The following is a 140921-nucleotide window of genomic DNA, read 5'->3' as shown; positions in this document are numbered from 1 at the left end:
TTTAAATTTATAGATGTCCTTTTACATATTAAGGATTATGGGAAAGGTTGATTTGTCTTATTTCGTTCTACAGCAGATTAAGTAATATCACCTCCTAGGCTCACTTTGGAAGGAGTACAAATACAAATACAAATATGTAGAGTGTAAAACCTTGTATTTTATATTATTTTATATGTATTTGCGTTGTACATATTTGTATTTATACTCCTTCTAAATTGAGCATAACTCTCTTACATTACCTTTATTTGCTCAATTAATGTAGAACTACATAATCCAAAATTCATTTCAGACTATCAAACATTTCATTTTACTTAACAACTCAATAGATGAAAATGTAAAAATTTAATAATTAACTTCAACCGAATTCACACTATGTAACTACAATGTACAAAACAAATAAACAACCCTGTGCTTAACATGGGTTACTCCATTAGTATTCTATTAAACCATTCCTTTGGTCAGGATCATCATGAGCATTAAAGCCAAAGAAATCGAGGGATCTAATGGTCTTGGGGATGGCAGAGTCTTCTAGCAACGAGAGAAGTTATTCAAAAAGGAGCTTGTTGGGCAATAAGTTCGGGAACAAAAGTCAAGATATGGGATGATCCGTGGTTGCAAAAGATTGAATCTTTTAAGATCACAGATCCTAGACCAAACAATCCTGGACTAATTTGGGTTAAAGATATCATGATTGAAAATGAAAGGAGATGGAATGAGAGGCTAATTAAGGACAATTTTGGGGACCCAATAGTTATAAACATTCTTAGTATAAATTTATCTGTGGGTCTTTGGGAGGATAAGCTTAGCTGGATGCTTCACCCAAGTGGGCAGTACATTGTAAAATTTGGCTACTTTTCATTAAAAACCATGAGAAGTGGGAACAACATAAACAAGGGAATGGATGTAAATAATGAAGACTTAAAGAAGAATAAGCGGTCATAGATCTGGAAAGCAAAAACAAATCCAAAAATTAGAAATTTCATCTGGAAATGTTGTGTAAATGCTATTGCAGTTAAGGAAAATCTAGTTAAAAGGAAGTTGGCCTCAAATGATATTTGCCCAGTATGCTCTCTCAAACCAGAATCAATATTGCATTGCTTAGTAGAATGTGCTCATGCTCAAGCAGTGTGGTTTGGCAGCCATCTAGGGTTAAAAATCATGGGTGGGGGAGGTGTAAGCTCTTTTAAACAATGGATTTACAACTGGCTAGCTAGGTGCATGATTGATAAAAATTCCAAAAATGAATTGATTGCTTTTTCTTTTCTGACCCACACCCGAGATCTACTCTTACTGTGATTTACAGGATGTGGAAAGGGAGGCTGAAGACTTCCCCAGTAGAATTGCAAGGTTCTTCTCATCAACAACGAGACCTTAAATCAGGGAAGAGCTCTTTTTGGAAAGCACCAAGGCCAGGACATCTGAAGTTAAATATTGATGGCAGTTTTTTGTCCCTAGGTTGCTTAGGATTTGGAGTTGTTTTGAGGGATTCTTCTAGGTCTATTCTAGTAGCTGCTTTTGGAAAATCTACAGCTGCTTCCCCAATCCAAGCAAAAGCAATGGCTATGGCAAGGAGCTTGGATTTGCTAAACAGGTTCAAGGAAAGAACTATTATCATGGAATCAAACAATTTGACTCTAGTCCAAGCTTTGAATTCAAAGAATTTCGACCTGGCCTCAGATGCAAGCTTTTTGCGTATGGATAGTTATGTGTATAGCAGGATTTTCTACACACTTTGTTCATGTTAATATATTGGGAAACTTTGTAGCTCATAAGTTGGCAAAACGAGGTCTAAAAGAGTCTGGTTTGTTTCTAGAGCGACCACCAGAGTGGATCCAAAACAAGGCCAACCAAGACTCAGATAGACCTTAATTTCTTGTAATCCTTCCAGGTTATTTATTTTTATTGTTATTATTGCTACTTAATAAAAAAAATGGGTTCCATCTAATTGAGTTTATAAATAAAAACTTTATTGCAATGGGGCAAATTGTATGTTAGCTCATGGATTCTAACAACCCACCTGCATTAGTAACACCAATGGGGGTTTTCACCACTAGACATCTTTCATCTCTCTCTTTGAGTCTTTGTTACTCTGAAATTCTTGAGATCACCCTATACACAATTCAAGATAAACAAAAAAGAACTCGAGGAAGATCTCAAGAACAAGTGCTTCACTAAAGAGAGAAAGAAGAATATAGTTCTAGTATTTCAAGTGGTTTTCGGTTTTCTGAGTCATTAGTCACATGTGATGTCACATACAAATAGATTTTGATGCATTTAGTAGAAATATGATGAATTAAAAAATATAAAAGAAAAGTAATTTCTTGAAGAGAGAAGGGAGAGAGAAGGAGAAGAAGAGAAGAAGAGAAGTTGGAAAGAAAGGAGAGCAATAATCTGGTCGTCCCCTTCACTTATTATTTATACTAAAATAATAGAACAGTACAAAGACAACTATGCCCTTATAGGGCGGCAAAACATAAATAGCATATATAACACTCAAAAACATAATAGAATTAAGACTCACATAACTACTATGGTCCCCACCTCCTATCTAACAACTAACATAAAAATCTACTCAGAAAGCATCATAAAACTAATTAATCTTCAACACTCCCCCTCAAATTGGGAGTAAATGTCATACATTTCCAACTTGCGTACATCATGCTCAAGCTTGTTCTTTGCCACCCCTTTATTGAGAACATCAACCAGCTGCAACTCTGAAGAGACATAAGGCAAACGAACTTTTTCGGTTGTTACCCTTTCTCTTATAAAGTGTCTATCAACTTCAATGCGTTTTGTCCTATCTTGCGGAATTGGATTGCAGACAATATTGATTGCAGCCTGATTGTCACAGTATAACATCATAGGTTCCTCTACTTTCACCGCAATCTCACTCAAAAGATATCTAACCCAAAGAAGTTCTGAGACACCATGAGCCATGTGTCTATACTCAGCCTCTGCACTTGACCTTGCCACAACCGCTTGCTTCATACTCTTCCAGGAGATCAAGTTTCCACCTACAAAGGTACACACTCCTGATGTAGACCTCCTGTCATCTAAGCATCATGCCCAGTCTGCATCTGTATAGGATTCTAGCTTCAGATTCTCAAAATTTAAGAAAAGAATGCCTCTGCCAGGGTGCTTTTTCATATATGCAATTATTCTCTCAATAGCTTCCCAATGCTAAACCCGATGTGCATGCATGTACTGACTCACAACACTGACAACATAAGAAATATCTGATCATGTCATACACAAATACAACAGTCGGCCCACCATTCTTTGATATCTCCCCACATCCTTTACCAACTCACCATCCACACCATTAATTCTGTGATTTGGATCAATAGGAGAGTCTGTTGGTTTGGTCCCCAACATCCCAGTCTCCCGTAGTAGGTCAAGTACATACTTTCTCTGTGAAATGAAGATCCCATGCTTGGACCTTGCAACTTCAACCCCTAAGAAGTATTTGAGCTCACCAAGATCTTTCATTTCAAATTCTTGTTGCAATGATTTTTTAAGATCATCAATCTCCTCCAGATAATTTTCTGTCACCACTATATCATCCACATACACAATCAGAATTGACACCAGAGCATCTCTCCTCTTCACAAAGAGGTGTGATCAGACTGTGTCTGTGTGTATCCAAAACGGATGAGTGCCCCTCTGAACCTGTCAAACCAAGCCCTAGGTGACTGTTTCAGTCAATACAGAGACTTTCTTAGTCTGCACACATTTCCTTTACCAACATTTTCATAAAAGCCTGTTGGAATGTCCATATATACCTCCTCCTGTAAATCACCATTGAATAAAGCATTTTTTACATCAATCTGGAACAAGGGCCATGAATAGGTGGTTGCTAGAAACTCTGTCTCAATAGAGCACAACTAATAGGAACTAAAAATGGTAGGGGCATTAATCATATGCTTCTGAGTCTATAATCCAAGGAGGTCCCTCCTTACCTGAAGTGGATGCAAGATTTGCAGTTGCATATGAACTACCTGTATGTGCAAAGGAAGTGACTCTTTCATTTTGCTGTCCATTTGGATGGCTAGAGCTAGGTGAATCTTTTTTACTCATAAGCTATCCAAACCTCTCCAATTCTATTCTCACTACTGCTACTGCAATGGATTCCCAATCAATTTGGGAGAAAGGGGCTAAATAGTCTTCTGTAGTGGCTACATTTGCATTTCCCTTCTTGTTTCTTATCCGAGAAGGCATAAGATTTGGATGAAGCTTCCTCCAACAAGTGTCCCTGGTATGCTTAGGCTTCTTGCAATAATCACACACCAAGTCCTTCTTATCTTCCCTTCTAGTCTCACTACTCCCCCTATCTCCATTCGGATTAGGTTTTGTTGTACCAACCATAGCCGACTGGTCAATCTCAGGCTGTCTCAGCATTACATTCCTCCTACTCTCCTCTCCAGAGACAAAGGCATAGGCCTGAGAGAGTGTCACACCCTCTCTAGAAAGAATATGCTGCCTAGCAATGTCAAATTCAGGGTTCAACCCTGCCAAGAACTCAAAAACCCTATTCTCTACCAGTTTGTGATAAATTGCTGCATCATTTATACTTTCTCATACCACAGTTTCTAAGTGATCTATTTCTTGCCATAGAGTTTTCAGCATGGAGAAATACACAACAAGAGTTTTTTCTCCCTGTTTCATACTTATAACCTGATTTCTTAACTGATAGGCTCTGGCTTCATTTTGCTTCTGAGAGTAGTTTCAGTCACTCCATCCCAAATTTTTTTGCAATATGTGGTAGCATAGAATTACACAACCAGGACATTACCATGTAATTCTCTTGCACCCATCGGGAAGAGTTTGTATCAGATTTCTTCTCCTCCCCATTGGGATACCCTAATTTTCAACGGGCACCAATAGCCATCTTAGCTGATTATGCCCACTCCAAATAATTTGTACCATCAAGTTTTACTGTAGTAATGATCACAAACCCAAAAGTATCACTACTACCTCCAACACCCAGTCCCATAGTACCAGTAGATTTCATCTCGGTATTCCAACTCTCCATTTTATTTCAAACAGTTCAACAGTAAGAAAAAAATAAATATAAATTGGAGACCTTCAAAAAATAATTTAATATCACACACATAGAAACCAACCCTTCCGAAAGAAGAAAACCCTAGCTAGAGGGAAATCTCTCTCTTCCCCATGCCTCCCAATAGAGAGAAAAGTGAATCGATCACTCCGGGAGGCCTAGAAAATTCCAGAAACCAAACCACCCTCTTCAGAAAATCAAAAGAAAACTAACAATACCTAGGCGCCCAAGATCAGATAAAAAACAAAGAGTTCAACTTTTCTAGGACTCTTCCCCATACTCCAGTTCTTCATAATTTTGATATCGAACAGTAGATCACCTTCTTGATGACAAGATCGCACCAAAAACTCCAAGAACTAAGCAGTCTATAGCAGATCGATCAGCCCTTTACTACTTCATGCAGTCAGCTGATATAGGGCTACATGAGAATGATTCAAGAAACCCTAGTCGATGCTCTGATACCAAGTAGAAATCTGCTGAATTAAAAAATAAAAAAAAAGTAGTTTCTTGAAGAGAGAAGGAAGAGAGAAGACGAAGAAGAAAAGAAGAAAAGTTGGAAAGAAAAGAGAGAAATAATCTGACTATCCCCTTCACTTATTATTTATACTAAAATAATAGAACAATACGAAGACAACTATACCCTTATAGGGTGGCAAAATATAAAACAACATATATAACACTCAAAAACATAATAGAATTTGGACTCACATAACTACTGTGGTCCCCACCTCCTATCTAACAACTAACATAAAACATCTACTCAGAAAAACATCATAAAACTAATTAATCTTCAACACATTTCTAACAAAGGTTTTGTCTGATGACATCACCTAACAACAACATGGATGGTCTTAGTATTTAGCATAAATGTGAGGGGAAGTTTAAGTCTTTTACCCATTTTTATTTCATGATTAGCTACTTAAATTACCACCATTCCTTAGAAATGCAACTTGGGTGAGATTGGCCCAACTCACAAATGTACATTGATTGGGTTTGGATTTTCAATCCTCAATCTAGGTTTAGGCCCTAAATATTAGTTTTTTTCAGGCCAGGCATGTGCCTAGCCTTAGGCAACCTAAATTTGACTCAACCTTATCCTAACTTAAGCCCAAGCTGATTGTATGCATGCATATATGCATACATAGACACTTATTTGTATGCATACAATTCTTTTTTGACAAACCATGCATATATGCATACATATGCACATACATAGTATATCCAATTTTCACTGTTCATTTTTCAGATTCTGGAGAGGTGAGGGGGATTCGGTCCCATTGACCGCTTTTCCCTTGTTTATTTTTCACGTTTGTGTAGGATAATATCACTTATTCAAGTAAATGATACCCATCTCCTAGGTGGGTAAGTAACTTTCCCACATGGGGAAATGTGACAAAATGTATTGGGATAATTTTGTCCATTCTAACAATGACTTCTATGAATAAAAGAGTCATTGTTAAGAGCTCTATAGGCTGATCGACCAACCCTAAATCCCTAATTTGACCTAGGTTTGAACCCAACCTGAATGTAGCAAATTTTAGTGTGATTGGACAAGAATTGGATAATTCAAACTTGATGGGCTTGGGACTTGGGTCCAATTCTTAGGGTTGGACCTGGGTTGAGCTAAAACCCAGCCCAACCCGCCACCCCTACCATTCATATTAGGGCTGCAAGTCAGGACGGGTTAGGTCGGGTTGAGGCCAACCCTAGCCCAACCCTATGTTCTAAACCCCCAACCCTAACCCTAATCCAACTCGACCTACCCAACCCTAACCTTAACCCTAACCCTAACTAATTCCTTCAACCCTAACCCAACCCAATGTCATCTTTGGGTTGGGTTGGGCTTGGGTTGGGCCCAACCCAACCTTCCCATCCCTTAAAATCTAGTAGAAAAATAAGTATTTATTTATCATGAGTTATGACTTATGATAGAATTTTTCTCAAAAATATAAATTCATGAAATCAGCAATAATGAAACATAAAATTATGAAAATAAAGTCACTAATAACAACTCATAGGATTAAGCAAATAATTTGAATCTATTTGATAGGTCACACATAAAAATTACAAGACAAAAGGAAAAGAGAAGTAGTCAAGTACCTGTGAATAATGAAACAAATGAACACCTCACCTATAACCCCAATAGCAATATAAGCATATACCTAATTACCTATAAAACAAAGAGAAACAACAATGACAAAATTAGTGAAAACACTCCTGAATAATAAAATAAATTATATAATTTAATACATGCAAATAAGTGGAATAGAAATCAACTTAACTTTTAGTTCAATTAGAAATGAATTCTTCATCTACAACTTATCCTTTGGCTGAATTTACAATTAGTTCTCATAGACAACATCACAACAAGAGTAAGAAATTACAATAATCACACTAGAATCAACTTCTCATGCAAAAAAAGAAAAAGAAAACAAACAAAGAAAAACACAACCATATCAATTTTAAAGAAACTATTTAAGCGCCACAATTATAAAATTGTTCCGAAGCTCCATATTCCATAACATGCTATTTCTAATTGTCCAAATATATAATAGATGGTTCTAAAATGTTTCATCCAATCATAAAAATAAACTCAAAAATCATAAATTCATATAGTCTTGGCTCTTAAGTCCCTGATATGATGAAAACTACTATTCCCTAGTCCTCGTGTCCTCCTACTCCATCATTCACTCTTGCGACCTAAAAAATAAATAATAATATGTTAACATTATTATAAAATATATTAAATAATAACATTAGATTATGCTTATTTAATAATCTTACCTTGAAAGAGACACATTACATGTTAGGAAAAAAGTGGAGTGTAGTATTACCCTCATCAACTAAAATGTCTGAAAAATAGAAAATATAGTCATTAGAGTTTCACATTAAAGTACTTCAATATTATCATAATTCATTAACATAAATAGATAAAACAATTCACCTTTTTCTACATCCTCAATTTCTTCTAATTTTCCTTCAGGCTCTAGTGTTGGGAACGCTGATCGTAACCAATTTTGTGCACACACTAAAGCTTGAACAACTTTAGGTGTTAGAGAACTGCAAAATCTGTTAAGCACTCGACCACTAGTGCTAAAGGCTGATTCTAAAGGAACTATGGACACTGGAATTGTAAAAATGTCTCGTGCCATAAAAAAAAGGGTGCGAAATTTAGCAACACTTGAACTCCACCATTTCAAAATATCAAAATGTTGTGTGTCATTTTTGATACTTTCTTCCAAATATCTATCCAATTCTGACCTTGATTGATTGATTTCTTCTTCCTTCAAAAAGCTCTAATATTCATCTTAAGTATTTATATTTTCATCATCCATAGCAAGCTCAACAGAAGGTCCAACCTCAGTAGTTGATGTTTGGGGGCCTGAATAAGTAATTTGATAGTATTTGAAGAGACAACTCAAGCCATCCATAACCTTTTCAATCATTTCATGAACCTTTTCAGCTTCATAAATCTTTTAATAGCAAAATTTCACATACTTTAATTTATACCTTGGGTTTAGAATCACATCAAATACCAACAATAGGTTAACCTTGTCAACATTTCCCCAATATTTGTCAAACTTTTCGGTTTTTGGGTAATTCAATTTTTAACAATTTTAGTTTTCATATTTAAAATTTTGGTTAATTGAAAAAACCGAATTAGCTAAAATTAATTATATAATATATAATATATAATGTGCTATATATTTATATATTAATATATTATATATAATGTATTATAATGAAATTAAATTTCATAATATATATTATAATAATATATACTATAGGTTATAATATATAATATTATATATATAATAACTAAATTCAGTTTTTAACCGAAATAACCAAAAACATAACTAAAAATTTTGGTTCGGTTATTTTAGTTTTATTGTAAATCGATTTCAATTTCGGTTTTAAAAATTTCGGTTTATTCAATTCGGTTTTTAACTGAATAAACCGAATGCTCACCCCTATATGTCCACATGTGTGTAGTGAGGCAAATGCATTGATCCATTGTTGAAATCATGTCTTTCAATTCTTTTTTTCATCCTTGTACAACTCTAAACAATCCTTTGTCACAGTTGTAAGGGACATGATATTAAATCTAGGCTGTAAAGCCCTCACAAAATCTTGGAAACCTTCATGTTCCACAAAATTGGAAGGCAATTCATCAAGAATTATCATCAGGGCAAGTTGTTTCTGACAATGCTCTTGTTCAAATTTCCAATTAACTATGACATATTTTCCTTGTTCATTTGATGTAGTTGGTTGAAATGACAAAACTTGTTGATTTTTGTCCTTTGCACTAAAAGGACATTTACTGCATTTGGATAAATGCCTAGAAAGTGTGCTAGTTCCTTGAGAACTTGCACACCTGAATTCTTGATTGCAGTAATTACAATTTGCCCAAGTTGGTTTTTAATCATCTGCATTTTTCTTTTTAATAAAATGTTTCCAAACAGAAGATGCATTTTTGCTTGGTTGCTTGAGTGTTACCTCTGAAGTTGCTTTCTTTGTATTCACATCATTATGAGGTCCAAACCCATTTTTGTTTTCCATTTCAATGTCATTGTCTCCCATAGTTGATATCTACAAAAAAGATAAACATATTATAACAAATTAGTATAATAAATAAACTTACATTTATATGGATGGTGATGAATTAACATATTACATATACAAGACTAAAAAACTCACATAAAAAAAGAGTCAAACACTAAGAAGAACAAACAATCGTGGAGCCAGGAGCCCACCCATTCACCTACATACCAAAGTATAGGCTATTGGGCTATATTGTTTTGCTAAAGGACCTAACCATATGACGTGGGCTTTCCATGAAACAACTCCAAAATTGTTCCAAAATTGGCCTTGCTGAATCCTGTGAAAACTGGTCCACCCATAAATGCAACTAGGCAAAAATTGGCCCAAAATTGTCTTGGCTCATGATAGGCTGGGTTCAACTAACTTGGAGGGTAGCCTCTTTAATCCATGGGCTTGAACTTGGAGAGTAGTTTGGTGGAGCCCAAATGTAGGTCATTCACAGGCAAAGGCAAATGTGCACCTTCAACCCATTGACATTTAAAATCTAATGAATAATTGGATACACATGTGACCTGTCGTTTACTCCAATGGAAAGAACCTGTTTTAAGTTTTTAATGTGGCAAATGGTTGATATCATTTGAATATTTTTTTTTTTGTTTTTTAAAAAATATTTTGTTGGTCTACCGAAAAGAAAGAATACTTAAATAGTTTTTTTTGAAAGAGAATACTTTAATAGTTTTACTCCTATTATGATTTTTGAGTTAATTATAGAGAAAAATAAAGGATAGAATAATTACACCAATTCTAAAATAATACAACCTTGATTTAGAATAAAAACAAAGATGAAGTCAGACTTTTGTTTACTTTTTTGATAAAATAATATCTTTCCTCTTTTAAACAAATATTTGTTTTAGATTTTAAAATAAAAGAAAGTTAAAGATTTGGCAAACCCAATGAACAATTAAACAATTAAATAGTACAACAACTAGAAAGTAAAAACTTAAATCACTAATAGAGTAACAGTTACATAAATAGTAAAATGACAGGCCCTATAGCCCTATTCTAATCATCCTAGGACAAGAAACCTAATCCAAAAGTCTGAAATAGTGTGTGTAGTAAAAAACTTAAAAACACCATTTGAGACAAAAAAATATTTAATGTGTGCCATCAGCCATGAGTTGTGAGTGACGAACAGGTGAACGGCTTATTCATATCTTTCCATATTAGTAAAAAACTAAAAACACCATTTGATGATTTAATCTCACGTGAAAGGAAAGGAAGAAATCAAAAAAATATTAAGATTTAACACTTACTAGTTATGCGGCAGCAAGCCATCAGGCAGCTATGGGTGATGGGTGTCTGGGCGGCAAACAGGAGAGAGTATAACACTTTAGTCTTTAGATGGGCGGCAAAGAGGAGAGGAGAAGAATAAAATTTTCAAAAAAGACAAGGTTATTAGGGTTTTAGTTTTGTTGATTACTTGATTAGGATGTGATTAACTTAAAGAAAGGCATGATAGTATATAGGGGGCTATTCAACTATCATACATTTAAACAAATCATTGTTTATATATATAGTAGACTAGTAGTCTAGTACTATAGGGGTCAGGTTCAGGTTCAAGAATTTCACCTCTAACCTTAACCTGATCATCAATCCGACCCAACAAACCCAACCTTTTCGGGTTTGGTTCAGTCCAACCCGACCCAAGTTGCAGTCCTAATTCATATATATATATATATTGGTAAAACACTCCTACCATTCATATATCCCATTTTGCCCATTTTTATAGATCCCATTCAACATCACTGAAAGAAGTATTTTTTAGCCATGATTATCTAACTAAAGATTTGGACAATTTTGTCCATGCCTTAATATATAGTTAACTAATCTTGAAAACCGTAGTGATGTCAATGGACTCCGAAACTTGAAATCCGATCCGACATGCAATCCGATTAAGACCCGAGGCCCAGACTAACGGGGTTGGATTTGGGCCGTTCGGCTTAGGAGTTATCTCCAACTTTCAGTATGGGTGCCGCCTGTCCGGTCGGGTAGCCGAAGAATATACACTGTATCGGGTATGGTCTTTCGGGCCGAGCCTTTTGACAATTTCCCAACCCGAGCCCACCCAAGTTCCCCGAGGCCCAGGACGAAGATCAAGCCCAAGTCAGCCCATTATTTAGCCTGATAAAACAAATGCAATGAAGAAAAGAGGTGAAGAAGATCCGCCGCTGTGTTCCCGCTACTTCTGTAGCCTCTACACTCTACCCTCTAGCGACATTGCAGAGAATACATGACAAGGTGGCAATTCAGTGAGCATTTCCTGAGGCTTGGTGGTAGAGGTTAGTCGACGTCGCCAATGGCGTTCAGGTTAGCTCATCGCCATTTTTCTCTGGTGTCCTATTCCTTTTTTAAAATACGCTTCTTATCCTACGCATCCGATTTTAACGAGCCCCTCCAAAACGAAGAGACGGAACTAAGGTTTTCAGAAACCCTAAAGCCCGCGCTTCCTTCTCTCCAGATATCCAAAGACGTAGACATGGTTTCCAGAATCTTAATCGAACAGCATAATCCTTTTCATACCATGGAATCCTCTCTACAACTTAATGGCATTAGAGTTTGTACTCATCTGGTTCACCAAACTCTAATTCGACTAAGAAATGTCTCAAAGATCGCATTAGGATTCTTCATTTGGGCAAAAGATCAGGCGAATTACCGGCATGATGCCGTCGCCTATGATCTGATGATTGATATATTAGGAAAAGTACGCCAATTCGATGTCGCTTGGCAATTAATCATTGAAATGGATCAGCTGAATCTGAGACCCACTTCAAAAACTTTTGGCATCTTGATTCGTAGATTAATAGCTGCAGGTCTTACTCGTCAAGCAATTCGTGCCTTTGATGACATGGAAAATTTCATAGAGAGAGAAGCGGATGGAGAAGATTTCCGCTACCTTCTTGATACGCTTTGTAAATACGGATATGTGAAGGTTGCTACGGAGATCTTTAATAAAAGGAAATTTAAATTTGAACCCGATGCTAAAACTTATACAGTTCTGATTTACGGTTGGTGTAAGCTGAACAAACTCCAAATGGCCGAAAAATTCTTTAGGGAAATGGCGGATCGTGGATTCGAGCCAAACATCGTTACTTATAATGTTCTCTTAGATGGAATCTGTCGGAGATCAAGTTTGCATCCTGAAGCCCGATTTGAGAGAACCATTCGAGCAGCAGAGAACTTGCTTGATGAAATGCATAGGAAAGGAATAGAACCTGATGTCACAAGCTATTCTATTGTTCTCCATGTTTATAGTCGGGCCCATAAACCAGACTTGTCTCTTGATAAGATAAATTTGATGAAAGACAAAGGAATTTGTCCTACAATAGCAACGTATACATCCGTCATTAAATGCCTTTGCTCCTGTGGTAGACTACAAGATGCAGAAGAACTGCTTAAGGAAATGGTGGCTAATGGAGTAAGCCCATCTGCTGCCACTTATAACTGTTTCTTTAAGGAATACAGAGGGAGGAAGGATGCGGATAGTGCTTTGAAACTTTATAGGAAGATGAAGGATGGATCTTCTTGCATGCCTAGCATGCACACATATAACATCTTAGTGGGAATGTTTTCAAAACTAGATCAGATGGACATTGTACGAGAGATATGGGATGACATGAAAGAGAATGGAGTTGGGCCAGATTTGGATTCCTATACATTATTGATTCATGGGTTGTGTGACAAGAAGAAGTGGAGAGATGCTTGCCATTTCTTCGTGGAAATGATAGAAAAGGGTTTTCTTCCACAGAAGATTACATTTGAGACTCTCTACCGAGGTCTCATACAGTCTGATATGTTGAGAACTTGGAGAAGATTGAAGAAGAAGCTTGAGGAAGAGTCTGTAACATTTGGTTCTGAATTTCAGCGTTATCATTTCAAACCTTATAGGAGGTGATATGCCAATTGCCAAGGGTATTGACTATTGAGTTAAGAAAAACTTCTGAGTTATAAGGTATTAACATTTCATTTTCCCACAGTTATGTTCCATGATTGATTCTTTTACATTATGGTTGATCTTTGAAAATCAGCCTGGACTATTAATCCTAGACTCCTAGAATAAAATTAATTTCTAACATTTTAGTACTTGTTTTGTTAGTCCTATCTGTTTCTACATTTAATTTTCCATGGTATATTTTTCCAAATCAAATTGAGTTATCAGTACTGTCTTTGTACTGCTTTAAACATGCAGGGCATAAACTTCTGTAAAACAAAGAGATTATTCTGGTTGAATTTTATTTATATTTTTCATTTTTCATCTTAGTGTGCTTTGTTTTTTACCACAATTTCACATAATGCATTTTTTGCATGTAATCCCCATGTCTTGATATGCTTCCCTTCTAACCCTTGCACAACTTGAATCTTTCTGCTATTGTTGTAATTAGTTATATCCATCAAAAATATATTCTGTTTTTTCATATTATAGTTGTTTGCATTTAATCATTCTTGTGAATGTATTTAAGCTAGTCTTAAATATGATCTGTTTTTTCACAACTTAAATTTATTCTAGGTATGTTAAGCTAGCCTTACATTCTCATTTCATTTCTTTTAAATTATTTCCTTTTTTAAATTCATTTTCATGGTAAGTAGTCTAGTCTAGGTGATATGGTCATTACAAGAACAAAAAGAAAAATCAAACCTGATGTTTTATGGATTTTTGTATAATTTTTTTACAGTAGGGGTATTTTGGTCATTTTTAGGTTGTTTGTGGGGTTTATTCTATTAGCTTGGTTCATCTAATCATAATTTAGTTGTGCATAAAAAAATGGTCATTGGTTAAGTAGCTTAGAAGGTTTTTTTTTTTTTTTTGAGTTGGAGTGTGAGTGATAGAATCAGGATTCAGAAGTCTGACTTTCCTTTATTTAGGAAAGAGTCAGGTTGACCTCATCAGTCTATACATGTGTGTATTATTGCAAAAATGTGGTGGATGATTTTGGAATGACATTTGAATGATTTTTCCTGTATACAATGCTTATGGTTTGTGATTCCGATAGACTGATTCTAGGCTTTCTCTTTGTACTTCTCTTTAATTGCAAGCAGCCATTACAGCTATGAAACCTTCAAATTATTTGTCAAAGGAGTTCATTCAACATCCCTTAACATGTTAGGCTACCTTGATATTTCTAATTTGTCTTGGTAAGATGGTGGAGGTGGACCATGTGACCACACATAACACATTAGGCTAAATTTGCAGTTCTTGATTGTCATAGTAAGGTAGTAAGTCTTGGAGGCACCCTCTATTTTTCCACATGTTAGTGGATTGTTTTTATGTTATTTGGGATCGGAAAAAAGGCAATCACACACTGGGTAATTTGGTTTTACATTTGATTGTTAGCATTTCTGTGTTTTGTTATAGGGTTGCAAGAAAGTGTTGTCACTTGTCACTATGTTAACTCATGGAAATCAAATCACCAAGGCATGCATTCATTGGGCGACTTGATTTTTTTACTTTAACCCGCTTAACATGTTAGGCTACCTTGACATTTCTAACTTCTCTTGGTAAGATAGTAGACCATGTGAACACACACAACATATTACCTTTGCAGTTCTTGATTGTCATAGTTAGGTAGTAGACCTTAGAGGTAGCCTCTATTTTTCCATATGTTAGTGGGCTGTTTTTATGTCCTTTGGGGTAGGAAAAAAGGGCGATCACTCTGTTGAGATTGCTTAGACAGGGGTATTTTTGAAACTTTTTCTCTTCCTTGTACTATTTTTGTAGTTGGCCCCCCAAGTAAGGGCTTCCTTGTAATTATTATTTTCAAAGTATAAAGTTTTTTTGAGGATGTGAACAATAACTAGAACACACCTCTCGACACATCTTCTTCTTCTTCTTCTTCTTCTTCTTCTCTCCTCTTGCTTTCTCTCTTCTCTAAACCCTAGTTTCATCTTTTGTTTGTCAACTTGGTATCAGAGCGGGTAAGGGAACTTGGAATACCTCTCCTGCTGATCCTCTCTCATGAGGTGAACTGCTGACGTCAAAGACCGCCGTCGGATGACGTCAGCAGTTTGTACAGGTGTCGGCGGCAGCCAATGAAACTTACATGGTTTGATTTGCCCTGATTTTAGAGGAATTTTGGTATGACTCTTGCCCTCATTCAAAGCTTCTATGATTTTTAGTGATTTTTTCAAGGGGAAAATCGCAGAAATTTCAGATCTAATGTCGGGCCTTGTACATCATATTTAATGGCTTCTTCTGCTGTAAAATCTAGACCATTCAAGTCGTTTTACTCTTGGGGAATGATAGAAAGTTGTCCTGTAATTTTCTAAGCCCTGTATAATTTTTGGGTGTTTTTTTTTTCTCCCTTTATTTTGCCGCCAACTTGGTTTTTTGGCCTCCTTTTGCATCTTAACCGTGTGGTGACCTTGGTTCTTGGGTTTGTGGCTTTGGTTAAGTATTGGGGGTCTTTTTTTGGTTGGCGAGAAAGTGTCTTGATAGAATATGGAATCATCTAAGGATGTTCAGATGGTTTCCAGTGTATTCCCGGGAAGTGCAGATATTACTAGTGGGATGATAACTACAGTTAAACTTGATGGAACCAATTTTTTAAAGTGGTCTCAATTTGCTAAACTTACTATTACTGGGAGAGGTAAACTAGGATTCATCACAGGAAATAAGGTGAAGCCAAATCTTGAAGACCTGAAATTTGCAAAGTGGGAACAGGATAACTCCCTTGTGATGTCATGGCTGATTTGCTCAATGCAACTTTATATTGCCCAAAAGTACATGTTTCTTCCAACAACCAAGGATATTTGGGATAGAGTTGTTGCCACTTATTCCCAAGTTAATAATACAGCTAGAGTGTACCAGCTTCGGAGGGAAGCTTGTAGTATGTGTCAAGGGGAGAGATCTGTGGCTATGTATTTCTCTTTTCTACAATCTATTCGGGAAGAAATGAATCACTTGAAAGCACTCGTATGGAAGGACCCTGAAGATGGTGAGCAATATCAGAAGTACATAGAAGAGAATAGAGTGTTTGATTTCTTGGCTGGCTTAAATTCAGAATTTGATTTTACCAGGCAACACATTCTTAGTACTGGCATTGTCTCTCTTGCTTCCGCTTACTCCCTTGTACAAGGGGAAGAAAGTCGAAAGACCGCCATTATGCAACCTCCTATGATTGATCACTTTGCTTTTATGTCATTTCGACCTAAGCAAAATACTAGCAAGCACCCTATTACTGAGAAGGCTAAGGATGTTATTTGTGATTATTGCAAGAAGCCAAGACACACTAAGGAAAGGTGTTGAAAGCTCAATCCTCATTTAAAGTCGAAAAAGTACAAAACCGGGAAGAAGGGCAACCTCACTTGTCTACAGTTGGTAATGGTGCTCAACCTTCTGATGTGCTTGATTCCTCTGACGTAATGGACAAACTTATGGATATATTGTTGCAGCTGGAAAAGAGTGGTACATCCTCCTCATTTGGTTCTAGGCCTAGTAATCCATCTAGTTCATATGCCAAAACAAGTACTGCACTTTCTTGTTCCACATCTTTTAACCCATGGATTGTAGACTCTGGGGCCAGTGCCCATATGACTGGTATACCCTCACATTTTACCTCATATAAGTTAACCCCAGGGAAGGGCAAGATTACTGTTGTTGATGGATCTCAGACCCCTATTTCGGGTCAGGGTGAACTCAAACTCACTCATAACCTTTCTCTTGGATTTGTTCTTCATATGCCCCAGCTATATAAAAATTTGTTGTTTGTTAGTTCTCTCACGAAATCCCATAATTGCTCAGTGACTTTTTTCCTATCCATTGTGTTTTTCAGGACCTAAGCACAGGGAAGATGATTGGAAGTGGGCATGAAGTTGATGGAGTCTACCTCTTTGATGGACCTTCAGAGCATGGACTGTCAAGCCAGATTGAGTTTTGTTCAAATGAAAAAATGAGTCTTTTGAAATTATGGCATTGTCGTCTTGGTCATATGTCTTTCAATTTTATAAAACTTTTGTTTTCAAACTTGTTTGACTTTGTGCCAAAGTTGAATTTTGAATGTGAAGTTTGTCATTTGTCCAAACAATGTAGAACCACATATTTTGCAAGCTATACAAGAAGTAATGTTGCTTTCCATTTGATCCATACTGATGTTTGGGGCCCATATGCTATCCCTTGCATGGGTGGGTATAAATATTTCATCCTCTTCATTGATGACTACAGTCGGTATACATGGCTCTACTTGATGAAAAGTCGGGATGAAGTTCCTATGATTGTTCAAAACTTCATGAATATGATAGAGACACAATTTGATAAAAGAGTGAAAATAATAAGATCTGACAATGCCAAAGAATACTTTGAACATCAGTTGCATAGATTTCTTGAAGATCGGGGTATTATTCACCAAAGTTCATGCAGTCATACTCCACAACAAAATGGGGTGGTTGAAAGGAAGAACGGGCATGTTGTTGAAGTTGCTCGTGGTTTACTGTTTCAAACTCATGTTCCCATTCGTTTTTGGGGTGATGCTGTTGAGACAACTGTATATCTTATTAACAGACTCCCGTCAAGGGTCCTAAACCTTCATTCTCCTCATCAATTTCTCTTCCCCGATGAACCTCCTTTTAATCTACCCCTCAAGATCTTTGGTTGTGTTTGTTTTGTTCATGACATGAGTCCTTCCCGACGTAAGTTTGATCCTAAATCAGTTAAATCTGTATTTTTTGGTTACTCTCCAGTCTAGAAAGGCTATAGATGCTTTGATGCTTTATCTAGAAAGAGATATGTCTCTAAAGATGTTACCTTTTTGGAGTCCTCTTCCTTTTTTCAGTCATTCCATCATTCTCTTCAGGGGGAGAATGCGAGTGAAGATTGGACTCCCTTCTGTCTTCTTGTTCCTCCCTTTCTTCCCTCCTCCTCCGGTGTATCGACCTCGGTCCTGGCAACAGTTTTTCATCAGGCACAATAAGAGGGTGGCTCCTGAAGCTGAATGCTCATCACAATCTGATTCCCCAGACTCATGTAATCTTGAAGCTCTTGATAATCCTATTATTGATTCTGACCTTAATCTTCCTATTGCCATTTGAAAAGGGAAGAGGACATGTAACAAGTATCCTATTACTAATTATGTGTCTTATGATGCTCTCTCACCTTCCTATTGTGCCTATATTTCTGTCATCTCTTCCGTTTCCATCCCTCGTAATTTTATAGAGGCAATGCAATCCCCACATTGGAAGAAAGCTATGAATCAAGAAATGTAGGCCCTAATAAAGAACCAAACTTGGGAGGTTGTTCCTTGCCCAAAAGATAAGATTCATGTTAGGTGTAAGTGGGTTTATATTGTTAAGCACAAGGTAGATGGCTCAATTGAGAGGTACGAAGCTCGATTTGTAGCCAAAGGATACACTCAAATTTATGGCATTGATTATCTAGAAACCTTTACTCTAATTGCTAAAATGAACTCTATTCGTGTGGTCTTGTCTCTTGCTGCCCATTACTCTTGGCCTTTATATCAAATGGATGTAAAGAATGCCTTCCTTAATGGGGACTTACAAGAGGAAGTGTATATGGACTTACCACCTGGTGTAAGCTTTCCTAATAGTGATGGAAAAGTCTGTCGCCTGAAGAAGTCGTTATATGGTCTCAAATAGCCCCCAAAAGCCTGGTTTGACAAGTTCAAAAATGCTATCTTAAAGATTGGGTTTGCTCAGTCTCAGGCTGACCACACCTTATTCATTAGAAGAGTTGATAGTAGAGTAACAATGTTGATAGTATATGTTGATGACATTGTTGTGACAGGTGATGATATCACAGGTATCTCACAATTAAAGTCCTTCATCGCTTCTAAATTTGAGATTAAGGACCTTGGTGATCTCCGATATTTTCTTGGCATTGAAGTTGCGAGACTCAAGAAGGGAATTTTTCTGTCACAAAGGAAGTATGTACTTGATTTGCTTTATGAAGTTGGGAAATTTGGTTGTAAGCCTGCAGAAACTCCAATTGATCTTAACCACAAGTTGAGTTCTACTAAAGGAGAAGTTCTTCCAGACAGGGGGATATATCAAAGATTGGTAGGTCGTCTTCTGTATCTCTGCTTGACTAGACTTGACATATCCTATGCTGTTGGAGTGGTTAGCCAATATATACATGAACCCAGGACATCTCATATGCAGGCAGTTAACAAAATTTTAGCCTACCTGAAAGGATGCCCTGGTAAAGGGATGCTGTATTCCAACCACGGCCATCTAAAGATTGAGGCTTACACAGATGTTGATTGGGCAGGGTCAATTGATGATAAAAGATCTACATCTGGTTATTATGCCTTAGTGGGAGGCAATTTGATTTCGTGGAAAAGTAAAAAACAATCTGTGGTTGTTCGTTCTAGTGCTGAGGCAAAGTATAGGGCAATGTCTCATGAAGTGTCTGAACTACTCTGGTCGAAAACCTTATTGACTGAGATGGGCATCCAAGCAGATATCCCATGAGACTATATTGTGACAATCAACCAGCCATAAATATTGCCCACAATCCTGTCCAACGTGATCATACAAAGCATATTGAGGTGGATAGGCACTTCATTAGAGAAAAGGTTGCTAGCGGAGAGATTTGCCTTCCTTTTGTAAGGTTGGAAGACCAACTAGTTTATTGCCTTACTAAAGGTGTCCACCATCCAAAGTTTGCTAAGAACCTTGACAAGTTGAGCATGATTAACATATATGCTCAGCTTGAGGGGGAGTGTTGAGATTGCTTAGATAGGGGTATTTTTGAAACTTTTTCTCTTCCTTGTACTATTTTTGTAGTTGGCCCCCCAAGTAAAGGCTTCCTTGTAATTATTATTTTCAAAGTATAAAGTTTTTTTTGAGGGTGTGAATAGTAATTAGAACACACCTCTTGACACATCTCCTCCTCTTCTTCTTCTTCTTCTCTCCTCTTGCTTTCTCTCTTCTCTAAACCCTAGTTTCATCTTTTGTTTGTCAGCTCACTCATTGGGTAATTTGGTTTTACACTTTTTTGTTAGCATTTCTCTGTATTGTAGAGTTGCAAGAAATGTTGTCACCATTGAAACTCATCAAAACTAAATCAACTAGGCATGCACTGATTGGGTGATTTGATTTTTCACTTGAAACAATCACTTGACATGTTAGGCTACCTTGATGTTTCTAACTTAGCTTGGTAAGATAGTAAACCATGTGACCACACACAACACATATTAGGCTAACTTTATAGTTCTTGGTTGTCATAGTAAGGTAGTAGACCTTGGAGGTAGCCTCTATTTTTCCATATGTTAGTGGGCTGGTTTTATGCCCTTTGGGGTAGGAAAAAAAGTTAACCAGTCACTGGGTAATTTGGTATTGTTAGCATTTCTCTATTTTATTGTAGGTTTGCAAAAGAAAATGTTGTTACCATGTTAACTCATTGAAACAAAATCAATCAGGCATGCACTGAATGGGTAATTTGATTTTTCACTTGAGCCGATCACTTAACATATTAGGCTACCTTGACATTTCTAATTTGTCTTGGCAAGATAGTAGGCCATGTGACCACACACAACACATATTAGGCTACCTTTGCAGTTCTTGATTGTCATAGTAAGGTAGTAGACCTTGGAGGTAGCCTCTATTTTTCCATATGTTAGTGGGTTGTTTTTATGTCATTTAGGATTGGAAAAAAAGAAATCACTCACTGGGTAATTTGGTTTTATATGTGATTGTTAGGTTTCTGTGTTTTATTGCAGGGTTGCAAGAAAGTGTTGTCACCATGTTAACTTATTGAAACCAAATCATCCAGGCATGCACTCATTGGGTGATTTGATTTTTCACTTATACCAATTGCTTAACATATTAGGCTCCCTTGATATTTTTAATTTGTGTTGGTAAGGTAGTCGATCATACGACTACACACATCACATATTAGGCTACCTTAGCAGTTTGATTGTCATAATAAGATAGTAGACCTTGGATGTAGCCTCTATTTTTTAATATGTTAGTGGGTTGTTTTTATGCCATTTGGGGTAGGAAAAAAGGCAACCACTCATTGGGTAATTTGGTTGTATGCTTGATTCTTTGCATTTCTGTGTTTTATTGTCGGGTTGCAAGAAAGTGCTGTCACCATGTTAACTTTTTTTATCAGCTTTGCCACCATGTTAACTCATTGAAACCAATATGCCAAAATCCCTAGGACTGATGGAACATGGCAAGTTAACCCCTTAAGACTATCACGTTTGACATACCATCTTACTCCACAACTCCCCAGCCAACATCTCAGTGGATCAGGTAGCTTTCACTTTTGCAGCACTAGCTCTCTCACCAGCAGCTCTCACTCTAGCAGTAGATATCTCTTTCCATGATGGCTCTCACTTTGTTTCAGGTAGGTGTTTCCATTGGTGGCTTTCACTCTGCTGCATATCATGGTGCTGAAGTAGCAGTAATGGTAGTGCATGTAGAGGAGTGATTTTTTATTGTATTTTTTGCCATTTATTAGTGCCCATGTATGTGAGGAAATAAAAGGAAAGCAGATACAATATATAAAATAGAATATGTTTGATTCAGGATTTAGTAATTTGAGTCTATATAATAATAAAATAGAATATGTTTGATTCAGGATTTGCATATCTAATAGAAGGCTTAAGATGGAACAATAATTTATTGGATGGAGAACCATTTTTTTTAAATTAATCCTTTTTCCCATTCTGTTTTATTTACTGATAGTCAGATCTTTGTTATGGTTCTGCTATTTATCTCCTAGCTAAACTTTATTCCATTGTGCTTTATGCCCTGTTTTACCCATGACATGAATTTACACTAAAAATATTCAATGATGAAAAAAGAATCTACACTAAAATATAAAGTGTTTGACACATACAATGTTTATTTAGTGGTATGTATGCATTGCAGTTTTTGCCCCATGGGCCATGTTATCACTCCAAATTCAACTCTGATGCCAATGGTGGATATGATGAAGGTATAATTTTGTTTTGTTCCAAATCATTCTTTAATTATCTTTCTAGTTTGGTTCTGAACCATCACTTCTAACTCATGCCTGATGAAGGATTCAGTCAATTTTTAAGTTGCACTCAGATCCTGCGACGTGGATGACATATGATGTCTAAATCCACTCAAGGTGGAGATGGTGCTGGTGCTGTACAGTTAAGAAATGCAATAACGCAAAGGTAGCCAATTTCTTTTTCTTCATCATCATCTAACCCTTGTCCCAACTATAATGGGTTACATGAATTTGTTTCATCATTCTGTTCTGTGAAGTGCCTTATCCAACTAAAAACATTTCTTTTATTTTTCTTCATGGTGTGAAGAAGAAAAGATGGAAAAAGGTTGAATGAAACTCCAAGTATCCCACCGTAGATTGGGTCCTAACTGGTATCAAGCTTGAGAATGATTTGATTATTCTGATTTGTGATATGATGAAAGTTATAACTGGGACCAGTCTAGTGGTAAGTCGTGATTCTTGAAACATCAGTAGATTGCAAGTTAGTTACTAGGGTCTTATATCCATCTAAGGTCTTGCATACCCAGACCCAAGATATTTCCCTTGACCTTTTGTTTCTTTTTGGTGCTGGTGGGTGGGGGGGGGTCTCCCTTGAGAAGATACACTAGATAGAAGGGCTACCTAGTACCTACTAGTCTAGATTTTTTTTTTTGTAGTATTATTGTTCTTCTTTTTCCTACTGTAGTATTCTATTTTTCTGGAAGGGAGTGTGTTGGTTCTGGGAAAGCAAGCAGGACCCTTGAACTGTCCAATAAGTGAAAATATTTCCTGTTGTAAAGAGGAAATGGAATCAATTGATTTCTTAAAGATCTAGGGGCACCTTGTTTAAATTGTTTCTTGGCAATCGTAAATTATTGAAATGCCAAGATTGGATTCAATTCATTACCTACTCAAGGGGCTGGCATGTGGTAGATGTGAAACACACCGGAGTATCTATGTATAATATTAATGAATTTGTTTTGGGCTTTTGGAAAATATGGAGCTATAGTCTTTCTATATCAAACCAGAAAATTAAAAAATAATTGATCATTAAGGGAGTGTTCGTCAATGTATAAACAAAAAAGAACTGTCACATCAGCAAAAATGTATATTTTTTTGCTGACATAGCATTTATTTTTGCTAAAAAACCATTCAAATTGGCCAATACCCCCTAACTCAAGTATTTTTCAAGTATTAATGAGATTTCCATTGGTTTCATAAGTGAATTGATATATATCATTATATCTTAATTCTTCCAACATTTTTCCAAATGTACCCCTATGGTTCATATTTTGCAATTTGCATAAATTTTTAAAATATGTTTCTTAAGCATTTATACCTTATGTGAAGTCATCTGGGCCTTGGATTTAGTGTTGTTGATGCATTTGTGAGATTTATGGGTTTTTCTAATATATTTACACATATCGTTATTGTTCGACTGTATCCAAGTATTTGCCAAATGTATCCTGATACAACTTAAAATCAAAGTTCAAAGTATCAGCATGCTCAATTGAGTATAGAGCATGTATGATACTCTTTTTTTGTACTTTTTTTGGTCTTACAGACCTGTACTTTATTGCCATCGCTTTTATTTAAACTTGTGCATTTTAACCAGTTCAAAGTATTTAATGTATGGATTACCCTAAAAACCAAACCAATACGTATCATATGATGCATGTCAATATGTTGCAATACTTTCAACCTTTCTTAAAAATTACCTTTCCAACTTTATTTGTAATACCAATACTTTTAACTTTGATTTGAAGTCCAATTAAACTAGCACAAATAGAGTTATTAATTAGAGTATGAGTATGAAGGGTATATTTATCAGGATGAAAGTTTTACAATGTTAAAATAGAAAAAGAAACACTTGTGTGGCTTTGGGGAAAGATGGTGTAACGGGATCTCTAGATGTCTCACTTCGGCTCATTATTCTGTGCTAGTCAATGGAGTAGTAAGAGACTTCTTTCTAGCCTATAGGGGTTTAAGACAAGGTGATCCACTATCTCCTTTCCTTTTTACTTTGGTGGTAGATGTGCTTAATAGATAGATTTCCAAAGCAGATAGGGAGGAGGTAATAAGTGGCTGGAAGATTGATAGAAATAGTGTTTCAGTGACCCACCTTCAATTTGCAAACAATATTATCATATTTTGTGAGGGAAGTGATTTGAGGTTAGTGAGCAACCTTAAGGTTCTAATAACCAGTGAGAGTGTCTCCAACCTTAAAGTCAACTTTGAAAAGAGTTGTGTGGGTAGGTATTCATTTGGAGGATAGTGAGGTTGAGTCCATTTCTGCATACTTGGGATGCTCTGTTGCCTCCTGGCCCTTGACTTATTTGGGTTTACCTTTGGGTGAGAATCCTAAGGAAAGTAGCTTCTAGAATCCAATTGTGGAGAAATTTGAAAAACGATTATTGGTAACATGGAAAAAGAATCGCATCTCCTTGGGGGGAAAGATAATTTGATCAGGGTCTCACTTACCAATCTCCTGGTGTACTTCCTTTCTATTTTCAAGATCCCCTCTAGGGAGGCTAGAAATTTTGAAAAGTCGATGAGGGATTTTCTGTGGGAATCATGGGTGAAAAAATGGATCATTTAAATAGTTGGGAGATAGTTAGTCATAGTAAAGAGTGAGGGGGCTACGTTTAGGGAATTTGGTTCTTAAAAAGGAAGCCTTGTTGGGAAAGTGGTTCTGGAGATGGTCAATGAAGAGAGAGAGAGAGAGAGAGAGAGAGAGAGTTTGTAGCTTAGTGTGGTGGGTAGCATTCATGGCTGTTCTAATTCAGGCTAAGGTGCCAGAGTATCTCGTTGGGCTACCCTATCAACACCTTGGAAGGCAATACATGGCATTCTTCTCAAATTTCTCCAATGTGTAAAGTATGATGTTTGTGCGGGCAATCTTGTTCTTTTTTGGGAAGATACTTGGGTGGGTAACTTGCCTCTCAAAGACCTTTTCCCCTCTCTTTACTCTCTTTCCCTTTATAAAAAAGAACCTATTTCCTCGTTCCTCTCCCCTCCAGTCCTCCCTCTTGCTTTGAACTAGGAATCTGGGACTTCAGTTTTCGTAGAGGTTTGTAGGTGGCTGAACTTCCTCGTGTCACTAAGTTGCTTTCTTCTCTTGACAATGTTTGTTTGGGCCCTTCTTCTAATAAGAGAGTAGAAACTGCAGAACTCCAAACTGATCTGAAACCTGTGATAGAAAAGTAATAAGAAAAAAAATTCTACAAAGAAGAGAAGAAGAGATAAATAGAAAAGAATGGGAAAAGGACAAAATCAGATCTGGCCGCCTTAGCCAACTTACCAGTTTATTATCTTTGTCTTTAGAATCCCTACTGGGGAAGCTATGAGATTAGAGAGGTTGATGAGGAATTTTCTTTGGGAACCCAAGGAGGAGAAAAGGGATCACTTAGTAAGATGGGATTTGGTCTGTAGGAACAAAGAGTAGGGTGGTTTGGTTCTAGGGGAAATATAGTGTGAAATAATGTGGCTTCATTTGGTAAATGGTTATGGCGGTGGCCCCAAGAGAGTGGCTCTTTGTGGCATGAGATGATCAGTGGTACACATGGACGTGAGTGGAGAATAGTTGGGATGTTGGCTCATCTCATTGGGCTACATTGGCTTCACCATGCAAAGCAATTTCAAGGATCCTCCCCCAATTCCTTCGTTATATCAGGTACGATGTTTGCTCTAGGAATCTAGTAAGGTTTTGGGAAGACATTTGGGTGGGTAATTCAGCCCAAGGATTTGTTTTCTTCTCTCTATTCAGTTTCCCTGTGAAAAAATGAGCTTGTTGCCAAGTGTCTTTCTTATCCTATCACCCCTGATTTTGTGTTGGGATTTTGGGTTTAGAAGGGGTTGAGTAAGAATTGGCTTGTGTTACAGATCTTCTACTTCTCTTGGGTAATGTTTGTTTGATGAAAGGATTTGGTTCCCTTTGCCTAAAGCTTCCTTTTTAGTTGCTTCTTTTTTCAAAATCGCTTGTCCTCTATCTTTTTACCTGTTGTGAGGATTATTTAATTGTTAGTTTATAGTTGCTGTTAGTGGGTTGTCAGCTTAAGATGCTGTCAGTTAGTTATTTTCTTTCTTTCTTATTAGTTTGTTTCTAGGGAGTGCCGCCAGGGGCATACTTGTAATCTCCATTCTTTTTATATTAAGTTAATATAAATAATGAACTGGCGGCAGCCAGAGGTAGTTTTCTTTTTCTCTCAATCATATCTTCCTCTTCTTCTCTTTCTCTCGTCTCTCTCTCTCCATGAATGATTACATGGTATCAGAGCAAGGTTCTGGGCTATAAAAGAATTTCGGTCTCTTCTCCTATTTGAACCTGCTTCATCCTCTTTTCCTTCTTTGATTTCTTGGATGTGGAAGACAGAGAAACCCTAATAGACTACTTGTGGCTCTTCCTTTGGGTTCTTCCTTGGTCGTAATATCAAGGAAACCCTAGTCGAAGAAGAGCGATGCAGAAAGAGACTCCCTTTCTTCTTTGTTCGATGCTATGAAGTCAGTTTCTGGTTGGCACCTTCGTACAGGTGCTAGACAGGGTATGTGTTCTTGTTTTTTTGTTTTTAGCCAATGGTGTGAAGGCCTTATTCCTTGGTTCTATACATTCGTTTGGATGCTGGATTGTTAGACTGTATGGGATGTAGTCGGACTGATAGTATACTATTTCTAACGTCTGCCTTGGCCGGTGTTGGACCGATTACTGGGCTGTTATAATGACTGAACCATCACTGAGTTGATTTCAGCAGTTTTTTGTTTTCTTTTCCACATCTCAGAAGTAAATTTCTTGAGGGTTGGTATTCTGTTTGTGGCTGTTGTGTAGTTGTGTGGGATTTGGTTTGAGTTCAGTAGTACTCTATGGAAAACTATGGTTCAACTTCATCGGGGGTTACACCGACCCGCAGCACAGCTGGTATGGGAGATGAAAACATGATGTTTCCCATGCCCATTACCCCTTTAAATGGTCTAAACTACCTGGAGTGGGCTAAAAGTGTAAAACTTTATGTAACGGCAAGGGGAAAAGCTGGTTACATAAATGGAAGGGTGAAAGAACCCAAGAGTGAGACAACTGAACATGATAGGTGGGACCAAGAAAACAGTATGGTGATGTCTTGGCTCCTTGCAGCCATGGAACCTGATGTGAAGAACTTTATGTGGGCAGACACTGCTAGTGAGATCTGGGAACAGGCCAAAACTACCTATTCTGAGCAAAGGCATTATGCCAAGGTTTACCAGTTGCAAGCTGAATCCTCAACCTATAAACAGGGTAATCGTAGTTTGTCTTCCTATTATTCAGCCCTTACTTTCATATGGAAAGAATTGGATCATTATCCAACTATAGAGTGGAAACATGATGACGATGCTAAGGCCTATAGGAAGCTAGTTTCTCAGCAACGTGTGTTTGCCTTCTTGCTGGGACTGAACCCTGCCTATGAACCCTTGAGAGTTCAGATCTAAGGAAGCAAAGAGTTGTCGTCGGTTCACGGGGTATACTCCCTTGTTCAATCGGAAGAAAGTAGACGGAGTGTGATGGTTACAACCGAGGGGGAGCAACTAGTTGCTTTGGCTGCAATGAGTAATAACAACATGGGGAAGAAAAGTGACACCAAGAAGGCTGATGATAAAGACAAGTTGTTTTGTACCCACTGTCGGCGCTCACGGCATACACGTGACACATGTTGGGACATTCACGGGAAACCCAAGTGGGCAATGAAGAGCCAAGAACAGGGTAAAGGGCAAGGTCAGAAGAAGATGAACACAACACATAATGCAACACATGTGGCAACCCAAGATACTCAGGTTGCCGGTACCACCCGAGACCACCTTAATAATTCTGACCCCAAGGAAGATATAATGAATTCCTTCAGAGACCACTTGGAGTCATATGGTAGGGCTTTGCGACAGATGGATAGCTCAATCACTGGTACTCCTACTTCATTTGCATCTACATCAGGTAATACGGCTTCTGCATTCCATGTCACTCCCACCGGTTCCCCTTGGATCATTGACTCAGGGGCCTCTAACCACATGACTGATAAGCCGAACTTGTTTCAGACTTATAGCCTTTTGTCAGGAAGGGATAAAGTGAGGCTTACAGATGGCTCATTCTCCTCCATTGCAGGCCAAGGATCAATATCTCTTCCCCATGGCCTTAACCTGAATTGTGTATTGCATGTCCCTCAACTTCCTATAAATTTGCTTTCAATTAGTAGTATCACAAGCTCTTTAAACTGTAGTGTAACCTTTTTTCCTGGTTCATGTGTTTTTTAGGACCTAACTTCTAGAAGGACGATTGGTAGAGGGAGCCTAGTGGATGGTCTCAGAGTCACATAGTCACTCAAATAAGAGTCAATTTTTTTTGTGGCATAGTCGATTAGGTCATGTTTCTTATGAAATAGTAAAGTTTTTGTTTCCGGTTTTATTTAAGTCATGTTCAGTATCAGAGTTCCAGTGTCAAACATGTCAGTTGAGCAAACAATGTAGAACAACTTTTCACTCAAATAATAAAAGATCAAGTGTTCCTTTTCATGTTGTGTATTTTGATGTATGGGGGCCTACTACTGTAATCTCTGAGGGCGGATATAAGTACTTTCACATTGATCGATGACTACTCTCGCTATACATGGGTATTCCCTATGCGTAGTAGAGACGAAGTTCCAAAGATTGTGAAAGACTTCCAGAGGATGGTATTTACGCAGTTCCATGTTGAAATACAGATCTTCCAATCCGACAATGCAAAAGAATACTTCCATGGTGAGCTCAATGAGTTCTTTGCCTCCCACGGATCTATTCATAGGAGCTCATGCGCCAGAACACCACAACAAAATGGTGTTGCAGAAAGAAAAAACAGACACCGCCTTGAGGTACCTTGCGGGATGATGTTACACATGAATGTTCCAAAAAGGTTTTGGATGGATGCTATACTTGTAGCTACCTATGTCATCAGTCGCATGCCCTCCAAAGTTCTGAACTACATGACCCCTCATCAGTTGTTGTTCCCTCAGTCCCCTTTTATTTTCCATTCCCATGAGAGTTTTTGGTTGTCGTGCCTTTGTCCATGTTTTGTCTCCGTCTTGAGGTAATTTAGACCCCCGGTCCATTCCTTGTATCTTTCTGGGGTATCCCTCCTCTCAAAAAGGGTATTGGTGCTTTGATCCCGTTAGTCATAAGTTTTTTGTGTCTATGGATGTGTCCTTCTTTGAGTCTGAGTCATTCTTCCCTGCTTCTCCTCAGGGGGAGAGTAGTAGTGTGGAAGAGGAGAAGCAGGTTTAGGTCCACCAAGTCACTCTTCCTTCTATACCGGACCTTGCTCCCTTTCGTGTCTTCCAACGTACACGTCGTAGAGATCAGCAATGTGATAGAGATGTGGAGCAGCGAAATATTGAGCAACTGACACCGTTAGACTCTCAGGAGGTAAGTCCAATCCCTGTTGCATCTACTGATACCCCTACTCCTACTATGGATGACCTTGACATTCCTATTGCTCAAAGAAAGGGAGTCAGGTCATGCACTACCAAACACCCCATTACCCAGTTTGTCTCCTATGATCACATTTCCCCCTCATACCGAGCCTTTCTATCCGTAGTTGATTGCATCTCTGTTCCCAGAAATGTTTCAGAAGCCTTAAAATGCCCCGAATGGACAGATGCCATGAAGGAGGAGATTAATGCTCTTCATAAAAATCAAACTTGGGAATTGGTGGATCTTCCAAAGGGGAAAGACCCCGTGGGGTGTAAGTGGGTGTTTACAGTTAAACACAAGGCAGCCATAAACATCGCCAGCAACCTTGTCCTACATGAGAGGACCAAGCACATTGAGGTGGACAAACACTTCATAAGGGAAAAATTGGAAAAAAGGGAAATTTGCATCCCTTATGTCAACTCCAAGGAACAACTCGCTGATGTCCTCACAAAAGGGCTTCCATACTCGCGGCACAATGAGTTATGTGACAAGCTGGGCATGATAGATATATTCAGCCCAACTTGAGGGGGAGTGTTGTGAGGATTATTTAATTGTTAGTTTATAGTTGTTGTTAGTGGGTTGTCAGCTTAAGATGTTGTCAGTTAGTTATTTTCTTTCTTTCTTATTAGTTTGTTTCTAGGGAGTGCCGCCAGGGGCATACTTGTAATCTCTATTCTTTTTATATTAAGTTAATATAAAAAATGAACTGGCGGCAACCAGAAGTAGTTTTCTTTTTCTCTCAATCATATCTTCCTCTTCTTCTCTTTCTCTCTCTCGCCTCTCTCTCTCCATGAATGATTACATTACCCTTCCTTGTAAAGAAGTTTGAACTAAGTCCATTCCCCTAAAGGTCTTTGTGTTTTGTTGGGAATCATTTCATTGGAAGATAAATACTTTGGACAAAGTGCAGAAGAGTATGCCTTACTTACGCTTATCCCCAAACTGGTGTTCTCTCTACAGATCTAATGGTGAGGATTGTTACCGCTTGCCTTTATCTTGCTCCATTGCTACAGCTCTCTGGTTTTGGATTTTTGCCCTCTTTGGTTGCAGGTGGTTGATGCCGACAAAAGTTTCTCAGTTGTTTGAAGCCTTAGGCCTTGGTTGGCAATCAAAAAGAGGAACGTTGATGTGGAGGTGTATTAAGGCAGCTTCCTTATGGACTATTTGGGAGGAAAGGAACACTAGAATTTTCCACAATAAGGAGATAAGCCTTTCAAAGATCAAGGACTGCATTTTGATAAGGGCAAAATACCAGTGATTTGAAAGGCACACCTAGGCACACAGGCAAGGCATATTTTAGGGTAGGCGCCTCGTCTAGGTCCTAGGTGCAGCACTTTCAAAAGGCACACGCCCGATGCGCCTTGTACCTTAGCCTAGGTGTGTGCCTTTTGAAAAATTTACGCTTTTTTGCTTTTTTTGAACCTAGCTACTAGGTCGGGGCTTTACCAAGTCCATGTTAGGGTCCTAAATTCTTAATTTTCACACAAAAAATAATGATTTTATAATTTTAATTGCCTTTTAAGAAGATATTTTATTAAGATGAATGAATGAACAACATTAGCAAATAGAGGGTTGATAGGAAGAACAACATTAGCAAATAGAGGGTTAATTGCCTTAAAGACTTATTCTAGAAAGAAGAAGGCCTTATAACAGGTCTTCATATGGCATAGTGATGGTAATTGGGATTTGGACTGAATTGAACACCAAGGGTATTTTTGTCATTTTATAATTTTCTGTAAGGTCCAATAATAGGGTTTGATTATCTAGTTATAGTTTGTTTATGTTTAAAATTTCAGAGTTACCAAGTCTTCTTTGAATTGAAATAGGATATGACAGCTTAGTTTGAGTCCTACTAGGATTATCAAGTCTAACAGTTTGACTCCTAAGACTATTATGAGTCTAACAGTTTGACTCCTAGGGTTATTATGAGTTTAGCTATAAATATGTATGGATGTTTTACACAAAGGCAATGAAATATATTGAGTTTTCTTCAGCTTATGCTAGCTATGGTGAGTGATTCTCATGCCCTAGAGTGATTCTAGGCACCCTATGAGTGACTCCAGGTATTTTTTCACTTCTTTCTCTCCCTATTTTCTCTCTTATTCCTTCAAGAAGCCATTACAACCATTGACAGCCATAAAACTCTGATCAAGAAGACCATTCAACATTCTCTAAGGACTAGAACTGAGCTGGTCCTACATTAGTTGGTATCAGAGCCAAGGTTATAGGCTGTTATCATCATGGCTACTTGTAGTGGCAAGCAGTACAGGGGTCGGCTGACTAATATGCAAAGAGATTCATTGATTTCTACCCTTTGCAAGAGAATTGAAACCCTTGAAGCACAAGTAAAAGAACTTCAAGAAGATAAAGAAGAAGAAATCCAACAAGAAGCACCTCTAATCATTGAAAGGGATGGAGGATGAAACAACGGAGCTGTCCATGAAGATAATAATGGTGAAGATGAATGATCTATTAATCTTAGAGGACGACAAAGAGCTGCAAACTGCACAAGGGTACCACCTGCACAAGTTAATCGAACCCAAAATACCCATCAAGGGATTGATTAAGAAGCATCACTCACAAATCTATTTGATGAGATGATGGAACAAGCTGAACATGGTGGTTATGCCAGATGATATAACCAAGAAGGTAAAGGTGGATGTTTCTGATTTCAATGGAGATTTAGTCCCTCAATCTTTTTCAGATTGGCTGGCTGCACTAGAGGAATATTTTAACTGATGACTAATGATCGGAGGATCAAATTTGCATGTATGAAGCTTGGTGGTCATGCTAAAGTATGGTGGAGAAGCATGGAGCGGTGATTGGAGAATAGAGGTGATGGTCCTATTTCTACATGGCCAGAAATGAAGAAACATTTGAGAGACAAGTACCTCCCAACGGACTTCCAAGATGAGTTATATGAGGAATTGACTAACCTCAAGCAAAGTACACTATCTGTAGTTGAATACATGCATAAATTTGATGAAATATCTATTAGATGTGATACTACTGAAGGTGAGAGACAAAAGTTGGCTCGATTCAAGAATGTACTACGGGCTGAAATCAAGAAAGAGATGGTAACTGCTCGAGTCTTTGACTTAGAGGATGCCTACCAAGTTGCTATCAAAATTGAGAAGAGTTTAAAGCAAACAAATACAAGGCAATTTGTATCACAAGCCGGGGAGTATGCAGCTCGTAAGCAAGCTGATGGGGGAAAGACTTCTAGGCCAGCATATTCTAATGCCAGCTCTAATAAGGCTAGTGGGTCCAGACCTTATCAAAGGGCTGGCTATAAGAGTAAATCAGTTGCTAGTGGTGTTACTCAAAAAAAAAAAAAAAAAAAAAAACAGCCTGATACTAGTTGTTTTAGATGTGGAGGAAAGGGCCATATGTCTTACCAATGTCCTACCAAAAGCCTTAATATCATTTATGAAGATGGCATTGAAGCGGTAGGTGACCCAAGTGATGACTTGGCTGAAGAAGAGGATTATTCCATCACTGATGATGATGCTTTCGATGAAGACAGCAACTATGTTGGTATAGTTTGGCGTATTCTTACATCCCAAAGGAAGAATCAAGGAAGATTGGCTTTGTACAACAATATTTCAAACTATAGTAAAGAGTGGAGACAAGTATTGTAAGCTCATCATAGATGGTGGCAGTAGTATGAATGTGATTTCTGAAGTCACTGTGGATCGGCTAAAGTTGACACCACAACCATACAAGATTGCTTGGGTTGATAAGACAACAAATCCGGTAACTAAACGAGCCCTTGTGACTATTTCTTATGGTAGTTATTCTAATTCTATGTGGTGTTGGTTGTATAATAGGGATATCTACCATTGTGGAAGGGAGAACACCTATCACTTCCTATTTAATGAGAAGCGAGTTATCATGAAGCCAATGTCACCAGAAGTTATTAAAAGGCATGCCAGACCACCTCAAAAGGAGACTATAGCCCAAGGGCCCGTTGCTGAATCTAAGAAAAAACCATTACATTTTTCTCTCCAAAAAAGAGTTTGAAGTAGAAAGCAAGGAGACAGGAGTTGTGTATGTTGTAATATCCAAGGAGGTAAAGCAACCAAATGTTGTTCCACCTACTGAAATGCCTAAAGAAGTGCGTTAGATGAGTTTTCAGATTTGGCACCAGAAGAGCTACCTAATGAGTTACCACCCAAGAGAGACATTCAACATGCTATTGACTTGCAGCCAAGGTCACAATTGCCCAACTTACCGGCTTATCTTATAAATCCTATAGAGCAAGAACTTAAACAATGAGTTGATGACCTCCTAAAGAATGATTTTATTAGACAAAGCTTTAGTCCATGTGCTGTTCCAACTCTTCTCACTCCCAAATAACAAAGTCCCGTAAAGAGGTATTTGGTAGACATAGGCGGGTATCATAAAACAGATAACCATTATGCAGTGAAAACAAAGGATACTCATCTTGCTTCACAGCTTGTAAGTCAGTATAGATGATGCTGAAATCCTTACAACTAGTATAGTCTTGCTTTAATAAAGCAATGTAGGACATGCCAACTTGCCAAAGGACTAAAGCAGAACCCTGGGCTATATACACCCCTATCTATTCCTCATGAACCATGGCAAGATCTATCCATGGATTTTGTCCTTGGATTGCCCAAGACTGCTAGGGGTCACAATACAATCTATGTTGTGGTGGGTCGTTTCTCCAAGATGGCTCATTTCTTACCTTGCAACAAAACACATGATGCTTCACATATTGCTACTATTTTTTCAAAGAAGCGGTTCGACTTCATGGAGTACCTTCTACTATTGTATCAGATTGGAACACTAAGTTTATGAGTTATTTTTGGAAGACGCTTTGGAAATTACATAATACTCAGCTGAAATTCTCTGGATCATTTCACCCCAAACAGATGATCAGACTGAGGTAGTAAATAGAAGCTTGGGAGATCTTTTACGGTGTCTAGTTGGTGATAATACTTCTAGATGGGATCTAGTGCTTTCAAGTTCCAATAGCTGAGTTTGCTTATAACAACTCAGTAAATAGATCCACAGGAAGAAGTCCATTTGAAGTGGTGACTGGTATTCAGCCTAAGAGGCCAATTGACTTAGTTACCTTACCACCAGATACACGTACTATATGAAAGGTACCATGCTTTTAACTCGCCGGGGTCGAGTTCTTTCAAGCCAAGGAGAGATGATAGGAATCGATCAGCACCCTTGAAGACTTATTCTAGAAAGAAGAAATCCTTACAACAGGTCTTGATATGGCATAGTGATGGTACTTGGGATTTGGACTGAATTGAACACCGAGGGTATTTTTGCCATTTTATAATTTTTCTGTAGGGTCCAATAATAGGGCTTGATTGTCTAGTTATAGTTTGTTTATGTTTAAAATTTCTAAGTCATTGCATAAAGTAGAAATCTGCTGAATTAAAAAAAAAAATGAAAGAAAGTAGTTTCTTGAAGAGAGAAGGAGAAGAAGAGAAGAAGAGAAGTTGAAAGAAAAGAGAGCAATAATCTGGCCGCCCCCTTCACTTATTATTTATACAAAAATAATAGAACAATACAAAGACAACTATGCCCTTATAGGGTGGCAAAACATAAAACAGCATATAAAACACTCAAAAAACATAATAAAATTTGGACTCACATAACTACTGTGGTCCCCACCTCCTATCTAACAACTAACATAAAACATCTACTCAAAAAAACATCATAAAACTAATTAATCTTCAACACTCCCCCTTAAGTTGGGAGTAAATGTCACACATTCCCAACTCGCGTAGATCATGTTCAAGCTTGTTCCTTGCCACCCCTTTAGTGAGAACATCAGTCAGCTGCAACTCTGAAGAGACATAAGGTAAACAAACTTCTCTGGTTGTTACCCTTTCTCTTATAAAGTGTCTATCAACTTCAATTGTTTTGTCTTATCATGCTGAATTGGATTGTGGGCAATATTGATTGCAGCCTGATTGTCACAGTATAACATCATAGGTTCTTCTGCTTTCACCCCAATCTCACTCAAAAGAGATCTAACCCAAAGAAGTTCTAAGACACCATGAGCCATGGATCTATACTTAGCCTCTGCACTTGACCTTGCCACAATCGCTTGCTTCTTACTCTTCCAGGAGATCAAGTTTCCACCTACAAAGGTACACACTCCTGATGTAGACCTCCTGTCATCTAAGCATCCTGCCCAGTCTGCATCTGTATAGGATTCTAGCTTCAGATTCTCATGATTCGAGAAAAGAATGCCTCTGTCAGGGTGTTTTATATGCAAGTATTCTCTCAATAGCTTCCCAGTGCTGAACCCGAGGTGCATGCATGTACTGACTCACAATACTGACAGCATAAGAAATATCTGGTCGTGTCATACACAGATACAACAATCGGCCCACCATTCTTTGATATCTCCCCACATCCTTTACCAATTCACCATCCACACCATTAATTCTGTGATTTGGATCAATAGGAGTGTCTGATGGTCTGGTCCCCAGCTTCCCAGTCTCTCGCATTAGGTCAAGTACATACTTTCTCTGTGAAATGAAGATCCCATGCTTGGATCTTGCAACTTCAATCCCTAAGAAGTATTTGATCTCACCAAGATCTTTGATCTCAAATTCTTGCTGCAATGATTTTTTGAGATCATCAATCTCCTCCAGATCATTTCTTGTCACCACATACACAATCAGAATTGACACCAAAGCATCTCTCCTCTTCACAAAGAGGGTGTGATCAGACAGTGTCTGTGTGTATCCAAAACGGATGAGTGTCCCTTTGAACCTGTCAAACCAAGCCCTAGGTGACTGTTTTAGTCCATACAGAGATTTTCTGAGTCTGCACACCTTTCCTTTACCAACATTTTCATAAAAGCCTGCTGGAATGTCCATATATACCTCCTCTTGTAAGTCACCACTGAGGAAAGCATTTTTTACATCAAGCTGGAAGAAAGGCCATGAATAGGTGGCTGCTAGAGATAAAAGAATACGAACTGAACTCATCTTAGCTACTGGTGCAAAGGTTTCCAGATAATCAACACCATAGGTTTGAGTATACCCTTTTGCTACCAACCTTGCCTTGTACCTCTCTATCTTGCCATCGGCCTTATACTTCACTGTGAATACCTATTGACATCCAACTATCTCCTTGTTTGGGGGAAGATCAACTATTTCCCAAGTTTGGTTTTTGACCAAAGCATCCAGCTCATCTTGCATGGTTGTTTTCCACTCAGGTTTGGAGAGAGCCTCAGTAACATTCCTGGGTATAGCCACAGAATCCAGGGAAGAAAGAAAAGCACAGTAGGACGGTGATAAGGCACTGTAGGAAAGATGGTGTGAAATGCAGTGGGATGTACACTTTCTCTTCCCCTTACGAAGTGCAATGGGAAGATCAAGGTCAATGGGATCAGCTGCAACAATGGTGTTAGGGACAGGAACATTATCATCAGAAAACATAACAGGCTCAAGAGGAACAAATGGAATTGTATCTGTCGAATCTGGAGTTTCAGAAGGACTAACAGAGAGTGGTGTGGGTCAAGGATGTGTGGAGTCAACCATCATTTGCCGGCACTGGTATTGTTGTGAGGCTGCCCGTAGTGGCTCAGGTAATGAAACTAGAGGTGCAGGTGCTGGCTGAATTGATGCTGGCTGAACTGATGGTGCAGGTGGTGGCTGAACTGATGGAGGCACCACAGAAACAGGAAGAGGAACAGATTGTGAGTTCTCCCCAAAACTCCCCCCTTGAGGAGAACCACTCGAGAAGAAGAATGTGGATTCAAAAAAGGTAACAGCCATAGTGACAAATCTGCTCCTCGACACTGGGTCATAACAGCAATACCCCTTTTGGTTCTGAGCATACCCAAGAAAAACACATTTCTTGGCCTTAGGATCAAATTTCTTGTGATGAGGGCCAAGAATGTGAACAAAAGAAACACAGCCAAAAACCCTCAGAGGTATATGAAATATCTCTCCATCTGGAAAAAGGAGGCTAAATGGCACCTTAAACCCCAAAGTCCGTGAAGGAACACGATTAATCACATGTACGGTTGTAAGAACTGCATCTCCCCAAGACTACACGGGGACTGAAACACACACCATACTCCTTGCCACCTCCACAATGTGTCTGTTTTTCCTCTCAGCAACTCCATTTTGTTGCGGTGTATATGCACAACTGTTCTGATGAACTACACCATGTTCTAAGAGATACGTGGTTAGGTCTTTCTCAAAGTACTCTCTGGCATTATCTGATCTAAAAACCTTAGTTCTCACTCCAAATTGTGTGAGAACCATCTAGTGGAATTGTCGTACTAAGTTAGGAACCTCATCACGTGATCTCATCAAATATAGCCAAGAATATCGTGTATAATCATCCACAAACAAGAGAAAGTAACGGAATCCTCCCATGGAAGGGATGGCCCCCATACATCAGTGTAAACAATATTAAAAGCAAAAGTATTTTTTTATTACTTGATTTAAAAGACTATCTACAATGCTTTCCTAACTAACAACTCTCACACTCCAAAGTAGATAATTGAATAGACTCAAACAACTTTGGGAAAAGACATTTCAAAGAATTAAAAGAAAGATGTCCCAAGCGATTGTGCCAAAGCATAATTTGGTTTACTGACTCTGACCCACTACTACTGCTATTGTTAACATGATGGCCTTGATGTCTCGGAATCTCATCCAAAAGGTAGACTCCATTCACCTTACGACCACTCCCAATCATCTTCTTTGACTCCAGATCCTGCAAAACACAATTACCAGGAAGAAAGGTCACTGAACAATTCAAGTTTTTTATTAAAGAACTAACAAACAGTAGGTTGGTATGAAGTCTAGGGACATGTAAAACAGATAGTAGAGTTATATCATTGGTCACTCTAACTGTCCCCTTCCCAGCAATGGGCATATGTGAACCATTTGCTGTAGAGACTCTGTCTCTACCAGAGCACAATTGATAGGAACTGAAAATGGTAGGGGCATTAGTCATATGCTCAGATGCTCCTGAGTCTATAATCCAGGGAGGTCCCTCCTTACCTGAAGTGGATGCAAGATTCACAGTTGCATATGAACTACCTGTATGTGCAAAGGAAGTGGTGTAGTTGGTTCCTGCATTCTGCTGTCCATCTAGAAGGCTAGAGCTGGGTGAATCTTTCTTACTCATAAGCTATCCAAACCTTTCCAATTTTGTTCTCACTGCTGCTACTGCAATGGATTCCCAATCAGTTTGGGAGAGAGGGGCTGAAGAGTCTCATGTAGTGGCTACATTTGCATTTCCCTTCTTGTTTCTTATCCGAGCAGGCATAAGATTTGGATGACGCTTCCAACAAGTGTCCCTGGTATGCTTAGGCTTCTTGCAATAATCACACACCAAGTCCTTCTTATCTTCCCTTTTAGTCTCACTACTCCCCCTATCTCCATTCGGATTAGGTTTTATTGTACCAACCATAGCCGACTAGTTAATCCCAGGCTGTCTCAGCATTACATTTCTCCTACTCTCCTCTCCAGAGACAAAAGCATAGGCCTGAGAGAGTGTCACACCCTCCCTAGAAAGAATATGCTGCCTAGCAATGTCAAATTCAGGGTTCAGCCCTGCCAAGAACTCAAAAACCCTATTCCTCTCTACCAGTTTGTGATAAGTTGCTGCATCATTTACACTTTCCCATACCACAGTTTCTAAGTGATCTATTTCCTGCCATAGGGTTTTCAGCATGGAGAAATACACAACAAGAGTTTTTTCTCCCTGTTTCATACTTATAACCTGATTTCTTAATTGATAGGCTCTGGCTTCATTTTTGCTTCTGAGAGTAAGTTTTAGTCACTCCATCCCAAATCTCCTTGGCAGTATTAGCCCATAGGGATTTTTTTGCAATATGAGGTAACATAGAATTACATAGCCAAGACATTACCATGTAATTCTCTTGCACCCATCGGGAAGAGTCTGTATCAGGTTTCTTCTCCTCCCCAATGAGATACCCTAATTTTCCACGGGCACCAATAGCCATCTTAGTTGATTGTGCCCACTCCAAATAATTTGTACCATCAAGTTTTACTGTAGTAATGATCCCAAACCCAAAAATATCACTACTACCTCCAACACCCAATCCCACAGTACCGGTAGATTTCATCTCGGTATTTCAACTCCCCATTTATTTCAAACAGTTCAACAGTAAGAAAAAAATAGATTGGAGACCTTCAAAAAATAATTTAATACCACACACATAGAAACCAACCCTTCCGGAAGAAGAAAACCCTAGTTGGAGGGAAATCTCTCTCCTCCCCACGCCTCCCAATAGAGAGAAAAGTGAATCGATCACTCAGGGAGGCCTAGAAAATTTCAGAAACCAAACTGCCCTTTTCAAAAAATCGAAAGAAAACTAACAATACCTGGGCGCCCAGGATCAGATGAAAAACAAAGAGTCCAACTTTTCTTGGACTCTTCCCCGTACTCCAGTTCTTCCTGATTTTGATGTCAAACAGTAGATCACATTCCTGATGTCTAGATCCCACCAAAAACTCCAAGAACTGGGCAATCTATAGTAGATCGATCAGCCCTTTACTTCTTCATGCAGTCGGCTGATCTAGGGCTACATGAGAATGCTTCAAGAAACCCTAGCCGATGCTCTGGTACCAAGTAGAAATCTGCTGAATTAAAAAATATATATATATGAAAGAAAGTAGTTTCTTGAAGAGAGAAGGAAGAGAGAAGGAGAAGAAGAGAAGTTGAAAGAAAAGAGAGCAATAATCTGGCCGCCCCCTTCACTTATTATTTATACTAAAATAATAGAACAGTACAAAGACAACTATGCCCTTATAGGGCGGCAAAACATAAAACAGCATATATAACACTCAAAAAACATAATAAAATTTGGACTCACATAACTACTGTGGTCCCCACCTCCTATCTAACAACTAACCTAAAACATCTACTCAGAAAAACATCATAAAACTAATTAATCTTCAACACATAAGTAGTCTTAGAGTTATTGAGTCTTCTTTGAATTGAAATAGGATATGACAGATTAGTTTGAGTCCTACTAGGATTATCAAGTCTAACAGTTTGATTCCTAAGACTATTATGAGTCTAACAGTTTGACTCCTAGGATTATTATGAGTTTAGAGTCTATAAATATTTATGGACGTTTTATACAAAGGCAATGAAATATATTGAGTTTTCTTCAGCTTATGCTAGCTATGGTGAGTGATTCCCATGCCCTAAAGTGATTCTAGGCACCCTATGAGTGATTCCAGGTATTTTCTCTCTTCTTTCTTTCCCTATTTTCTCTCTTATTCCTTCAAGAAGCCATTACAGCCATTGACAGCCATAAAACTCTGATCAAGAAGACCATTCAACATTCTCTAAGGACTAGAACTGAGCTGGTCCTAGATCAAGGGTTCTCGAGGGGCGTGGCACAAAGGCGGCTCGTAGAACCAAGAATGTAATATGTTTTACATCACATTGGCTACATGAAGTAATGCAATTGAGGAAAAAAAAGAGATTGTGGATTTTACATGTTATGTTTATGTATCTTAATTTTAGATAATAGGTTCTTTAAAACATTAATTTTAAAATGTAAGTTTATATATAATATTATGTTTAATATTTTTGAATTTTTGGCTTTTTTTTTATTTTCTGACTTTTTATTTTTTATCCTTTTTTTTTGTATTTTTGCGCTTTGCTTCAAAATGGCCTGCGCAGAGCGCCTCACCTTGCGCTTTTAAAACACTAGGCAGTACACTAACTGAGAACAACAAACCTGTCCCAATCTTTTTTTTTTTATGATTTCTGGAGAAACTGGTTAACAGTGGCTAGTAGTTCATCCTCGAGTTATGGTGCAGTTTGGGTCCCTCATGAGAGTTTTGTTAAGCTGAACTTTGATGGGAGCAGCCAAGGCAACCCTGGCCCCTCTGGCATAGGAGGGGTTTTGAGAGATAAGGACAGCACTGTTTTAGCTTTGTCCTCAGGCCCAGTGGGTTTTGGAGACTCTACCAAAGCAGAGCTACTAGCTGCTATTGGGATGGTTTCTGGATCCAGATTTGACTGTTTTGGGGTTTAAGAGATCTTCTTAAGAAAGTGGTTTGGTTAACAAGGAATATGACAGTGAAAGTCCAATGGGTAAGAAGATCAGCAAATGAGATGGCCGATTCTCTTGCAAAACAAGGGTTTAATTGGGATTCTTTGTTTTGGGCAGCTTTGTAATTTTGTAATTGGGTATAATCTCATTTCTAGTTGGTTACATGTAGTTTACATGTATTTTCTATTATTTTTGTATTAAGAGTGATGCTGCATCTGCCTCTCTCTGGGATACTTGCAATAGATCTATCTTTTGATTAATGAATTTATTATTCAATTATAAAAAAAAAAAAGCTCTCTTAACTTCATCAACTCACTGAAGATAATAATCCTGAAAACCAAGCCATCAATGAGTAAACGATTACAACTGTTTGCCTCAACAATGACCCAATAGCCATGGTGGTATTGGTGAGGGTTTCGATTCCTAATGTATCATGTCGCTGGACATGAAGTAAATGTCATGGGAACCATGTTGGTGTGGATTTAAACATCTTGTTTTCAAGTGGATAATTTGGGTTCAAGCTCAAATCGGTTTTTGTAAATGGTTTCATGTTTGTGAGTTTCTCTAGATCGACCCAGGGGAGTACTAAGAGATATAAGAAACGCTTCATTAAACTTGGCTTTTTCTGCAATAGTATGCATCAGAATAACAAAGGCTTCACCAAACTTGGCTTTTTTGTAATATGTGCATCAAAATTTCATTTTTACTTGCTCATTAAAGTTTCATTTCAAAATTTCTTTTATGTGTCAATAAGGTCACTTGGACCAAGTTCCCTCTCAGCATTGACACCTCAATCATCCTACCCTGTTTTTATAAAATCATTTTTATGTCTCCACCATATGTTCCTTGATCGGAAGGAACGGCACCCTAAATCAGCTTCTATTTAATTTTGCAGAAATATTTTAAAAAGTAAGAAGGATGAAAAGTTGTATGGGATTAACCTCAATTATGACGCTGGAAGTTGCAGCAATCATCTCCTTTCTCAGCCGCAACAAGCTCAGAATAAAGAAGATTTATTCTCTCAAGAAAGCCTTTGGATGCCTCAATCGCCTTTGAAGGAGGAACGGAGCAATTCCAGTCTCCAGAGAGGGGTTTCTCCTTGTATCCATCGCCCAAAAGTTTCTCAACTCATTCCGGGTGTTCTGTTCAAAACCAACATTGTTGAATTACTATGTTTGATCTCCCCCTGTAAACCACGGTAACTCAGGAAGAAAAACGTATTGCACATTTGCACCTTCCCTGCCACGTTTTGAGCTTTGACTACTGTGATTGCTTTTTTGAGAAATTAGATTGTTATTCTCCAAAAACGTAATATAATAAATGGTATTTTGGATTAGTCAAACACTGGACATAAATTCCTTGATCCAGAGTTCTGGGTTAAGCCTACTATTGTTGGGTTGATGTGCATAGGTCCGTATATTGGCTCTTATTTCACCTGAACTTGGATGTTGGAGCTCTTTGGATCTCTACTATAAGATTTGGAATTTAATACATATCAATTAATGGTCTACCGATACACAGTGAGCTGGTTTTATTTGGAGTCACAAGCGGATTGTAGTCCAAATCAAACAGGTAAACGGGAAGAACAGTACCAAAAGCCTTTGGTATCAATGCGTACCTCAATCCCTTAAGTTCACTGGTTTTGTCAAGAATGGGAGGTCCCTTGTTATATCTTGGATAATATATATCTTTCTATTTTTAGAATTACTTTGTTTTGTTTAATAGAGGCATATTTTGAAAATGTGAAGAATAATAAGGGGTAAAATAGACATTTCAATCTTTCTATCCACTTTACAGCAATGTTCTATTGTTAGAAGACATGAAAGTACTAAATCATTTTGCAAACAATAGGGGTACAGCTAGTCAATTTTGCAGAATAAAAAATAAGGTCCATTTTGGGGTTCTGTTTTAAGCCCAAAACCCAAGCTACGCCTGGCTATAGCCCTTGTCAAAGGTGTCTTGACCCGACCCATTAAGGCTGTCAATGGACTCTAAAAGTCATACCTGATTCAATTTTGAATTCAATTATCCGGATTTGAATGTTAGAATTTACATCTGATTAATAATCGGACTGGAGTATATTTAACATATTTAATACAATTAAAATCCGAATCTGATAAAAAGTTCATATATAGATAGATAGGTATTATATATAAATATTTGAAGTTTATAATTTATAATTTTTAGCATTTATGTTTATATGCATTATCGTACATGTTTAAGTTAAAATAATTAATTATTTTAGTTATTTTAAACACAATCAGATGGACGCAGATGGATGCGGAAGTAGGTGAATCTGATCCGTGCCATGCTGTGCTATGGGCTGGGCTGGCCCGTGGGCCAAGCCTTGGTTCAGGTCGGGCCGTGCATCGGGCCAAAGCTATTTATTTAAAAAAATTGATAAAAAACTTAAAATTTTAATTTTATATGAATTTTTTGTATACAATTGCTTATATATACAATAATTAAATAAATTAGTATAATAAAATTAAAAAATATTTATTTTATTAATATATTATATTATTATATAATTATAATTTATATAATATTATATAAATATATGTAATATACATAAATATATATGGACAGTGTCACGGGCCGTATTGGATTGGACTACGGGCGGCACGGCCCGCTCGATCTTGCCATATCATGCCAGCCTGTGACCTAAAACTCCAGGCCCAGCACCGTCCACATGGTCGTGCCAGGCCTGGCACAGCCCGTGAACCGTCTTGCTGGACCATGCCATGCCGGGCCGCAGGTGGCACGGCCCAAGACTTGCAGAATCTAGTGGGCGTGGAGTCGATGACACAGTGGGCACATCAGATTGTCACCTCAAATCCAGTGATTTTCCTATTAAGCTCTTCCATGTTCCATCAACATTTCTCGCTAATTAAACCCGTGAAGGCCGCGCTTGATAATCGGAAAAAGAATCTCTTCCATGTTCCATCAACATTTCTCGCTAATTAAAGCCGTGAAGGCCGCGCTTGATAGTCGGAAAAAGATTACCGATTCAGATTATTAAGATTTATGAGAGTTCAATCAAGTCACATTGATTGTCGATATTGAAGGCGTTGCGAACCTATATTTTGTGGCACATCGGAAACATTTTTTTTATTTATATATTATTATTTAGGGAAATTTTCCAATCAGTACCATGCACGTTGACTCAAACAGTAATTTGGTCTTCAAACTTTAATTCTTTTTATTAACTATTCAAACGTTGATAAAAAACTGAACAGTCTCAAATCTTAGACTCTTCTATTCAAAAAAGTTTATGACTCTTTAGAAGAATCTAGAATTTGGGACTGTTCATTTTATTGTTAATATTTGGATGATTAATAAAGAGAATTAGATAGCATTCTTAGGGCATTTTTTACTTTTCAACTTTCACTAAATGGCTGATTAGTGGAATGGTTAATGGTAGGTACTAGATTGTCACATTTTGAAAGTTCGGATACTGGATTGTCACATTTTGAAAGTTCGGGTACTGAATTATCGCATTTTAAAGTTTGGGAACCAAATTGTCACTTGAGCCGAAGTACAGGGTACTGATCAAGAATTACCCCTATTATTTATGGGAGATATTCTCAATACATAGTGCCACAATGGGGTGTGGTTGTAAGGTCGATGTGAGGAATGTTCTGTTATGAGAAGATTCCAATTGGTTGGATGATATGTTCAAATCTGCTCCTCACAATATGTTCCAATTATTCATTGGGAATATCTTTCATATTTATATGTAATTATTAACGGGAGATGTTCCTAATCAAGTTTTAAAAACCTACTTGAAATTGGAATTGTTTTGACCACCGGTTTTTAGGTTGATGATTTGACCATCTGGTTTGAATAAATGGTCCATTCTAACTGAAAAAATTAAAAAAAAAAAACAGCCAAATTGTTGATTGGGTCAACAACATGGTTTTTAAAACCGACCTAGAGACCGAACCAGTCAGGGGTCCAGTTATCGGGTTAAACAGTCCGACCGTTCGAACCGAATAGTCAGCCCGTTCTAACAAAAAAAAATGATCAAAACCGTTCGAACGGTTAACCGCCTGGGTCAGCGGATTGCTGACCAAAATCAACGGTTTTTGAAGAAAATCTGATTTTGGGAAAAACCAAAATCGGTCACTTGATTGGTTCCCAATTTTTCTAGTCCAACCGCCTGGTCTGGTCCGATTTTTAAAAACCATGGTCAACAGTTTGACTATCCAGATCAACGAATCGCTGACCAAATCAATGATTTTTGGCCAGAACTGGCTGTTTGGACGATTCTTGGGCTGAACGCTCTAACCGTTTGCGTCAATGACAATTCAAAAACACTGTTCCTAATATAGAGGGAGATGTCACTGTGAGATCGGCGTGAGGTGCGCTTTGTGACTGAGCAGTATCAGAATGTGAGCCCTCAGCGTCGTGGGACCTACCCGTATGGATGGTCTAACGTGAAATCCATCCCTGGATCTGGATGGAGACTATTTAGTATTTTGGTAAAGACATGGTATTCCAACAGAAAAGCAGTGCCACCCCGTACTCGACACAGAGTTATGTGGTCCATCATTGTGAGTTTCGATTGTCTCCCCACTGAGCGCACCCAACACGCATCTCACAGCAGATTGCAATGTAGATTGGGAACATCATCTGTATTTGTGATGAGAAGATGTTACAAGATGTTCATAATGCAGCGTTGGGAAGCACTGTGGGGTGTGTGCGACGCGTCCCGTGGTGAGTCAATGCGAATTCCCTTCTGTTATCATCCGAGAATTGTTCTGATGTTCCCGGAAACCGGCCAAAAATTGATCGTCCCGACTTCCGTAAACGTAGTGTGGAAAAACCGCAATAAACTGATAAGGTTAATATTGGCGTATTAGGATTTAGGACTAGGATATCGGACTAGGGAGTAGGGACTACCGGACGGAGAGGAAAAGATTCAAGTAGCTATAACGGGGACCATAAAACTCCGTGTGTCGACTTCTCTCTACTCCCTCCCCCTTTGACCCTTTGACTATTTGTCTAATTCTCTCAAGTTTCCACCTGTCTACAACATCTAAGCAAGATGTATCTGTGCGTATTGATTTTAGAAGACTCTCTAGTGTAGAGGGCGACAGGTGGCAAAAAATCCTCTCGGGCCGCTCCCCTTCACGCAAAGTCCAGTAGGCTGGCTCACTTGGTGAATACAGTAAGCAGTAAGCAGTAAGCACACATGTGCTATAAGTATGCTCAAATCATCACGGTGGCTTAAGGCAAAATTGTGATACAGGTGTCATATACTAATTATGTTTATCGCCGTGTTTTGCGGTCCATAATTTTGTAATCAGTGGTTTATAACTTTATATGCAAAGAGCCGACTCTGTCGTGACAGTCAAATAAACTTCAAATATTTCTGCTACCAACTTTCTCTCTCGTTCATGGAGGACGTAGCAGCGAGGAATGGAATTGGAACTGCGAAACAGAGGAATAAGGAGGGTGTGGTCCATCCATCACGGCGTAAGATAGTACCTGCTGTAGAGAGACTGCCGCCTGTGGATATGGGGGCGAAGATGGCAGCAATTGCTATGGAGCTGAATGTAAGGTTGAGATCGGCCGATATGCCGGCGGCCATGCAAGAGCGAGCGTTCCGACTGGCCAGGGCTCTTATGGATGCCGCCTCAAACAGCCCACGACCCAACCCTACTCCCATGGCTCTCGCTCTGAAGAAGGTACGCCTTAAAACTATAAAAAATAAGGAAGAAAGATCAACAACCAATCTGGTGGTCCAATTTAGGATTTTAAATTCTAGGACAAGAAAATTATGTCTTTATTCCTCTTTAGTTGACTGTACAATTCCATTTGTTGTTTGACCATCATCGGAGATGTTATGATCAAACTAATACAGTTTCACGGGATCGCCGGAGAACCATGCTTAGATGTCAACTTCCGGGATTTAAGATCTCAGATGATGAAAGAGAATAAATGAACTTAAAGCTCAAGTGGAGCCTTCCTTTAATTAGCTTAGCGTACCACTGATCGATTTTGCAGGAATTCGATGCGTCGTACGGCCCAGCTTGGCACTGCGCGGTGGGGAAGAGTTTTGGATCGTTTGTGACTCACTCGCGAGGAGGGTTCCTATACTTTTCGATCGACAAGTTCTGTTTTCTTCTGTTCAAAACGGAGGTTCGACGAGTCACCGGGCCGCCTCCTCTGAGAGTCTGTGACCTCAAAAAATAAATTAGTAGGATTTATCTTTTTTACAGTGTTATAATTCTTGACAATGTATCTGAAACTTCTCAGGAATCAACCAAAAGGGTGAATGGTATTATTTTGGCCTTCTGCTCTATTGTTTTAGAATTCGAGTTTTCGTTTTCCGTTCAGATATTCTGCACTTCCATTCCGTCTGTGACAGGTCTCACTTGTCTGCTATGAGACAGACCGAAATGCAGTAAAAAAGAAGTGGAGAGAAAAAATTCAGGAAATTCCAAGTTCCCAACTCGACGTCTCGACGCAGTAGACGTACACAGTACATTGAGACGACCGACGAAAGAGACTCTTCCTTTCGTTTTACTTTCTTCGTAAAAAAGGTGAATTAGGCGAGCTTTTCTAATTTATCATTTACGTTAGCTGAGCCCTCGAAGCTTGTGGAAAAGTAGTCCCTATCCAGTATCCACTCTTTCACCATGCATAGATCGACCTGTTAAATGGACCGGATAGCCCGAAGGCCCGGCCTGTTATTTTTCGGACTTGAATAAAACTTCAGGCCCACAGGTTTGGGCTTGGGCTTTAAATATCAGCCCCAGTCATTTTTAGGGTTGGGCTCGGCCTAAATAAGTTTGGCCCTGGTTCAAATTTGGCCCAATATTATTATATATAATAAAAACCATTTATGTTATATATAATAAATATATAATATGCGAGGCAACATGTGCTGGCGCTCTTTCAGTTTGAAAAGACGTGCGGCCAGTGACGTCTCGGTCTCAGGAGACGTGCGGTCAGCGTGACTGTGGGCCGTTGGATTTGCTTTGATTGGAACCGTTGATTTTTGGTTACTGTGGGTATAAATAGTGGGGGACCCCAGTCGCTTGGTCATTCTCCTGCGTTTTGCTTCTTGAGCTCGTGTCCAAGTTTCAGCTCGCGTCCAAGCCTTTAACTCGCGTTCAAGCCTTTAGCTCGCGTTCAAGTTCCCATAGTCCGTTTGCGTTTTCCGGGTGAGTACTTTCCTGGAATCCTTCTCCTCCCGATGTCTAGCTCGGATAGCTCAAACAGTTCTTCAAGGGGGTCAGATGTAGGTTCTACGAACCAAGTTGCATCCCCCAACAGTCCTAGCGAACCTGAGGTAGAGCTCGAGGAAGAGTTCGAACCCATAGGCCGAGTCGCCTTGGGTAGTTTGGCGTCCTCCTCTCGTCGAGGTCGGATGTTAGACAAGTTTGGGCCCTCGACCATGACGCCTAAGGGGCTTCACTCCCTTATTACCCAGTTCAACTTGCCTAGGGAGTACACCTACTTCATAACCTCGGGCAGTTTCCCTTGGAAACACGGTCCTGATGAGATCGTGATATTCCGGGAGCAGCTCGCTGCTGGGTTGCGCCTGCCTTTCCACCCCTCAATGTCGAGGTTATGAATCACTTCGGTGTTACTGTCGGCCAGCTTCACCCGAATTCTATTCGTAACTTGGTGGGGACAATCTCCCTATTTTGTGAACAGATCTTGCCTTTAGACCTGGAGATCTTCTCTTCCATCCTAATGCTTAAGAAGCAAGCGGGTCCCCTTCCCGGGTGTAGGCGGGCGTATTACCTGTCTCCTCGCCCGGGTTTTAAGCTTTTACACAATCTTCCCAACAAGGTTCCGGCGTGGAAACGGGACAACATCGGGGTGCGAAGTGCATTGGGGTGGCCGTTCCAAACCGGGTGGGGGATGGCTGCCCCTGATGCCGGTGTTACGCTTGATAAGGAGACAGCGAAGTGTCTCTGGGAATGGGCACGGCTTGGGCTAAAATGCCACCATTATCTGACGGAGACCAAGCTCATCGAGGCCGATCTGAGTTCGGGTAGGTTCCTTACTCAGAGGCTTACCTTTTGTTTTGCTTTGTTCTTTCGTTTTCCTGATGCCGAGCTCTTTTTGCAGGTGTGATGGACTCAGAGAAGACTCGTGGTGGGAACCTGTTTCACGCCATGAAGAGGAGGAAGCGAGTCGCCAAGTGAACTCGTGCCGAGCTGCCCCGAGATGCGGAGCCCGAGGTACCAGACTACCCGTCAGTGGATCCGCCCAAGGAGCCCTAGATGGCCCCTCCAGTACAAGAAGCGGCAGGGGCCCCTTATGCCGAGGCTACTTACACGGGGGCTCCCGCTTATACGTGAGCTGGGCCTTCAGGATCGGGGTACCAAGGCGAGTTCAGGAGCGTGTTGTCACTGAACTACGCTCTTCAGAAGAGTAGGGAGACCATTTATCCTGAGGAGGTCGCAGCATGGACCGAGCTCCCTTTGAAACAGGTAGCTTGTCGTGCTGCCACTCATGCCATGGTGGTAAGTTAGCGATTTTCTTTTCAGGCTCTTTGCTTTTATCATTCTCGCTATCGTTCTTTTGATCATTTGTTATTTTTCCTTTTGGTAGGTGAATTCTTCTATCCATGCCTTAGCGGCCCAAGTGGAAAGCAGCTCGAGGCAGGCAGGAGCTGCCAAAGAGGCTTCCCGTGCTGCCGAGGCGGCTTCTCGAGCTGCTCAGGCCAGGCTGGCGAGGTCTCAGAGAAATACCGAGGCCATGGAGTTGTGGTGAAGCATATGGCGGACCTGAGGTTGGATTTGCAGCATCAGGTTGAATACCTTCAAAAGGACATTAAGGAGAGGACACAGATCTTTTCTCAAGGCATCGAGGATGCCAAGAAGAAGGCCGTTGATGAATATATCGCCTCGTCGCGCTTTGACGACCTGATCATGGGCTCGTACAGAAGGGGCTTTAAACTAAGCCGGTGGATGATTCGGAATACGTACCCCGAACTCGATATTAGCGCTATAACCACTTCGCGTATAACTCAAGAGACGGCCAATGCTGCAGACGGTGAACTGGACTCTGAGGATGAGGCAGGGCCTTCGGGTATCGTTGAAGTGCCTTCTGATGGTGAAGAAGTACCTCCGGGCCTGTGAGCTCGATATTATATATATATATATATTGAAATGTACACTCCCTTATTTTGCAATGGAATGACTTTCTTTTGGTTAAGTGTTGGTTGCTCTCTCTCCCGAACTGACCGTATTTGCCGAACTGATCATATGCCCGGGTTACTGTACTCGTGCGACCTGTTTTGCCTTCGCTTGCCTATGCCGAGGTCCTTGTTAACTCGGCATTCTAGCCTTAAGGCTCTGGTAGCGACTTAGTCCACTTTGCTTAGTGATCTATAGATAGTATCGTCTCAAATTAACGATGTTCCACGCTCGGGGTACTTGTTTGCACTCCAAAGTTTCGAGCTTGTATGCCCCCCCGAGCGCTTTCTTTACTCGGTAGGGCCCTTCCCAATTCGGTCCAAGTTTGCCCACGCCGGGCTCGGGTTCCATGATCTTACGGAGAACTAGGTCGCCGACGCGGAAGTTCTGCTTCTTTACTCTGGCATTGTAGTACCGAGCTACTCTTTGCTGGTAGGCTGCGGTCCGGATGTACGCGAGGTTTCTTACCTCGTCTAGTAGGTCGAGGTTGATACGTAATTCGTCTTCGTTTGTTAGATTGTCATATGCTTTAATTCGTAGTGTAGGTATTTCGATCTCTGTCGGGATTACCGCTTCAGTGTCGTAGGTGAGGTTAAAGGGGGTTTCTCCTGTGGCGGTTTTTTCCGTGGTTCGGTGGGCCCATAGAACACTTGGTAGCTCGTCCGCCCACAACCCTTTAGCTCAGTCTAGTCGCGCTTTCAGTCCGCGGAGGATAGCTCTGTTCATTACTTCTATCTGACCATTTGCTTGCGGGTGTGCAACAGATGTGAAGTTCTATCGAATTCCCATATCTTGGCACCATTCCTAGAACTTGATATCCTCGAACTGCTTGCCATTGTCGGAGATTAGTACCTGAGGTAACCCGAAGCGACATACTATGTTCTTCCAAAAGAAGTTATGTACATTTCGGGTTGTAACTATTGCCAGAGGTTCAGCTTCTATTCACTTTGTGAAGTAATCTACCGCCACCACTAGGAACTTCCTCCCACCTGTTGTTGGTGGGAATGGCCCCAGGAGGTCGATGCCCCATCGCGCAAAGGACCATAGACTGGTCAGGTACTTGAGGTCAGCGGCGGGCTGATGGCCGTGATCTTTATGGAAACTATAGTACAGGTTTTTATTTCTCTCGTTTGGGTTCCCCTTTAGGCGAGATGGCCATTTTACGTATGGGGCATCTTTGATCGTCATCAAGATCTCAATCTGCCTCGTGTTTAATGGTGTGTAGTCCGTCCGAGCTGCTAAGGGAGCTCGGAATGGCTGGCTCGGCTTCGTCTCCCGGGCCGAGTTTTTTCTTCTGTCAACTAGGTTGGAGGGCTCACCTTCCCTCTTCCTTTTCTCGATCCCGCTTTCGGTCCTTTGGTTGATCTCTTCCTTTGTTCTCATGAACTTATCCGCGAGCTTGAGGAATTCGGCTATAGTCGCGGGCTGGTTAGCTACCATGTGTCATTTGAACTCCTTGTGTGTTACTCCTCTCTTGGCCACCGCGAGTTGCACCGCGGGGTCCAATCGCGCTATCTGCAAGCACGCGTCATTGAACCGCTTTATGTAGCCTCGGATGGACTCTCCTTCCCTCTGGACTACTCCGAAGATGCTTTCCTCGGTTCTGGGGCACCGCTTGCTGGTAACGAAGTGTGCGGTGAAGACCTGCACGAACTAGGTCCATCTTCTTATTGACCCGGGGGCCAGGTTCCTGTACCAAGTGCGAGCCACCCCCCTGAAGGTGGTGGTGAAGGCCACGCACATGCACGGTTCACTAGCCCTGGCTAGGTGCATTTGGGACTGGAAGGCATCGACGTGGTCGTTGGGGTCGAAGGACCCATCATACTTATCTAAAGGGGGGAGTTTGAAGTCTCTGGGCATGGGGACTGCAAGGAGTTCTGATGAGAGGGGGGAAGGAACTGAGAGAATAGGGGCAGTTTTTTCCTCGTCCGAGCTTGTCTCTTCTTTACCTCTGAGCTCGGGCAGGACACGGGTGGCAGTTCGGCGACTTCGCTGGCGTCTTCGTTGCTGAGTGGGCCTGGTATTGGCACTGCTAGCCTTTGTGTTGTCGAGCTCGTTGGGCCCGGACTGTTGGTAGCCTGCCGCTAGGACGCTGAATCGATTCCCTGTCAGCGGGAGCTCAAACTTAGAGTGTCGAGATACTGACTTGGCAGTCGAGGTTCCCAACCCGCCGGCGAGCTGCGAGGTGGGGGTGATTTTTCTTTCCCCTCGGCCCGGGGATGAGGCCTGGCTCTTGTGGGGGTTCTGAAGTTGGGAGGCTTCTCCTCGGTGATGGCGTCCACCCTGAGGGGAGGGCTTAACCGGCTTTGAAGCAAGGTGCTGAGGTGGAAGCAGTGGTTCGTTCAAAGGCAGTTGGGGGAATTGCTGCTGATAGTGATACTGAGAGATGTGGTGCAGTACTTGGTGCTGCTGGAGCTGATGCTGCTGGAATTGTTGCATTTGGGCTTGCATTGCCCGCATGCATTGCATCAGGTCGTCCAACTGGTTCTGGCTGGTCGCCAGGGGGACAACAGTTAGTTCAGTAAAGGTTGTTTCAACAGGGAGAGGGAAGGGGACGTTCATGGCAGGAAGCTTTACGGGCGCCACTGTTCATGGCGCATTCAGGCTGGGGATCCCATCCAGTAGAAGGGGGATGGTGAACAATCCGATGCACACCACGGGGACTTGAAGTTGTTCCCCGGTGGTGTTTATCTCCGTGCCACGTCCGGCATTGCTGGAAGAAGCCATGAGTGTTGGGGTTTTTTGGAAAAAAAAGTGGTTATGAGAGTTTTAGAGAGAGGCTTTTAGAAGCGTTCCCACAGATGACGCCAATTGATGGTGCGCAATCCGGCGGGTCCTAGCTGTCAAAGATCTTGCCTCGGGCTGGAGCAGAAGGTGCCTGAAACGAAGGGGATAGAGAGTAATCTCCGGGGAAAAACCCGGTGAGTATGCTCCGAAGCTCAAGTTAGTATTTCCTCAAAGGCAAGATGAAACCAGATGGCGCAAAGTTCACATACCTTGTTCTTGGGGGGTAGAGAGCCTTTTATAACCACTTCGCGCACTCACTCCTAAGCTTCTGTCAGGTCGGGTATGATTACCTCTGCGCTTCTGCCAGTTTGGGTGTCATCCCCTCTGCTGGGGCAGAACCGCCACTGCTCTCTTTGTCGGAGCCGTCTCTGTAACTGGAGATGGCGGTGGCAGGTGGCCGGTGAAGTGCGGCTGTCAAGCGTCAAATCCCAAGTCAGTCAGGTGCGCCGCCCCTGGATACGGACTCCTTCGGTGTTAGGTACGGTGCGGTTGTTCAGTTCGGCATGCTGGAGGCGAAGTGCTGGAGTGGTGTGCGGGGTGAAGTATTGAGTTCGGATAGAGGTGTGGCCCAAACTGCCATGGGGTAGGCCAGTTCGGGTTGTTGCCCTTTGTGTTCGTAAGGTTCGGGGTCTAAGGGAGAGCTCGGGCTCCTTACGGGGAGTTCGGACCGCTGGTTCCTCCTATCGGAGCTCGCGCCTTGGGCGTGCTGTTGTGCCCTGCTGTTGCCTTTGCCACGTGTTGAGTGGTTACGAGGTCGGGCCAAATCTTCCTTCATCAGAATATAATATTAGTTTATAAAAGTATATTGAAAATAAGACATTTTGTGTACAGATGAATTTCGGGTCCGGGCTCAAGATCTAGGCTCGATGGTCGGGCTGGGCTTGGACTCAAGATCTAGGCCTGGTGGTCGGGCCAGGCACGGGCTAAGGCCTTCATATTTTCTGTTGATAAAGAGGCATAGCCTGGGCTGGCCCGACCCATGAACAGGTATAATCATGCATCACTATGATGCTTTCTTTGTTTTGTTAAGGCTGTATTTGGTTGCAGTGCAATTTTATTTGCACTAGTACAAATAAAATGGAAGTGCAAATGTAAAAAATGCAAATTCTTGTTTAATTTTGTTTTGAATTTTACTTTATTATCCTTCATGTCTTAATTTACTTTATTTGTACTGTTTGAAGTTTAAACTACCACTATAAAACGAAACAACACAAGCATTATATAATGAGTTAACAGCGGCGCCAAGTGCACCCCACTAGGTACACCCCACAAGGCTGCAACACATCCTAACCATGTATTGAGATCATCTCTCGGAAGATATTCCCAATGCATGTTGAGATGTGCTTGTGGGGCATCCATGGGGCATGCTCTTGGGCGCCAATGTTATCTCTTATATAATATGTAGGGTAAATTTCTTAAAGTACTCCTAAAGTTTAAGAAATTGAGTAATTCTATTCATAATGTTTACATATTATCTTATATGGTGTTTGGAAGTGTGGACGTTTTTTGGGAGTCCATGCTTCCAAGACTCGTTTTTCACAAAAAAAAAAAACGCTTCTGCCACGTAGGCAGTGAGCAACACTATACTGTTTGGTAAGGTGATTTTCATCACAATTTTTCATGTATGACAGGTAAGCACCACATAGGATACACATCAATCAACCATTGCGAGGGGTCCTGATTTTCGAGGCATTCCTGATTTTTTAATAATCGGCTGAACCAAACAATAAGATACATGGGTGTTTGTTAAAACGCCTATGTGGATCCGACGTGACACCGTTTTTTTTTTTTTTTGAAAAACAGTCACTGTTCCAAACATCCCCTATCCCCAAGTTTTCTGAAAACTGTCATGACGAAAATGATGAAATATCAGTTTTATACCGCTGCGAGTTCCTACCAGCGTGCGATGGTGAAGAACATCTTGATAGATGTAGAGAGAGAGAGAGTTGTTAGAAATCACCAGAAAGGGAATCAGTCCAATGAAGGGTTCTTGCAAGTACCGGCATTACCCACACAGCAACAGCTCGTGGATGTATCGACAGCATCCATTTTCTCATGTTACAGTCGTTCGAGAGAGATGTCAGCCATGGTTTTGGTGGCTCTACCCCTGCCTGGCTGCAACAAGGACCAATCCATCTTTCGTCTCTCATCTTCTCCCTCCCTTTCTTTCTCCATCCACTCTGTAGATGAGGATTAGAAAGCGCTGACCTCCACCAACACCACCTTCTCCTCATCCTCCACCACTTTCATTATCATCATTGTCCCCTACTCGATTTCACCAGTAGCACCATATCTCACCTCCTCCACACTAGAAGCTGCCCCCATGGACGTCGAGCTGTCGTCGCCTCATCGGTGGCCTCCTTACGCACCACACGAACTGACAACCACTTCTAACACAGCGGCTAGTGCCTCCATCTGCTCATTACTCGACACAATTTGACTCCCAAAGCATACCTAAGCCACGGTATGATCCTTGCATCTATCCAACTAAGTCATCATGTCGCTGTAAGGAAGTTGGATCCACCCCTCTTGATCAATGGATCGTCATTAGAAGGGAGCAGAGGCCCCACAGCCCATACGCAATGAGGTCCCAACTCTGAGTTTGGATTTCCTGCTAACCTTTTCCTCGTCTCCTCTCTACTAATCCACTCAAATTAGGCCACCTGTTCCTATATGTCCAACAAAGTTAATCCTCCATTAACTTTATTTCCGACACTTATCTTATTTCCTGTCGTATCTTGTAATATTTTATTTATATAAATAAAAACTAAGAAAAGTAAAACGAACACAAGAAATAAGAAGGAAAAAAAATATTTTTGCAGAAACGTGTGATGATTGCTAATACTGTTGAATGCACTTGCAGTGAAGACAGCTTTCCCCTCAAGTATTTTCTTCATCTTCAATAATCGTACAACGACACTAATTTCTCTGTGTCTTTTTCCAAGCCAGTAACATCATCTGTCGATATCTTTGATGCCATAAGTTTCACGATTATGAGAAATTTCACCAATCTTCTTTTGGATTTTTTTGATCTGCTTTCTTAACTTGTATAGATCTTTCCCCTTGTTGACCATGCCAAAGCAATTCTGGGTGAAGCTCCGTCGTCTTCTTCTCCCATGCACGTAGGTATCAATAACATCCTCCACCTCATAAGCAACATCCCTGATTTCCCGAACCCGGTTGCAGATTCTTTCATCTTTTTGCTGCCTTGCTTCTGCATCTTTTAAGAAGCATCGCATCCATTCCAGTTTAGATTGCAACCCTTTGACTTCATCTCTCACGTCAGACAAGAAAAATACTTCTTGAACGAGCAACTCACCAAGTTTTTCTATGGTAAGGGAGACGATAGGAGAAACAATAAGATCAGCCATCCGATGCTACTTCTCTCGTCACCCCTTGATAAGAGATTGTCAAAAACTTCTAAAACGCCATCAAAGCTAGTGGACTCAGACTGTGCTAGACCGATCGAGTCTTTCTGCTCTGCTTTCTTTCATCAAACTAGTAACTAATCAACTCACCAATGGACTTATCAAAAAAAAACAAAAAAAAAAAACTCAACTCACCAATGGACTACTAGCCGATCTGTAGGGATCTATTTTCCCAAAAGTTTAATCCATAAAAAAATAAAGTTAACGGAGGGTTAACTTTGTTGGACATTTGTTGGGAGGTTGGATAGACAAGGACAAGTGGCCTGATTTGAGTGGGTTAGTAGAGAGAAGAGGAGGAAAAGGTTAGCAGGAAATCCGAATTGCCTACTCCTTCCTCACGTAATTCAAATACACGCCATCTAAATCTTTAAATGAGTTGAAAACTATTCCCCAACTCACCATGTTGGCGAGAATATAATCCCTTAGGCTGCGTTTGGTAGAGGTGTAAAATCGAACCAGGGTAAACTTTACATCCCGTTTGATTTTGCAGGCATTTGGTAGAGGTATTAATATACCTCATCAATCGGAGTTTATCGATGTGAACTTTACCTTTTTCTATCCAACGGGTACTCGTGTCTCCGGCTACATGTCTTTGTCCAACGGTTACATTGATAAGACCCGTTCTCTCCCTCGTTCGCTTCATCGATAAGACCCATCTGTCAAACGGTTACCTATGCCTGCAATAGCTACTACTTTTCTGACACTACCAAAACCCCGTTGAAAATGGCGAAGAAAAAAACGAGTTTGGGTTGCCGAGCATGGAATCTATTGCGTCTGGCCTTGTCATGGGCCAGAAAAGGCGGATTACTCAAATGAGGGCTTATAATGGACCTCCGCATCTTGCCCAATTACATCAAGAGCCTCCGCAACACCACCGCTCGCGACTCCATTCGTTACGGTGAGCAGGATCTCTCCTTCGACGAGACATCGCTCTTCCACTTCAAAACGCCGCACCGTCCGGCATCACGCAGGTTTCATATCCCATGCATCAATCCGCCCGTCGATTTCGATTTCAGGGATGACTACTGCAACGACCACGATCAAAAAGATGGCGCATATAACCAAGGTGGTGAGAGGAGTTTTCTATGAGAACAGGGAGAAGAAGAAGAGAGAGATTATGATTGTGAGGGAAGTGGGGATGATGAGCAAAACTCCGAATTGGTGCCATGCGGAGAAGATGAAGAAGGGATTGATCTCAGGGCAGAGGAGTTCATAGCCAAGTTCTACGCACAGATTGGCAGAGGAAGAAGGGATTGATCTCAAGGCGGAGAAGAGGAAGTAGTTCCCCACTATGATGAGACGGAGAGAGCAGCACGAAGTCGAGGGGCATTCAGGGATTGAAGAAAGTCGACGAGTATGGAGCGCTGGACCAGGGAGAGAAAGATGCAATACTGTGTTTCGTGTGCGATCCACTCTCACGTAGTTCGTATGAGGTCCCGTACCGATTGCCGCAAGCGTGAGCCTCCGCAGCGCAGGCGCAGGGTATCTATGGCCGTTCACCTTTTTCCATCGAGACCCAACTTCTGTCAAGACCCAGTTTGAAAGTTTACACTATAGAAAACCAAACATAATCGATGTAAATTTTCAAAATCAACCGGTCTCAATTTCCATTCATCAATAAACCGGTTCACATTTTCCATGATGTAAAATTTAAATTCACACCTCAAACAAATGCAACCTTATGAAATCCGTCTCCGGGTCTCCCTAAACATACTGCGGAAGATAGGAGAGATCTGCCATCAGAGATAGAGAAGAAGTTGCCAACGTAAACCCCGTTTCTTTGGCTTCTATTGTAGGAATCCCAAGTTAGAGAAGAAAATGCCAACGGCAAGAGATTTATTATGCACTCAGACCCCATTTTCCGTGGGAGAAATGGGCTTTATAAGGGACTTACACAAAGCTTATTAGAGTTTGGTTAGGGCTTACGATGAAGCTGCTTTGAGATTTAGAGGAAACACAGCACAACTCAACTTTCCCGAGAACGTCAGACTCAGACCATCTTTAACGATTTCCAGTTCTCCAAATACCCTTTCGACGGTTTCTCAAATTTATCAACCGTTCGTACAATCTCAAATACAGCAGCAGTACAGCTCGATTCCCATGCTTGGAGAGCAGCTCCGGAGCTTTTGAACAGAAGAGGTCTTTGTCCAAGTTTTAGCGAAAGGTTATTTACCACAAAATATTTTTGAAATTTTTGAAAAATATATTAATCACGTGATGTTACTTGTAGACAATTGTTGAAAAACCTTGGATAGTTTAAGACAATATAAATATATATATACTTGTTAGTCGAGTGACACGCATCTTTACTCTTTAGGAGGAAAAGAAAATAAATAGAAAATGGTGGTCTGGATGTGAGGCCCAGTACAAGACCGGGCCAGCCTATATTATTTCATTTTCCTTTTTTTTTTGTTTTCACTACAAAAAATCAAAACTCCAACAATAATGAAAAATTGAAGGATTTGACAAATTCAATGATTGCAACAACAATTTGAAAAAAAAAACATCTTAAAATGTTATTTAATATGAATAATCAATTCATACAATAAAAATATAAAATGATTAAATGAAAATGAAAAATTAAATTACAATAAAATTGAAAATTGCTATAATAGAATAGAAAATAAAATTTTATAATGAAATAGAAAAACTGTACAAAAAACTTACAAGGTACAAATAAAATTGAAAATCTCAAATTTTACAATAATCTAAAAGATTTTCTTCAAATCCCACTTTCCTCTTCTTCAAGTGATACATTCGATGGCATGCCATGTCCTCCTTTATCTTGCATTTTATCTTCTACATCCAACCAACCTTTTAAATAAATGCACATCTCTAATGCTTCATCTATCATCTAGCACCCTATTTTTTGCACTAAAACAAGATTTTGATGCTACTGTGAACACCAAAAGGGTTAGTAGATTACGTGTCATAGTGGCAAGTATAGGATAATTATTTTTTTATGCTTTCTATTAAGGTAAAATATCAAAATTTCCTATATTGGACATCTAACACTTTGATATATGCCTTTTTAAATGACTAGTGCCAACAGTATTTTGATTAAAATTCACTTTTACATTTATTTCAAACAGCTTTTCATGCCCTTTCTCGCTACATTCTTGATGGTAAAATATTTTCAAACATCAAATTGGGTTTGAGAGGAATTGGCCATTTTAATAAATATTAAAATATAAAGTTTATAAAACAATCTAATTAACCTGATAATTATAGTTCAACCCTCAAAGCCTGGTCTGTCGACTCAATATTTCAAGTTGAATGCAAAGTTTTTAAGTCTTCCAAATTGTCAATTTCAACATGAGACAATTTAAAATATATATATATATATATATTGAAAGTATAAGAGCAGAGTAGTATGAGAATGAGAGATTATATTTGATTGTTGTTGTGATGAAAATGGGTAAGGGTTAGGGTATTTATAGGGCGTTAGAAATAATTGAATTAACCAAAATACCCTCATAAACTAACCATTTATCATTGTTGAGAGGGGTATTTTGGTTATTTATAAAGTTTATTTATCACTTTATTTAAAATGGCCCTATAAACTAGTTGTTTATAACTATTGTGGACATTTTAGTCATTTTCTACACCCTATTTGATAAAATATACAAATACCCCCCAAATAGTTGTTTATAATTTTAGGGGGTATTTTTGCCATTTTACCCCTATATAGCCATTTCTAACCATTATATAACGACTAGCTTCAACTGGGTTGGGTTGCTGGCCATGTTGGCACAAGTCCACATGGGCCATTTTCATGGCCCACAGACTATAAACCCTTGGCCCAACCCGACACCAGGGGCCGTGCCAGGCAGGCATGGCATGATCCGAGTCATGTTGTGTCGTGATAGCCCGTAGGCCGGCCAACTCGTTTTACATCTCTGCATCCACATTATTAAGTATAGTAAATGTACGTGTATGCCATTTCTTATCGTCATTTTCTTCCAATCAAACAATATAATATTCTATTTATCACAATTAATCCTTACCGAGCGCATAAAAGCTAGAGACTAGTACTGTATAATATCATAATACTTTTTACAAGTTAACCTATCACATATAAAGAGATTGTAATGTTTTTGCTCATAAAGTATAAAGCAAAGCTAGCCAAGAAGGAGAGGCATATGTGCAATTTATTTATTTATACATTTTGGGATACTATCATTTTGTTTTTAGGGGGTGTTCTATTTTTAGATTTTGAGATGAGGGAAAGTTGATCAATGGGATTTAGGTTCTCATTGACCAAGAATCCTATGTTCATTTTTTCAGATTTATGTGGAGATTAGGGAAAGTTTACTTTCCTAAGTATCACTTACCCGGGTAATTGATACCCATCTCCTAGGTGGGTAAATAACTTTCTCACCTAGGGGGAAAGTTGTTAACATTTGAGTGGGACAAAAATGCCCCTTTTAATAATGGATTTTTATGGCTAAAATGGTTATTACCTTATTTACATAGGAAATAAAAGAACATGAGTAAATGCACTTACCCGGGTAAATATTTCCCAAGAAAAATTTATCTAGGTCATTGCATTTACTCGGATAATTAAGTAACTTACCAAAAAACGAACGAGGCCTTAATATTTTTTATTTAATTTCATTGGCATCTTTTTGTTTAATTTCTTTCACATTTTTTTATATTTTAGTTTAATTTCTCACAAATTATTTTGTAATACATGTTTGTATTTCATGCATGCCTTTCTGCACGATGGAATAACAATAGCAATTACCCCTAATAATGCCATGTATAATCGATCCACTAATTTTCTCTCAATTTTACATATTATACACCCAGTTTCCCTACCTCCTATTTTTAATGGCAATTGCCAATTTGCCACGATTAACCATAGTGACAGTTTCCCTACTTTCAATTTTTTTGTCTTTTCTATAGGCTCCCTCATTTTTTATCTATTTGTAAAAATATATATATATATATATCCTATTTCGAAATATTACAACCATTCTTGCTAGACAATCAATGAGATTACTAATGTATGAAAGGAAAATCATCTCCTCTAAGTATGACAGCTAGCTAGCGAGAAACGACATCTTGAGGAATACATTCCTTTTACATGAAAAAGGTTTATCTGTTTTTCAATAATTCTATATTGTTATCATGTTTTGAAGATTTTTTTTTTCTCACTTCCAAAGTCAATATAAGTTTTTTTTGCAAATTTCTTAAAGTACTGATTTAAAAAGCTAGCCAATTTTATCTTACTGTTTATATGTTATTTTGAAGTATTTTTAATTTTTCTAACAATTAACATTGTTGTTAATTATTAATGAAAAACAAAGTCAAATTTACTCTTTATTATTCTTTTAATTTTCAAAATAAAACTTAACTGATAAAAAAAATTGAAGAACAGTAATGGTCTGGGTCCATTTCAAAATAAAACCCAGCCAATTTGTCACTTCGGTGGTCGTTTTTGTTAATTCGATAAAAAATGATGGAAAGAAAATGACGACCAGTGAAAGCCATCTTAGGTTTCATGCAAAAGCTGGATTCTCTATCTTTTTTCGTGGAGTATATCTATGCACCGAGGGTTCAGCAGTTTCGTTGATTAAGTGTCGTTTCTTTGATGAGCATTCATCTCCAATCATACAGAGTGAGGTCTACGGGTATGGTTATTTTTCTAACTAGCTTATGATGGTCTTGACCATGATTTTTAAAATTGGACTAGACGGTCGTACCGGAAAAACCGGGAATCAGTTTCAAAACGGATTTTTTTTTATAAATCGTTGACTTTGATCAATAAACCGCTGATCCAGAAGATTAATCGTTCGAGTGGTTTTGATCAATTTTTTTATTTTTTTTTGTCAGAATGGGCCCAATTGTTCAGTTCGAATAATTGGACCACTCAACTCGATAATCAGACCTTGATCGGTTCGATCTCCGGATAGGTTTTAAAAACCATAGTATTGACGATACAATTAGAACAAGGATGATTATTTATTAAGTTTGAATGACTACAATGGCATTGAGAGATGTGATGGCATCTCGATTCTCACAATCCTCCATTATTATTTTGAATCATTTTGATGATTTCGAGCCATGAAGATGGGGATTTTGCTGCACAGAGGAAGGATTGTTTATTAGGTGAGGACCACGGCACAGGTTGCCGTGGATGCCCAGGTTACTGTGGTTCTCATTGTCATTTGGTGAGGACCACGATACATAGCGGAGAAAGAATCTGTTACTAACCACTAGATGCCAAGGTTGTCTGCTTTATGTTCTGATTTTTATCATTTAGGGGTGCAATCAAGTTAAGTTGAGCTAAGCTTCTATATGTTTTGGTTCAATTTGACTAAAATACTATTAATTTTGAGTTTAGCTCGAAATCGGCTAAAAATAAATATATTATATATATTTTTATAAATATAATATAGGGCAAAATTGTTAAATTATCCTTGTGGTTTAGTTAATTGACTAATTCTATCTTTTATTGATTAAATATTATCTTAAAATGCCCTTAAGCTTTTTGGCAATTGTCTAAAACCTCCTTTGCGGTCCGTCATATGTGACATTGCATGACTGTTACTTTTTTCAAAAATTCCAAAAAAAAACCCTTCTACTTTTGTTCATATGATTGTCCATCACATTCCCCTTCTGTAGGTTCAGGTTCGTCTAGAAACAAATCCTCTAGAATTAGGGAATGGAGGTTTTGATTGTGTTTAAAAATGTACATTGCCCAACTCAACAGCTGGCAATGACCCTTGCAACCAAAACCACCTACATCTGCGAATAACCACGACGATAATCCCCAATAGCCCAATAAGAGGTTTTGATTCTGTTTACAAAGGTACACTGCCCAACTCAACAGACATAGTTGTCAAGAAAATTACAAGTTTCAAAAAGCAAGAGTAACCATTCCGAGTAAAAATGAGTACCATTGGTGTAATTCAGCACATCAATATGCTTCACCTTTGAGGTTTTTGTGCTCATTGTAAGGGCCCATCCACCGTAAAAACCATTGCTAGCATGATGTCGATCATCCTTGCATCTAGCATTGTTAGAAATTTGGGTCACCGAGACTTGGAGGATAAGCTGTGAGACGTGCCTAAAGACACTACCTTTAGAACGTTATTTTCCACCACTTAATTTTATTGTGTTTGTTGTTGGGTTATAAGCAAATTCGGTCCTAAGATACAACAAAGCCTTGGGCGAGAATCTATAACCAACAAAGTTGAAGAGTCTCTAAAGAAACCTTCTGTGAGATAATAGCAGATCGGACTGAGAGAGACAAAAGTGATTTTCAAAAACTTGTGTGTACATTTGCTTGATTCATGCTCCTTAAGTAATTTCTAAAGAGTTATGGACCAGAGGAAGGTGCTGGTTTAGAAAAGGCTCATTGAACAGTCACAAATTGTGACTGTTAAAAATGTAGTTAATAGTTAAGAATTGTTAACTTTGAATAGTGTCTCTTAATCACACCTGATCGAATCGTGACTGTTGAAACATTAACGGTCAGCCTCACACCAAAAGTTAAAGTCGTCTTTTGCATCTCATTACGCCACACACATGCACACACGCATGTTGCATGCTAGCAAGCCTCCATACTCTCCTCTTTATGTCTAAGGAGTGTAAACAAACTCCTATTTAAAATCCAACAAACATATGTGCAAGTGTATTTTTCTGTAATTGATCAATCAAACACCATTGGATTTAACCTCTAATGATATTAAAATCCAACAAACATTACCAGCCTCCTTAAGATCCAGAACAGGGGAGCAAAGCTTGGTACTGGTGGGGGGTAGATAGTGAAGGGGGGAGTAGTTTAGGAGAAATTTTAGGAGAATAGATTATTTAGGTTATTGGGCGGCTGTTTGCCATCGTTGTCGTTTCTTGGAGCAACGACACCACATAAAAAAAAACAGTGCTCCAGGAAACGGGCATTTGTTTGGAACCATTTTTCCATCAAAAATGGTGCTCCAAGCCATGCCTCGGAAATCGGGAAGCCATGGCTTGGAGTAACACCAAATTTGGTGTTTTCCTAGAGTTGTTGTTCGTTGCTGCCAACAGGGCAGTGATGTGGCACTAGATATTGGGTACCAGTGCTAAAAGCGTTTCCTGGAGCAGTGCTACCAAACAGAAAAAATTGTTTTTGCTCCAATAAAAGTCCTACCTATGAGCAACGATTCCAAACAAAAATAAAGGCATCGTTTTCTGAGAAAACAATGCTTCCAACCACACATCGGCAACACCAACGGTGCTGCATCTGCAACATCGATGCCAAACATATACTGGGAAAGTGCATCTCATTGGTTGTTTCAAAAATGACACAGAATATTACATAATTTCATTATTAATTTTATAATATATTAGGTTATTATTAATTTGAATATTATATTATAATTATTTTTCTACTTTGAAGATTTTTTTAAAATTTATTACATAATTTCGTTATTTTAAATATAGTTATGATAAATATTTAGTTATTTAAATATTTAAATAATCTATAAAATATTTAAATTTTTTTGTTATTTTCATTTTAGTTTTTTAAAGCTATTTCATAGTATTAAATATTTGAAAAACATTTAAATTGATAATCTGGAAAAAAACATAATTTAAATTGTTAGTACATAATTTCGTGATATATTTTGTAAAAATATAAAATTATTTTTTTTGTTTTGAATAAATATTTTAAAGTTATTATATAACTTTATTAGAATATTTAAATAATTGTTAAATTTTTTAATCTAAACTTTCCTTAGATAGATATAGATAAAAGTAGGGGAGAGGATAAATAGGAATTAGAGATAATTTAAGAGAGAAACTCCTACTAAATTAGAGATAATTTGAGAGATAAATAGGAATTAGAGATAATTTGGGAGATAAATAGGAATTAGAGTTAATTTGAGAGATAAATAGGAATTAGATATAATTTAGAAGATAAATATGAATTAGATATAATTTTGGAGAAAGTGGGGGATAGTGAGGGGGGGAGTAGTTTAGGAGAAATTTTAGGAGAATAGATTATTTAGGTTATTGGGAAAGTGCATCTTATTGGTTGTTTAAAAAATGGCATGAATAAAAAAATAAAAAATTCAAAAAAAGGAGAAAATTTCTTGACCACTTTGTTTTAATATATATATATATATATATATAATAGATAGTTAGATAGATAGATTTTCATAATATGTTTTATATTCTATAATATGTGTGTATTGTGAGCTCCAAGAAGCTCATGGCCAGCTCAAAGGATTTGGAGTCACCACTCATTTTTTAGAGGAAATGGGCCATCATTTCAGGTTTGAAAATATCGATTTCAGGTCTTTGATAGTGACTACGTCCTCCATGGGAAAAGCATATAACCAAGAGATTCGGGTCCCAATAATTGGGGGAGGAAAAGTATTAGGCACCCCTCTCTCCAAGCTGTTGTAGTAGCCTGATATGGGAGTTATTCAAACTCATATTCTTTCGGGGGAAAACAAAAATGGTTGCAAGAATTTCTTAAATCTGGAGGAACATGCTTTCAACTTCTCATATGACTGATTTTGAAGTGATGTTATCGGGTCTTAGGTACTGATTTCCCTAAGACCCTCGCTTCTCTACCTCTACTCTCAGTCAATAAGAAGTTAAAAACAATGGTTCTTCGACATTTTAGAATCTCAAGCAACCCAGAAAACTAAAAAAGAGGACTTACCTGTTTGGTATGTGCCTTGACAAGAGTTTTCCAATAGCTAAAATGACTTCAAATGGAACTTGAGTAAGGCAGGAGTTGGGCTGAGGGATTCTGGTGTTAAGTTTAAAATATAGGGAATGAGGTTTAAGCTTGGCTTCGGGGATTAAGCAGAATGAATGAGTTACAAAACAATCTCTCCCTTCTCTATAGTCTATTAAGTTGTCTCTTTCTAGGTCTCTCTTCTTCGTCCAGCCCCCCCCCCCCCCCCCCCTTCTCAAACTCGAGTTGGGCCTCTATGAAATTCGCTCATCTATAGTGTTTGTGGCTGAGTAGAGTTCTTTCACTGAAATAGGCAAGATTCTTTCAAAGAAATGGGTGTCCAATCAAGCTTTCTTATTTGGTGAAACATTTTCTTCGATTTGGGGGTGGCTTTCCTGGGTTTTATGCAGCCAATGGGAGCTGAAGGCATATTAGACGTTGCAGTCTCGTATTTGGGGCTATTAGTGGCAAAAAATATAAATTTGATTAACTTTTTAAAGTGCTTTTGTCTTTTCTTGGTTATAAGTAGGGGTTTGTTTGGTATTTTGGATTTTTTAAGCCTATTTGGCTCTGTTTCATTAGTCTAGGTGTTATAATGGGTCAAGAATGGGTCTGACGTCAGTCATCACCCATATAAGTCTTCAGGTTGGGCCAGATGACATGGCGATTTAATCTGGTGCGTCAAAATGGCATATTTCTAGTTTATTGGTCAAATGTGCGAATCTGATCATGAAAATTGTTGTCCTAGGGTTTTTTGGGTTTTTGAACACAGACCGTTTATGCTAGTGATAAAGTACATAGACCCATAGTAGTGAGAGGTCGAATGATTATGGGTCCCATGCATTTTATGACTGGAGTGGATTCACAACCTACCAAATAACTATTGCATTCAGCTAATCTTATCATTTAACCAAAAAAAAAAATCATATCCCCAATTTGGTTGGGAGACACATGGGTATGGAGAGAAAAGGAGTGAGGTGGAAAATCATGTCTCAAAATATTTCAAAGAAAGGATCTAAATCCAAAAATGGTTGTTGAGTACTTGAGTTGGCCAGAAAGGCCTTGTGTGAATATCATGATGCAAACCGGTGTATGGTGAATCTGAAAAACCCAATAAATTCGATATGGGTCAAATGGTACTCTCCAAGGGAGAGAACCATCAAAATTAATTTTGATGTCTCAACTAAAAGATATGGTGATTGTACTGTTGGATGCATCGCAACAGAACATTGACAAGGAACATCGATATCACATTTCCATCAATGTTGTTGAATGCAAGGCGGCATTTGAAACTCACAAGATCATGGTTCATCTTGGTCACTCCAATGTATGGTTCGAGGGAGACCTAACGATAGTAGTTTGCAAGTCAAGGATCGTCCTCCATAGAGACGCAAATATTAGTGCAAAAATGTCTCAGATTGGTTAAAGAAACAAACATTTGCACTTCCCATTCACACACGTCGAGGTAAACAACCCCGTTGTGTAGCCCTTCAGAACATATTAAAAAAATTGTAGATTGGTTGGGCAGTCCTCCTCTCTTGACCTTAGTAGTTGTGGTGGATTCCCTTTGGAGCCCACTTTTCTCCATTAGGTTTTCTTTACTTTATTGTAAAAAAAAAATGAAAAAGATAGGGGTTATGTGGGACCTAGTGTCAAGAGAAAGGGTTTCATGGGGCTCGACATTAGGGGAGAGAGGGGTTTGTGGGTTTTGTTTTTAAAAAAATTCAATAATTTCATTTTAATGAAAACAAATTATTTTTCTTTTTCTAATGACTATCAATATTGTAGCCCCCTAGCTGGATAAAATTGTTTATTTGAAGACTACTATATCTTCACCCCTCTCCTGTAGTGAATACTTAGCTTTAAGGGTGATCATTAAGAACAAAAAAAAAAAAACTAATCGAATTGATGAAATTGAATAGGTCAATTTGGTTTTAGTTCAGTATTTTTTGAAAGATTGAAGGTACTCGTTCAGTAATCAATAGTTAACTAAACCAACTTGTGTGTTTGTTTATATATACATATTATATATATTGTGATGACCCTCCAATTACGAACTGCCACGTGGTGCCCGAAATCGTCTAATGACACCTCGGCATCACATGTGGCATGACCTTACTTGAATGGTCATCGACATATTGGCTTATGCCACCCAAAGTAACTTTGACCTTGCTTAGGAGTAGACTGGTAGATCGGCTTATAGGACCTTTACGATGCACATCCATTAATTGCTCTGAACACTGGACTACCTCTTCGACCTGGGTAACACGCAAACTAAGGTGTCACGCTAACCTCAGGATAGCTTCGACCTACGTGGCAGGTCTCTCCTTATTTGTTTGCACCACCTAGTGCCCCCAAAATGTCCATGGACACGATGCCCACATGGCAATGGTAAACTCAATACCTTCCGCTTCGTGAGGAACCAGGTAAGGACCACAACGACGCTATATTGGCGTTGTAAGCAATGGACGAATAAGGCCTATCACCTCCGAATGTGGTGAACACGCCTTGATTGAGCTTCAAAGTCTATATAAGGGTGACCCTCACCCTCAACCCTCAAACGGTATGCTTACACTTCTACACATTTACTATACTAGCTTTCAACTTTGATTCTCTACCCACTAGCTCTCATTCACTTCGACAGCTAGGTACTAACTTGACTCTCGTAGTTACTTTTCCCAGATCATCCTCATAGGCTCTTTAGTGTGTCTGATCTTGCTGATACAATCTGACGACCTCAGTTCACATCATCCAAGCTATATTTGCTAGTAGGGACTGATAGCGATTTGATCATCAATTTTCATATATATATATATATATATTAGATTATCTAAATATTATAAATGAATATATATATTTATAATATATTGTTTATTATTTATAATATAATATATCATATGTATTCCTAGTATTTTTATTATATATGTTTTATATATTTATAATATATATTATAAATATCAAAAACACAAAAAAAACGATAAATTGAATAGGTCAAAAACTGAACCAAACAAGTGCTTAGCCAATTGGCTTTGGTTCAGTTTTGGTTCATAATTTTTAAAAAACCGATAGTATCAATTTGGTTTTAAAAATAGGCCTATGGTTCAATTAACCAAACTGTGAGCACCCCCTACTTATCTTTTGTTTTATATAGATCATAAAAATTAACTCCAAATAATGTATATCATACATGGCTAATACTTTCTTGAACACATGCATATCACTAATGAAATAGCAAATGAACACTCTACTAATAATGCTTAGGCAAGTTTATAATAGCCCAACGTGATTTTTCTATTACTATTTTAATGTCAAACTGATGAAAGGGTGTGGTAAACAAAGGGGCCAAGAGTCACACCAGAGGTTATCATGGCCCGACTTAGTACCCGAGTCCATGACAAGGTCCATAAGGTTTGGGCCTTAATCTTGGGACTGATTGAACCGGGCTTTGACCCTAATATGTAATTACATGCATTATATCAAAATATAATAATTTTATAGATTTAACTATAATGTTAGAAAGATACGCGAAAAAGTACGGATAAGCCCAATGTAAATTTTTAATTTTCACTTCTGACCTTGGCTGAACTGTCATTCTCCCAAAGACATGATACCAGAAAAAACTTATAAGCAATCAACCTTCTCTTCAAAATGGTAATCAAGTGGGTTTTAATCAAATGGTCAAAGCCTTTCCAGTATCACATGCAGATTTTCCCCAATTTATATTATTGACATATAACATGTGAATAAGATATTGTTAAAAATATAAAAATATTTGATATAATAAATTACACGTATTTTTATACTTATATAATATATGTATATATAAAGTATATAATAATGTATAAATATATAGTGTGCTGAACCGAACTTTTTTTATAGATGATGGGCTGGACCGAACTTTGAGCGGGGCTTGAAATGTTGGCACAGGCCCGGCCCAGGCCTAAACACAAAATACTGGCCCAAGCCAGGATTTGCCGCAAAAAACCAGGGTAGGCGGCCTCTGTAATTTGCCGCAGATACGCTCCAGCCTCCAGCCTGCAGATCAAAGGCGACTGAACCAACCTTTTCTATTGGAGTTGGGGTTTCGACAAGCGTGGGGCGAGGACGAGTAGAGGTTTAGCACTAGGGTTTTAGGTGGAGGAAGGAATTCGCTCCAACACAGACGACCATGGCGAGGTCTATTAGGTCTTCTGCGACTCGTCTACTTTACGCCCTGTGCACGGAGAACACTCTCTCCTCTCTGTCATCCTCATCCTCGCCTTTCGCGGTTATCGTACTCGAAAATGGCCAACGGCGGGGATTTTCTGCTGGGAACTTGGCGCGAGCGAAGGAAGATAAGGACGCTTGGTGGAAGGAAGCCATGGAGAAGCTTCGGAACATCGGAATTTCTGCACATATTGATTCCGGCAAGACGACGCTCACCGAGCGGATTCTATACTATACGGGAAGAATTCACGAGATCCACGAGGTCAGAGGGAGAGATGGAGTTGGCGCAAAGATGGACTCCATGGATTTGGAAAGAGAGAAGGGGATTACGATCCAATCTGCTGCTACTTACTGTACCTGGAATGGTTATCAGGTGCATTTTGTTTGTTGCACTACTTCGTTTAAATTGCTTATAGTTGATTTTGATTTTTTTTCTAATGCTGCGTTATTCAGTATGGTTTTAGAGCAATCCAGTCTTCTTTGATTTGCTGAATTCTTTGATTATTCTTGGAGGTGATAGTTCGTTTGACGGGGTAGATCAGAAGTTGGATTTAACCCGTTATGTTTTAGTATGAAATAGAATGCCGGTATGCCACCATAATTTGCTTGATTTATGGAGTAGATATATTAACGAGATCGAATCAGATCAGCGTTTTCTATCCATCTTGTGATTGGATTTTTAGTTGATTCTGGAGCTCTCCTATACGTACACATGCCAGTCACTCATACGTAGTGCACTTCTATGTTATCAACCATTGCTTATGCTTTTTTTTTTGCCCTTTCTGTCTTGTTGTTCAAAATATACATTCCAATCATCTGCCGTGGATACTGGAAGTTAGAGCCAACTGTCCCTACTCCCTACAGCCGCAGGCCTTTCTCTAAGCCTCTGGAAGCAATTGTGTTACGATCCATTTGTCCCATATTGGTAGTATGGGATGCTAATGTGAGGTATCCCACATCGGTAGTATGGGATGCTGTTGTGGGTATGTATGTGCTTGAGTTTTCTCCCTCTAACAGTTAGGGGTGAGTTCTCCTAAGGCGCATAACAAATGGTATCAGAGCCTACACTATGCCTCCCAGTTGCAATCGTGCGGCGCAGGTGGTGATGTCGGTATTGCAGTGTTTGGCCGGATTAGGTGGACTGGTGCAAAGCAAGCCTGTGTGGGTGCCGGGACTGCAGAGTGTGGTGGAACGTTACGATCCATTTGTCCCATGTTGGTAGTATGGGATGCCAATGTGAAGTATCCCATATCGGTAGTATGGGATGCTGTTGTGGGTATATATGTTCTTGGGTTCCCTCCCTCTAACAACTAGCTTTTAGGGGTAAGCTCTCCTAAGGTGCATAGCAAATTGCAAAATAACTCTATGGAAATCTTAAAAAAGAAAAGAAAGTAGAGAGAAAAACCAATAGAATATGAGAAGTCCTTGCATCCCCGGGGAAAAGTGGAGTGAGGAACCTTAACACTGTGAGAAAAGTAGCACTTGGTAATAGGGCTGTCAACGGACTCCAAAAGGCCGATACCCAATTTGACTCCAAAAGTCCGATACCTCAGATTTGGATGTTAGAACTTGCATCTGATTAATAAATCGGATGTGGATGTAATCCCATCCCATCCTGTTAAAATCCAAGTTCCATAGTTGTCAAGGCGCCTAGGCGGTGGAATTTGAAAGTATAAAATAATGTAGCGAGAGAGAGAGGGGGAGGGAGAGGGAGAGAGGGAAGGGGGTGGAGCCCCCTTTTTGTTCCCAAAAAATATTTCTTAAAAAAGAAAAACAAACATAGGAGTTAGAGGACATGGAATAGAGAGAGAGAGAGAGGTGAAGCCCCCTTTTTGTTCCCAAAAAATATTTCTTAAAAAAGAAAAACAAACATAGGAGTTAGAGGACATGGAGCAAAAAAGAAAAATAGGAGTAAGAGACTTGGACTGTGTTTAAGGTGGCGGAGGCCCTGTTTCATGTTTCGTCCAAAAAAAGCATTATTAAAAAATAGTGCAAAAATATACAGGAAAGTTTAAGAAAGTTGGGGCCGTAGCCCCTGTTTAAGAAGAAGGGGGCAGAGCCCCTGTTTTGTTTCCAAAAGTACTTTTAAAGAATTATAAAATAAAATACTGGAGTACCAGGGTGATTTGAGGAAGGAGGAGGAGGAGGTTGAAGAGGTGGAGCCCCTGTTTCGTCCCAAAACTATTTCTAAAATAAGAAAAAAAGAAGAAGAAACTTACTGGGAGGTCTTGGATGAACTGAGTCCTCGGTTTCTCCTCTCACTCTTGGTTCAAAATGCAAACCCAAAGAAACTTTCATAGCTTTAGTAAAAAAAGATTTATCTTTATAAAAAGTTCTAACATACAACAGGATGTATTCTAATAAAATAAAACCAACCAATAAAATGATACAATATATAAAGAGGCATTCAAAAAATGATATAATGTGTATATGCATGAGCGCCTAATACGAAAAACACTTGGCGTTGGGCAAGGCGACTTCTAAAAATCTCCTAGTCACCTAGGCATCACCTTGACAACCATGCCAAGTCCAATAAAAAATTATATACATATACATTCATTTATATAAAGTTTATAAATTATAAATCTACTGTTTTATGTTTATATACATTTCTATACATGTATAAATTAAAAAATAATTAGTTTTTTAAACTTTTTAATTTTTTTGTCATCTTAAACACAATAAGATGGATGCAGATTAAATCTGAATCTGATATATCGGATTTTGTGAGGACTGAATCCCATCTCTTTTATCATTCACTAGCCAGCTCATCACCACCTTGGAGTCGTCTTCAATAATTAGCTTTCCAACTCCCAATTCTTTAGCCTTTTGCACCCCCTAAAACTACTGCCATAACTTTTGCCCCAACTGAATCTACTTCTCCTATTGGACCTGCATACATCGTACTTATAATTCCATTGTCATCCCTTACTCCCCCAATTCCATATAGCCTAGGATTATCCGAATTACTTCCACCAAAGTTCAGCTTCATCCACTTTCTACCTGGATGTATCCAATCCCTTTTAATCTTAGGGTCCGTTTGGTTCATGGGAATAGGGCTCTGGAATCGGAATCGGAATGGCCATTCTGATTTATTCCGATTCCAACTGTTTGATTGGGTGGAATTGGAATCTATTCCCATTCCTGGTGGAATGGCATTCCTTTCCCCTCTCTTGGGAATGAGAATCCATTCCAGCTGATTCCAATTCCCATCTGAACCAAACAGGTGGGAAAATAGGCCATTCCAATTCCGATTCCAACTGTGAACCAAATGGACCCTTAGTTCTTTTGATAATGAATCTGCAATTGGGAATGAGAATCCATTCCAGATGATTCCGATTCCCATCTGAACCAAACAGATGGGAGAAATAGGCCATTCCAATTCCGATTCCAACTGTGAACTAAATGGACCCTTAGTTTTTTTGATAATGAATCTGCAATTGCCTCTAAATGTGATGGTATCAATTACTGCTTTCTTGCTTCTTTTTTCCCCACAATTCTTGCAATACTTTCTTCCCATGATGTTCAAACCACTGCTGCTCTTGTACATTTCCACAGGATTTTGCCTCTTCTTCTTGGGCACCTGAATACTATTGCCTCAAATAATCTGTCCAAGCAAGAGGAGGATTCTACTTGCATCCAAAAAGAGCAAGAAACCAATCCCAAATACAGCAGACAAATGGACAGGATATTTGTAGGTAGTATGCAGTCTCACCATTCAGTTTGCACATGATACACCAATTATTAGATAAGTACCAAATTTGTCTCTTCCTTTGCAATCAATCACAAGTATTAATATTCCCATGGAAACAATTAGAACAACATAAATTACTATACTAAATGATTAAATGTGCAGATAAATAATTTATGCATATAACTTCTCTTTAAAGTTCTAGGTTCTTTATCATATATTACATATGTGAAAAGAGGAGTTCCCTGAAGTGTCCATGGAAAGTAGCTAGCCAGTTGTGGATTAAGTGACTTTTGCAGACCTCCTTTACGTCATTAGGAATGGGGCTTGTTTATTTCTTCTTGGTTAATAATTTTTCATCAGGGACTTTTTTTATAAGTAATTTTTCATTAGTGTTGGACTTGGCAATAAAAAGATACAAGAAAAGAAAAGAACCAAAGAAGGGTAGATTTTTTACTGTGAACATCTAAGCACATAGATCATTCCATGTGTCTAATTTCTTGCTTTAATTTTTTGTTCTTGAGTTGTAGATTCATATATCGAATGAATTGTATCTTCAGAGGGATACCAAGAAAACTGGATCATATGGCTGATACTTTAGCTAAATCAAGGATGGGGAGGGTTTTTTGCATGGTTCAAATTCTTTGCCTATATGATTCCCTGGGTGATTGGTCTTTTTGTTTTTGTTTTTTTTGCTTCATTTTACGTCTTCTCATGCACATCCTGACCCTTCTATTTTTGAAATGAGTATTGCCTTTTCTAAGATAAACATTTGTTCTTGAGTTCATGCAACACTTGTTGTTGATAAAAGAAAGTAGTCATCAATGATGATCTGTATTTGAATTTACAATTTATGCTTGCGGAAATTCTTTAAGAGTATCCATGCTCTAGTTCTTCAATATTTCAGTCAAAAAGTTGGTAGCTCTAGGTTATATGGTAAATCCTAAGTATGATTTCCTGCCTTTCTATCATTTTTGCAGTTTTTTAATCCTAGTTCTTCAACCATTCTCTTTCCTTAATATTTAATATGCTCCTGTATCTCCATAAACTTTCATAAGTAATTCCAATTTCATGGAAACTAAACTGTAGACTGAGATGAGGGGCATTTGGTGAAGGCTGAAGTCGCTGAACTTAATGGCTTATTAGTTTAGTTATTACTTTGCCTTTTGGTGCATAAAATGGTCTTGTAATAAAATATTTATGAGTAATCAAACCAACCTTCCATTAAGCCATTAAGAACTCTTAAGTCTCGATCCACATAATTTATCCACCATAATATAAGGCAAATCAATCAGTCATTCAGAGCGATTTCATCTGTTATAAGAGGTTTCTAAAATTTGGAAGCATTCTTCTTAGGGGTGCAAGTCAGGCGGTCTGGGTGGGGTTGAAGCTTAACCCATGCCCAATCCTAAGAATTGGACCTAAGGCCTGAGCCCAAGGCCAAGCCTAAACTGTCAAACCCGGGCCTGGCACAAACTGAAATTTGATGCACTTGGGCTTGGGCCCAGGCCTAGGCTGGGTTCGGGTTGGTCAATCGGCCCATACTAAAATTTAATATAAATGTATGTACATATGTATATGATTTATAAAAAAAATGCATATATTTATGTACTTAGGCGGGCTGGGCTTGGGTTAAGATAAGGTAGGGCCAGGCTTGGGCTAGGTTTGGGCTACCTAAGGTCTGTGCTCTGGCCTGTTGACTGAAAAATAAAAAAGTCCAAACTTTTGGGCAGGCCCAACCTGGGAACCGAAAACCCAAGCCCAGTCTGTGTAAAATTGTGGGCTGGGTCAGTCCGGGCCCGCCCAAGTTGCGCTCCTAATTCTTCTGTTCGTGTCAATTCTGCTCCTATTGCATACTAAATTACTAATCCATCTTCACTTTTGTGGTATTTAAAATTTAATTCTTTTACACATTGTTGTGACCTGTTTCTTATCTAATACACACATAGTTGTCAAGGCGTTGCCTACTAGGCGCCCAACTCGCTCAAACGCCTTGACTTTTAGCAACTAGGCATCCTTCTAGGTGACTAAGTGCCTGCCTAGGCGACAGAAATGACAAGGCGGGCGTCTTTTATAATATCATTTATATTGCTGTATCTTATTAATGTATGTGTTAATACATTTTATTATATGCTATATGTATCAATTATACTTTGTTTTAATGTTTTACTATTGAAATTTAAAAGATCAAAGGGTTTTGAGAAGAGAAAAAGAAAGAAGAAAGAAAGAAAAGAAAGAGGAAAGAAAGAGGAAAGAAAGAATAGAATAATAAAGTTTTTTTTTCTATTTTACTTTCCATCTTGAATATTTATCATATAAAGTTAATAACCTTCTTTAGCTGCTAATTAATATGAATTTGCTCTATTAAATACTTATTATAGTAGTATTATTTTTGAAAATAATGAAATTAATACATGTAAAAGATTTTTATCTTTTAGATGTGATGATTTGCCACATTTTTAGAGGAAATTTAATGTTCTTAATAAAGAGAATTGCTATTTTTTCAATTAACATACATGCTGAATGGTACATAAAACTAGGAAACTAGCCAAAAGTCAGTTTTTTATATTATAAAATTTTTATTGCCTAGGCAATGCCTAGGCGCCCCAGTGTCGCCCAAAATCACCTAGATGTCTTGAAAACTATGACTGCACATTTGGCGAGTTACCATAAAAACTGTTGTTAATAATATTTTTGGTAAGTGCATTAACAATTTCGTAATTTATTTTGTGGATTTCATACATATTCATGTTTTTGTTTTGCAGGTTAACATAATTGACACCCCAGGACATGTTGATTTTACCATTGAGGTTGAACGAGCATTGCGTGTTCTTGATGGTGCTATACTTGTCCTTTGTAGTGTTGGTGGTGTTCAGAGTCAATCAATTACTGTTGATCGGCAAATGAGAAGATATGAAGTTCCAAGACTTGCATTCATTAACAAACTTGATAGAATGGGAGCAGATCCATGGAAAGTCCTCAACCAGGTGAACAATCAACAACTGTTGAACCTTGTAGAAGTGTTATGACATCTAAAGGTGGATGATGCATCCATCCCATGGATATCATCATATCAATATCACTTTGCCTCCCTCCATTCATAGGTTATTATTGTTAAATGTACATATTTGAGTTTTTGCCCAGATCAGATTCTTTGGAATTTACTGACATTGATGTAATATTTATATTAATTACATATCGATTTCTGATGAGGAACATAGAAAAAGAAAGGAACTTCATCGTTGAGAGTTTTGTATCTATCAAGTTTGCTAAGAGGGTTTTGGATGATGTTTGGGTATATTTGTAAATTTGGGTTGTATGGTCATTCTGTAATTCTTGTTATTTGTATGTGGCTTGTACACAAACCAACTGATACATGTCTTGTCTGAGTCTCTGAGAAACCTTTTAGTTTGGGCTTTGTTTAAGCCATTGTTGTTTTCTGGTTTTGGGTGAGAGAGGAGGGATGTAGATTGTTGGTTGTATGGGGGTTATGGATTCTGTCCCCAAATTTTCGTATTCTTCATAGTGAATTTATGCTTCTCTCTCTCTCATTGGCATAGGCTATAGGCTTTCCATTGGGTCATTTAACCTATTCTCATATTTTTTTCTTGCTTTGCTTTCTTGTTTATGGCTTTCTATTTTCTTTTTGATATGATCTGACCTCTGTTTGCACTGATTCTTATCTTTGTATGTTTTTCCATATGAGAACCTCAACTACGGGGGATCAGGTATTTAGCACAAAAAATATCATTCAAGATTCAAGAACACTACAGTCTAATAATTGGGCTTAATGTCCCACATTGCCTTTTCACTACCCTCTATCTAACCAAGTCATTGAACAAGCTATTCAGCTTGGTGTCAGACAACAATCTTTTATTGGGCCTCCAATACTATCTGATTTTGAAGGTGTTTTTTAATTTTTGTTATGACCGAGAAAACATAATATTCAGTTCTTAGTGGGGACCTAAGCCATAGTAGCTCTGACACACCATGGGCCCTTGCTGTATATTCTACATCAATTGATGATATGGCAACCACAGATTCTTTCTTACTCATCCAAGAAACCAAGGGCGAGGACATTGGTGTTATAGACAAGTCATGAAGGAAACTGAAAGTCTAATAAGGGCGACAGATAGCACTTTATTGTTGGTTAACAGGTCTGCTAATAGATTGCCAATCAAAAAAAGGCCTGCTAATAGCTTGGCTGACACACTTACCAAGCAGGTAGTCAATAGTGGACAGCTGTTTTGGGGTTCTTTAAATGTAGAATGAAAAGAGGTGGTATACTTGGGATGGGGGTTCTGATAGCCCACTTGCGAAAAGCGATGCTGGGCATGTTGTATATACACATTTTTTGGTTCTTTCTAATAAAATTCTTCCAGTTATTTAAAAAAATTTGATTTTTGAAAAGGCTCAGCTTTTCATTTCTGACTCTAGCGCTTCTCCTGTAGGCAAGGTCTAAGCTTCGGCATCATAGTGCTGCAGTGCAGGTTCCAATTGGACTGGAAGAAGAATTTCAGGGTCTTGTGGACCTTGTGCAGTTAAAAGCTTATTTCTTCCATGGTTCAAATGGGTTTGTTCTATCTTAAGCCTATGCTTAATTTCTTGAAGTTTAACATCACTATTTCATCTGCAAAATTTTCTTCTCACTGAGTTGCTGCCTTTTGTAGTGAAAAAGTTGTCACCTCAGATATTCCTGCCGATATGGAAGCTTTAGTTGCAGAAAAAAGGCGGGAACTAATAGAAATGGTGTCTGAAGTTGATGATCAACTTGCTGAAGCTTTTCTAAATGATGAACCAATATCACCCAGTGACCTTGAGGTGTGTTGCAAAATGTTGTTTTAATATGATAATCTCTTTTTGTTGATATTACTGCATGGCTTCATTGGTGATCTGTTTGTGATTGATAGCCTGCTACAAAACTTTTTGTATGGCATGTACAGAAATTTGTACTTAATATGGCTTGTATTTCCTTAATTGCTTTGTATTGTCTTATCTTTGGCTCTGCTTGCTGATTAATGTTTGGCTTGCATTTAATGTCAAAGTTTGCAAAGCTTTGTATAATGGTAGCAGGGCATGGATTTTGATGCTTTTTTTATCCACAATTTACCTTTGTGTTTTAAAAATCATACATTATTGTGCAAGATCATTTGCTTGACTGTTGGACCAAAACCTGGGAAAAAAGATGATGGTCCTGACCATCTACAAACCCTTGTAAGTAGTCACAAAGAAAAATCAACATATCAGCTGCGTTTAATTGCGTTATGGCTGATATTTGGCTGGCAGGTAGTATTCTATGTGGGGCCATGCCCAAGTGGAGCCTCAAAACTGATATGTTAACACTAAAAAGTATTTAGTCGAAGTATAATCTGGTTGATGATAAAAAAAGTTTGTGATTCTTACCTCCTGTTATTTGATTACTATGAAATTTCTAGTGGTGCAGTTCTTACTAACTTTTTTGGTTCCATTGGCATCTATTGATCTGGAAATAATTGACATGTGTTTTCTGTCCTATTATCATCTTCACGATATTTATAGTCTTACTCCTTTTGTATAGATGGCAATCCGCAGGGCTACGATAGCACGCAAATTTGTCCCAGTATTTATGGGTAGTGCATTCAAAAATAAGGTAACTTAGATGGCTTAGTTGGTAACTTTGTTTTCTTTTTAATCTTTATGGTGAATGCTTGTCTAGTTGGATTTCCATTTTTCTACCATGCACATTTCAGAAATTTTAAGTTGCTAAGTTGCTATGTAAGCTAATGACAATACTATTTATTTGTTGAGCAACTATTTTATTTAATTTTCTTTGTCCAGTAAGACTTAGGATTGTGAGAAGTAAGAGAGAGAACGAGAGGAGAGAAGGGGGGTAGTATAAGAGAGAAACGGAGGAAGAAATGCTACTTGAATTGGGTGAGTTGCCCTTTTTGTCAGGTCACCTAAACAATTTATACTTATTGTTCAAAAATAGGAAATTACAACAATACCCCTTTACTTATCATAATAAGCTATATATTCCTACACCCCCTCTCAAGTGGAGTATAAATGATTATCATGTTCAAGTTGCTCAAAACTTATTCAAGTTTCTAATTCTTCTATATGACCCCTTCAGTATAAAAGTTGGCTAATTTGTCTTCTGTTTTGACATAAGTTGAGCAGATTTCATTCTTGTCTATCTTTGTCCATATAAAATGTTTGTCAACTTCAACATGTTTGATTTGATCATGTTGAACTGCTTTGTGAGCAATATTGATGGTTGCTTTGTTATCACATTACAACTTAATAAGCCCTGGAAATTCAACACTGAAATTCCTTAGTAACTGTTTCAGCCACATTAATTATGACACCCCATTTGCCATAGATTTGAACTTTGCATCAGCAGTTGATCCAGTCACCATACTCTGCCTCTTGCTTCTCCAAGTCACCAAGTTCCCTCCTAAGAGTCCTAGGAAGGTACCATAGCCTGAATCAACCTCTTTGATCATCAACTGATCCTGCCCAATTCGCATTAGTATACGCTTCCAGTTGCAAATGCCCATGGAAAAACTAAAGGCCTCTCCTTCCAAATTCAGTTTCAGAAATTTTTTTCTTCATGACTGAAGTTAAGAGGTAGCAAGAAGGTGAAGGTGGTTTGGAGCTGCATCCTATTTGCAATTTGCTGGAACATTTGGAAGGAGAGGAATAGAAGAATTTTTTATAACAAAAGCTGTAATTTGGACAGGATAGTAGCTGCAATAAGCAAATCAGTGGCCGACTGGGTTTTGGTTCACCCAGAATTCAGTCAATGTGCAAGGGGGGAGGACTTGGGGGAAAACTTAGGGGAAGTGTTGGGTAGCCTGGATTTTAAATATGTAATTTGGAAAATTTGTATTGAATCTGGGTATCTTGTTTTCTCTTTTTGATATAAGCGGGTGATGCCTCGTCACCACTTATTGGTACCCTTCCTTTTCTTTTTTAATGAATTATTTATTTATACTTATAAAAAAGTATATAAGAATCTTTTCAGCTTTCTTTGGATTAGGAACCCGGGGTGCATATGCACATATTGACTTATTACACCAGCTACAATATCTGGCCTTGTTAGAGACAAATAGAGAAGCCTTCATACAGGCCTCTAAAACACTCCCTTGTCTTCAAGAAGCTCTCCATCACCCCTATTTATGTGGTGGTTAGGATCAATGGGAGAAAGGTCCAAAGTATTGGAAATGCAAGGTGTATCGGGAAGACAATTTTAAGAGACGTATTGGGATAGACCTTGGGCATGCATGGATACAGAAGAAAAATTAAGATACACATGGATATACTAGGAGATTTATATAAATCCCAAAATATATTCAATAACAATAAATATAAGTTTTAGATGACCATAAATGAGATTTCAAGTTTTAAACATAAAAAACCATACTTTCCCTATTCTGAGAAATAAGGACAGCAACATAATTTCCCTATTCTCAGGACCGGTGGGAGTGGGGGATTCCACAAGGGCAGAAATCCTTGCTGCAGTACAAAGAATTCAGATTGTCAACCAGCTTGGGGTGGAGCATCTCCTAGTTGAAGGGGACTCTCAGGTGGCAACAAGGTGGCTCCTAAACTTGGATACCACCATTTGGGGCTACAAAGATCTCATAAAAAAAGTAAAGTGGTTAACCAGCAATATGAGAGTTGAGGTAAAACGGGTTAGTAGGTCTGCTAATTCTTTGGCTGATGCTTTAGCCAAACAGGGGGTTTCTAGGGAAGATTTTTTTTGTTCTTCTTTGTAAGTTGTTATTAATTTGTGTTAGAATGCTCGAGTCAGGGGTATTTTGGTCATTCTGGTGTATCTTATTGAAAGTGAAATGTCTATTGTATCTGAGTTTAAGTTATGTGTCCCATCTTCTATGAGGGACAAAATTGTCTTTCTTGTAACTCAAGTTTTTCATGAATAAAAGTCAAGTGGGTCGGCTAGGAGAGGTACTTTTGGTACATCCTCTCTTCTAGTCTGGCCGAATACTTTTCTCCTCTCCTTCTTCTTTCTCTTTTTTTTCTTCTTTCTTCTTCTCTACTTTGACCTAGAAACAACTAGGGTTTATTCACATGGTATCAGAGCATTAAGGTCTGGTGTTCGTTTTTTTTTCTTGTTGCTGTCTTCTTCCTGGGTTCGCCGCCAACTTCACAGTAGGTTTCTTCATCCTACAGCTGATTTGATTGAAGACTCGATAAAGGGCTGAAAAGGAGTTGTCGTTTTGAGGGCCTGGAGGTGAGAATGCCTCTGGCCGGTGCTGTGGTGGTCGTTGAAGTGGTATACTAGACCCTCTATTCAGTGTACGAAGAGGGCTAGTCGTATACAGGTATGGACACTGCTGTTGTGTGTTCAGAAATGGACTGTGAATGCTGATTTTTTTTGTGTGCATCGAAAGTTAGTTGTTGTGGTGCTGGGTGAAACTGATACACATATCAGTCATGTTTTTTTTGTGTTTTCTTGCTCACATGTGTGCTGAAAGAAGAGTGGTAGACTGCTGATGTCCACGACAGCAGTGGTGTGGTGTTGATTGTGTTGTGGTGGCTGGCATATCTATGTTTTTAAATGCTTAAAAGTGAACCCCTAGACCATGTGTGTAATCAGTTCTGCAGTTTGCAGAACAAGTGTTCGATGAAATGACTGAGTAATTTCAGTAGTGGTGTGTTGGTGGTAAATGGTCTTGCAGTGTGCAGTCCAAGTGTTTGATGTGTTGACTGAATGATTTCAGCTTTAGAGTGTAGTGTGTAATGTGCAGTTGAAGAAAGTGGGTTGGTGGTATTGTAAGTGAGATAAGTCTTGTGACAAGTGTGAGATTGTGGTGTATATTCAGAGGAGACATAATTGAGATGGCTTCAACTGTAGTTGGGAATGACAACAAAACAGGCATAATTCTCTCTTCATATTATCTAAGTGTTCAAATGACATCCATCAAGTTGAATGGTGAGAACTATATACCATGGGCAAAATCTGTGGAGGTGTTCTTGAAGGCCAAGAGGAAAGTAAAACATGTGAGGGAAGAGAAACCTTCCTCTGATTCTCCTAGGTTCAGTGATTGGGAACAAGATGATGCATAGATAATGACATGGCTTTGGAACAACATGGAACCAAAGATTAGTGTGAACTTCATGTTCCTAGATACAACCAAAGAGATCTGGGATCATGCTAAAAAGTTGTACTCTGGACAAGACAAGACAACACAACTAGGGTATATCAGTTATACCAAGAGTACTTCAATTTGAAGCAAGAAAGTCAAAGCTTAGAAGAGTATAATGCAAGTTTGAGAAACATCTGCAATGAGCTAAATGTGTATCACCCTCTCACATCAGATGTCCAGATCCAACAACAGCAACGTGAACAACTTGATGTGACTAGGTTTCTTTTGGGCTTGAAGGCTGAGTATGAGCCTGTAAGAGCACAAATATTAGGGGGATCAGCTCTCCCCTCACTTGAAGAAGTTTTTGCCCGTCTTAAGAGGACATCCATTGAGCCAGTGGAACATTCTTCCTTCTCTGATAGATCTGGTTTGGTAGTGACTAAAGGGAGTAGTCGTGGAAATAGAAGTGGTGGTGGCAGCAGTGGCCCTCCAAGCAACTGTGGTGGACACATGTTTAACCGGGCCAGTGGCCGGACTGGAGGCCGTGAGTCAGGGGGAGGCTGTGGAAAAGGAAGGGGTAATGCTCAGAGAAAATGTACACATTGTGGCTTAGAGGGGCACACAGTTAATTTCTGCTATGATTTGCGTGGTCCACCTAACACTTGGGTTAACCATGTTACATTTAAAAGTAGTAGCACAATTATTGAAAGCCAGCAAACTGCACCAACCCCCTCCACACCCACTTGTGCTTTCGGGCAGGAAATGGTGAGTGTACCACGGGCAATATATGAGCAGTTCCTTCAAACATCTCAGCAGAACACAGCTACACTTGCCCATTCAGGTATGACTTGTTTAGCTTCCAAAGCCTCACCCTGGATCATTGATTCTGGCGCCTCGGACCATATGTCTGGGACTCTTGATGTATTTTCTTCCCTTTCTCGCACCTCCACATCTCAGACAGTTACACTTGCTAATGGTTCTACATCTCCTGTTTGTGGTGTTGGTGATGTTGATCCTCTCCTCATTGTCTTTAGCATCTATTTTATATGTTCCTAAGTTCCCTTTTAACCTTATGTCTGTTAGTAGATTAACCAAGTCCCTTAATTGTTCTGTAACCTTCTATCATTCTTCTTGTGTGTTTCAGGATCTCAAGATGGGGACGAAGATTGGTGGAGGGCATGAAGCCGGTGGTTTGTATTACCTTGATGGTGGTGGCCCTCCAGTGGCTTTTCAGTCGTCTCTTACTCCTCTCCAATGGCACTGCAAACTTGGTCATCTCTCTCTCAAGGCTTTGAAGCTGCTAGTTCCTTCCTTGAGTCATCTTTCATCATTAGATTGTGAGTCATGTCAGTTGGGAAAACATCATCGAGTCTCATTTAGTCCAAGAATTGATAGTCGTGTCTCAAGTCCTTTTGCTTTAGTTCATTCTGATGTATGGGGTCCAGTTAAAGTGGTGTCATACAATGGGTTTAAGTATTTTGTAATCTTTGTTGATGACTTTTCAAGGATGACATGGATCTATCTTATGAGAAAACGTAGTGAATTGTTCTCTATTTTTCAGAAATTTCATGCTGAAATACGCACTCAGTTTGGTGTTAATATGAAAATACTTCGCTCCGATAATGCCAAAGAATACATCTCCTCATCATTTCAGCAATACCTAGAACATCATGGAATAATTCATCAAACTTCTTGTGCCTACACCCCACAACAAAACGGTGTAGCTGAACGGAAAAATAGACATCTTCTTGAAACTGCTCGGTCCTTGATGATCAATATGCATGTCCCAAAGCATTTTTGGAGTGATGCTGTTCTTACATCCTGTTTTTTGATAAATCGGATGCCCATGTCAATCCTTGGAAGTCAATCCCCTTTCTCCGTGTTGTTCCCCACTTTGTCTCCCTTTCCTCTCACCCCAAGAGTCTTTGGTTGTGTTTGTTTTGTTCAACACTTGGGGCCGGGAGTAGACAAGCTAGATGCTCGGGCTACGAAGTGTATTTTTCTTGGCTACTCAAGGACTCAGAAAGGGTACAAGTGTTATAATCCTAAGTTTCATAAATCGTTTGTGTGCCCGGATGTCACCTTCTTTGAATCAATTCCTTTTTTCTCCAATGCCGGGGTCTCTTCTTCTACCTCTGTGGTTCCTCTTCCTGTTCCGGTTGTGGACCCCCTTCCCGTAGCTCCCACTCCTACTGCAGATGCACATCATATGCCAGTTACTACAGAGAGGCCGCCAATTACTCAAGTGTATACTCGCAGAAGTGCTTCGGCTCCTCCTCCACTTCAGCACCCGTCGACAGATCCTGCTACTGCTCCTTCTCCCTCAGATCTTCATCTCCCTATTGCTTTGCGGAAAGGTAAACGTACTTGTACTTCTCATCCCATTTCAGACTATGTTTCCACTACTCACCTTTTTGCTTCCCATTGCAAGTTTATATCATTACTCTCTTCAGTTCCCATTCCCAAGACTGTACAGGAAACCCTTGCCTCTCCAGGGTGGCGGCAAGCCATGGAAGAAGAACTCTCTGCTCTACAACATAATCATACGTGGGAACTCACCATCCTTCCTCCTGGTAAGCACACTATTGGGTGTAAATGGGTCTATACAGTGAAGCATCTTCCTGATGGCAGTGTGGAACGATTGAAGGCACGGTTAGTGGCCAAGGGCTATTCTCAGTTATATGGTGTGGACTATATGGAGACATTCTCTCCTGTGGTTAAAATTGGTTCAGTTCGGGTGTTGATCTCATTGGCTACTATGTATGATTGGCCTCTCCTATAACTTGACATCAAAAATGCCTTCCTACATGGTGATCTTGTTGAGGAGGTGTATATGGAGCAACCACCAGGGTTTGTTGCTCAGGGGGAGGCTGGTAAGGTGTGTAGGCTCAAAAAGGCAATCTATGGACTGAAACAATCTCCTCGTGCATGGTTCGACAGGTTCAGTGAAGTGGTGAAGGTCTTTGGGATGAAGCAGTGTTAGGTTGATCATTCCGTGTTTAGCTATAACTCGAAAGATGGAAAAATCTTGCTAGTCGTGTATGTGGATGATATTGTCATAACTGGAAGTGACAACAATGGAATTGACAGGCTGAAAAAATTCTTACAGGACCACTTCAATATGAAAGATCTGGGGAAGCTAAAGTATTTCTTAGGAATAGAAGTTGCGAGGTCAAAACAGGGGATCAACCTATGTCAGAGGAAATATGTTCTTGATCTACTTGAAGAAACAGGGTTGTTAGGTGCTAAACCAGCAGAAACTCCTATGGAACTCAATGCCAAGTTAAGTGTGGATGCAGGTGATGAGTTTGATGATCCTGGAAGATACAGAAGGTTGGTGGGAAAGTTGAACTACTTGACCATTACCTGACCAGATATATCATTTGCTGTGAGTGTGGTGAGTCAGTTTATGCAACATCCCCGGGTTCCTCACTGGGAAGCTGTTCTGAGAATTGTTAGGTACCTAAAGGGTGCTTCAGGTCGTGGTTTGTTATACCAAAAAGGAGGATCTCTTGAGATAGTAGGGTACACAGATGCTGATTGGGCTGGCTCTATATCAGACATGAGGTCAACCACAGGGTATTGTACCTTCCTGGGTGGCAATCTTGTAACTTGGAAGAGCAAGAAGCAAACAGTGGTGGCAAGAAGTAGTGCGGAAGCAGAGTACAGGGCTATGGCCCATACCACATGTGAACTAGTATGGCTGAAGAACCTACTACAGGAGATGGGTTTCTCAATTGACAAACCCATGAAACTATACTGTGATAACCAAGCTGCTGTTCACATCTCATTCAATCTGGTCTTCCATGAAAGAACTAAACATATTGAGGTGGATTGTCACTTTGTGAGAGAGAAAGTGATAAGTGGGGTAATAACTACATCTCATGTGAGCTCAGGAAATCAGTGGGCAGATATCTTTACAAAAGGATTGTCTCGGGGAAGAATAGATTACATTTGTAACAAGCTGGGACTATATGATATATACTCTCCAGCTTGAGGGGGAGTGTTAGAATGCTCGAGTTAGGGGTATTTTGGTCATTTTGCTGTATCTTATTGAAAGTGAAATGTCTATTGTATCTGAGTTTAAGTTATGTGTCCCATCTTCTATGAGGGACAAAATTGTCTTTCTTGTAACTTAAGTTTTTCATGAATAAAAGTCAAGTGGGTCGGCTAGGAGAGGTACTTTTGGTACATCCTCTCTTCTAGTCTGTCCGAATACTTTTCTCCTCCCCTTCTTCTTCTTTCTCTTTTCTTTCTTCTTTCTTCTTCTCTACTTTGACCTAGAAACAACTAGGGTTTATTCACAATTTGGAAATCTGTACTTAACTAGCCCGGAGAGGTTGCAACTCGTGCCTTTCCTTGGGGACTTTGTACTATTGTCTATTGCTGATTAATAAAATTATTTCAATTATAAAAAAAACATAAAAAACCATACTTTAATGGTTTATGTATATACTCTAATTTTTAAACATAAAAAACCATAAATTGTGAGACATTGGGACCCAGTTGGTAACCATTGAAAAATAATGGAAGAACTGAAAGGTTTATGTATATACTCTAATTTTTTAACACCAAATATTGCAGAGATTTTGTGTGATACACTGAACTTCAATGGACTACATTAATCAAGCTTTTAAAGAAAAGGAGGAAAATAATAGCAAGGGATAATCTGGGAATGCTAAAGACATGATTTTTAGAAAATCAATATAATTTGTTTTAATATGATGTTGGAAAGACATGATACCAGAGAATAACCAGTCAACCGACATCATAAAAGTGGGTAACCATTTAGGTGGGTTTTCATCAAAATTCTTGGGGGGTGGGGTTGATTGATCAAGGTCTTTCTTGTATCTTGTCTTTCCAGCATGATAGATTTTTTTTTTTGATGAATGGAAATAATTTATTAATCCAGAGGTAATAAGGCAATACAGGAACTCCAAAAAGAGGCATGAGCTGTTACCTCTTCTAATAAAGTATTACATCAAATTAAAACAGAAATAGCCCAAAGTAAAATTACAGAGCAGTCCAAAATAAATGTTCCCTTAAAGCCCCCTGCTTAGCTAACCCATCCGCTAAGGTATTTGCTGATCTTCCCACCCAAAGGGGGGTAACAGTCATGTTTCTTGTGAGCCAGCTGAGCATCATAGATTTTTCCTAAATTATAATAATCAATTTTAACAATTTTTGACAAACATCCCTTGAGAAGAAAAAAGTTTACTCATCAAAATGCATACAAATATAATAACTAATTAAGGTATGGGCCGTATGGCATAGTGGTGGACTTATGGTCCTTACAACTTAATGACTAGCGTATCCTTCTTATCTTCTACTTGTAGTTTTTATAGTTTGTTTAAGGGCATGTTGTAAATTCGAATGTGAATTTAATGGTGTATTTAATGATGTGTTTGAAGTTCAAATATTCCTTAAATGTAGGAGTTAACATCAAATATAGGAGTTATTGAGAGAGAGGGAGAGTAATTATAGGGGTTAGACAAATTTGAATTTAAAAACTATTAGAGAGGAGGGAAGAACTTGAAAATTGTTACAAGGGACTGTTGGTCAATACACATAGAGCATCGGTCTGTGATGGATCTGTATTGACTGATACAGGCCCGAAATGGGCCCTTATTGGTCCAAAACAGATGAAAAGGAATGAAACTCTTGGTTTTGTTGCTTCCACATACTGATTTAGTATTGGAACAATACATATCGGCTGATATGTTGCGGTTTTTTGAACCTTGAATGGAAGCACCCATATTTCCAATTTCGTCAATTAGATCAACTGTATATTTCCTTTGACAAATGAATATACCTTCCTTTGATCTTGCAACTTCAATTCCCAAGAAGTATTAGAGTTCCCCCAAATATTTGATTTCAAATTGTGATGCCAAAAAAGATTTGAGTTTCTAAATTTCACCACGATGAATCGATGATTACTAGTCACTACAATATCAACCACATACACTAGAAGAGCAGTAGTCAGTCCAATAGCGTGCTTAACATCTAAAAGTAGTGTTCATAGGAAGCAGCTGTTTTGAGCACTATTGTAACTCTTTTGATCTTGGGCATTGTTCTTCTTGTCTTTTGTATCTTTGGGTGACTGGACACCCACTCTATTGTAATTTTGTTTTCACATATAATACAATTAAGAATTTTCTTGTTGATAAAAAGTGTGCTTAACATATAGAGTGTGGTTAGCTTGATATTGGAGGTAGCCAAATCAATTGATTGCAAAATTGAACTTGCCAAACTAAGCTCTTAGGCATTGTTTTAGGCCATAGATGGTTTTCTTAAACCTGTAAACTCTCCTAGAAGGTGTATCAACACCATGAGAAGGAAGATGTACACCTCTTGTTTCAATTCTCCATGTAAGAAAGCATTCTTCACATCTAATTGGGACAAAGGCCAAAATCTGTTAGCAACAATAGATAGAACAACTATTTATCAAAAAAAAAAAAAAAACAATAGCTAGAACAACTCTAGTCGTGTTCATTTTTGCAACAAGGGCAAACGTTTGCCCTTTGATTGGTTCTTACTGTGAAAACCCACTTGCATCCCATTGGTTCCTTCCTTGTAGGTAGATACACCCACTCTCAGGTTTCATTCTTTACGAGAACCACTATTTCATAGTTAATGTAGTGATTTAAAAGGTGCGCCTAGGCACATAGGTGAGGTACATTTTTAAGGTATGCGCCTTGCCTAACCCCTGACTAAGCCCTTTGAGGTGAGCCCAAACAAGTCCATGTTAGGGCTTTAAATACTTAATCCCTACACAAAAAAGGATTTTATAAAATATTGAGGCAAGACCAGAAAAAAATGGTTATTAATCTCCAAATGAGAACCTCCTATTTGCTAATGTTGTTCATTCATTCATCCTAATCTTCTTAAAAGGTAATTAAAATTATAGATTTTTTTTTGTGTAAGTATTAAGAATTTAAGATCTTAATAGGGACTTTCATCATGTCTATATTTTACAATATTTCCATATAATGTTTCTGACATGTTTTTTTTATTGGGATGATCAATATTTCCATCAACATCGACATTTTAAACCTTGCTCTAAAGAGGTGTACTACCTCTGATCGTGACTTTCACCTAAAAGCCCTGCTTTATTTTGATCAATAACAATAAACTTTATTAATGATGTGAAGCTTTGTGAAACTTAATTACAATAGGGGGAGGTAAAATGTCTTAAGTCCCCACCAATAGAATACAAGGGAAGAAAATTAAAAATTAGCCCAAAACAAAGATTCCCTATTTCACAACACCCTTCCTCAATTCCTCAATTTTATCAGGTATGAAGTTTGTTCTGGCAACACTCTTCATTTTTGGGAGAATATTTGGGTAGGAGACACACCTTTAAAGGATCTGTTCCCTTCGCTATTTTCTATTTCTTTGTACAAAAAAGAGGTGGTCTCAAAATTTGTCTCACCTTTGGGAACACCCTTAGATCCTACTTGGGATTTTGGGTTTCGTAGAGGACTTAGGGATGATGAAATTGAATCTCTTTTTGTCTTTCTTGGTTGTCTTAATCAGGTTTGTTTGGATCCCTCCAAGCCAGATAAGAGGGTATGGACTCCTAGACCCAATGGAACCTTCACTTGTGCTTCTTTCCTCAAGTCCATCTCTCAACTTTCTCCTCACCAACCCTTTCCGTCAAGAAATTTGGTGTAGGCCAGTTCCCCAAAAAATTATGGCGTTTTGTTGGAAGTATTCCATGGGAAAGTAAACACTCTAGATAACCTACAAAAGAGAAGACATTTCTTCTGTATTTCTCCTAATTGGTGTATCCTCTATAGAGCTCACAGTGAGGATTGTTACCACCTATTAATATCTTGTCCCTTTTCTACAGACCTTTGGGCTTGGCTACTTTCGTTGTTTGGGAGCAGTTGGAGTCTACCAGCAGAAGTTCATATGCTCTTCAACCATTCTACCTTTTATTGGCCTACAAAAATAGGGAGAATTATGTGGAGATGTGCTCGTGCTGCCTTGATTTGGACTCTTTGGGAAGAAAGGAATGCTAGAATTTTTCAAGAAAAGGAAAGGAGCAGTCAGGAATTGAAAGACTGTGTGTTAAATAGGGCAATACTTTGGCTGAAGACCTTGGAAATCTTTCATCAATTCTCCTTTAATGACCTTTGGAGAAATTGGTCAGCAGTAGCGAGGTGCTCATCCCTAAAGGACAAATCAACTACAAGCTGGTCTCCTCCATCCAAAGGCTCATTGAAGTTGAACTTTGATGGAAGTAGCTTGGGTAATCCAGGATTATCCGAAATGGGGGGTGCTTTGAGAAATGAGAAGGGAGAGATTTTGTTGCTCTACTCAGGTCCCTTGGGAATTGGGGGCTCCATTAGGGCAGAACTTTTAGCTACTGTACAAGGGGTGTAATTTGCAAACCAGCTGGGGGTACAACATCTAACGATCAAGGGGGATTCCAAAGTGGTGGTGGGTTGGTTGAAAAATCCTGAAGAGGCTATGTAGCGTTACAAGAATGAAATGAAGAAATTTAGTTGGTTGACAAGGAATATGTTGGTCACTGTACAGTGGGTGGGGAGATCAGCAAATACTTTGTCAGATGTGTTAGCCAAGCAAGGGGTAAATAGGGAAGAATTGTTTTGGGCTCAGTTGTGATTCTTGCTTTTCTTTCCTAGTTTACTTGTAAGATTCAAGGAGGGGCTGCAGCTCGCGCCTCTCCCTGGGATGTTGTATGAACTCACTCTAAATCTGCTTCTGAATTAATAAATTTATTATCATTCATAAAAAATACAAAGATTCCCTATTCACCCCTTGCTTGGCTAACCCGTCGACAAATGAGTTAGCAATTCTCTTCACCCAACTGTATTCCACCTCAATATCCCTACTCAGCCATATGATTTTTTTCCTTCCATTGCTGTAGCTTCACAAACCACTGTTGTCTTCCTTTAGTGGTTTAGCCATCTTATCGCCACCTCCAAGTCACCTTCAAGGATCAAATGTCTAATGTTCAGTTCTCTTTCTCTTTGGGTTCCTTCCAGAACTACAAGAATCTCACCCCTAAGAGAGTCACCTTCTCCAATTGAGCCTGAAAACATGGCAGCAATATCCCCATCTTCATTCCTGAACACTCCTATAATCCCAGAAGGCCCTGGATTCTTTAAGCTATTGCCATCAAAATTCAGTTTAATGAATCCATAGGGAGGTGGGGACCAAGAGGGGCTAAGAATCCTCTTACATTGGGCAGAGGTATCTATCTCTTTCCAATTTCTCAACAAGTCAGCCATTGAATAATCTGAGAACAACTCCATAGATTTCAACCAGTGGGCTACCCTTAAGTGTATAAGTTCTAATAACTTTTCCATGGTTCTTTCCTTGTTTGAAAAAATTCGTGAATTTCTTTCTTCCCACAAGGACCAATACACTACTGCACTAATGCTTCTCCACATAATCTTCCCTCCTTTCTTTGGCCATTTGAAGAAAGAAGGAGAGAACAAACTTTGCACACTTACGGGGGAATTCCAAATACACCCAAAAAGGGAGAAATCTCACTCCCATATAGTTTTAGCAACTGGACAAATAACCATAAGGTGGTAACCAGTTTCCTCATCAACTTTGCAGAGAGTACATTTATTGAAAAGTAAACAAGAATTGGGTCTCTTTTTCTGAAGCAAGTCATTTGTATTAATTGTTTCCAGGAAAGTTATCGATAAAAAAAAATTCTTTCCAGGAAAGTTTTCTAACAACTTTCAACTCGAGGAGGAATGAGCTTGCTCCAAATCTCTTTAACAAGGAAGGACAACCCAATAGGAACAGGAGGTTGAATTAAGGTCTCAAAAAATGAAGCACAAGTGAAAGTACTCGAGGAGGAAGGGGTCCAAAATCTGGTGTCTTCCTTATTAGGGTCCAAGAAAACATTTTCAAGGATGGCTAACAAAGACAAAATACAGTCTAAGTCTGTATCCCTAATTGCCCTTCTCAGGCCTAGGTTCCACCCAAAACCTGAAGTAGATTCTAAAGGAACCAAGAAAGAGGAGATAGGTTCATTTTTCAAATCTGATAGAGCATACAAAGAGGGAAATTGGTCCATCAGAGGTGAGTTTCCAACCCAAGGTTGCTCCCAAAACCTTATTCAATTACTTGAGTTCAAACCATACCTGATCCAAAGGGAGAAAACTAGAAACAAATCATGAATGGCTTTCCAAGGAGAAGCAGCTGCAGCCCTTGCCATAATTCTAGGATCCCAACCGTTGTCTTCCAGCCCATATATGCTAGCCACTACCATTGTCCACAATTTGTCCCTTTCCAAAGGAAACCTCCACAACCATTTCCCCAGCAATGCCATGTTTCTTTTGCTGATATTCCCAATCCCGAGACCTCCTAGATTCTTGCATCTAGTTACCACCTCCCAACTCACCTTGTGGTCCCTCTTCTCCTCTCTTGTCTCTCACAAAAAATCCCTCATTAACTTTTCCAAAATGTTAGAGACCTTTGTGGGAATCTTAAACATTAACAAGAAGTAAACAATAGGTTAGCTAAGGTAGACCTAATCAAAGTGACTCTCCCCCTTAAGGAGAGATAATTTTTCCTCCAAGAAGCAAGCCTTTTCTCACATCTCTCCATTACTAGGTTCCAAAAGCTTTCATTCTTGGGATTATCTCCTAAGGGGTGGCCTAAGTAAATCAAAGGCCAACTGAGATTGCACAGCCTAACACACCTGCATATTCACTTAATTCCCTCTCCTCCAAATTCACTCCCATCATACAACTCTTATCAAAGGTCACCTTGAGATTAGACATTTGCTCAAAGAGTTGTATTGCCAATTTTAAATTCCTGATCCAATTTATGTCTCCACCTTCACAAAACAGGATTGTGTCTTCTGCAAACTACATGTGTGTAAGTGGTACTTCCTTCCTTCTTACTCTCCAAACTTTTATTAAATTCCTCAAGTCAGCTCTATGGATCAATCTCCCAAGGACATCTACAATCAAAGTAAATAAAAAGGGGGAAAGTGGGTCTCCTTGTCTTATTCCTCTCAAGGCAAGAAAGAAGTCCACCATATTTCCATTCACCAAGATAGACCAGTGGCAACTCCTAACACAACCCCAAATCCATTTACACCAGTTGTCTCCAAAGCCAAAACTTCTCAACACCTCCAACAAGAAGGACTAATCAACTAGGTTGTAAGCCTTCTCTAAGTCTAGTTTGCAGACCACTCCCTTCTTCTTGGATTTCCTAAAGTTCTCCAGACTTTCATTTGCAATCAAGATTTGATCAGTGATCTGTCTTCCCTTCGCAAAAGCTCCTTGGTTGGGTGCAATAATGGTAGGAAGAACTTTCTTTATCCTTAGAGACAACACTTTTGCAATTATTTTGTACAGACTATATAATGAAGAACGCTAGCTTATTTGAGGAAGGAATCGGTTACAACTTGGGAAATGGGGAAAGAATCAAATTTTGGAAAGACTCGTGTTCTGAAGTGTGTCTGAAAGATGCCTTTCCTCTCTTGTATCAAATTTTTGTAAATCAGGACTCCTCGGTGGCTGAGAATTTCAATGTGGATGGTAACTCTTTCAGTTGGAACCTAACTTGTAGGAGGCACCTCTTTGACTGGGAAATTGAGGAGTATGTAATTTTTTTGGGCCTGCTCCAGAACTAGAGGATTGACCCAAACATGGAGGATGCTTGGAGATGTAAATGGGAAGCTAATGGCATGTTTTCTGTTAAGTCTATGTTTAGTAAGTTGATAAGTTCAGGTCAGGAAAACTTTCTGGCAAGGCAGATTTGGAGCTCATTCAGTCCTTCTAAAGAAGTTTTTGCTTTGGACAATGGCTTTAAATAAATGTCTATCCAAAGTTAATCTAGTGAAACGTGCCATTCAAATTTTGGATATGTCATGTGGCTTATGTGGTGGGGTAGTAGAAACTACTAAACATCTGGCCTTACATTGCCCAGTCTCGAATTATATTTGGAGGCATTTTCTCCAAGCTTTGGAAATCAGATGGGTAATGCCAATTTCTGTGAAGGATCTGCTATTGTGTTGGCAGATTGAGGGTCTCAGCAAGAAAGGTATCTTGGTTTGGAAGACTATCCCGGCTGTTGTGCTTTGGACTATCTGGATTGAAAGAAATAATAGAATTTCTATTGGGTGGGATTTGACTGATCCTTCTACTTCTAATTTTTGAGGTGAAATTCTTTCTTCTCCTACCATTTACCACAAAATGGAAAAACATAGTGTTTCTATTTCCCTCCTTTAACCATTTACACTTGGATTTCTGTCTCTAGCCTATTTCCTCCTTAAGCAAGAGGTCCTCTATATGCCTCATCAACCTCCATCTTATCTCCCTATCTTACTCTTCAAAAGATCCCCTTTCTTCCTTCAGATCCAATTCCTCTATCTTCTTCAACAAGATTTGCTTTTTTTCCTCCAATCTTCCAAACTCCAAATGGTTCCACTTTTTTATCTAGGATTTTAGGAATTGAAGCTTCTTGTGGAATCTCATTCCCTCCCACTCTATTGACGGATTAAATTGCTCCTACCACTCTCTGATTTTCTCAATAAAGCCCGGATGGATCAAACACTTGTTCTCAAACCTGAAGGGGGCAGGTCCATCACCTCTCATTTCCTCCTTACACATCACTATAGGCCAGTGGTCTGAAGTGAGTCTAGGAAGTGCCCTAGATGTTAGATTATCCCACAAAAACCTGTCCAGCTTAGAGCATATTGGACTTGATTTAGGAGTGGAAATTCTTTAAGCTCAAAAGTATCCACAAACTGGTTGAATTTTCTCATATTGGTTGTCACTCTTTGTCTAGGCTTGTTGGTTCTTCTATGAATCTCACTACATTAAAATCTCCTCCCACACACCATGGTCCTTCCCAAAGGCCCCTAATATCACTCAATTCTTCCCACAATTTCTTCCTCTACCTATAGTCATTACATTTGTTAGAACCCATTCAAAACTATCTTCCACCTACCTGAACTTCAGAGAAACTGAATGATCACCTATTAATTCCTCTAATCCTATCAGCACATCTTCTTTCCAAAAGGTTACAATCCCACTCGAGGACCCCCATGAAGGAGCAGCACCCATTTTATCCCCCTAGATCTCCAAACATTCTTTTGGACTCCTGAATTAAGACCACATCCAGGTTAAACTTCTTAATCACCTCTTTAACTGTTGCTCTCTTCCTAGCATGCCCAACCCCCTCACATTTCAGCTTAGGATTCTCATTTTAACTTTGATACTCAGCCCTAGCACCACCAACAATCTATTTAATCCCTTATATATGTATTTCATGGTTGTTCTCACAGGTCATTGTGATAAGTTGCCAGTGTATGTAAGAGGCTATTACCCAATGTTGGTCCCAACTATCCAATGTCTTGGGAGGGTGGACTGAATACAGACCTAATCTTATGCATTTTTTTTACACAGTATATAGAGGTGATGAATATATTTGCTCCCTTCCAAAATTAAAATGGAAGGGAACTAGAAAAATAAAGAAGAGAAGGCATTATAGGTTATGGAATTCTTGGGAATTTTTCGATTCTAATATTTATGGCAAACCAATTGTTATGACTCTCAAATGTTAGATATAGTATAAGTGTTAATAAAGCATTAATTTAGGAGATATACTTTATTCTGAAGCTAATATATAGGTAGATACATCCTCCATGGTTTTTTGGTTCTAACATGCAAGAAAAAAGCTTCACTCTAAAAGCCAAGGGGGCATTGCTTGGTGCATAACATTGGTAAAGCCTTGTGCTGAAAAGCTTGAGTACACGGGTTCCATTCTGAGAGTGATCACTTCTTTTGCCAAAAAAAAAGCCAAAGGTTAAGGCCATATCCAGTCCACCCCTTCCAAGTCCCTAGATAGTTGGGACCAATATTTGGGTAATGACCTTAATATTTTCTTGGTTTATTGATTTCTTTCTTACAAAGAGAGTTTGAGGACTGAATTTCATGATAAGGGGGTGTGTCCACTTGATCCAATTTTGGTAGTGCAGTTCCCAATGAACTGGGCCCTACAGTAAATTTGACTTCAATGCTTTTCAGGAAAGGATGCATTACATCAACAAAAGGTCAGCCAATGAGATTGTTGTGGAACATACAGAGTGAAATCAGTTGCCTGATTTCAAAAAGATGAAAAAAATTGATTTAGAAATCATAGGGATATTCTATTTTTGAACAAATCCAGAAATAACATGTTAGAGGATGGTTTTTAATGACTCTGAACAATTCTGATCTCAAGAACAACTGAAATCAGAATTGTTCATGTTGGAGAATTCTACCTAGAGATTGTATTTCATTATTTAATTCATGTTGGAGAATACATTTCTCAATGATTCTATATTTCATTATGACAAGTTTTTCATATCATATTGCTATCTTTCTGTATTCTTTTCAAAACACAAGTGTTATGTTGTCTGCACTATGTTGTGCAACTATGCTCATGTAGAATGTTTTACTTGCCACTTTTTGACTACAGGGAGTACAGCCTCTGCTGGATGGTGTATTAAGTTATTTGCCTTGTCCTGCTGAAGTTAGTAACTATGCTCTTGACCAAACAAAGAATGAAGAAAAGGTGACTGGAATTGTTTTCCATTTCAGACAGTGTTCTATCTTAACTTATTAAGGTTTTCTTGTGTTTTGGAATCTAAATTCAATGATTATTTCTTTATGGTAAATAATGATAGGTTTCATCTTGTTAGGTTACACTCTCAGGAACTCCAGCTGGGCCTCTTGTTGCATTGGCTTTCAAACTGGAAGAAGGGCGATTTGGTCAATTGACTTATTTAAGGTACACCTAATTGACTCATCCTTTTTAGGTTTGCCTTCATAGTGCATTTCTGTGGTGCAATGGGTTCTGTCAAATATAAATATCGGTCAACAGGGATGTTAGTGCAATGTCTAGGTGGCTATCTTAATCTAACAAATGGAATCAATTTGTTGTGGCAGAATCTATGAAGGTATTATTCACAAGGGTGATTTTATAATCAACATAAACACAGGAAAGAAGATCAAGGTAAGCACTGATTTAAGAAAAATAATGTTACTATTGGTGGTTTTACAAGTATGAGCTAATGAGATTGGGTAACATGGTATACATGTATTTTAAACGAGTTTAACTTTATAGTTAAGACAACTTTAAAAATAAGGCAAATGAAGAATCTGGTGCCACAAACAAGTTCCATTCATCATATAATGGGAAAATAGCTAAAAGCCTAATGAGGGGTCACATATGTCTTGAAACAATGCTCCTATGGGCATTGCTTTTTCTATTTATTTAAAGACAAGTTCTGGTTGAAACCTGAATATGGAGTATCTGGTATTGTTATGGTTGAGACTGCTGTTGGATTATCAAACTATTTGCTGATACAGTCCTCTTTATTTGACATACCTTTGAAAATTCAAAACTAGCAATGCCAATACATTGGTTAAAGACTCTGGAATTGTTTAACCATTTTTCCTTTGCTGATTGTTGGAGGGATTGGTTATCAGTAGCAAGTTGTTCCTCCTCCAAGGTAAGGGTATTGACTAGCTTGGTCCCCCCTCTCGGTTAATTGAAGCTGAATTTTGATGGGAGCAGCCAGGGTAACCCTGGTCCCTCTGGGTTGGGAGGTGTACTGAGGAATGAGGCTAGAGAGGTTGTCTTACTCTACTATGGCCCATTAGGTGTTGGGAACTCTATTCGGCCCATTAGCTGCAATACAAGGATTACTTCTTGCAAAAGAAATGGGTGTGGAGCAGCTTCTGATTGAAGGGGATTCTAAGACAGTAGTGGACTGGTTCAATGATATGGAGGGTGTCACTTGGGGCTACAAAAATGAGTTAAAGAAATTCAAATGGCTGGCAAGGAATATGTCTGTAACAGTACAATGGGTTGGGAGATCAGCTAATGCATTTGCTGATATCTTGGCAAAACAAGGGACAAATAGGGAAACATTGTTCTGGGCGCAACTGTAACTTTTGTTTTAACATTCATGTACTCTTTGATGTAGTTTATGTGCTTTCTGTTTGGAGAGGCGGCACCTCGTGCCTCTATATGGGGATTTTTATGTAACCAATCTTTGAATTAATGGAATATGATTTTTTATTTATAAAAAATCAAAACTAACAATTATATCATGATTTATTTTTGCTTGGATTATATCCTTATATTTTTTTATTGATAAGGTCAAAACTGCATTCATAATCATAAAGACATTCAACCCCTATCAGGCAGATACAGCCACAGCTGACACAATAAGACCACTGTACAAATAGGGAGAGAACAAGCTAGCTTGATAAGGATGTGCCACAGAAGAAGAGTCTCTCCCACTGTTGTCCTTGAAAGAGTATCTGCGAGAGAGCTTGCCAGTCTATAGAACCACTTGAATCTGCCATTCATCCTAGAGGCAATTAGGCTAACAAGGCTAACAATTTTGCCTACATTATTGTCCTAGGCTCCAAGGACCCTCCAAGGAGGAACATTTCCATTCTATCATTGCCTGTGGGTTAACTATTAGAAGCCTTTCTAAACCCAGTGAATGTTCATTCTAAGATCATGGAGGAGAGCCAAAATTTTTGTTATTTGGAGTTTCTCTCTCTACAATGGGACTATAGTAAAGCACCTTCATTTGACAAACATTTTTTTCCTGGCTCCAACCCTGTTTGGTACACATACTCCTGAATGATGCAACTTATTACACACTTAAGTTTGCTATCTTCTGCATGCAGGTTCCTCGCTTGGTTCGGATGCATTCTGATGAGATGGAGGTTAGTTTTTTATTCATTTTTTTCCTTTTCTTCTCAGAAGATATTTAGGGCCTGTTCGTTTGCTCTAAAGTTTGACATCTGAAAGTGTAATAATTACATTAAGAGGTATATTGGTATTGGTGAACTTTTCTTTCCTCTGAACTTTGAATGCAGAGAATGTTGCTCTGAATTCTGAATTCTGAATTCTGAAAATTATCAAATATCCATTTTGACCCCATATATGAGAGTTTTTGTTTGCCTTTTTGGGGACATCATTGGAAAATAAAAAGTTGTATGATTGCACTTAAGAGATAAGAGGAAACGAACAACCATTTTTCTCTTAAAGTTAAAAGATTCCTCTTAAGAGATACGAGTTAAGAGGAAACGAACAGGCCCTTACTTTCTCTCAGTATGACAATCAGTTGGGGAGTTCCTTAGTATATAGCACACCCAAAACATGCCTCAGCATTGGAACCTCCAGAAGTGCCAAATCCAATAAAGTTTAAATGCTGGGGGCCATCGCCAAATGATGGTCCTGATGATGCCCTAGTATTTTCCAAAATGAATCTTGCTCTAACTAAGTTCCACTTTAACTTCGTGTTATTGCCTCCAAGTCTTGCCCTTTCAGTTCCAGTTGATTTACTGCTATCCTTGTATCTGGATTATTATATACATAGGATATTCAAGAGGCTCATGCTGGGCAAATAGTCGCTGTGTTTGGTGTGGATTGTGCATCAGGTAGGCCTTTGACCAAGTTATGGATATGTAAGCTTTCTTCTTGCATTTTTGTTGTTAAATTTTCACCTTGCTCTTGTTACCAGGAGATACTTTTACTGATGGATCAGTTAGATACACAATGACTTCTATGAATGTTCCTGAACCAGTCATGTCATTAGCTGTTTCACCTGTATCCAAGGATTCTGGAGGACAAGTATATAATCTCCAACAAATACACCATGCCCTGTTGTAATGTTGTATTAGTTGATTTTCATTCATATTGTTTTCTTTATGACAGTTTTCAAAAGCTCTGAACCGCTTTCAGAAAGAGGATCCAACTTTCCGTGTTGGTTTGGATGCTGAGAGTGGACAGGTATGATCTATATCTCATGTCCTGCAAAGCTTCTAATATTCCTTGACATGACATTACATACTTCTGATAAACAGACAATAATTTCTGGAATGGGAGAGCTTCATTTGGACATTTATGTTGAGCGAATCCGGAGGGAGTACAAGGTTGACAACTGGACTTCTCCTTGCTAATGCCAATTTGAAAGTGCTAGCTGTTTATATTAATACTTTCATCTTATCTTCTTGCACCTGGTGATATGAAGGTTGATGCAACTGTTGGGAAGCCTCGTGTTAACTTTAGGGAGACAGTTACTCAGCGTGCTGAATTTGATTATTTACACAAGAAACAGACTGGAGGGCAAGGTCAATATGGGAGAGTATGCGGGTAAGTGCCGTGTTTAGAAAACCGGACCAAATTGGCTGGTTGGACCAGTTGAACCATGACCCAGGACCCTGGCCGGTTCAGTCACTCCAATGCGGTTTTTGCTACAAATCCAGTAAAAACCAGCTGACCATCTGGTTAAACCAGTGAATTGGTCCCAGTTTCATGAAACTGCTTGGGTCCTTAAATAATTGAAATTTTAAATGTGTTTAACAAGACTTGAACCCATGACCTCTTATTTTCATATATTGATTAATTACCACTAGTCTACGTCTTTACTTGTATCAATTAATGACTCTTCATTGTACACCATATTTAAGTATATTAAATGTTGTAAAATATATTATATATAGTATTTATATCACATGCAGTATATATATGTATATGCCATGCCATCACGGTTCGGCCTCCGGTTTGACCCTAGTTGAACTTCTGACCTGTGAACCTCTCCTTTCTCTGGTTCTATACCCAGTCTGGTTCTCTGAACATTGGTTAGTGCTGATGATGTACCATTTTTCTCTTTGAAAAGATAAATGGACAGAGGTGCAACTCTAGATGGACACTTTAATTTGTATAAGTAATGTGCTTTATGTTTGTAAATTAGAGCCTTTTATACCCCGTTCTTAAAATTGCTGCATCTTTTTTCCTTTATTGGCAACGAATTATCAAAAAAATTATAAGAAAAATGAAACAATTTATTGGAAATGGAGGTGTGGGTTGATTGTATACCATTAGATCAGGACTTTTGCAGGAGTCTATTGACTTAAGCATCATTGACATTAAGAGGATGGGTTCATCTTCTTCAGTGAGATAGCTTTCTTCTCAGCTAGAGTCCCCCCACCCCTTGAAGGAACAAACAGGTTCAACCTTGATTATAGTTCCACGGGGAATCATGAGGGATCAGAGTTGTCCTTTGGAGTCATAGGGACGACGGTTCTTCAGGCTTATTTAGGACCTGTGGGCTGTGGCTACTGGTAATGTCATATACACAGAATTTTGTCTTTTATAAAGGGGTCTAAGGCTTGATGTATGCCTTAAACTACAGTGGAGTAGATGTAGAGGGTGAGTGGGATGGTTACAAAGTGGTTGGGAGGATCCTAGCTACTATAGTCACTGTGAAAAGTTGGTTATCAGAAGAGCAGCTAATCAACTAGCTTACTAGCTGTTTACTTGACTAGGAGTGGAGTGCAAAGGGTTGGATTGTATTGCAACTTAGAACTGCCTTATAGGGAATGATGCTCTCTGGATAGATGGTGTATAGAGAGGTCGTATAATCTGGCATTTGGATTATTGTGTTTATGTCGTTTTCCTCTTCTTTGTTTACACTCTCTTCTTTCCAAGTAAGAAACTATTTATCTTTTTATTTTGTTACTAATAAAAATATTGAAAACTACTGTTTTATTGCCATTATTTTGATTTTTGAATAACTCTCCTTCAGAGGGTTGCTGATGATTGTTTTTAAGTGTGTAAAATCAAAGCTAATATTTACAAGCTTTAGAACATGGAAGGTTCTTTCAAAGTTTCATGTAATTTATTTGGTTTCTGAATTTTCATTGATAATTAACTGGAGGATTTTTGTAGATGGATAAGAAATATAGAAGAGGGAACCTCAACCACAAGGACTGTACAAAGGACCAAAAATAAAATGAAGATATAACTTTTCAAGCCATGAAATAGCCATTTAACCACTGTGAAAATGTATCAATGATGATATACTTGTAGCGATAGCTCAATTTTTAAGATTTTGGTTTGTTTCTCTTATATCCTTTTTGGGCAGGTATATTGAGCCGCTTCCAATGGAGTCACCAACCAAGTTTGAATTTGAGAACATGATTATAGGGCAAGCAATACCATCAAACTTTATCCCAGCAATTGAGAAGGGCTTTAGAGAAGCATGCAATTCGTGAGTAGTCTGGTTTCTTAAGAAATTGATTTTGGATAATTATATATTTTTTATGTACTTTAAATATATGATGGTGTTGTTGCAAGTAACAAATGTATATGTTGCTGTTACATATATAGGGGTTCATTGATAGGGCATCCAGTTGAAAATGTCCGTGTGGTTTTAACTGATGGTGCATCTCATGCTGTGGATTCCAGTGAGCTTGCTTTTAAGCTAGCTGCCATATATGCATTTAGACAGGTGGCTTTTTGTTCCTTGAATTTATGTCTTGGTTGCAATTCGTTTTTATTTTATTTGGTGCAAAATTTCTTGGACATGGTGCAAACTTTTGGAGGTTGTCAGAACACTGCTCCTTTCCTAATCAAAACTGCATTTTAATCTCTTTTAGTGGATTTTCACTTTTTTTTTGATGAATAACAGATAAATTTTATCAACGCCCAAAATCAACCCTGCCTACAAATCCTAAACTCCACACTGTCTGCAAAGTGGGCAGTAGACAAAAAGAGTACAAAAAACTCCGCAAATTGGAGCACAAAAAACAAATACAAGTACAACCCTGTTACAAAATACAACCCAGCCCTGGACATCTCCACAACAATTGATCTCTCACAACCCTTTCCCTTGCTAGTCATTCAATGAATTTGTGCTTCTGGGAATCCAATTGAAATTGAATGAACCATTGAAGTCTGTTATAGAATTTGTGCCCAACCATCCAGTGAATTCATCCAGCAGGGAATGGTTTTGCATTCTCTCTCCACCTCCACATCTCTCAATACCATCATTTATATGGTTTTAATCCTTGAAAGTCGAACCAAAGCCAACAGCTCTGTCCTTAGAGAGTTGCCATGTCCAATTGGACCAGTGAAGCTAAGCAAAATGCTGCCATCAGAAGCCCATACTATCCCCTCCAACACCTGAAATTCCCAGATTACGAAGGCAGCACCCATCAAATTTAAAATTAAGCCTGCTCATGATGGATTTTTCACATTGTCATTTCATTCACTTCTGCAAAACAGTGCTATGCAGCAGCAAAGCCTGTAATATTAGAACCTGTGATGTTGGTGGAGCTGAAGGCGCCAACAGAATTCCAGGGTACAGTTACTGGTGATATTAATAAGTGAGTGTATTTAATTTCCCATTTACTGGATTATCGGTATGATACTCTGACAAGATTTGTCACAGACTGTCTTCATATTTATCATATGGCAGGAGAAAAGGTGTGATCGTTGGAAATGACCAGGATGGAGACGACTCTGTTATTACTACACATGTGCGTATATATATATATATACATATATATATATATATGTATATATATATTTGTCTGTTATGGTACTTTTACCAACGTTATTTTTCTAGGGAAGTGCTTGATGCCATTGTGGAACAGTCTGATTATCTCTGGTTGATGTGGTTATTCTGATTTTGAATCTCTTGACCTTGAGATATGGAAATCCATGCTGAGGTTAACTTCATGTTGTGAATGAGCTATGCAAATAATCTAAAAGTCAGTTTAACCTGTAATCTGGAGCTACTTACTATTTGTGGGAAGTAGTTCAAGGTTTGCATTAAAGAATGACAGCCATACAGAAATACAAGTAGCCTCTGTTAGAATTCTAGCAGGTCGTAAGGAAGTCCATCTGACATTGGTAACATTTACGAAATTAGTAAGGTTATAGAAAAGCTAAACCTAATTCAGGTTTTTTGGCCTGGAAGATTTCAGTTGAATCGGGGCCAGGGCATGATGCATGACACTTCTGTCTAATGGAATTCTATAGTGTGGTAACCCCTTCTCCAAGGGAATTCTTCGGTAATCTGCTAGATGCTAATCTTTATTGTGACATGGAGCTTGCCAATCCATGTTTTGTGTTTTATTCATTGTTTATCATTCTAGATTAAGGTACTGACAAAAAATGATACTAGATTAGGGTTTGAACTTAAAAACAAGCATTGCTCTTATGTTACTTGATTGCTTAATGCAATGGCTGCTGGAATGTATTTTCAGTTGGAACTGTTTTAAAGAAAATGGAATCTTCATCACATTCTTGGGGAAGATTGTATGGCTATTGGCATTAATAGCATAGCACCTGAAGAATAAAAGTCTGATGAATGAAATGTTTTCTGAGGAACCGTTTTTTTTTTGCCTTTCAGGTCCCTCTGAACAATATGTTTGGATACTCTACAGCACTCCGGTCCATGACACAGGTGAAGCAATTGTCATTTATAAAATTCATGATTTAGAACTCTTACCAACTTATGTGCATCCCTCTGCTTGTGGCCATGTGTACAACTGTACCCAGATCCAGATATCAATTATGTCTCTGTTCACGGATGGTTTTGTATTCATCCCTGGGGTGGTTGCATCCTTCATGAAGGAGCAAAATTTACTGGAACTGTACAGTATTGAATCCAATAATTTTATCATGGTTGCATGTAACTGCACTTCCATTCATTTAGTTTTTTATTTTTATTTTCAAGAGATCAGGTACAGTGCTTATATTAAATACAAAATCAAAATGAGAGCATATACACCAGCATCCATGTTCCTTTTTTTCAGTTTTATTTCTCTAGGATGCATGGTTTATGTGGAAAATATTAATTCATAGAATTGTCATGTGATGATAGTATGAGTTCTTGGTCATGCAGGGTAAAGGTGAGTTCACTATGGAGTACAAAGAGCATTCACCAGTTTCACAGGATGTGCAGATGCAACTAATAAATACTTACAAGGCCGCGAAAGCAGCAGAATAGCCTATTTTTGGAGTAAAGAATGCTGCCCCACATTCTTTTCCCATCCACATGTAACATGTCATATTTATATTTCATAAGATGAGGTAATAGGTAAATTTTTTGTCCTCCAAATTCCCCCTTGAATGGAAAATCATTCATGTTACTGTCTAGAAAATTTTGTCACAATAAATGTTACATTTTTCTTTGATTTATCAATAATTAGTCTCGCATCTAGGGTTCTCTCAATAGATGAAAGTTTTGTCACAATATATAAACAACTAAAATTCGTATTAGAGTATTGGTATTTTTATCATTTCTCTTGCTCGCAATTTTCGTTAGTGTTTATATCTGTCATTGATTATTGATAGAACTGGCACCACATGGGGATATTGGAGCTTCTATTGATTCATGAAGGATTCCTACGCTATTGTTTTACCGTGGCCTTGGAAACCGAAACATTGGTTGTAGACTTTTAAGGTTGTACTGCTTAACATGATTCTCTATTACCAAATCACCAGAAATTTGTGTCAAGGAATGCTATAACGGAAGCGTAAAATTTCTGTTGATGATTTTGCATATTGATCAGTTGAGGCGCCCCAGTTACTACAGCCTCGTGTGGCAACGACAGGAATTCAGGAATACATCAGCCCCTTTTCCTGGAATCGCTAGTAGCTTCTGCCGCTTTTTTGGCTACCGAAGCTGTATATTTTGGTCTCATGTTCTTCCTATCATTCGTAGTGAGGCCAATTGATTTTTCACAACTCATGAATCCCTTTAATGCACAAAGACGTGAAGGGAATGGGATTCTGGTCTCGGCGGCCTATCTGGTAGTGTTATATAGAATTTCATCTAGTCTCTGCCTTTTTTGAGTATATATCTACCGTACTCAATACACGGGTGGAATGTGTTGTGGGGCGCAATTGTGAATTTGCCCTTTTTATCCAAAGTATACCTTTCTCCTACCATCTCTTTCATATAGAAACCTTTCCCCGCTTTTGTTGAACCCCGTTTTTAACCAAAGATCTTGAGCTTGTGATTCAAGGACCCCCACTTAGCGAGGGTACCTTGCCCTTGATTTATGCATTCCATTGAGGTTCAACACTAAAGCACGATTAACTTGATATGGAACAAAGATTCCTTCATTTTCACTGGCCATGGTGAGAAGACGTCTTGAACTGGATACTGAAGAGCATAGATCTTAGGTGGTGTTTGGAACTGTGGTCATCTTGTGTATGGCCCGTTTTGGTTCATGCCATAGGACCATGATGGCCATGATGTTTAATTGGCTGTGGACAAGACTGGTTTACAATATATTGACTGTTCCAGTCCACAATCCAAAATCTCGACAACACCTTGTGGATGTGGTCGGTTCACAATATTTTTACACTGTTTTGATATAATACATTTTCTTATACACACTTTTCCTTATTTTTAAATTTTTAATGTTAAAATAATATTTTTATCAATAAAATAGTAATTTTTAATGTTAATTCTAGCACCAGGCACAAGCCCGATGGTTCTCCTTATTATTTTTTTTCATTTATTTAAATATTATTTTTAATGTTTTTATCAATAAAATATATTTTTTAATAATTTACTATTTGTTTTTATTAAAATTCATATTTATTGGTTAATATTAATTTATTGATGCATTTTTCAATTTATTTATCACATAAAATGCAAAAATTGAACATTTTTTATCTACTATAAGTCACTTCATAAACTATATGAGATACATGAAATCAAAAGGTGTGGTGTGAACTAGCCCATAGTTTAGAATAGTTGTGAACTATGGTGTGGTGTGGACCAGTCCACACTACCCAACTTCTCATCCACACTACTGAACATCCCCTAAGTTTCCTTTTGCATCTCCAGAGTTTTGTTTAATAGAAATAGGGATAACAATCTTCTATGTCCTCGATAACTACTTGGCATCCCTGACTTGATTGTGTTGGGGATGGAGACTGCCTTGGCAGGGAGGGGTGGGGAGTGAAATCCCAACCCTAACCCAAATCTGATTAAATATGTATATATTATTTATATTTTGATTTTTTTCTTTATTTAAATAATCTTTTTTCAAAAATGCTTTTTATTAAAAAATCGGGGATTTGGGTTTTTTGATGGAAAACTCGTCTCTGTTGGGTAACAGAGATGGAGGTTAGCTTTTAACCTCAACGGGGATCAAGGACAGGAACTGGAATGGACTTCAAAGTCAATGTAAAGTATTGTCCCAAATAAATTAAGCATTTCAGTGACCAAAATATACTTGATCCATACTTTGAACCTTGCTTATGGGGTCCAATTTAGTGAGATTGTCTTCCAAATGTTCGTTTGAGAGTCGCAAGTGTTTATTGCAATAGGTATTTTTGTTTTTCTTGGTTTGAGTGTCGGAGGAAAATTACGCCCATGACAGGTTCAGGTCACTCTTATTTGAGCCAAAATCCTATTCAGTTCTTGTTTAGGACTCTTCTGACCCTGATCATCTTAGAATAAACGTTGGCAAACAGCTCCTTTGCTTCTGGAAACTCTCTCTATCTTCCCGTCCCAACTTTGGGAATTGGTTTTAACACAAAGGTGCGTCTAGGTATTGCCCGGCTGAGAAAAAAAAGATCAATAATCTTGTTTGAACCAAGTTTTTTAAAATCAATCCAGAGAACAAACTGGTCAGGGGTCTGGTTCTTGAGTTGAACGGTCCAATTGTTCAAACCAAACAGTCGGCCCGTTCTGACAAAAAAATAAAAAAATTCAAAAACAAAAAAAAATAAATAATAGTTAAAACCGTTAAACAGTTCAACTGCCAGGATCAATGTTTTTTTTTGCAAATATCCAGTTTTGGAGAAAAACGGACCGGTTCCCGATTTTCCTATCTGACCATCCAGTCCGGTCCAATTTTGGAAACCATGGTTTGAACCCTGATTCGTAAGTCACTATTGACTTAACTTATTAGAGTGTAGAGCATATCAGTTACTACCATCATCTCTCACAATCTAGTACTTCATTCCTGTCGCAACTCGCAATCACACCAGATCCACCTTCAACAAATGAACCTGCGAAGCAGGTTCGTCATGCATGATAAATTTAGACATTCAAAGCACCAAATGACCATTTGCGTGTGTAACTGTGTATGTGTGTTGTTGCAAGGCAAGAGCGTTAGGAACAAAGTTGGATTTCCTGCACTCGTTTTGGTGTGAGATGGGGTGCACTTCCATTCAGATTCAGCCATATCATACATCCCATGCCACTCTTATCTCATTTGTGTGGAAAAAATTAAACAATAAGTTTAGGTCATTATCACGTTATGTCTTTAAAAATTCATTTTTTAAAATTAAAAAAAAATTGGAAAAAGAAAATTATTCAATTCGACATATGCACAAAATTAGACAAAACCAACAAATAAATCTAAGGGCTTGCTTGCCAAACCCTGGATGGGTGGACACCATTAACAAGCATTCTAGAACTCTCTTCTTCAAACTTCAGCTACGATGGAAGTCATGACATCTTGCTCAAGAAAATGCCCCCTTCTTCAGACTGAAGTCACATTTCAGGGTAAAACATTTTGAGTATCGGATCTGGTGATAGTTGAATTTTGAAGTTTGACAAGAGAAACTGTGAATTGCAAATTTTCAACTTGACAAAGGAAGCCATAACAAACGGCTCTACTCCATGGACCTCCAAAGGAAGTTGTAACTTGTAAATCTTAGACTTGGAGAAATCCCAAAAAAAGGGCAAAGCATGTTTGGTCACTTCATTTCCTCTTAGACATGGGGATTGTGGGAATGAAGTTTCCCATATTAATTAGATATCCCCACTGCTATGCAATGCGAAATAAAGTGAAATCACAGCAAAAGCCATTCTCTACTTTCTAACTGTTATTTTGGAAATTTGTAAGAAAACTATTTCTGCAAATATGAACCCCAAATTTAACATGTTCCTTTTAGGAAAGAAGAAAGAGAGTCCAAATTGCTTTGATGCATGCCTAGACTCACATTTGTTATTTAATCTTTTAAAATTGCAAGATTGAGAACTGAGAAGAGAGCCTAAATTCACGTTGCAAAGAACATATGCCAAGTTTCAAGTTAGAAGCAGATTCAAAGAAACTTTCTCCTGCAAATGGTTTTGGGTGTAAATCTTTCGCTGCAGATGATGAAAGGCTGAGGATCAACACCGTGTAAATGGTTTCAAGTGTAAAGAAAGGGCTAGGTTTTTCTCTCCAACGTTTTCCCTTTTCTCTTGTCTCTTGTTTTCTCACTTTTCTTTTTATCCTTTATAATTTGAAAGAGAAAATTAAAAAATAAAGACAAAACAGGATCAACATTGCCGTCTAATAACTTCTCACAAGTAAGACTTGGTTTTTGTGCAGAAACGACATGCACCCAGGAATGTAATAACATGTAGGAGGTCCGGGCTTGTTAGGAACTCAGGATTTTCTTTTTTTGTTTTAAAACCAGTTATGCTGGTTATGTATTAATGGAAAGATTTAGAAATCCAAACCTAGAACGAATATAATTAACAGCAAGAATTTAGAAATCGAAATCTACCTTAATGGAAGAGAGATTTATGCCAACATCCATGAGGCAATGTAAGATCTCTAAATAATAGAATATTGAAAGTAGAAGACAGTACCAAAACCAATATGAAATGCTGTAATCGTCAGTCTGAAATTTTAGAAATTTCCATGGCTTTTCAAGCCTCCCCAAGCCATGTACCTTCCAGGCTGGAGTTCATCATGTTCAATGAGTTATGTTCCAGAAAATATTGTATCACGATCCCTTCAGATGATACATTAAGCCTTTTGACATGGTCAGCTATGATAAAACCCAAGAATGAAGTTTGTTTTTCTTATAAACAGGGGATCCCACTAAACAAAGTTAATGGCTTAACAATAATGAAACAACCTTTTACTTCATTTTTCTTACCATATGCATCTGAATTCTAAACTATACCCACACCTACAAATAATTGCAGGCACAAGGTTGGAATTTGACGTATAAGAGGGTCAGACTTTGGAGAGTCCAAAGAAGAGATATGATGGAGGAACTTGGTGTCTATATTGCACCATTCAACTTTGTTTTTTCTTTATAAAATACTTTTTTTTTTAATTTGTGGGAGCAATACAACAAATGATGGAAAAGAAAGTAAATAAATAGATCACTGCAAATTAGTACAAGCAATTAAAAGCAATTTTGTAATCCATTATGTTCTATTTATCAAGTAGTAAAGATTTGCAATTTATTCCAAAATTTTAACCTAAGGGCATAACAGGCTCAAGAAGAAGAAAAAGAAGAATCATCACAACTAGTGTGTCAAGATCCATGCCTGATGCATTGGGGTTTCAGAGCAATCCATGTAATAAAGCTCCACACCCATCTTTCCCAATAGGAGGCCCCCTAATTTACAAGTAAATGGCATAACCAATGGATTTACAAGAAGGACCACTGTAAATACACACATCATAGATTCAATGATCACATCTGGAGTGATTCAACCTGAACGTTCCTACTTAGTTTGTGTGGTGAACCGAGTGGCATGATCCAATACATAACTCATTAAAAGAAGCAGCCAATTTGATCAAAGATAATGATGAATCCAAAAATTGCCATTTATCTACTTAAACCTATCCCGTAAAACAGCCAAATTGTTATTTCTCTTCCTCTTGCCTGTTGTGCCTACCCAATTTCAGGACAATATATTTAAATCCTTGACCCTTTTGTTAACCAATTCAAATATAGGAAGATTAAGAACCAATCTTCCCCAACCCTAATGAACTAATACCTTTTGAAATAAATTTCTACTAACTGATAAAGAGGACTGGCATCGAGGAAATCCTTAATGCCAGCAACACTAAGTGAAAGGATAAATAAATTTTAGTACTAAAAAAGTTAGAAGCCTTGACCTCCCATACTATTCAGATCGTTGTTGCACACAAGACCAAGAAATACAGACGAGAATAATTATATTAAACAAGTATCTCGAATAATATGACAGACACATCTTTGATCTTTCACTGATAAATGGCAATGCAATTTTCAAACCAAACAGCACAGAAAAAGTGGAGAAGGGAAAAAGGAATCATATATTTCACTTAGACTCCTCCACATTAAAATTCCTAACAAACCATGTATCAAAATTGCAGTTCAACATAATGGCGTCAGTAATATACCAATCTGTTTAGTGCTTCTTCTTTTTCTTCCCTTCATCTGCAACTGCAAGCAATTCCTCATTTTCGAGAAATTAGAGTCCATACCAATTTCTCTATATCAAGCCTTTACTCCTGAAACCCAATGTCAAAATTTCAGACCAGTTTGATCCACTGGCAATGTTTTTTTGGAGTGCAACAGAAATTCCAGAAGAAAAATAAAAAAAAAAGATAAACAATCAAATCTGCAAATTGAGAGTTTAGGGTCTAAATGGATTTGCATATTGAAGCACAAGATCAGTAAAAAATATGAAAGTTTTTGTACTGAAAAGTAAAAGGAGGGGAAATAGAAAAATAAAAATTAAAGGCACACCTACGTCTGCTTGGAGTAGGAAGAGGATGAAGGGACACGTTTGTTCCGGAACATCATGTAGCCGACGGGCAAAACAACTCCGACCATCATGATTGCGGCTCCGATGATGTACCTCAGTAGGCTCGGTGGTTCTACCTCTAACAGCCTTCTGAGCTGCAATGCAGATGAAACAGAACCCGATGAATTAAATCACAATAACCCTAGCACTAGAATTAATTCTGCTCTGGTCTTCTTTACATGACCTATTAGATCTGATTTTCCGAGAAGAGAATTGGTCATTGAATCGCAATCCGAAGAAAAAAAGAGACTTACAGGCATCGTTAGCGACTGCAACCGAGGGGAGATGGAGAGAGAATGAGAGGAGAATTTCAGTGCCGAAAGTCCAGATAGGGGACGAAAGATCAAAGAACCTTCAGTTTTCAGACTTTCATGGAAGTTCTGGTGGAATGGGATGATTTGTGAAGTGCTGCGAGAAATTTTTGGCGACTCGGTGAATATGCTGATTGGAGCAGTGGAGCCCACAGGCACCACATTGACTCAGATGTTGGATCTGATCCGGACTGAGATCTGAGGGAACGGCATCTGCTCCACACACGGGCGCCTCACAAGCACATCCACCGAGAACATCTCCTCCCATGGATAATAATTTACAAGTGCGGAAGATATTTTCAATGCATGGTAGGATGTGCGTCTGAGGCGCCCTATATAAGGAGCAGATCCGATCAGCCCACGGAACGGGATCTGCTCTTCACACGGGCGCATCACATCCACATCCACCATGCATTGAGAATATCTCCCGTGAATAATAACTTATAAGTATGGAAGATGTTTTCACTGCATGGTGCGATTTGCATGTAAGGCGCGAGTGAGGCACCCTGTGTGAGAGCAGATCCGGTTACTTAGCCCACGCCCCATTAAGCGACACCTAGACATTTCCCATTTCTCAATAGGGTCATTTGCTAAATGACCCCTATAATTTTACGAATTTATTAAAACCTACCAATTTGCATTTTATTAAAGCACCCCAATAATTTTCTGAAACCTCCCCTTATGTTTGATAATTGCAATCATCCTTTCTAAACTTTCTGATAACCTCTTTGTTAGATCCTCTACAAAGAAGCATGAAAATGTCCAAAATACCTATGTAATTACTTTGATGAAAATATTTATTTTCCAATTTTTTTTTATATATGAATGGCCACCCAAAACCCTCTCAATCTCTTTTTTTCTGAAAATGATTTATTTATCAAATTTGCCTTTCATATCAACTGCTCAAAGGTAAAGTTACAACTTTAAATTCTTTTTTTTATTATTTTCATAGAGTTTATATTCTTTTTTTTTTCTATAGAAACCAAAGAACAAAATTGATTGAATGAAATTCATTAAACAGAGAACAAAAGTTCTTCTTGCAACTTTACCTTATATTTTTCTCTTAATATATTATATATTTTCATAAAGTTCTTCCTTCTTTGAACGGAGAACAAAATTGATTGAACGAAGTATTGCCTACATTTTATTAGGGCACGAACAATGTTTCCAGTTTTATTTTCTTTTGACTAAATTTGATTGATGGGTATTAGTGTCAAAACATCAATTTCCATTCCCATTTAATAAAAAGTCGATTAAGTAAATATGTTACAAATTATAGGCATCTTTTAGTAAAATAAAAATACAGGGTAAGACTTGGTAAATTTGTGAAACTATGACGGGTATTTTAATAAATGACCCTTTTAAATAAGAAGAAAACCAGATAATAAATTTACAATTTTCCCTTTCACTCTTCTCAACTCCCATCATTTTTTTTCTTAACTAATTGTCAGTTTCTTTGGTTAAAAAAAGGTTGATATTCATCCTCGAATGATCAGAGCTTCAGAAGACAGCCTCTGGTCTATAAAAAAGATCCCAATCCCTCAAAGCCTTCCCATTCCCAGGGTTCTCAGGTTTCTGGTTTTGAAACACGGGCTTCAGTTTGCTAAGGATTCAACACAAATCCCTTCACAATGTCCTATGTCGGTTTTGTAAGCAATTTTTTTTTAAAGAAACTCTTTCAAACAGTTAAATGACATAAAAGCAAGGCTTTCTATGAAATTTGAGGGCAATAGTCATTTAGGCCTTTTAAACTATCAAATGTCTTTGAAGTAGATAACTATCAAAATTACTAGTCAACTACTTGACAAAGGGAGTGATATTTTTCTCTCTTGGCTAACTGATTCCTCCATATTAGTTGACTGATATCATTTTGAATCAGTCTATTTGGGTTAATGGACTATGCTTTTTTGGGTAATCAACTAGTCATCTCAGATAGGACATATTCATGCATGACTGTCCTAGTTAGTCAAATATGTCTTTTGGTGTAGTCGGCTATATTTCATAATCCTAGCATTTTTTGCCTTTGTCATCATAGTTAATCAACTATGTTATGTAGGGTAGTTGACTATGTCTCTTATCAGGTTAAACTTGTCTCAATTGTCATAGTTAGTCGACTATACATTTCTAAGTAGTCAACTAACTACTTTATGGAGACTGAGTAGTTTTGCCTAACAGATAGCTCAATACTTAGAAACCTTGAAAATTCTTATTAGGATCTCTTCCATTGGTTTTCAAAATATATTTTTCTAATTCTAATCTCTTGTTTAAGTTTAGGAAAGCCAAGGAACCAAACCTATTCTAGTCATTGGTCTCTAAGGTTGTTTATATTGAGTTCAATCTTGTTGAAAATCTAGGGAATACATTATGCAATTGATTACATCAAGATCTTAAAGATAGACACGATTTGAGCATAGAATGATGTAGCCTTAATAATTGGTTAGAGCTTCCTCAACTAGAGAGGTATGATGATGGTGTAGAGATCATGAAGCACAATTAGCTAATTCAGCAAAACTTTCAATTTCTTCATCTTTGGTATCATATTTGCTTTAATACATTTTCGGCACAAAGAAGCTTACTAAAGATTGCTTCAGTGAGCTTGTTATCATCAAAATACATAAGATCGACATACATTTGTCCTACAATACTTGTTTTGAACTTGTTTAAGATAGATTTGATAGTAATGGTTTTGCTCTTAGGTTCAAATAAGAAAGTGTTAACAAAGAGGGGAAAAAATTGTCTGACTAAATTCTACTCATTTAATACATTATAGATTTTAGTTTGAGAAGAGTAAAATACAAATATGTATAATGCAAAACCTTGTATATCAAAAGCATAAACAATAAAAGGGCAAAGTTCATCCAGAACTACCCATTTTGCCCTCAAATATAAATTAGAAAACATTAACATAGATGGGCAAAATTCATCATGCTAAAAGTCTAGAAATTCTCACAAGTTATTCATATTTTTTATAGTACTAGTAAGTGTGCAAGTGGTAATTTAGGATGATGATGATGATAGTAAACAATATGTTTCCAAATTTTTTTATAAAATTATTTTTATTTGTTACACTTACTTTTGTTTAATATGATATTAGAGATGTCCCTAATGTTTTTTACGTTTTTTTACTATTTTTATACTTTGGTGTGTTCTCATCATTTTTAATTTTTATTATTATTTAATTAATTAGAGACATGCCAAATATTTTCTATATAACCTATATGTTTTTTGTATTTTTTTTGTCTTTTTATATTTTTAAATTGTTATTATTTAATTATGACTTCACAAGTTGACCCATTTGACTTGAAATGTTGAATTGTTGATATACCACCAAATTAAAATAATTTTACTTTTGGGATAGTTCTAAATTTACAATTTTATTTCTATCATCAATAAAAAGTTAAAAACTATTGTTTATCATGTTTAATTTTTAGTATGTATAATATAAAATATTAGATATGTTTCCAAACGTTTTCTACAGGGTTCCTATATTTTTTCAATTTTTGTATTTTATCCTTTTCTTTTAATTTTTATTATTTAATTAGGAGACCAAGGGTTGGCACATATGACCTAAAAGGTTGAACTATTGACCCACCACCAGGAAAACAATTTCAATTTTGGGTTGGTTTTAAATTTTATTATTGTATTTCCAACATCAATAAATACAACTATTATTTATTTTTCTTTAATATGATTAATATAAAATATTAGAAAAGTGCCTAAATGCTTTTATAGAATTTTTGTACTTTTACAAATGTTTTGTGTTTTTTATTTTTTTTCATTTTTTATTTAATTATGACATCAAGGGTTGACACATTTGACTCAAAAGGTTGAATTGTTGACACCACCACCAAAAAAAACAAATAATTTTGGATTGGTTTTAAATTTATATTTCATTCCAACATCAATTGGAATTGTTATTATTTATCACACTTATTTTTTTAATATGATTAATATAAAACATTAGAAATGGGCATCATGGATTGACCCATTTGACCCAAATGATTGAATTGCTTACTCGCCACTAGGACGGAAGAATGGTTCTATTTTTGGGTTAATTTAAAAAGCATGTATTTTATATCATTAAAAGTATTGGATATTGATTTAACTAATAGAATTTATTGGTGAAAAGATTAGTTTAAATATAAGATTCACTAAGAGAATGGGAGTTAGTACTCTAAATATGACTTAATGAGATGGAATTAAATGAGGAGGAATGTAGTAGTTCAGATTGCATTTTATGCCTTCACAATTGGAGAGAAACCAAATTCAAAATTAGGGGTATTCTAGTCAAGAATAGGATTAAATGAATGTTAATGGGGGTTAATACCTTAAATATAAGATTTAATGAGAGCGGTTTGAATGCGGAGAAAATTGTTGTTCAAATTACATTTCTATCCTTACAATTGCATGGGGACAAAATTCAAAATTTGGGGTATTTTCGCCAAACAAAAGTTCCACTCACATTCACACTTTTAATAGTAGTATAATGTAGGTAGATGAATAGATATAGATGGATACATTGGGTTTTCATTGGAGAGGTAAAAGCCTCTTGCATAAATATTGGGTTCAACTATGATACTGAAAAGGCATGATATCTAAAAAACTTATAGCCAATCAACAAGTATCATAAAAGAGGTAACCACTCAGGAGGTTTTTATTAAAATTCATGGGGTGCTTTGATTGGTCAAAGCTCTTCTGGTATCATGTTTTTTCCAATATCATAGATTCCCCATAAATATTGTATAAACATTTAATTATGTATATTATGCCAAAAAGGCATGATACTAGAAGGGCTTTGACCAATCAAAACCTCTTGTGAATTTTGATAAGTACCACTTGATTGGTTACTACTTTTATGATACTAGTAACCAGTTCATTGGTTACCAACCTAACTTAACACACAGCTCGCACTACTGCATTAGGTTAGGATTGACCTCAACCTGACTTAAATGGTCCAACTTGTGTACCTCCAAGCACAAAATAACTTATAACCACATATTTTGGGGGGTGTAATGGAATTGAGCTTAATCAAATGGTATAGGGCTCAAGTTTGATTAGGCTCAATTCGAGTTAATGCTAATCAATTTTAAATCTCAGGGCATGTTCAATTTGTTATTCAAACTCAAATTTGACTAATGAATGTTCATGAGCTTGAAATCTTGAAAGCTTTGCTCAATTCATATATGTTAAAAGAAATATTGTACATTAATATTTATAAATATAAAATATATTAAAACTATGAGCCTTCAAATTGAACTAAAACCCAACAAATAGTATTTGAATGAAACATGAACCAATACATGCCAAAATTTGGCTAGATTCAGTTCAATTGAACCCTAAGTAGATTAGGGTGGATTTAGGTTGTTTTTACTGGGCGAATTTAGATTTCTCATTTTTTTTAATCCAAATGCATGCTTAATTAGGTACATTTGAAAGCTTTAACTGAGAATCCAGCTTTTGTCCTCACAACACTTGAAGCCATGAATTGAGAACATCTCCCCATGAATGAAAACCTACAAGTACGGGGATGTTCCCAATGCACAACTGCAAGTGTTGTGAAAACAGTGTGGGGACCAATTTTGTGAGGCAGGGGTGTTTTGTAACTTGGATGAGATATTGGTAGGTGTGGATTGGTCCACACCACACCAATGTAGCAGGAACCAATCCAGACCACACACTGTTTACAGATATTTTGAATTGTAAACAAAATGTGTGGACTAAAACAGTCCACACCCAAAGGGGCATTTTGTAGGTGTGATGTGAACCAGTCCACACCAAATGTATTAGATTTAATTCCATACATCTCATATACAACTTGTGAGATGATACACGCAATCAATTATAATTAAAAAATCTTATATTTTAAATATAAAATAAGTTAAAAAATAATACAATGTTATGGATAAAATAAAACACCAATATGAAAGAGATAGAACGGGGAGAGCAAGAGAGATAGACAAACCTACATATTTGTTCCTGATTGATGTTTGAGACCATGGTTTTAAAAGGCGATCAAGGCAAGGCGAGAGGCGTACGCCTCAAGGCGAGGTAACCAATTTTCGCTTGGCCTCAGGAGCCTCAATCTCAGGCCAAGGGGCATTGGCCTCAGTTTGTGTGAGGCGTAGGCCTTTCGCCTTTCGCCTCAAAATACCTGAGGCGGTAGTTTAAACGGGTTTTGGGTGGGGAAAATGCAATTTGGCATGGGTAATTTTGGAAAAAATAAAAGAAAAAAATCAAAATCAAAATAAGGTAGGGTTCGAACATAACTACAAAAATTTGGGAGATTTCTCCTTTTCAACCGAATTGAAGAGTGAAGATTGGAGATTTCAACAACTTTCAACTTTCAACCGAACTGAAGAATTGAAGATGGGAGATTTCCCCTTGCGAGTTGCGACATGAGTACATTTCCTTCTCCGTCTTCTTCTTCTTCTTCTTCAAAGTTCTGGAATTGTGCGTATAGGTAGGTGGGCGATAGATTTTCAGTTTTTGGTTTTCTCTTCTTTTTTTTTGTCTCAACTATATAGATGGGCAGTAGATTCGTGGGGGTAAGTGTTGAACCATTGATACATTAAGTCACAAATAATTATACAAAATTTCATAAATTTTTTGTTTTTAATTTGAGGCTTACGCCTTAAACCACCTCGAGGCTTACTTGCCTCTTTATCACCCAACCTCCTCACCTCCGCCTTTAGCCTTTTAAAACCTTGTTTGAGACCGGTGAAGTAGTGGATTTGTCAACCGCGATCCAATGGGCATCAGAGGAGATTAATAGAGGAAACAAGAAAGTTCTCTTGCCTAAGCACAGAACAACAGGTGTTAGGGTTTATAGCTAGGGGTATAAACGGATCGAATTCGAATCGGATCAGGCAACATCCGAATTTGGATCCGATTAAAAAATTCAATATCCGAATTCGATTCGATATCCGATGGATATTGAAAATTAATATTCGAATTCAAATCTGATTAAATATTTGAATATTCGATTCAAATAATTAATTATTTTAGGTAATTAATAAATATATAAAATAAATATTTTATTTATATAAAATATACAAATATATAAATTGTTTATATAATTTAATTATTATATATATAAAATATATAAAACATTTAAAAATTTTATATATTATATATAAGAATTAAATAATCGGTTGAATTCGGATATTTATCGAATCGAATCAGATCATATTCGAATTCGACCGATTAGATATTTGAATTATCTGAATTCGATTCGATTATGTCCAATCTCGGATTTGAAATCATATTTTCGAATATCATTGACACCCCTACTTATAGCGGTAAAGAATAAATAAATAAAATTTAGGGCTGCAAGCAATGCACTAAATCACTTCAATCAGGTAGGAAACTATGGGTATTCTCCATCCACGGGATAAAAGCTGAGAAGAGAATTTGGGTCGTGGGCATAAATAACTTCAATCAGGTAGGCAATAATTCAGCACCCAAACTTTCAAAATGTGTCAATCCAGTACCTATCATTAACCAATCTGTTAACTAATCGTTAAGTGACATTTGGAAAGATAAAAATGTCCTTTAAATGTCATCTAATTTTCTTTATCAACCATCTACATATTGATAAAAAATGAACAGTCTCAAATCCTTTCCTCTTATATTTAAGAAAGTTGTAATTACGTTATATTAATGAAAGACATGATCTCTCGTGGATTAGACCGAAACGATACCCTATACAAAATAATCACGAAAACGAACATCAGCCTCGTGTATAGAAGTATATATCATATTGTAGCCGTAGATTCTACAGCTTGGACCATTATAGTAGACCCCACAAACATTAATTAAAGAGAAAACAATAACTGGTAAAATACATTAATTAATTAGTGAACAATAACCATTAAAGCAGATTAATTGATTAGTGAAACACTTTCATCAATTAGTGAACACTACGTAATCGGTCATTGGAGAGGTGAAAAGAACAACAAAACGGTAAAACACATTAATCAGGTTATGTTTGGTGTCATTGGCACTTATTGCAACTTTTTATGTTGGTCAATACAAAATTTTGAGAAATTGTTTTGTCACATCACACTAAATAATTATTTTTACTTTAAAAAAATGTAGGCATTGAATTAGGTGTTGGCATTTATAATAGAAATACCAAATTTAATATTTCATAGAGAAACAATAATGGCACCAAATATTGTATTGATAACTCAAAGCATTTGTGGTGGAAAACACATATTCTCATAAAATTTGTATTGATCAACATAAAATGTTGCAAGTAAAAATAGCAATGGTATCAAATACAACCTTAATTAGTGAATAGGGGTGAGCATTTGATTTATTCGGCTAAACACTGAACTGAATAAATCAAAATTTTAAAAACTGAACTAAAAAATTAAAACTTAACTGAAACCGAATTATAGAAAAACCAAAATAACCAAAACCGAAATTTTCAGTTAGTTTAATTAAAACCGAATTTTAATAATACATACTTTATTATATATATTATATATTATGAAATCAAAAACCAAAAAGAAAGTTTGGTTAATTCGATTAATCGAATTTCTAATTCTAAAAACTGAAACCGAAAGCCGAATTAACCAAACCGATTTAACCAAAAACCAAAAAGACCAAACCAAACAAACCAAAACTGAAATTTTCAATTTTAACCGAATAATACTCACCCCTATTAGTGAATCATAACATTTCTGACCCATTTACCCATAGATAATCCGACCCGATAACCCATAGATGGGTCTCCTTATTGGCCCCATATACGTTATTTGTCATTCGAATGACAATAACATAACAGGGCCTCTGGCATGATTTAGGAGGATTGGCTATTCATTCAGCTTGTAAACAGCCGAAAGACCATGCAAAAAGACACACCAATCACGACCTAATTAAAACTAATATTATTTGAATTAGTGTGTAAAAAATAGAGTTAAAGATGGAAGGACATACCTGGTTCATTATTTTCACAGCTTGTGAGAGGCGTTTGAGTGGTGGGTTGTCATTTGCCTCTATCCAAAATCTTGAAATTAAACAGAAAAATCTAAGATAGTACTGAACAAGAGTGATCAAGAAAAAGGGATAGTCTCTGTAACAGGCTTCTTAAAAAAATATGGAACTGTGTTAACTAATGGGTAGTTTGTAACTCAAAAACGTTGTGTAGTGTGCGAAACAATTCTTGAGGAGAATTAATGATAAGGGTCTAGATTGTGCCCTAGAAATTTAGGTTGCCCACCCACCACCTATCATTAATCTAACTCGTAATCGTGCCCAAAAAACTTAGATCGCAAGGTCTGGAGTTGTTGAAATAGAGTGCAGGATTACTCTATTTTTAGAAGTAAAATAAAAGAGAAGAATGATTGTCAATTGGCTGTTGCTCGAAGTAAATCTTAGATGAAAACAATGATGCAAAAACTATCATCTCCACCTTTTGGATTATTCTATTTTTATTCTCCTAAGAAAACTCCACAGCACCATAGCCATTGAAAAAAAAAAGTAAGGACACAAGGATTAAGGATTTGTAAGGTGGGGAGATGAAGTTAAAAACTGTGAATGAGATGCTTTGAATCCAAACTTGAAGATGTGAAAGGCATGTCTTTGTCACTCATTTAATTACAATAGAATGGATGGACTATGGAGACGTGGTGAGTCATTTTCTCCAAAAATTACTCAAACAAAAGAAATACAATCCAACCTGATGAGGGCAGATTTGGCCCTCCAGTGAAATTGCGACACGTGGCACCTCGTGACAACTAGGCAAGCACTCAGGCAACAACTTACCAAGTTGGTGTCCCCCCGGGCACTGGTCTGGCTGGCCTGGCGCGACCTGCACGCGGCCCACGGGCGGCCTGGCGCGGCCCGCGCGGCCTGCGCGACCTAGTTGGATCAGCCTGCCACAGGCACCGACCGAGAAACCTGGCCCGGACACAGGCGCCGACCTGGCAATCTAGCCCGGACACAGGTGCCAACCTGACAACCTGACCCAGACACAGGCCCCGACCTGACAACCCAACCCGGACACAGGAGCCGACCTGACAACCTGGCCCGGACATAGGCACCGACCTGGCAACCTGGCCCGGACACCGACCCGCCGACAGACACAGGTGCGGCCTGGCAACCTGGCCCGAACACCGACCCGCCGACTGACATAAGCGCCGATCTGACAACCTGGCCCAGGCGCCGACCTAGCCGCCTGGCACAAGCGCCAGCCTGACAACCTCGAGGAGTTCATCACCGTACCCCGGTTCTGACCGGATATGACGTCTTACCATTTGAAGGCTTTTCACCCACCTAACCTGCGAGGGCACCACTATATAAGGACTCCGACCCTCAAATACAAAAAGGAGAAAAAAAAGGATGGTAACCCCCGCTCTCTAGCTCTCTCATTTCTCTCCAAGCCCTCTGTAATCAGAATGTTAACTTAGGCATCGGAGAGTCCCCGCCGGGAAATACCCCCGGGTCCTCTGATTCAGTTCTCGCAGGTCCCTCAGCTCCCGCCGTCTACAAAGGAGAGAAAATCACCTCACGCGGAGGGTAGTCGGGTTGCACTTTACCAGGGATCTCCACCATCCTCTGAGTTGCAGACCGCCTAGGAGCAAGTCAAGTGACGAGTTCGCCATCAGGCAGTTCGCCACCAGGGAGTTCACCACCAGGCAGTTCGCCACCAGGCAGTTCGCCATTAGGCAGTTCGCCACCAGGCAGTTCGCCCCCAGGCAGTTCGCCACCAGGCAGTTCGCCCCCAGGAAGTTCGCCACCAGGCAGTTCGCCACCAGGCAGCTCGCCACCGGGCAGTTCGCCATCAAGCAGTTCGCCACCAGGGAGTTCACCACTAGGCAGTTCGCCACCAGGCAGTTCGCCACCAGGGAGCACCTCCAGGCAGTTCGCCACCCGGCAGTTCGTCACCAAGTAGCTCCACCAGGGAGCTCACCACTGGGTAGTTCGCCACCAAGCAGTTCGTCACCATGTAGTTCTCCCCCAGGGAGTTTGCCACCAAGTAGCTCATCACCAAGGCACGTCACCACCGGGTCAAACAACGAGGTACTTAGCCAAAAAATTTATACATCACAAAAAATGGTACGCGACCAAAAACGGTTACATCACAATCCATTTTGTTGACAAAATAAAAGGAATTTCCATTTAAGTCAGTTACTAACATGAATTGGTGAATGGTATTCCATTTATATTTGTTTTTAAACGTGAACAGGTGGGACTCAATTTCCTTACATATGAAGGTGGAATCTAGAGTGAGTGAGAGGGTGATGACTTGGCACATTGGGAGTGATGGGAAGGGATAGGGAAAGAGAACTAAGGAGAATGCTGGAAAGGGAGTCTGGATTTTCTGCCAACCCCCTACCAGCATGATCCAATACCATATATGTTCTACATGGTCGGTCCCAGTCTTATGGTGAGATGTGTGGTGTCAAATTACGTTCGTAGAGTGTTGGAACATGTTTTGTTGATAGTCCAACTTCAAGAAGAGAAAGGTTTAGAGCAAGGAGAGAGAGACCATGTGACCGTTGCTTTATATATATATATATATATATATGGTATAGATGTATAGATAAATTATTTTAAAAAATATATGATATATATAAAAGCATTTTCTTAAAATTACACGGTATAATTAACCAAGGTTTTTAAAACTGACCTGGCCAACAAATCGGTCAGGGGTCTGGTTCCTGGGTTGAATGGTCCGACCATTCTAATCGAATGGATGGACCGTTCTGACAAAAAACGGTTAAAACTGTTGAACGGTTCAAATGCCCGAATCAGCAGTTTGCTGACCAAACAATGTTTTTTTGGCAAAAATCCAGTTTTGGAGAAAACCAAACCAGTCACCTGACCAGTTCCCGGTTATTTCGGTCCGACCGTCCGGTCCGGTCCGGTTTTTGAAAACCATGTAATTAACCCTAATATCGCGTGGGTGGGGCAAGGACTATATTTTGACAAGATTCCGCGTCAAGGGCTAGAAAATAATTTGGAAATATCCACGATGCACTATCCTCATCATCGTTCACGAAGCAAGATCAGCAGATCTTTGTCCTCATTTGGTATGCACATGTACCACACATTCCCGAATCCCGCCGTTATTTTGGATACTAAAAAATGTAAAAAATAACATGACCAGAAGAATCTAACGGTAACGCAATCAGTGGTGGTGGATTTTCAAAGAGAAAAAAAAAAAAAAAACGCAGTGGTGGTGGTGGGTGAGCACTGAGCAGGTAATGTAAAACTTCAAGGCCACGAACGATGAGATCTCCCAACGCCAGAGTTTGATCTCCGATCACCCTCCAACTCCAAGGCGCGAAGTTAAGACGGGCGTGAAGCCATGAATATCCTTCGAAGGGTCTCTTCCAATTTCCCGCGAGTTTTGGGATTCGCGCGGAGGACCTTCAATTCAAGTAGATTCCTTGCTGACTTCGTCGACTCTTCCCCTCCCGCTACCGCTCTCGGCGTTCACGTCTTCCATTGCCCTGTAAGCCTAATTGCCCGTGCATCTCTGGATCTCTGCAACTGCAACTGTAATTCCATTTTTGTTAAACGTTCCTTAATTTTAATGTTTCTAAAGGGTATCGCACATTTCGGATATTTTTCATGTTTTCACAAATGTTGGTTCTTAGATTTCTCCATTTTTCGTTTTATTTTTCTTCTGTCGATTCTAGGGTCGGTGTCTTGTTCGGTCGATTGGGACCTGGGATTTCGGCTTCTGAGTTTGGGATTGAATTGGTTCTTTATAGGATGAAGTTGGCATCGTTGCGAAGCTATCGGAATGCATCGCTTCCAGAGGAGGAAACATACTCAGCGTCGATGTCTTCGTCCCCGAAAACAAGAACGTCTTCTATTCCAGAAGGTCTGTTCCTCCTTTTTTCATCATTTCTACGATGTATTTGTTATTGCGCCCCACGTGTTTATGAACGCTTATTGATTCAATTGAATTCAGTTCTGATTTCATTACCAGGCATTACCCATATGCCTTTTACTTTGATAATTCAAGTGAGTCTTAACCACTACGCATTCCATGAACTGAACTGCATTTAATTATACTTAATTTCCAAAGCAAATTTGCAGTGAGTTTGTATTCGACCCAATTAGATGGCCACGGGCGGAAATAGATGAGGACTTCTTCAAAATTTCAAAATTGTTCAATGCAATGAGATCTGTTGTGAGAGTGCCTGATCTGGATCCCAAATATAAAGTAGCAGTTCTTGCTTCAAAGCAGGTTCCTCACTTTACTTTATTTATTTGTTTTTTATTTTCCTTTTCTTGAATCAACAGAAGTTGTTGTGGAAGATGAACCATTATGTACTAAATGGAGTTTGTTTGCATCTTTTTCAGGACCATTGTCTGGTTGATTTGCTACATGAATGGCAGGATGGCAAACTACCTCTTGATATTACTTGTGTAATAAGGTCAAATTTTTAAAATCTTCATTGTTTTCATTGTGGAGTTTTCTTTGTTTTTTCCTCGACCATTTTGTTTTCATTGAGGTTTGTTTTCTAATGTGCTAATCTGCAAGCTGTGTTACATTCTTACAGTAATCACAATAGAGGTCCAGATACCCATGTGATTCGGTTTCTAGAAAGGCATGGAATTCCATACCATTGTTTGCAAACAAATCGAGGGAATAAAAGAGAAGGAGAGATCTTGGATTTGGTTCATGGAACTGATTTTCTAGTGCTTGCAAGATACATGCAGGTAATTATGATCCTAGGATCCTAGATATTGAGACCACCTTGTCCATCATACATGAAATATGCTTGTATCAGTTTTGTGACCAAGGTGACACTCTGTAGTATCTTGATTAGATGGTTAGAAAGATTCTAGCGGCAAGCATTCTTTCACACTTAAAAGTTAGAAGACTTTGGTTGTGGGAGTCTCCTGCATATGAGTATTTAATGCCTCCTGCATGTGCACACTGGATACTGTACTAGCAGAGGGAGCAATTTTTTCCTTTCTAGCCCAAATAGATAAAAAAAGAAATCACCAGGCATCTAATTTCATTCCTGTGACTTTTTCAATCTAGAAATGTTGATATAATCTAATGAATTGTGGTCATGGCATATATTGGCAGATATTGTCTCAAAATTTTTTAGAGAGCTATGGGAAGGATATAATTAACATCCACCATGGCCTTTTGCCATCATTCAAGGGTGGAAATCCCTCTAAACAGGTTGTCTCCCTTGCATTCTTCATGGGCAAAATCATTTGTCCTGTTTTTACAACATCTAATCTGCAAAATAATGATTACAGGCCTTTGATGCTGGAGTGAAATTGATTGGTGCAACCAGTCACTTTGTAACAGAAGAGCTTGATGCAGGACCAATAATAGAGCAGATGGTGATTTTTCTCTGCTTTTACTATTCTATTCACCTGCACTTACTTTTTTGAGTTTTGCCTCTTAAATTTAGATCATGCTAAGAAGCTGGGAAGCTGCTTTGTGAATTTTCTCATGAGCCTTTATGTCTTTGTAGACCGCTTACATATTTCTTCTGAACATATAGGAGTTTCAAAAAAAAAATGGTTATCACGATTTTTAACAGTGGAGCATTGACCTAGAAGTGGTACTTGATGGAGAAAGTTGCAGGAGAGGATTTGTTTAGCCAAGTCCAAATAGTTGGGCTTGAGGCTGAGTTGAGTTGAGAACATTGGCCTAGAAGATCTTCTAGGTTATACCCTTTTGTGTACACTCTTATGTGTACAACATAAGCAGGAAAGATGTCTTCTTCCTCATACCCTCGAATTAATATAATTATCTCTTCTCTAGGAAATGGCAGACATATTACATTGTCATTAGATGTTTAATGAACAGAAGTAATTGATTAGAAAATGGTCTTAGGAAGAAGTGTAATTTCATGCAAAGCTAATGCTAGGGGCACATGTCAGGATACTACATGGTGTCTTCTATAATTACCAGGAACAATTAATCCAAGTGTCAAGACATGCCCTATTTTCTCCTATATTTCAGATTTACCGAAAAGCCAATACCTCTTAGAGGCAAAATATGACAAAATAGGCACAGGAGGGAGCCATTTCTTGTGGAAGGAGGCTGGTGTATGAGAACTTTTTTTTTTCAGTTTACATTTAATTATCTTTTGAGTGAAGGATGCCTCGTTCTCCCATGTATATTTTACAATTAGTGGAAATTATATTTTATTAGTAAAAAGAGAAGATACTTTAGTGTACAAGGGCCCCCTGATGATCTGAAAATAAATTTGGGTTGTCAAATCTTGATAACTATTGACAAAGCTGTCAAATCATGTATATGAAAAATTGAAAATTTGATTATTATACTAGGACCAGGTATCACAATAATGTAATGCTAACAGTTAACCATTTACAATTATTGAACACTATTCTTGTATATTTTAGTTCATTTGGTATGAACTATTCTGGTGAAATCATTGTAGAGATTGGGAAAAATTACTTGTAGAGGTTGACAAAAAGAGGAATGTCATAAATGATATGCTTTTAAATTGCTCGTTTTTTTGGGGTAATTCATTGAAGAGACAGAGAATATCCAGCTTACAGTATTCAGAAGATCCCTTCAGTACTTTGAATCTGTCATAAACTCTGGATGATTACCGGTTTTAGTATTTCCAAAGTATTGGAAATAGTTGGGGCTTAAGATAGTTCAGTCCTTGGGTGCATTGATCTCAAGGTTTTCCTTAAGTGAATCATAACCCTTATTGTCATGATTCTAATGATAGTCATAATAATGAAGATCATTGTGAGTAAATATGTCTTCATCATGCTAATCTGGTGTGCTGTACCTGTATAAGTTAATAATGCTTCTTTGATAACACAAGCACAAACTGCCAATTTGTTTGCGTTATTGATGTCTGTCTAGATGGATTGTTCAAATTTCAGTTAAGTGTGGTAAGAAACCCAGGGCTTGAAGAATGTTTATGACTTATGAGAGATGAAGGTACCCATCTAGATTTGGTTGACCCAAATAACATATTTCTATTGAACTTAACCCTATCAAATTTTCTGATAAGATAAGAGGTACAGGTTCATATCTAGCTTTATGATTTCCATCAACTCTTTGCTCTAAGATTACATAATCAAGGTACCCAATATCACCGGATCTGGATTTCTTTCTTGAATCTTGATATCCTTGGCTCATGTGATCTCGTTTTACTGTTTTTTTTTTTTGAGAAAAGATCTCGTTTACTTTTTTTATAGAGCTGTCCCTAATTGAAGTGCTGAGAGCAGCCACTTTGTGATTAAAAAGAATGTCAAAGGTTAAGTCTGTATCCAGCCTACCCCTACCCAATAACCCAGATGGCTAGGACCAACATTAGGTAATTGCCTTGTTCCTCACTGACGGCATTGTTTATATTATACAGAATGGGGTATATATGTTCTATTCAGGACTGCTATATAAATTTGAGGTTGTTGATGATTCTTGTTTTTCAAATATTATTGCGTTATGGTTCTTCTATTTTGTGCTTTTGCTTGGATTAGTCACTGTTTTAGTGCTTTTTATATGTTGGATAAAAGCATCTGTATTTAGTCTCTTTTAAAAGTTCAGTAACATTCATTAATGATGTTTACCTGAAATCCTTCTTATGTGAGGAATAAAGCATGTGGATATTATTATGCAGGTTGAGAGAGTTTCCCATCGAGATAATCTACAGAGTTTTGTGCTGAAATCTGAGAACCTTGAGAAACAATGCTTAGCAAGGGCAATAAAATCGTATTGTGAGCTTCGAGTGCTGCCTTATCAGGAAAACAAAACTGTTGTATTTTAAAATTAAGTAAAAATGAGAAGGGGAAATTGAAAAGTAATTGTAATTTGTAAAATTGATTAATAATTTTAATTAAATTTTCTTGCTCTCTTATCGTTGCACTTTATTTACATTTATCTTTGATTGTTTTTACATATTCAAGCAACCATGGATTAAGTTCCTTAGCTTAGTTGCATAATTCAGAACCGAGAACCTCAGAAAATGGACTCTGAACTTCAAAGATCAAAACTTACAAGCTTTCGGTAACTTGGCATGTAAATGTTTAGCGAAGTGACAAAGATTCTTAGCACTTGGGATCTGCTGCTTGTACTGCTGTGACCAATCACAAGTGAACATAGGACTGCAGATACAGAACACTAGCATGTTCACTTTTGATTGATTAGCTGCCTACACAGTGGTGTGAGCCGATCTGGGCTCCCCAAGGATCTCTGGTTGATTCATTTACAATAATGTAATAGACCCAAAGTTTTATTTTGGCAATTTACCAAGCATTTGGATTCTAAGAGATAATGACCATTTAAACATTGCCACAGATTCAATAGAAAAAGGGTAAAAGACATAAACATACCTTGAGTTTTCATAAAATGTACTCTATTGGACTAGTCTCATTGGACTTAAAAACATACCTTCCATTAATGAAAAATCATATGTGAATTCATTTAAAAATTTAAAAATCTTATGATGCCCTTCTAGACAAGAAACATGAGTATTAGTGAGGTGGAAGAAGAAGAGTATAGGAGGAAAGAAGAGAAAAAACAAAATACTGAATACTGGTAAAAAATAGTAGTAATACGGTGCAGACTGTCCCGTTTTTTATTAGAAAAATATATTGCAGTCAACTACAGAACTCTGAATTCCATTACAACCCTACATAATTTAAAATGATAAACAACCCCACCCTAAAATGTCAATACCCACCCATGAATTGGCATCAATTTCGAGCTGGCACCCATTCCAACTGTACGGTGGGACTAAGAATTCTTAAAGTGTTCTGAACTATCATTCTCCCCATTTTTTATCCATCACGTTAAGTTTTTTACCTGGAAAAGAAAGTCAAAAAAACGGCTTAGAAGTCTAACAGGATTGCTGTCAAGATGTTTGAATCATTGAGTGCTTAGCTGTCTATATGAGTCATCTAGAGAGGTACAGGACAGCCGTTTGGTAACACAGCGAATAGTACAAACATTCATTTATTATTCATTAATGCCACTGAAGGATTCTCTGCAAACCATTTTGATGGCATTGTTGTGGTATCGGTGCTGAGGCTACTGAATCAGGCCGACAAAGTGTGAGAACAGGTTTGGGTCTACCCCTCCCAAAGTATTATTTTGCATCTAAACATCCAAGTTGATGAATAAGTGGCCTCATTTGGGAGATTGGGCATTTGGTGAGGCACTTATCAAAACACTGTCGTATCATTATCAAATCAAAATCAGCATTTAATCCATCATGATGATCCCTACACATAGATACTTACAAAAGCTGGCCTTGATTTATGTGCATGTCTATTATTGGGGCGTGGGGAAATTTCAATTTAACATTTCCCCCAACAACAGTATTCATTTATTCACTATTTTGCTAATGTGACACCTACTTGTCATAAAAGGTTGACATTATTACTTTTCTCGGTTTTGAAGTTAAATCAAATACAAACGTTTAGTTAATAAACTGAAACTCTACCAAACACATACCGGATTTGCTCTCCTCACAGAATGTACCTCAAACCAACCTCACAGCACATCGCAGCCATGCATTGAGAACATCTCCTGTACTTGATATTATTATTGATGGGAAGATATTTCCAATGCAGGGCTGCAATGCAGAGCTGCGATGCATTGTGAGGCACGCTCTGTGAGGAGCAAATCTGAATTCTCACTACAGGATCAAGAATGCCTTGACGCTATCAAGGGCCATTAGAAGGCATATGGGGTCTTGGGACGGGAGGACCAGATATTATCTTAACCTTTGGCATTTTTTTGCACAAAGTGGCCGCTCTCAGATTCAACCCACATTCTCACGCTTGACAGCCCAAGATTTCTATTAAATTAAGAAGTTGATATGAATGAACAAATCTCAACATCCTCATCTTCACGACCTGTTTCTTCTTATTTGTGCCATTTCACGCAACATTGCGCACCCTATTAGTTAAAACAATGTCTGAAAATACAGAAAATTTGACAAAATATTCCTTATTCATATCATGATAAAAAATAGTCCAATGATATGTTGTTATAGTGTGTTTCATTGAGCTAAATATGTATTATACCATGGAAATGGTGACGAAACACCATATGCTATCTACAACTCCTAAATATCTCATTTGCCATGGGTCATAGTTACTAATTGATCAAAATCTTCAATCAATACTTAACAATTGAGTGGAGGTTTGTGTCCCTCCAATAAAGCTGCCTTGTTGAAGCAAATTTTGTATGCTACCAACCCATTTTTGCTGATGCATCTTGCTGATGCACTTGAATTCTAGAAGACCCTGGGCAGTTTCCAATCCAAAAAAGCATCCTTCAACACCAACCCTCTCTTTCATTACTGGCCACACTGGAATCTCTTCACAGACACCATAAACAATGCCTGGCATCAGCAGATCAGAACATTATGTCAATATCATGAGTCCATCATTAGTGACCACCGGCTACTTCAAATAGTAAGAGACTCACTAGCAATTATAAATGAGGAAACCTGGCATGGATTTTTAAATAAGGTTATTCTTTATCCATGGATGCATGCCACAAGCAATGAACAAGAGTTCTTCAATTTGGCTTTAATCACTTATGGTGGATCCTTGGATAAATCATAGTACAATGATCACATTGGAAGGATTAATTAGTCTTTTGTATGCTATCTTCATTTATGGTTTAACTGCCTCAGTTCATATGCAGATAGTAAGATGTCTTAAATTCAGCATTATCTCCAGCTGACAGTCTTCAATAAGGCCAACTGGTCCATCTTATAAGATGGTCCTTACTGCATTGAAATCCACCATTGGTTTACAGAGATCAAGAGAAAAAGAAAAAAAGAAAAAAAAAAAGCTTACACTTTTTCTTCTTTGAAAAGGCTCCTCCAACATGTTTGCTTTTGAGTTTAACGATGACCTATCATTTCAATTTGAATTGTATCAGTAAGTGCTCCAATCCTTAGGTGCTGTTGGAGTCACCATTTCATTCTTTATTTAGTTTTTGTAGGTTTTATGCTTACCTGTGACTTCTTGTTGATGTAAATTGACACTCGCTTCCAACGTACTACACCTGTGAAGTCCAAAATTAAGTTTTAGGGTCTAGAATAGAGAATTCTTCATGTGACCAATGTCTGATTTAAAAGCAGTCAAAAATTAGATTGAAAAGTAAATCTCCATGTATAATATAGCTACCAATTATGAATTGGTATTAATTAAAGAAGATCCTTTCAAAGCATAGAAAGTATGCACTATACTTTGTGGACAACTTAGGTTCTTCAAATGACCATGAATATTTCTATTTTGACTCACATCTAAGTGAGCTGCACATGTCCTGACACAAGATGGCTATTCCATTTTCTTTGCACTAGTTGTACAGGGTAACTGGGAACATTAGGTCATAATTGAAAAAGTTGGAACATGTCATTAATGTGAGATTGGTAATTACCTTTCCGTGTGAGATGAAGTAGTTCGCCTTTGCAGAGAGAACACTGAATCTCAATTTCACTCTGGCAAACAGCAACAGGGCAAGTTGCTCCAACACTCCTATCATAGGGGATTATTGTGGCGTTGTTCTTGACTTCCTTGGGCACCCTTGCCTTCAAGGCAGCTGCTCCTCTCAAAGCTTTTCCAGTAAAGATACAATAACATCAATGAAATATTAAAAGCTTATCACATGGGCTCATTCGTACAAATTTATGTATGTTTCAAAAAACAAAGATATGCATGGTAGCACTAAATATTCCAGCTATGGTGTTTATATTGAAGAAATGAAATTATTAAAAAAAGTTCATTTGTAGGGATGCAACCTAGAAATCAAAACGATGGAGCAGATACCTGTAGCAGCTGCAGCTGTCAGAGTCATTAAATCACCAGGAGTTCTAACATCCACAGCTGATCTAACAACAGAGGCCACCCGGTCATGATCAGCACCTGTTAACTCAGCGACCTCAATGCAGTGAGATGCCAAGAGCTCTGTAGCTGATGCAACAGCTGCTGTCATTTTTGAGGTGGGGCTGTTGGAACTCTCTACCGCAGCCACAGAAGCTAAGGCTGCAGCAACCCCTGCCACAGATAGGGCAGCATAGATGCGAGCATTGTCGGCACGCACCTTTTCTTTCTTCTTCACTTTTTTATTGATAAGTTCTTTATTGTGGAACCATTTTCCAACCAATGTTGTACGTGGAACATGAACTGAATTGACTGTTCTACATAGCTGCAAAAAAGCATCTATCAATCTACCATGAAGTATTAAAAGATGGGATGTAACAAAACATAATCATCTAGACTTTCTAATAACATCTGACCATGATCCATATTTGAGTTTGCCACCCTGCCTGCCAATTTGCCAATTTCCTAATTAGGCAATCCCTGTTGTCACTATAGATCCATTAGATAATCCAATTAAACATATTCTGGAATCTGGATAGGCTAAAGGCTAAATTTCTCTTAAGTGTAACATGCTCCTGAAGCATCAAAGTTGGATGCTTCAATGGGTTGCCAGGCATTGGAATTCAGTGGATAATAGTCTTGCTAAGGTGGAGTTGTTTAGAAGTGTTTTGTATAGCGATTCTGTGATGCCCTGATTTTATTCGGGCTCTCTTTCTTTGCCGTTTTGTGTACATATTTCTCTTTTAATACAAGTTACCTTCTCCTCAAAAAAATAAAAATCATGGAAAGCAGTAATGTGTAGATAAGATAATTAGGTAGTCTGTGTCTGTGGCTTAGTACAAAGTAAAAGATGAAGCAGACAAATATGAGTCTGGATCCAATCTGTTTTTTGCAACATCCAGTCTGTAAAATTGGACGAGCTAGAGCCTGTTTACATTTCAGGCAGGCAACATAGTATACTAAGGATTGAACAATATTTAGAAAGCTTCATCTTGTTAGAAGAATTCCCCTTTCACTGTTAGGACCATCCAAAGCGGGTAGCTGGTACTACAATTAAGCTTAGGCACAACTATTTGCTATTTTAGTCTAGATTCAAGAAAAAGAATTTTAAAGACTACTATCCATGTTAATGTTATACACAAATCACACCAACTGTATCAGTGGAGAATATAGTGCAACTCAGATAAAAAAAGGAAGTAGGAAAAAGCTTACAAATTGTGATGCAGCAATCGTCTCTGAGATCATATCAGGATTCTTGTCGGGAAGAAAACGTTTCTGTTTCTGAGCAAGAGCCTTTGAGATTTCAGAAGCCGAAAGGCTCCAAGATCTTGATAAGAACTCCATGGGTTCCTTTGGTGTCTGCGGAGGAGGGATCGATGATAACGACAATGAGGATAGTATGCCCAATTCTTCATCCTCCTCTAAGTTCTCTAGTCCATGCAACCGCACAGAACTCTTCTTCCAACTCATAAATCGCTTGCTTTCCATTGATCCTCCCTAAATATTCCTGTAAATGCCAAATATTCAAAATGACCACCCAATTCAATTGCAGATTTCTATAAGCATTCGATTGCAGAAACCCACAGAAACAATCCTGTCAATTCGGTAAGATAAAGTACTGGCAAGTGGCCACTCCACATGATCCCTAGTGAACCCAAGTGAGGTTTTCATGTATTCGACCAAGACACTAGAAACCCATCATAGAGAGAAGATGAGAAAGAGAGGATTCTCTGCTTACCTTACAACCTGAGATTGGTTCAGAACTGAGGCAACGAACTTCAGTGGCTGTCTGTCAATATATAGCAGACAGTCCGAGGAACGGAACAAAGACAGGTCAGAGTACACAAGAGAGAAGAGAGCCTCGTGCTTGGTGTTCCACCATGAAAATTGGGCTGGGTCTTCGTTATTTGTAATCGAAAACGTCCTTGTAGACAAGCAAAGAAAATTAAAACTCCGGAAGACCTGTAAAAAAGTTCACAAAATTCGGAAGCGACCCAAACAGTGCTTTCATTCGTTCAGAACTTCGAGACATCGGAAAACATTCTCCCTGTTAAATGCCGCTCGCTCGTGCAACGTTGCCCGTCTCCTCCATATAAAATTGACAATAAAAAACTCCACCAAGACAATAATAACAATAATAGCGTGTGTGACGAGTGACGACGGTGGCTCGCTTTTGTGGGGCTTGGTGCTTGATGACTTTCGGTGGTTGGTTGGACGTGGTGGAAGAGCGTGACAACGGTAAAGACCGAAGACTAATCCAAGTCTACTTCACTCTTGAGTCTTTAGGGGGCAAAGGCTTATTACTTAAGTATAAATTAATCACAGTTGATTAATCAAATCGATCAAATCTCTTACCTGTTTTGTTCTGTTGGCCACTGTAATTTCCTGTGGGCTCTATCAGGTTGGAGATAAACCAAACAGATTGGTCCCTGGGTCTGCAGAGCAAAGCCCGACTCCGACCATCGGACCATGTGAGTAGAACGAATCAGAAATTGAGATGAGAGAATCTAATAAGGCCCCCTCAGAATTATCACTTACCGCACTCAACCGGAATGATCGCCTCTCAGCAGACAAGCTCCAGATGCCATCTCCATCGTTTGGGAGCAACTTTCCTTTCCCTCATGATGAAGGATATAGCTTTTGGATGAAATGTTTCAGAGCTGCAGTGGCTGAGTCTCTTACTGCATTTAGAAGAATATGTTTTGTTGTTTTGGCATGCAAAGAGAAAAGGTGAAAATATGATTTCCTGTGTGACATGACACTCATTTTTTATAGAGGAGTGGAATGATTTATTTACCTAACACTAAAGACAAAAAGATTTCTATAATGTCTGTTGAAGACGATGAGCCACAAGATATTTTAAGATTAAAATTAAGAGTGGGTTATTGTTGGATACCTTTCTTGCAACAGTTGGAGGAGGCATCTTCTTTACTAGTTGTCAGCTGTCTATTTCACTGCACCTTTCATGACCTCAACAATGTATTAAACGCATGCTTATGGGGCTAAACCATTTTTCATTCCGGGTCAATGGATCAGTGGTTCGACCATCTGGGTAAATGGATCAACTGATAATTGTTATAAAAAAGCAAAATAATTTGCAAGGTATCAACCAGCTGTTTGGTAAGGCCTTCTGTTGGTCGTAGTGGAGACTTGAGATTGAATCCCATATACACCTGGGTTGGGTAGGGGTGTAAACGGATCAAATTCAAATCTAGTTAAAAAATTTGATATTCAATGGATATCGGAAATTAATATTCTAATTCGAATCTGATTAAATATTCAAATATTCGATTCGAATTCAACTAATTAATTATTTTAGGTAATTAATAAATATATAAAATAAATATTTTATTTATATAAAGTATATAAATATATAAATATTTATATAATTTAATTATTATATATATAAATTATATAAAACATTTAAAAATTTTATACATTATACATAAGAATTAAATAATTGGTCGCATTTGGATATTTATCAAATCGAATCAGGTTATATCCGAATTTGAATCCAATTAACTATTCGGTATGAATAGGATATCCAAATTTGACTGGTTAGATATTCAAATTATCCGAATTCGATTCAATTATATCGAATCTTGAATTTGAAATTGGATTTTCAAATATCGTTGACACCCCTAGGGTTGGGGAATGGGCTACCCTGTTGTGTAGCCCTTTCACAAGATATCAAAAAACAAAGAAGAGTGAATTCATGTGATGCAAGGACTGGTGTTAAAGATGTCACATATTCCATGAGGGAGCCATTATATTTGGTTTCTTGAGAAAAAAAAATAATAATATGGTTAAGTTGTGGGTGATTTGAAATATCCCCAACTTCAATGTCTTCTATTTTTCAAAAATAGAAACACAAAAATTATAGGAGGTACTATTCACATAAAATGCAAAGGAGTTGTGACATGGACAATTCCATTTTATACATATAGTAGAAGAGGCCCTGCAATGCATGAGTTGGTGTTAAAAAGATGTCCATGTCTATGGGGAGTAATGACATTCAATTTCCAAATAAAAAGAAAACTGATTTGGTTGTGAGTGAGTTAAAATAACCCCCTCTTGAATCTTTTGTTTAAAAAAATAAAAAATAAACATAAAATTCTAAAGGGGGTTAAGAAACAATATAAGAAAGAGAATAATCCAATGTGCACAACTGTTTTTTAAGTATACAGAATAGACTCCAAGAGATCCTTGGACCTTGGCATGGACCCGTGTTGAAAAAGATACCATCTTCTATAGGGGAGTGATTATATTCCCTTTCCTACTATTGGTTGTGGGTTAGTTTAAATCAATAACCCCATGTTTGGTTTAACTATTTATTTAAAAATTCAATAGAAACCAAAAAAAAAAATCTAGGGGGTTTGGAAATCAATATGAGGAGGAGAGGGAATAAATTGATATGGACTACATTTTAAGTATATAGAATAGATTAGAAGAGGCTCATGCAATGCACAAGCTAGTATTAAAAGATGTTCATTATCTTAAGGAGTGATTACATTGAAGGAAACTGAATTGATTGTAGATGATGAAGCCAAAAAAAAAATAAAAAAGAAAAAGAAAGATGTATATGATTTTAAATAGCCCCATGTTTGAATTTTTAGTATTTTAGAAAATTCAGAAAAAAAAAAAAACACAAAATTCTAAAAGGGTTGGAGAGCAATGTGAGTATGTGAGCAAAAGAGAGAATAAGCTAACTCTGTGGGTGTTTGGCATCGGTGTTGTTTTCTAAGAAAATGGCACCATGTAAGTGCCATATCAGAAAAAGCGGTGCTTCAGAAAACAGTCTCTTATTTGGTATTGTTTTTCCATAAAAAGCGTTGCTTCATACCACACCTTGGAAATTGAGAAAGTGTGGTATGAACCAACACCAAATTTGATGTTTTCTCATAAAACAGCTCGTTGCTGCTAGCGGTGCAATGATGTGGTATCATGTTAGACGTTGGATAATACGACCAATGCTGAAAACGAATCTACAACACGGGTACTAAATAAAAAATAAGCACCTTTTTCTCAACTCACACGATGCCAAACACCTACTCTAATAACCCAGGTCAGAAAGGTCAATTGATGGTAGAGAGATAATAAAAAAACTGTCCAGATCCATAAGTCATTGACCAAGTCAAATTTATTGTAATATGGCAGGTTAGAGGCTCACCCAAATCCAAATTGTGATCCAATCGACGAACATTGATATAGGATTACAACTTGAGTCATGTCGGGTGAATTTGTTAAATTTTTAATCGCCCCAAACCCATCTAATTAAAATTATTTAGATGGATTTGATAAGAGCACAAATACAAATATGTACGGTGCAAACGTAAATAAAATAATACAAAATATAAGGTTTTACACTCTATATATTTATATTTATATTTATACACCTACCAAATTGAGCCTTAAATTATGCAACCTTATTTGCCTCCCATAAAGGAGTTGGGATCTTTACAGCCACATCTCACCATGTATTAAAAACATTTCCTCTGAATAATAATATATAAATATGAGAGATGTTCTTGATGCGTCGCTGAGACATGCTATGAGGCCGGTGTGAGTAGCAGATTCAGACTCCCCATAAAGGCCAAAAAGAAAATCTTTTATACTTGAAAACATACCCTCAAGTAGACCCCAACTCCCGGTCCCAGATTTGCAGTGGCTTAGGGAGTTCAAAATTGGCTTACTTATTGGCGATGGAAAAGCAAAAAAAACAATGCATAAAAAACATTAAATTTAACATTTTAGATAGAAATAACAATTTGCATCGATCAATTCAAAATATAGTAACATTGCAACTCCACTCTACCAAACACCCTAATGATATTGAGTTTGGCTTCTTGATGAGCACTAAAATTCTATTAGAGCCCTCTGGTGGGAACTGTTCAGATTTATGACTGCCATGTTAATTCTCAAGCAAGATCCAGCCTGACTGCCATGTTAATTCTCAAGCAAGACCCAGCCTTGTGCCTTGAATTGGACACCGTTCTAAAAAGCTAAACCAGATGCTTAAATTTATTGGAGTGAGTGGATGACAAAAGGAGTAAAAGGAACAGATACGTATCATAGACTCTTTAGCTTCGTAAGGGGGAAGTAGTACACACATCCCAATGCATAAATTTGAAATTACAGCCCTACTTAGTCTACTAGGAGCCCCTCCTATAAATCGCATCCTGCCCGTGGATTTGGCATAATCCACGATTAGGATCCATCCCCTGTATGGTAGGATTAAGGATTCTGAGTTGGGTTAATCATTCATTCTCCCATTTGTTTATTGCAATG

General features: G+C 38.3%; 6 protein-coding genes, 1 long non-coding RNA gene and 1 pseudogene across 15 annotated transcripts; 6 read left to right on the top strand and 2 right to left on the bottom strand.

The window, feature by feature from the left end:
• Nucleotides 1–11811: 11811 nt before the first annotated feature.
• On the top strand, nt 11812–43438 carry LOC104598481 (pentatricopeptide repeat-containing protein At2g13420, mitochondrial-like). 4 transcript variants are annotated; one of them, XM_088890212.1, is made up of 5 exons: nt 11821–13610; nt 21771–21959; nt 22487–22553; nt 22641–22761; nt 42992–43438. In XM_088890212.1, the coding sequence occupies exon 1, from the start codon at nt 11958–11960 to the stop codon at nt 13551–13553; it is 1596 nt and encodes a 531-aa protein (XP_088746338.1). In that variant the 5' UTR covers nt 11821–11957; the 3' UTR covers nt 13554–13610; nt 21771–21959; nt 22487–22553; nt 22641–22761; nt 42992–43438. The 4 variants fall into 4 exon arrangements, with proteins under 4 accessions (XP_010258859.1, XP_010258864.1, XP_088746338.1 ...); XM_010260557.3 differs by lacking the exon at nt 21771–21959 and having other exon boundaries at nt 11812–13610; XM_010260558.3 differs by lacking the exon at nt 21771–21959 and having other exon boundaries at nt 22648–22761.
• On the top strand, nt 16095–16901 carry LOC148790714 (uncharacterized). The gene has a single exon (XM_088890340.1). The coding sequence runs from the start codon at nt 16095–16097 to the stop codon at nt 16899–16901; it is 807 nt and encodes a 268-aa protein (XP_088746466.1).
• On the top strand, nt 19355–20077 carry LOC109114786 (secreted RxLR effector protein 161 pseudogene; annotated as a pseudogene).
• A 3766-nt stretch (nt 43439–47204) lies between the features above and the next one.
• Nucleotides 47205–51268, top strand: LOC104598482 (uncharacterized). 2 transcript variants are annotated; one of them, XR_016077255.1, is made up of 4 exons: nt 47205–47789; nt 48109–50110; nt 50188–50585; nt 50674–51268. It is a non-coding gene; the product is annotated as an uncharacterized LOC104598482 (long non-coding RNA). The 2 variants fall into 2 exon arrangements; XR_016077256.1 differs by having other exon boundaries at nt 47232–47789; nt 48109–48647; nt 50674–51256.
• Nucleotides 51269–71130: 19862 nt separating this feature from the next.
• LOC104598483 (elongation factor G, mitochondrial-like) lies at nt 71131–107248 on the top strand. Of its 2 annotated transcripts, XM_010260564.3 has the most exons (20): nt 71131–71733; nt 77817–78038; nt 79503–79624; nt 79722–79872; nt 80609–80680; nt 98607–98702; nt 98830–98918; nt 99077–99143; nt 100838–100876; nt 101533–101593; nt 101677–101786; nt 101871–101945; nt 102020–102088; nt 102187–102308; nt 104083–104208; nt 104328–104448; nt 105225–105325; nt 105418–105478; nt 106357–106410; nt 106852–107248. In XM_010260564.3, exons 1-20 carry the CDS (start codon nt 71323–71325, stop codon nt 106954–106956), a joined length of 2274 nt encoding a protein of 757 aa, XP_010258866.1. In that variant the 5' UTR covers nt 71131–71322; the 3' UTR covers nt 106957–107248. The 2 variants fall into 2 exon arrangements, with proteins under 2 accessions (XP_010258866.1, XP_088745541.1); XM_088889415.1 differs by lacking the exons at nt 105225–105325; nt 105418–105478; nt 106357–106410; nt 106852–107248 and adding an exon at nt 104629–104988.
• A 5623-nt stretch (nt 107249–112871) lies between these two features.
• On the bottom strand, nt 112872–113930 carry LOC104598484 (uncharacterized). 2 transcript variants are annotated; one of them, XM_010260566.2, is made up of 3 exons: nt 113757–113930; nt 113445–113597; nt 112872–113206 (listed from the first exon to the last, which is right to left on the bottom strand). In XM_010260566.2, the coding sequence occupies exons 1-2, from the start codon at nt 113760–113762 to the stop codon at nt 113445–113447; spliced, it is 159 nt and encodes a 52-aa protein (XP_010258868.1). In that variant the 5' UTR covers nt 113763–113930; the 3' UTR covers nt 112872–113206. The 2 variants fall into 2 exon arrangements, with proteins under 2 accessions (XP_010258868.1, XP_010258867.1); XM_010260565.2 differs by having other exon boundaries at nt 113449–113597.
• A 12000-nt stretch (nt 113931–125930) lies between these two features.
• Nucleotides 125931–130645, top strand: LOC104598485 (formyltetrahydrofolate deformylase 1, mitochondrial). 3 transcript variants are annotated; one of them, XM_010260567.3, is made up of 8 exons: nt 125931–126279; nt 126542–126654; nt 126873–127023; nt 127140–127213; nt 127340–127499; nt 127876–127974; nt 128055–128141; nt 130412–130645. In XM_010260567.3, the coding sequence occupies exons 1-8, from the start codon at nt 126133–126135 to the stop codon at nt 130556–130558; spliced, it is 978 nt and encodes a 325-aa protein (XP_010258869.1). In that variant the 5' UTR covers nt 125931–126132; the 3' UTR covers nt 130559–130645. The 3 variants fall into 3 exon arrangements, with proteins under 3 accessions (XP_010258869.1, XP_010258871.1, XP_010258870.1); XM_010260569.3 differs by having other exon boundaries at nt 126009–126279; nt 126467–126654; nt 126862–127023; XM_010260568.3 differs by having other exon boundaries at nt 126141–126279; nt 126862–127023.
• Nucleotides 130646–132728: 2083 nt separating this feature from the next.
• On the bottom strand, nt 132729–136913 carry LOC104598487 (VAN3-binding protein). Its single transcript, XM_010260570.3, is given in 8 exon segments — nt 132729–132944; nt 132947–133141; nt 133605–133662; nt 133766–133815; nt 134191–134367; nt 134580–134958; nt 135846–136140; nt 136372–136913. Coding segments are annotated over 7 exon segments (1164 nt in total). The 5' UTR covers nt 136122–136140; nt 136372–136913; the 3' UTR covers nt 132729–132915.
• Nucleotides 136914–140921: the final 4008 nt, after the last annotated feature.

This window comes from Nelumbo nucifera, chromosome 6 (assembly GCF_055504915.1).
Source record: "Nelumbo nucifera cultivar China Antique chromosome 6, China Antique-T2T, whole genome shotgun sequence".
NCBI lineage: Eukaryota > Viridiplantae > Streptophyta > Magnoliopsida > Proteales > Nelumbonaceae > Nelumbo > Nelumbo nucifera.
Note: the sequence above shows the minus strand (reverse complement) of the source record. Positions and strands in the feature narration are given on the sequence as shown.

Bases quoted from the DNA above. Each gene is read 5' to 3' on its own strand.
- LOC104598485 (XM_010260567.3), top strand. From the start codon at position 126,133: ATGAATATCCTTCGAAGGGTCTCTTCCAATTTCCCGCGAGTTTTGGGA. The intron at 127,500-127,875 runs GTAATTATGATC...ATATATTGGCAG, and splicing joins TGCTTGCAAGATACATGCAG to ATATTGTCTCAAAATTTTTT. The intron at 127,975-128,054 runs GTTGTCTCCCTT...TAATGATTACAG, and splicing joins GTGGAAATCCCTCTAAACAG to GCCTTTGATGCTGGAGTGAA.
- LOC104598481 (XM_010260557.3), top strand. From the start codon at position 11,958: ATGGCGTTCAGGTTAGCTCATCGCCATTTTTCTCTGGTGTCCTATTCC.
- LOC148790714 (XM_088890340.1), top strand. From the start codon at position 16,095: ATGGAATCATCTAAGGATGTTCAGATGGTTTCCAGTGTATTCCCGGGA.
- LOC104598483 (XM_010260564.3), top strand. From the start codon at position 71,323: ATGGCGAGGTCTATTAGGTCTTCTGCGACTCGTCTACTTTACGCCCTG. The intron at 99,144-100,837 runs GTAAGCACTGAT...TTCTGCATGCAG, and splicing joins ACACAGGAAAGAAGATCAAG to GTTCCTCGCTTGGTTCGGAT. The intron at 101,594-101,676 runs GTAGGCCTTTGA...TCTTGTTACCAG, and splicing joins TGGTGTGGATTGTGCATCAG to GAGATACTTTTACTGATGGA.